The 108,603-nt window shown below is 38.4% G+C and overlaps 5 protein-coding genes, 2 non-coding genes and 1 pseudogene across 9 annotated transcripts; 6 read left to right on the top strand and 2 right to left on the bottom strand.

The window, feature by feature from the left end:
• Positions 1-3,100: 3,100 nt before the first annotated feature.
• On the top strand, positions 3,101-8,791 carry LOC143862520 (GDSL esterase/lipase At4g10955-like). Its single transcript, XM_077373582.1, has 3 exons — positions 3,101-3,256; positions 4,092-4,189; positions 7,636-8,791. Exons 2-3 carry the CDS (start codon positions 4,128-4,130, stop codon positions 8,603-8,605), a joined length of 1,032 nt encoding a protein of 343 aa, XP_077229697.1. The 5' UTR covers positions 3,101-3,256; positions 4,092-4,127; the 3' UTR covers positions 8,606-8,791.
• A 4,454-nt stretch (positions 8,792-13,245) lies between these two features.
• Positions 13,246-22,904, top strand: LOC143860755 (nascent polypeptide-associated complex subunit beta-like). Its single transcript, XM_077371569.1, has 6 exons — positions 13,246-13,373; positions 15,697-15,764; positions 16,295-16,443; positions 16,538-16,594; positions 17,189-17,227; positions 22,489-22,904. Exons 2-6 carry the CDS (start codon positions 15,697-15,699, stop codon positions 22,644-22,646), a joined length of 471 nt encoding a protein of 156 aa, XP_077227684.1. The 5' UTR covers positions 13,246-13,373; the 3' UTR covers positions 22,647-22,904.
• A 2,072-nt stretch (positions 22,905-24,976) lies between these two features.
• TRNAL-AAG (transfer RNA leucine (anticodon AAG)) lies at positions 24,977-25,057 on the top strand. Its single transcript has one exon. It is a non-coding gene; the product is annotated as a tRNA-Leu (tRNA).
• A 233-nt stretch (positions 25,058-25,290) lies between these two features.
• On the top strand, positions 25,291-30,638 carry LOC143860254 (uncharacterized; annotated as a pseudogene).
• Positions 30,639-38,726: 8,088 nt separating this feature from the next.
• Positions 38,727-38,799, top strand: TRNAA-CGC (transfer RNA alanine (anticodon CGC)). The gene has a single exon. It is a non-coding gene; the product is annotated as a tRNA-Ala (tRNA).
• Positions 38,800-40,467: 1,668 nt separating this feature from the next.
• On the top strand, positions 40,468-56,725 carry BOB1 (HSP20-like chaperones superfamily protein). The gene is made up of 6 exons (XM_077371691.1): positions 40,468-40,951; positions 54,625-54,797; positions 54,900-54,948; positions 55,056-55,222; positions 56,271-56,354; positions 56,504-56,725. The coding sequence occupies exons 1-6, from the start codon at positions 40,534-40,536 to the stop codon at positions 56,540-56,542; spliced, it is 930 nt and encodes a 309-aa protein (XP_077227806.1). The 5' UTR covers positions 40,468-40,533; the 3' UTR covers positions 56,543-56,725.
• A 6,202-nt stretch (positions 56,726-62,927) lies between these two features.
• On the bottom strand, positions 62,928-95,178 carry LOC143860399 (Tetratricopeptide repeat (TPR)-like superfamily protein). 3 transcript variants are annotated; one of them, XM_077371003.1, is made up of 26 exons: positions 94,877-95,178; positions 94,462-94,541; positions 94,303-94,364; positions 93,483-93,575; positions 91,128-91,200; positions 90,382-90,663; positions 89,974-90,041; positions 89,610-89,741; positions 87,079-87,120; positions 86,392-86,916; positions 86,068-86,216; positions 85,424-85,955; positions 84,560-84,622; positions 84,360-84,461; positions 83,622-83,939; positions 83,291-83,383; positions 83,077-83,178; positions 82,454-82,558; positions 81,218-81,351; positions 80,244-80,427; positions 79,796-79,927; positions 79,444-79,556; positions 78,983-79,076; positions 66,863-69,467; positions 65,454-65,532; positions 62,928-63,190 (listed from the first exon to the last, which is right to left on the bottom strand). In XM_077371003.1, the coding sequence occupies exons 2-24, from the start codon at positions 94,520-94,522 to the stop codon at positions 66,993-66,995; spliced, it is 5,934 nt and encodes a 1,977-aa protein (XP_077227118.1). In that variant the 5' UTR covers positions 94,523-94,541; positions 94,877-95,178; the 3' UTR covers positions 62,928-63,190; positions 65,454-65,532; positions 66,863-66,992. The 3 variants fall into 3 exon arrangements, with proteins under 3 accessions (XP_077227118.1, XP_077227120.1, XP_077227119.1); XM_077371005.1 differs by having other exon boundaries at positions 62,928-63,201; XM_077371004.1 differs by having other exon boundaries at positions 94,842-95,178.
• An 8,178-nt stretch (positions 95,179-103,356) lies between these two features.
• On the bottom strand, positions 103,357-103,893 carry LOC143860256 (putative invertase inhibitor). Its single transcript, XM_077370822.1, has one exon. It carries the CDS (start codon positions 103,891-103,893, stop codon positions 103,357-103,359), a length of 537 nt encoding a protein of 178 aa, XP_077226937.1.
• Positions 103,894-108,603: the final 4,710 nt, after the last annotated feature.

Genomic DNA, 108,603 nt, shown 5'->3' on the forward strand with positions numbered 1-108,603 from the left:
AGATTCTTGTCTTATTCTTTTTCTCTCTTTCTATCTCTTCCCTTTCTCTCTCTTCCATGATAACGACACCATACATCTTCTGCTATTTTTCTTGCACAGTCAAACACTACTCACAAATCTTCCTCCTAATCTTCTCCCCATCTTCCATGCTTGTCTTTTTCTCTTAGACTTCTTCTTCTACTAATCTCCCATCCATCTACAAGCAACCAAACAGAGCATAAGGGCACGTTTGGCTGCCATGAATTATTTTTTCATGATAAATGGGGGTCTCCAAATGGAGACGTGGGCGAAGTAGCTAAAATTCAGGAAACAAAAACCGGTAACTAGTCTCTTCTATAATGAGAAGCGGCAAAAAATCAGGAGTTTTTTTTCCTGATGTTTAGCCCTTCTTACCACTTGAGACGCTAGTTTCCTGTATTTTTGTTTCTTGACTATTAGCCACTTCTCCCACCCAATCCCTCTCTCACCACTTGGAGGTGCCAATTTACCATTAAAAAAATTCCATGGTAGCCAAATGTGCCCTGAAAGTCAGGAGCCACCTCAGGAGGATAAACTTGGAAAGTGTCATTCCATGAAACTCATCCAAGTAGGCAAGACTCCGTAAAAGTAAAATGCTTAGGACTCTGGTTTGTAAAAGGTGGACAAACTGAGAGACATGCTCCTTTTGACTCTCTCATATTCTAAAGCTGGTCCTCCTATATTTTCTTTTGACAGGTAAAGCTCTTGTCTTATCATAGCGCTCAAGATGTCTGACTCAGGCATCGGATAACCCCTCGGTGTCCAACTCTAGTCCTCTTTCGATTATCTTCTGTTCACAGATCGCCTTTCCATAAGCCAACTCAGTGCGAGTCCTTGTGCCGAGAACCGGTCTAGATTTCAGCAGCAACAATGATCGTTGGATAACTCTGTTTTTAGCCATGCTTTCTCTCCACAACCGGCGCTACCATACGAAGGATCCGTATAACATTAATGTCGTGTGGGTAGGGTTCGAAATCACATTAATGCCATGTGCGTAGGTTGGACAGGCTAACTCCCTGCTGGAGTCATGTCCCTATCTATTTATAGACTTTGAATTTTGATAGCAACACAATTTTTGTAAATCCTTCATTTTTCATTTTTATAATTTAGTGACCTCTCTATGCTAATAGAAAATGACTTATCCTCTTTTAAGAATTCTTCCCTCAATGAGTTAATAACTTGTCTATATTAATACAAGTGTATTCAGCAAGGCTTCTCATTCTTAGGGTAGAAACATGGGAAAAGAGAGACCAAGAGTCTTCCTATACTCATTCCTACCCTCTCAAGTCACATGGCCTAAAATATGTAGGTGAAGTGCTAACATCATTCAATTATGAATTTTTTTTCCACAAAGCATATAAATGAATTAATGGTTTCTTTTATTAATGAACAAGTGGCATCCTAATGGAACCGAAGGACAGAAGAAAAGAATCGCAGTATCTGAGTTTTTACAAAACATCACCTAAGATGGATCCAATTAATTAATGTTTCATAAAATCTCCAATAATAATCACGTTCATATTTTTCCTTTCTATAAATCTACAAGAGTTCCTTCAACAAAAGAATCCTAACTACTAAATAACTCCTAAAGATATTCTAAAAGCTAAAGGAAAAATTGCCAACGGAGGACATCAAAATACGAGAATTGCCAACGGGACACACTTTCGAAAAATTGTTAAAGAGGGTTGATAACCCCCTTTTGAGAGTTTGAGAACCCCATTTAGAGGGTTGATAACTCCCTTTTAGAGACTTGATAACCTCCATTTCGTCACTCTCTAACAATTTTCCAAAAGTGTGACCCCTGGTGGCAATTCTCGTATTTTGATGTCCTCCGTTGGCAATTTTTCCAAAGCTAAAAACTGATTGGTTGTGAGGGATAAAGACAAGATTTACAAAACAAAATCTTTGAAATGACTAGGTTTGGTGATACATCTTCCTGGCTAAATTAATGGCAGAGGAGTCTTGGATATAAAATGCGTCTGCATCACATCCACCTGTAATATTGTCTCCCTATGGAGAAGATTTCTTGAGCACACCCAATTTAACCAAGCACCCACCAAATGAAAGCTTTAGATGGTCAACTAGACCTGGCAAATGGGTGGGTCGGGCCGGGTCAACCCGCAGGTGATGCGGGTGCGGGTCCACGGGTTGGGTGAGAAAATGACCCGTATTTTGGCGGGTCAAAATTTACGTGACCCGCGCGGCCCGCGGGTGGGCCGGGTCAACCCGCGGGTCACCCTCAAATATGCCGCAAATATGGGATTGTAATAATTATTTTGATTTTACAGCCTCTATTTTTCCCGTAATTGTCATAACCTCCGATATGTGATTTGGTATTTTTTTTGTAATTTTAAAATTTTATAACCCGTAATTTTTCATTCAAAACTTTATAATATAGCTAATTTGGATGCGCGCATCTTTGCATACACAAAGGCCACTTGCCGAGAAATTGCCAAAGGAGAAGCTTGATAGCAAATTCTAATAAAATAAAAACCATATTTAAATGTTATCAACACTACTGGGCACTCTCACTTTATGTATGGCCCACACCATAGGATGATCCAAACCGTCCATTAGTTGGGCCATAGCCTAAATAGGTTATGCTCCAAAAATCATTTCCATAGGATGATCATATCCCTCCAATCTGAATGTTAGAGGGTTGATCCTAACCCTCTATAGATCGGAGGGTTAGAATCAACCGATGGAAATAATTTTGGGGCATAACCTATTTAGGGTATGGCCCATCTAATGGACGGTTTGGAACTTTGGATAATCCTACGGTGCACCGTACTTTTTATAAAGTGAGGAGTTACTCGTAAAAAACAAACAGCAGTGATGATAACATTCTAAAAAAGATAAAAAAATACTGTAAAAATGCGGGTGCCCGCGGGTTGACCCGACCCGACCCATGTTTTTGCGGGTTGGGTCACCCGCGGGTTGGTTTTTGACGGGTCACGGAAACTTAGACCCGTGCCCGCAAATTTGCGGGTGGGCCGGGTCGACCCGCGGGCACGGGTCACTTTTGCCAGGTCTAGGTCCAACTATGTGGGCCCCACATGAACAACATGAATAAAGGTCCCTTTCTATAAACACTAACAGTAACCAACCGTATTTAAAAATCTGTCAATCCTAGACTCTCCTTCTTAAATGCAGAAATCAGAACCCTAGATTTCTAGATTTCTGTTTTCTGCTTACTTATCCTTCTCCAAATCCAGATCTAGACGAAAGAAATTCGCAGGTAGATTTCTATTCCCTTCTCTCTTCCTCTCTACATTTCTAGAAAGTGTTTGTTTTCTTATCCTGAAACCCTAGATCTGTCTTGAGAATCTATTAATAATCGTTGAATTTGTAACCACATTTGCATTTTAACAGCTAAAAATCGCTTCTTCTATTAAATTCGTCCTCATTGACTCTCTTCTTTTTTTTTTCCGCAACTTGCATTTAAATATTTGTAGAATGAGAATGCAATGAGTATAGTTGAGTAGGAAACCTCGGATGTAGCTGTGGGAGCGTTGCCCTGTTTTCTTGTACGGTTATGTTTCTCTCTTTTTCTTTTTATTATTGATATTGATTTTGCCGTGTAAGGTCGAATTCATGAATGTGGTGTAGCGAAAAGCATGATTAATTTGCAGTGGATGTCTTTTTTAGGCATATTTGTGTTTTTCTAGTAATCGGGTTGTTTTCTTTCAAAAAAAAATAAAAATTGATTCATTCTTGATAACTGTCAATTTCTGTTGTTGAGACTTTGAGAGGCTAGATTTTTTATTTTTCTTTTTTGTTCATTGTGTTTTGAATTACAACACTGGATAAGGAACTTTTACTTGGTCTTTGGAGGACAGGATGCGGCACAGCACTTGAACTTTAATCCATTCCTAGAGACCATTAAGTGATGTAACTTTGATTTCTAAAGGCTATTGATTGGGATGCTATGCGGTAGATAGGATTCTTTTTTATTAATGTTAATAATGGAAAGAGACCATTATATTGCCATTCATGTTTTTTCAGATATTTGGGTTATTTTACTTCGTTTCATACCAAATTTTCCTCCTAATAGACTCCTTTGGTGGTATCAGGAAAAGAGCAAAGTAGGATTATAAAGGGGCTTCGTCATGGCTTCCGAGAGGGATATTTTTGGCCTTTCAGGACCCACATATCTTACCCATATTGATTGGTACGACATTTATTTCCATTTTTTATTAAATCAAATAACAACCACATCCTTATTCTGGGAAATATACAATTCACAGATTATTCCAAGCAGAACACAAATTTTGTCTGATTTCTTGGTAGTGTTAGGAATTTTATAACAAACGCATAAATTTTATCGAAAGCAAACAAATTATGGTTCTCTATATCCGGAACTCAATGAAGCATCATAATTTATAGACATTGTTTACTAAAGCACTGATATTATGGCTATTGAGTTCAAAGATTAAACGTAATATCTTAGTACTTATATGATATATAGTATATCCCATCATAACGGAAAAGTATAAATAATGGTATATACTATATAGTATATCATAAATATATAAATAACAAATGTCCAAGCTCCCCATGTGCAGCCTCCAACATTCTTGCTCTTGTGCTCGGCTGCAAGTATTATGATCCAAGGTACAAATCCAACTGTGGAGGTGTGATGTGATCCAATCGTTGATCTTATTTTAGTTGTTATTTTGCTCATTGATACGAACCTCCGGGTTTGCACCAAGATGTCTTTTCTTGAAAATGTTTCCCACAATTCCAAATCCAAGGATTTCTTTCTTAGTTTGCTTGAGAGGCGGATGGTTCATGAAATGACTGCAAGATGTAAATGCATGGAAGTGCATTAGCTTGTCTTACCCTCACATAGTGATCCAATGTCATGCCCTTTGCTTCATTCTAGTCGAAATTAAAGTCTCCAGCTACCTATGATGCAAGAACTACATGCATGTACGAGAAAGAGGGAGGAGATGTAGCCTCAATGAGTCTCCTTTCATCATGGAAATTCTATGGAGTTTGGTAAAAATGTTATATTCTTGTGATTTGCATGCAAACTCGTTCATTGTGCATAGAAGAAACTTCAAAGAACCATCACATATTTCTGCCTCGTATTATTGTTCCCCCCCTCCCCACACACACACACACACACACACACATGCACACATGAGAGTTGCTCCATTGTGACCTGGTGGTCACAGGTTCGAGTCACGGAAACAGCCTCTCTGTAACGCAAGGGTAAGGCTGCGTACATCTAGCCCTCCCCAGACCCCGCAATGGCGGGAGCCTCGTGCACTGGGCCGCCCTTTTTTTATATTTGTCTCCAATGCATCTCACTGCTTTTATCAATTTGGCATATTGTAGTCTCATCTTCCCACCAAGCGTTGTTGGTGCTATGTGATGCTAAAGAACCATCTAGTTCTGTTAAAGCCATAGTCTGTCCTAGGTGGAAGAAAGATATGGGTGAGGCGACGGAAGATTTTGAGAAAAGTGGAACTTAGAAATTTATTGCGCCTAGAGGTGAGCACATAGTCGGCGGCAAGCTGTACTAGTTGAAGGTTATGGCTGCAGGGCTTAGGTAAGGAGTTGACAAGAAGAAACTTTTTGCACCTGTGGCGATGAAGAATTTAGTCGGGGTTATCCTCTATATTGCTGCCAATTGCTATCTTCTTTATTTAGTGGGGGTTATCCTCTTTATTGCTGCCAGGAGAAGTTAGACACCCCCCCCCCCCCCCCCCCCCCCCCTCCTCCTCCTCTTCTCTCTCTCTCTCTCTCTCTCTCTCTCAACCTATGTTTCTTGTTTAATGAAGCTGCAATACACAGGATTTTTAGATATGATGAAACTTCATGGACATCAACAATCCACCACGCTCAGTTTCAACTTATTTTATGCAAGTTGAAAGTGGAATTATTGACAACTTTGCAGGAAGTGTTTAAACTAAAGTTGATACAGAAATTAGTGATGATATAATGGGAACAGTTACAGGGATTTTTGTGATATCATAAAGCTTCATCAGATTAGGGTAGAGGTTTATGCACCGCTTTACCCTGGAAGGAAAATGAGCTTTGCTCCCCCTATTAGTAAGGGCGCTAGGCGGTTCCGTGATCTGAAGACTGCAGGTTCGAATCCTGTCCCCGCCTAATCACAGTCTAAAGTTTGCCGCTCTTCGAGTAAAGAAAGAGATTGAGAAGCACGTCTAAGAAACATATACTAATTAATTACACTCTGGAGGAGGATCCCATAAGGATCGGCAGAGAGCCTTTCTGACGATTCGATCTTTCTTCTTCTATGATTCAAAATCCCCCTGAACAACCGAGTTCTCGGTCCGGGGAAAGAAAAGGCCCTATTAGTAAGGCAAAATGCTGGCTGGCATGGCAAGACTGAAGGAGGGGTTCTTTAGCCAACCACCCCCTAAATCCCCCTGCGAGGGGGACTTAATCCACTGCTTGAGGGGTGGTCTCCATAGATCACTTTAGTCAATCATATCTCGTCTTTCGTATTGGCGAAGCACGGATATCAGTTACTCAATTAGTGCGGTTAGTACGTTTTTAGCGTATTAGTGCTGTTATAGTGGTACTGTTACTATAGCTCAATTAGTGCTATTATAGCGTTTCAACTTATTTAAGCAAGTTGAACATGTTAGATATCATTTACTAAAGCTTGTGTGGAGTGTTCAAAGTTGATACAGAAATAACTGAGACATAATTTCCTTTGGAATGTTTCTGTAATTGTTTCCTAGGAAAAAGAGTGCTTTCTTGTGTGGTCCATGTACCTTAAATGTCATCTCGATAGGTCTGATGTAATCTAGGGCTTTAATGATGAATCCTTACAAGACCAACAGGATTCAAGCCAGTACTTCTATAAACCCTTCTATACGACACGGATCTCTCAAATCTCAGAGTGGCAAATCTGAAGCTACATGGTGATTTTCAATTTTCATACATCAAAAGCACACGACTAAAATAAAACAGAACGTATGTTGCAATGCTACTTGCTAGAGCATGATGCAACTTACTGGAGCTGCAAGATTAAAAACCCAAAACCTTTTTATTTTTAAAGGTGAAAGCTATTTTTTCTAAATAGTTTTCAAATGCGGTGGGAAAAACTCATCTTCTTCTCCTCATATCACCTTTTTGATGTATGGAGTTCCATGACCAAAATCAATGCGCTCTAGTGTCTTCATTTCTTTAAACACACGCAGGATGAAAGATATTAAGAACTTTTAATGATTTTCAAGAAACATTGGGATCTTCTCTGAATATAGGACTTTCTCCTTTTCTGATTTTTTTGATGACTTCATTTCATTAAAAACATAGACCTAGGAAAAAACATTGGGATATTGGGCTTCTCATTTTCTGATGGTTGACTTTAATTCTCAAACGAAACAGCACAATAGTGGAAGCTCCTTTTCCAAGTGTAAGTTGATTTCAAACCGGTTGTAGATAATCCTGCTTGAGCTTGGCAGCTTGCATCAAGCAGAGGTCCTTTCTGTCCTCACATACACTCCAGGGCAAATACAGTTCCAATTTATCCAGAAATTTTTTAGATGTGAAAAACCACTTGAGAGGATACTGAATCCTTCCCGCAACCCAACTATTGTCCTAGAAAAATAATAATCTTCTATTCATGTTTAACAGGAATATCCCAGCTCACCGGAGATCAGTTGCCGCTAGCTTGGTCCAGGGTGTGTACGTCTTAGAGCGTGATCGCCAACAAAATTGCCCAGAGCATGAAGCTCTTGCACCTGCTTGGTGGGAATTTTTCCATTTCCAGTTACTCCGTAAGCTTGTTGATGATGCCGATTTGTCCATCTTTGGTGCAATTTATGAATTAAAATCTCCAACTTCGGATCAAAATCACACAGCAGCCCAAGCTCCACGATTTGTCATCGCTTTTCGTGGCACCATCACTAAGCCGGATTCCTTTTCACGGGACCTTAAACTGGACCTTCATTTCATCCGGAACGGCCTTCATCAGACCTCCCGTTCTGAAATTGCAATGCAAGCAGTCAGAAACTTGGTTTCAGTCGTCGGATACTCAAATATTTGGTTAGCGGGCCATTCTCTAGGATCAGCCCTGGCAATGCACACTGGAAAGAACATGGCGATAGTTGGTGTTTTTCTCGAAGCATTTCTCTTCAACCCACCATTCTTTTCGGCCCCAATTGAAAGAATCAAAGATAAGAAATTGAAAAAGGGAATCCGAATTGCAAGTAGTTTGATCACGGCTGGGCTCACTGTTGCTATGAAAGGTCGACATGAGAGTCCTTCATCGGAGAATTCCTTTACCAAATTATCTGAGTGGATTCCACATTTGTTCGTGAACCCAGCCGACAGTATTTGCTCCGAGTATGTTGGATATTTCAAGCACAGGGAAGAAATGGAGAAGATTGGAGCAGGAGGGATTGAGAGACTGGCTACACAGAACTCTATCGGGGATCTGTTCTTGACTGCATTTGGAAGAGAATCTGAGCCATTACACCTTATTCCATCTGCGAATCTCACCGTTAATCTGACACCTTCGCCAGATTTTAAACGAGCTCATGGCCTTCACCAATGGTGGAGGCTGGATTTAAATCTCAAGTGCAAGCAGTACTATTATAAGTGAAGGTAACAGATCATTTCTCTGCTATTTTTTGTGTGGAGATGGAGGGAGGGCTTTTCTTTTGCTTCTTGTCAGCAATTGAAAAACCTATTATCATTTTTTTGTTGTTTATATTTAATATCATTTCGATTTAGGGAGGTTGATATATTTACACTCCCTTCTATGATAGATACTCTCTTCTTTTAAACTTCTTTGATGGGTTATGATAGCTCACAGGGAAAAATGGACAAACACAGCTTATCCACAAATCTGCCCATTTTTCCCTCCACTGTTGGATGGGTTAGGATGATTCTATGGGGCTGATTTTTTGTGGACATCCTATCTAGGTAAGGGCCTTTCAAATGAATGGTTTGGATCACCCCAAAAATGTGGGCCCCCACTATTTTTAACCCGACCGAGTAGATAAGCTTATCTACTCGACCGAGTACGCTCACCTTTCCCTATCATAAATTATTTATTAAAATATGATTCTTTAAGCTTTTTTTTATGGTACAATCAGCAGTACGGTGGCCACGAAAATACTCAATCTATAAATACTTTACAGAAGCAACATGTTTCTTTACAATGCTTATAGGGAAAGAAGACAGTAAGTCCGCGCCTGGAAGACTCAATGACCAGAGTGCTCATGATTTCGACCATGGAGACAACAAATTGCCATGCCCTGTTATCTTACAATGGTAGCAAAATTTCAGCCATGGCCCGCCCATCAATGCAATTCCTTGGCAAACAAACAGAAGCAACCAAACATCAATTGAAGTGAGGTTATTTGTAGAAAGCAATAACCAATCAAATTCTACATCAACTCAAAATGGTAATAGTAAAAAGAAAATTCCACCCTCACTAATTTCGCTTCTTTGCAGATCAACCAAAAAAGATAACCACAGTTCCAAGGCCCCTGATTTAGGTAGAGAGCACTAAACACCATTTCTATCCTGAAACTAATGATACTCAAAGCAAATCTAGCGCATTTCACCCGCAAAACAGTTTTTTCATTATGCATTATTTTAATCCAAGCTTGTACTTTTCTTAATGAATTATGGTTCTCAAGTTCAACTTATGACATGATGGATTTGCAGCTCAAGTGAAAAAGAATTTCCTGTTTCCAATATCTTGGCCAGTTGAATAAAGCATTATATATACCGAACTATAATAACTCAATCAATGAGTCAATTCTCTCCACCAATACACTTCAGGGTGGGGAAACCTCATCTCAATAGTTGGTTGGAATCAAGGATATGTTCCTTGGAGCTGACCAAGAAAAAGCCAATAGCCTAGGAGGGCAATCACAAGTTGGTGATGGAGGGATGGACAATGCCTTGAGAGATATTAACGGAGAAAGTCATAACAGAAAAAAATCCTATACATCCATTGATTCTAAGAACTACGGGAAGCATTGAAAGATAAAAACAAATGGTTAAAAAGGTCAGAGTGTTACCCTAGGGCACATGTGAAGCCTAGTAAGCAGAGAAAGACAAATGTGATATGAATGGAGGGAGCCTTTATTTCTGAAGCTTATCCAGCAAGAAAAATGTGAGGAAGGTGTCAGACATGCTTTTGGAAATGGAAGAAACAGAGAAGGTATCAAACAAAAAGGGAAAAATCATTAAAAGGGCAAAAAGATATAAACTTTAGAAATAAAAAGACATGCTTTTGAAAATGGAAGAAACAGGCATCATTAACCCTGGCTTCTCCAATTCTACATAAAGAAAAATAAGAAGGATCAAAGAAGATCTACAGCTTCGAAGCCCCTGCAACAAAGGGAGAGAAAGAGGTACGCCAAAAGAAAGGATAGAAAATTTTCATAGAGGCCTGCCTTCGAATCCGCACACAAAACCAACCAGTCCCTACCTAACAGGAAAACGAAAAATGAGTGAAGAGAAAGAACATGAAACCTCATGTCTTTCCATGAGGTTTCGATTCAAAGTACTTGAAAAGGAGTATAACTGCTACCCATGTAAGAAAATTTTCACATAGGATCTAACTATTAACATTATCTTCAAATTTGAAACTACAAAAAACATTACATATAGCTAAGCTAAAACATAGCATGAAACTTTACAAATATTGAGCAACTGTACATAAGATGATGTATGGCATTTTGATCAACATGGTTGGAAATTGGGAAAGTGCACTGTTTAAATCTGTGATAAAAAGCCTAGAGATTCTTTACATCCATGAAAATAGTAATATGGTCATAAAAAGCTATATTTAAGACATCCTACTAATAGGTTTAAAATGTCAATAAGATTGAATTTGAAGCTTGCTAATAACAAATTGAAAACCAGTGGATGTTTTATGTGTTTTGTGTAGATTATCAGCCCATAATTCAATGGATAAAACCTTGAGAAAATTGAATTTAAAACTGGCTAGAATTCTAGAAACATGTTAAAACCTCAAGACAACAAAATTCAAAACATGGCCATGATAGATTTCACTTAGTAACAAAATTTGGGTATCCATCCTCTACTGAGAAATTTCCTTTTGATCCAAAAACTCTACTGAGCAAACCCCAACTGTAAAACAATCATTAGAATCTAATAAAAGCAAGACAAACTATTCAACTTCTGTTCATGAAACTCGTTTGGATATGCGGATTTTAGAATCTTGGATTTCCTCAAAACCATAGGTGGGAGACAAGATAAGAAGCAGACCAGCCGTCGTTTTCATATTTCTCGCTCTTCTTCCCGTCCGCAAGAGAGGAGGAGATCATCACATGTTTCCAGGTTTTAGAAATCTCAGGGTGGGGGGGGAGAGATTTCTAAAACCTGGATTTCTTACTTAAAATCCAAGATTCTAAAGAGAAACGAAGCGGACGGTATGCTTCTTCTCTTCTTTCCCGTTCAAGATTTTGAGGAAATCCAAGATTCTAAAATCCGCGTATCCAAACGGCCACTAAAAGTGTCTGGAATGATCAAAGAATTGGAATCATCCGATGTTAGTGTTCTCAAGGGCATTTGGCCTGACTAGTCCTCTCCGGTCAGACCAACAGTGGATCCAATCTCACAGATGTGCCACAGCTGAGGCCCAATAGTGTCTGTTAGGATCAAGTTTAACCATCAGTCTTTTTAGAATTTTCTAAAGGGCAGTGATTACTCCTTTCCCCCCAATATCTTAAATCGACCCCCATCTCTCTCTCTGTCTCTCTGTCTCTCTCCCTAAGCACTGCCATATATGGGGTCAATTTATCACTCTCCTTTTCTAAATGATAAACATCGTTCAGTAAGATACACGTGGCAAGATTTAGTGCGTTCATGGTAAGTCTCTGGATTTTCGCTTTCTCCAATTTTCTTGCTCCATGTACAGTACACTGTCATATAAAGCTTCCAAACGAAATTTTCCTGTTGAGCCCACTTTGGAGAGCGACTCTGTTTGGTTGTAAAAAATCAGGCATCTCATTAGAATTTGGTGGGAATTTTAGATGCCTCACTTCGTTTGGTTGTGTTTTTCAAACCCGATGGTCAAAACACCCACAAGAATGTCGGGACACGGTCAGCCCAAGTGGCTCTCCAATGAGAACCGAATGGCAAACCCCCAAAACCGAGTTTTTTTATTAGAATTTCAACGGGAATGGACTTTTAAAACGACGGATGAGGCTCCAAGCACTGCTCGACGTCGCATATCTTCCGCGAAATTCTTGCAACCAAATGACGTTTGGAATTTAGTTCCAACGAAATTCTAGTAAGCATCCCTACAACCAAACATTACTTCCCGCCCCGCCCTGCCACGTCCCCCCCTCCCCTAGATTGGGGAATCCCCGCCTCGAAGGGGCGAGGCGGATCCCCGGTTTTCCGGGTTAAATTGCCAGCTCTAAATATAACGAGCATTTTATACTATTAAACAAACTTCACAACCTTTTTTAAGTTGAAAGAAACGGAGCCATTTTTACACAATTTAGGGGGGAAGATATGACACTTCAACTGAGTGTCATGTGATTACACATGAAAACAAGAGAGAAACTTGAAACGCTGCAGTTCCTCTTATTTACAGGGACCTTTTTTTACAACGACAACCATCTAAATGGAAAATAATATTGGGCAATGATATTTTCACTCCCTCCTGCATTACGCATGCGCTCCCCTTATGAGGTGATTTGACGCCACAGTACTCATGCGCTCCCCTTAATATTCCATGGAAAAAATTCACGATCTACCGGGGCTTGTAATTTTCCACAAAAAAAAAAAAAAAAATTTCCGATTTTGGAAAAAAAATCCATGGAAAAAAGAATATTTTTCAATTCTAGAAAAAACCCATGTAAAACGAGTTTACAGCCGGAATTTCATCTTCCATGGAAAAAAAATGTAAACAAGAATTTTCCATGGATCCACAGGTACAAAAAGTATAATAATTGAATATGCAGTAATCAGGAGCTGATTGTCTCATGCCGTGCTATCGTTCCCCCTTCGGTAGTTTGCGGTTTAGTTGGTGTTCAGTGTACCTGTAAAGCCCTCTAACAAATGAGCTAGGATCATCTATTCATGTGGGAACGTCCAGGATGAGCCGACCGGGTTGCATCACATCAAATCGACGGTCTGAATTAGCCAGCACTTCTAAAATCCCCCCCCGTCTTAGGCCGCCCCGTCCGGGGATTCGAACTTATTATAAGTTATAACCTAAGCGAGCATTGAAATATTAACATCTTAATAGGGGTATCTTTGGAATTCAATGATAAGCTATAAAATGCTCTTCAGCCATCCACTTCCTCACAAGAGCGAGCTTTTGTTGTTGCGGCGTCCGAAAACCCTCTCTTCTATACCAAAACCCCTTTCCGAAGGTAATTCATTTTCCAGAATTCTCCCTGGATTCATCTCTATTTTACTATCACCTCTAGTTTTCTAGTTTTTCTTCAAATCTATGCTCTTGCTGTACTTCTTTCTCCATCGCTTCTTGTTTCGTATCATCGATCATTTTTTAGGTTTTAATCAAAGGGTTTGTGGTTTTAGCAGTCTTGAATCTCTTAAATAGTCAATGATTTTACCAAATATTGGGGTTTTGGTTTATTGACGCTGGAATATGAATTTGATTCTAGGGTTTTGGTTTGATGGATGCGAGTTTCGGGTTTGATTGTTTAGGGCTGTAGATAGGATTTCACTTTTAGGGTTTTGTTTTCTGTTCCCTGTCGGTTTGAAATGGGCAAGGTATTATGTTTAGATTGGAGCAATGATGTATTAAGACATATCTTTTTGGTTTGATTTGATGATAGGCTGCATTTCATTCAGTTTGTCTCTGTTTTAATGAGCAGGTTTGACTCTCCCTTTTCAATTTAATCGGTTAATCCAGTTGAAAATGTTTATGATATCGTTTATTGACTGTGTTTGTTGCATTTAGGTGATGGTGTTGTATTTGTAGCATATTTTTCCTCATTTGCTCCATGTTTATCATCCATCTAATGCTCTCACTTCCTTATTGTGCTTGTGCTTTTGTGCTGTTGCTTCTGTAATGTATCATTTAAATGGGGGATGGCTTATTTGGGTTAATTGTTGGGGTGGGCACATACACTATTGGTCAGTTTATGTGTGCGCAACACAGTCTCATTTTCTAGATTGCATCTTACTCAAAATCTCACTGAAAATGCTAGTGGGTTGCACACCCAAACTGACCCCATTTTTGCTCCATTGATTGAATTCCATATTGCACTGTAATCCGATCCATATTGCACTGTAATCCGATCCATATTGCACTGTAATCCAATCATTAATTAAGTAAAACTTTTTTTTATTTGGTTATTTACTTATAATTACCGTGTCATGTCACCTGATTCTCATTTGGCGAGTTGATTTCTTGTTTTTTGTAGTATATTCTCAAGCATATTTTTAATTTTGGAATGTGGAGTGGCCACATGCTGAAGCTGCTCACCATGTTAGAGAATCCTAAATAAGATTTCTGATTTATTTTGCTACTGATATCCGTGAGATCATGTTTTGATAATGGGTCAACTCACTCTTTTTTTTATAATGGGCAAACTCACTTTGTTTTTCACTTATTTTTTTGAATGGTAGAGGATATTCATTAAGAGATTTTACACTTTCTTATTAGTGGGTTTTTTTTTTCTTCTGTCTTTTGAGATTAACTTGAAATGTATCACATGCAAATAGTGATTTTTGAGAGGCTCACATGTGGAACATTTTGACAATGTTATCTACGAAAAGTAGGAAAGGGCTACCTTTTTTGTTTTAGGTTCATGACAAGTGATAACAGCACACGATCATCTAGTCGAATTCTTGGGATATTGTGCAGTTTTCTTTCTTGGGACCTTTGAGAAGAGGCCTACGAGTTGTTTGTATTGGAATTTATTGAAGAAGCGAGTTTCCATGGGCTCAAAGGAGTTGCAGTATCTTATCACTGCCAGAAATTGTGCTCCATGCTCTAAAAGTTGTTATATATTCACTACTAGAGATATTATGTATGGGAGACTTAAATAAGGGCGATGATATTTTCACTCCCCCTGCAGTACGCATTCGCTCCCCTTATTAATGCTTTTTGACGTCAAATCAAGTTAAAAGGGGAGCGAATGCGTACTGTAGGGGGAGTGAAAATATCATTGCCCCTTAAATAATTGTCTACTTACTCTTGATCCACAAAACTGGGTGAACCTTGGTCTCAATGCTTCGAGGAGACTTCAACTGATCACATCAGTGTGCGAGTTTTTTTTTTATTTGCTATCATGAACAGATAGTTTTGCCCTTTTGAGTTGGGAATTTTACCTTTTGAAAATGGATATAATTTTCAGAATTTATAGAATAAAAAATATGTTAGCAAGATGAATCCATCTTTTATTGTGATACAATCCTGTTTATGGAATGTAGAATTCTATTGGGTTTGTCTATTCTTGCTTTCCTAGTAGTTATTTACCATACCGAACTAAAGTTATTTTTGTGTAATCTACAATTTCCCTACAAGGGAAACACATTTGATGGTTTTCTTAATTTGTAAAACAAAAACTTTAGATTGATGGACTAGATTGGATGCTGGGACGTTCTAATCTTCTATATGTTGGAGTGACAATGGATACCCTTGGCATTTTCTTTTTGGAATACTGTTCCTCTGGCACATTATCATATTTTTTTTTTTCTGAAACAGTTTTCTTTTCTTTGCAGATGAATAGGGAGAAGCTCATGAAGATGGCTGGGGCCGTCCGCACTGGTGGAAAGGGGAGCATGAGAAGGTGCTGAATATTCTCCACTTGCTAAGAGAGATTTTTGTTTGTAGTAAACCACAAATTGTGAGATTTGCTATTTAAAAAAAAACAAAATACATAGCTTGAGATTGGTCACATCAAATATCATTGATTTCCTGGAATTCTAGTTATGAAATTTATGACCTAGTTTTTATAAATATTATGTAATATCTTTTCTCAAAGAAAAATAGGTCTCGTCCCTTTAAAAAATAAACGGTTTCTTCCGTATGAGGATACCGTGATTTCTTTTTTGAACATCAACTCCCTCTAATTCTCTTATAATCTGACCAAAAAATAGCCTTTTTAGATAAGCAGAGTGGATCATTTTTCACTTATACAACCAGATGTAAATTGAGTGCTTTAGAACATATTGAATACTTTGGCAGTAATATGTTGTTGATATACCAGTTGTTTAAAATGTGATTGTTTTGTTCGTAAGCTCCTATGTTCCATTGATGTACCTGTTGTTTAATATGTGATTGTTTTGTCCGTAAGCTGGTATGTTTTATTATTACCAGAAAGAAGAAGGCTGTTCACAAGACCACAACAACAGATGACAAAAGGCTTCAGAGCACCCTGAAAAGAATAGGGGTGAATGCTATCCCTGCTATTGAAGAAGTAAACATTTTCAAGGATGATACTGTCACCCAGTTTGTAAACCCGAAAGGTAAACTAGACACAATGCTGTAGATGCACATTGCAAGATTGTGTGTCCAGGTGCCTACTCAGTTTTTGGTTACTAATTTTTTTTACTGTTTCAGTGCAAGCTTCAATTCCTGCCAATACTTGGGTTGTTAGTGGTTCACCCCAAACAAAAAGTACTCTCTCTCTTTCTCTCTCTCTCTCTCTCCATATATATATATATATATATATATATATATATATATATATATATATATAGAGGAAAAGGATTGTACGCTCAAGCGTACCAAGCTTATGGTACGCTCGAGTGCCCCAATCACATGGGTCCCTCATTTTTTGTGGAGATCCAAAGCATTCATTTGCAAGGCCATATCATAGATAGGGTGTGTACCAAAAATCAGCTCCATTGAATCATCCTAACCCCTCCAAAAGTGGAGGGCAAAAATGGGCAGATTTGTGGTCTGTCCATTTTGCCCTCCACAAATGAATGGGTTAGGATGATCATATGGAGCTGATTTTTGGTACACACCCCATCTATGTAAGGGCCTTTCAAATGAATGCTTTGGATCATCCTAACAAAGTGGGCCCACATGTGATTGGGCACTCGAGCGTACCATAAGCTTGGTACGCTCGAGCGTACAATCCTTTTCCTCATATATATATATATATATATATAAGCCATTTGTATATCAATCCATCCACTTATTTGTCCATCTGCCATTTACCCGAGAGACTCAAACTTACACATGATTTTTTATTAAATGTTCCAGAACTGCAGGATCTGCTCCCTGGGATCATCAATCAACTGGGTATGTGTTTCTCCTTCTCGTTACTTGATGCCAATCTGTGTTTATTATTTTTCAATGGATCTCCTTTTTGCATTTGGAATATGTTGTTTGAAATAATTTTCAGCTTGTTGATTGTCCATGATCAGCTATTGATCCCCAGAAAGCTTATTTCTCTCCTCAGTATTGACTGACTCTATGCTAGTTCACCTGATTTGATTGTTCAAAGGGGAGATAATAGATATCTCTACAATTTGCCAATGATGTTAAGTAATTACCCTGTCCGAAGTTACTGGACATCTTGAGCAGTTCTTCTAGAAGCATGAGGTCTTTGCAATTGTTTTGGGTATTTTGTAAGTTGTCATGATTTGGCTAGTAAAGAGGTAATCCACAGTGCCTGGTTGGAACAAAACGGTGCCTTTGTTCAGGCTAGCATACATAATCTGTGCTCATTATTTGGTCAGCGGATTGTTATTTTGGTAGGGCTTTATAACTAATGTTACATGCCTAGATGGCCCCCACTTGGGTGGAATAAATTAGTTTAGAGTTTTGTAGCTTGTGATCTAGTTGTTTGGTATGGGTAGGAGTCTTAGAGATAAGGGTTACGGTATCTAGATTGGTTTGGGTAGGAGTTTTAGAGGAAGTCATAAGTGGCTGCAAAGTGGGCTTTCTATTTAACATGTAAGAAGTCTTTTTTCAAGCGAATGAAGAAACTTATTCTAGAAAGTGTGTTTCTGCTCACAGAGGAAGAGTACTGGCCCTTTTCTCGAAGTGAGTCTGGCCCTTTTCTCGAAGTGAGTCAAGAGGCTGATCTTCTAAGAAGATCAATTACGTTTCAAACCGAATTGGGTTTGTAGCATTTGGTCTCAGAGCGGGGCAGATCGATCCGGTCTCATGTCGAAGGGATGAGACAATGAGAGAGATAAAAAGGCATCTAGCTTGTATGAATGCCAAGTTTAACAAGATGACATTGTTGCTTGGCGTGAAGACAGAAGAACCCCCATTTTGGAAATTCACTGAGAGCATCGTCGATAAGGCTTGCATGACGAAAAAGAAAATAAGAAATAGAAAAAGGGGAGAAAAGAAGAACAATAGAAATCAGATAGAATAGAAAGAAAAATGCACAAGGGGTCGATGATTACAAGCGTTGTCAATTCCGACAAGGTCATCGTCGGAAAATCTACCGTTTTTCTCAAATTAAAATGCCATTGAGAAGATCCTCATCCACAACCATCCGTGCATCAACATCCCAATCATTCAAAAAAAAAAAGAAAAAGCGAAGGAGCTTTGAAAATGGAGTTGCCTCAGCCCTTGATGACGACATACGGAATGATGACTATTCGTAAGACGAACGGAAGCAAAAAAGGAGAGAAGAAAAAAGAAAGGGAAAATGACCAAAATACGTTTTGAATATGAAACAACACGTGGAAAGTGGGGTTTTCAAAATGACTATAATTGCGTTTTGTAGGGATTTTAAATGTGCTAAGGGCTTTTAAAATTCTTCTCCAACCTTTTTTTCACTTTTACTCTTCGTTTTTATAGTTTCTCTTCTTCCTCTTACCATTTTTCTTCTTCCTTCTACCATTTTTCTTCTTCCTCCTTTTAACCGAAGGTAACATGGTTAGAATCATTATTTAAATGCTATTTTCTTAAAGCCATTAACGAAGAATTGGTGTTCGTCTTCCGTCAACGTTCGGCAAACGGGTAGATTCCCATGAACATCTGTTAATCTTTATTTTTCCTAGATGTTTTGATGTTCTTTGATTAAAACTAGTTTTAATGGGAAAATACCGTTTTAAAAGTAAAGATTTTGGTCTTCTTTGAATTTGTTAGGTTTGGTTTGATATATTAGGGCTCAAATTGGTAGAATGGTTGGGTTCGGTTGGGTATAATAGGGACTCAAATTGGTGGAATAGGGACTCGATTTGGTATATTTTGGGCTCAAATCAGTAGAATGAGGGGTTCGATTTGGTGACATGGGGGCTTAGACTGGTTGAGCCGCTATTTTTGAAGGATGAGGCAATAATAGATAGGTTTAGCAACTATTAGACAAATTTGAGCCAATAATAGATCAATTTCAGCCACTATTTCACATGTTGAACTATTATTAGATCTATTTGATCCACTATCTGATATGTTGAACCGTTATTAGATCAATTTGAGCAACTATTTCACATGTTGAACAATTATTAGATCAATTTGAGCAACTATTTCACATGTCGAACCCTTATTAGATCAATTTGATCTACTATTTAATCTGTTGAAGCACTATTAGATCGATTTGGGCTACTATTTCACATGTTGAACCAATATTAGATAAATTTAATCCACTATTTGATATGTTGAGCCACTATCAGACCTGTTGAGATAACTACTATTAGATCAATTCAAGACACTATTTGTGAAGGTTGAGCCACGAAATAGTGGCTTCACTTGGTACAATAGCGTCTCAACCTTATCAAAATAGTGGCTCACATTGATCTAATAGATTCAACAGGAGGACCGATTCATTATTAATGTCGGTAAGAAAATGGACTTCTTCGTTAATGGCGGTAAAAAAATGGGATTCAAACAACAATTCTAATGGTCTTATCTTTGTTTGAGAAGAGAAAGAAGAGAAATTGTAGGAGGAAGAAGAGAAACGGTAACAAACGAAAGCAGTAAAAGTAAAAAATGGGTTGAAGAAGAAGTTTAAAAGCCCTAAGAGCATTTCAGATAATTTACATTTAAAATCCATTCAAGATGCTTTTTTTGGTCGTTTTAAAATCACCACTTTCTGCGTGTTGTTTCATATTTAAAATGTATTTTTTGGTCATTTTCCCAAAAAGGAAAAGAGAATATAGAAGAATTTTGGAAAGTCCAGGACAAGAAGATTTTGTATTTCATTCACCGGCTTAATCTCTAACTTTGAGGACAAGGTTGATTTTAAGGCTGGTGAAATGTTACGAGCCTCACTTGGGTGGAATAAATTAGTTTAGATTTGTGTATCCTGTGAGTTTTAGTTGTTTGGTACGAGTAGGAGTCTTAGAGATAAAGATTAAAATATCTAGATTGATTTGGGTAGAAGTTTTAGAGGAACTGATAAGTGTTTGCAAAGTGGATTTTCTATTTAACATGTAAGTAGTCTTTTTTCAAATGTATGAACTTATTCCCGGAAGTGTGTCTCTACCCACTGGAGACTGAGTATTCCCTCGAAGTGAGTCAAGAGGATGACCGTCCTCTAGGAGATCAATCACGTTGCAAACCGATTTTGGTTCGTAACTGTCCTATGCCCTTCAAAAATTTGGTGTTATGCAAATGTTTGGATAAAGTAACATTGGAAGATTGGCTAGAGTCAATAGGAGAAAGTTTTGGGATTTAATCTTGGCCTTTGCAATAATCAAATGTTTGGATCAAAAGTGGTAAAGCAACCTTAGTTTTTTCATAACAACTAAAATTTTGAAAGTGGAAAATGTGAACGTGCATTGAGGGGGAGATCGTGTGCGATGTGGAGCACTTCCCCACTCTCCCAAAAGGCTATAAAATAGTCCCTCAAGGTTCGCTGCTTGTTTATATATCATATGCTTTTAGTCTCTTTTGTTATCCACGTCAAAAGAGAATTACAAGCCGGTTCTCATCTCCGAACCTTGTGGAGCAAGGAGAAATCGTGAGGAAGAAAGGTTTCCATTGAGGTTTAAAGCTTAGGATCACCTTCAAGGTCAGTGTTTTCTTCGTTTACCTTTAACAACGAATGAAATCCGTGGTTTTGTTCAACGTTTACCGGCAAAGATTCATGCCGATCTTCTCTAAGGATTAAGAAGATCAACATGTGGTATCAGAGTGAGGTTGAGGCGAGAAACGACGAAAACACCATTAGAATAGTGATATGTGTTAGACCTTCGACAATGTGGCAGTCCGACCGGCGATCCGACGGCACCTATGGAGTGGATCCATAATAGGCCGAACGGGCTTGGGCCGACCTGGAATTTCCGATCGTCGTCCCGCCCGGATCAGTGAATTAAATATTTTTTTTCTGGATAAATTTCAGAAATTCATTGTTTATGGTCCAACTTTAGACAACCGCCAGATGAGACTCCAACGTCCGATCGATGATCCGTCGGTGGCGTTGGATCTGTGCCATTGCTGGCTATCCATACATGCCGTCGGATTGCCGGTCGGACGGCCACATTGCCGGTGGTTGCAAGATTTCCTCACTGCGCAGAAACACATAAAATCTCAAATTTTCGGTTTCTTCGCTGTTTCTTGCCTCAACCTTAGCCCTGATACCAAATGTTGATCTTCTAATCCTTAGAAAAGATTAAGCATGGATCTTTGGTGGTAAACGTCGAAGAAAATTACGGATTTCATTCATTGCCAAATGTAAATGGGAAAAAAACTCACCGAAAGCCATTGACAATGATCTTAAGCTTTAAACCGTAGTGGAAACCCTTCTTCTCTACGGTTTCTCCTTGATCCATAAGGTTCGGCAATGAGAACCGGCTTGTAGCTCTCTTTTGACGTGGATAACAAAAGAGACTCAAAGAATGTGTTCTGTGTAGAAGCAGGGAACCTTGATGGACTATTTTGTAGAGTTTTGGGAGAGTAGGGAAGTGCTCCACGTCGTGCTAACTGCCCACACGATCTCCCCTCAATGTATGTTTACGTTTTTCACTTTCACAATTTTAGTTATAAAAAAGTTAAGGTTGTTTTACCACTTTTGATCCAAACCCTTGATTATTGCAAAGGCTATCTAAAGGCCAGGATTAAATCCCAACAGAAAGGTAATTGATTAGCCAGCTAGGATAATCTAGTCAGGGTGTTCTTAGTGGCATGTCCAGCCATAGTGAGTCTGCTAGATGGATGGTCTGATCATAGTTTCATAACTCTCCCGTGTCTTTGGCGACTCCCCCAAATCAACAACTCCCTTACGATGACTCCCTTATGTCTTGGCCGCATTCTTTCCCAAGTCTCCATTTTGCCTTATAAACTCAAATCAAAACTATTTTGACTCTCCTGAGACCACGTGAACCGAGCACTAGGCTGCGTCAACTGACTGATCGATCGCTCTTCACCGAGCTGACTAGGATTTGCTTTTGCTGCATTTTGCCCCACATCCATGTTTTGAAACAGTTGCTCTGTTACATTATATGATGGGCACTACATCTGGTTCTAGGCCTGACAAAATCACTCTTAGCTGCGGGCCTGCGGCTGAGCGTTGTTTAATACTCAAAAAGTTTAGAAAAGCATATTACTTGCATGCAAATGCCTGTGTTATCGGTTGATGTTATTGGGTTTGTTTTTCCCAGGGCCTGATAACTTGGATAATCTGAGGCGGCTTGCGGAGCAGTTTCAGAAGCACGCACCTGGGGTGGGTGCAACGCTGGAGGATGACGATGATGTTGTCCCCGAACTCGTGGCTGGTGAGACGTTTGAAGAGGCTGCAAATGATGGTCAAACTACCTAAGAGATTGGAATGGAGTTCATTTTTTGTTTTCTTGCTTTCCTCTAATCTTCCGATGTTATAGTTTTTGTTACTAGTTCGATACAAGTCTCTTTGTGACTCACTGTAAAAGCAGGTACCATCGGTGGTGCTAGAAAACCCTGGTAAGAGTATCATTTCACTTTCATGTATGTTGCCTGGCATAAGAATATTCTTTAATGCCTTCTACATTACTTTTTTCCCACTTAATGGATTTCAGGGTTGGAACTGGTTGGAGATTAATATTCTGCTCTGTTTGGATTGCAAGGAAAACAGTTCTGACGGAAAAAAAAATCATTTTCCACGATTTAGAGGGAAATAATATGATTATGCGTAAACTAGAGGGATATCATCATAAATAGGGAAATGATAAATGCGCCCCATTTCATCACTTGGGACACACCCAGCTGCATGGTACGTGGCAATCAGGTGCGTTCACTCCTTTAAATGTGAAGTACATCAGCCCCTTTGCAGTCACAGATACATTGTAGCTGGGTGTCCCACGTAGTGAAAAGGGGAGCATTCATCATTTCCCTCATAAATCTATGCTCCTTATATTGGCACAACTGTATTTTATATTAGCACTAACTTATTGTGTATTTTTTAGTTAAACAGCTGTCAAAGGTTATGTTTCCAAAAAGCTCTCATAAGCCAGTTGAAAAAGAAAAGACAAGCTGAGTTTGTGCTATTATTAGAACATGGTAGTGCAAATATCAGTAGCCTAAATATAATGCCCCTCTAAATAAAAATTTAACAGGGCTGGTTCAACTTATCCTTTTTGTCCTGTGTGAAAACGTACTAAATTTTACCCTTTTGATAGCTGGTTAAATAGTAGAAGACAGCGAGTTCACCTCATTATCAAAAGGAAAACATAACATGGCAGTGCGAATATAAATAGCTAATCCGAATTGCCTTGTTCTTATAACGGCACCCTGAACATTATTAAATATGCTTACTGATAGATCTTGCCAATTCCCTCCCTCTGACGGATAAAATCCTCCCCCTTTAACGTTATTCGTTCAGTTTCGAAGGTAAAGAAAAATGTTCAAAGGGGGTGAATTTATCCTCCAGCAGTGAACGAGGGATATCATTTCCCATTAAGAAAGTATATAGTGGAGTAGTGCCATTATCTCGACATTCTAATTGGTCACCTCTTTCACGCTCATGTCACGTTGAGGTACTGCAAAAGAAAAAATTGTAAAATCCGATCCAATTTATAGTAATCCTCACCTATAGTATCATCACCGCAGTAGAGTTTACTTTCGGGATGGATTGGTGACTAGGACACCAGAATATCGAACCATGAACGAAGAAAGGCATGAGAGAAAAGCATATTGGCTAGTGATTCCAATTCTTGACTGGAAGGGATACCAAAGGCCTCTGCCCTTCCATCCCTTGGATCAATAGAGAGGGAGGGCAGAGCTTTTGGTTTTTCATGTTGTCAAACAGTTGAACAATGAGAATAGATGGCGACTGCCTGATCGAATCGATCGGATCATGTAGGAACAAGGTTCAAATCTCTCGGTCTGTTAGGATGCCTCAGCTACATACATCACTGCACTTCCACTTGACACCTATCGTAATGATAAACAGCTCGTCTCGCCGTGACCTTATCTTGGATTCTCAAAACTAATTCGTTTTAGCAATTTTCTTGTGTTATCAATAAAAGGTTAAAATTTCACCAATATAAGAAAAGTTGGTGCTTGACTCATTAAATTTTTGTTGAGTATCATATGACCCTACATTAAGAAACACATCTTAGTCACCTCAAATTTTGATTAAACTCAAACTTAGGTACCCTTAGATTGTACAAACCCCTAGTCTTCATATTGATTAGGGTTCATCTCATTTGAAAAGAGTACATGTCAGGATAATCAATGAGCCAGATCTGTTCCATGAGCTTCATTCAAGCCCTAATAATGTTCTTCAAATTCACAGGTATAACAGCATTTTAGGAGATAACTTATACCAACAGAGGATTTCTTTTTCAATAAGCATCGACAAAGCATAATGAAATTGACAGCTAAACCAAGATATGAGGGAGAGTGGGGAAGGGGGGGCAAGCTTCTCTGCTTAATGCTGGCTTGGGGACATCAATGAGTTGCCTTGAAGTTGTATTGTTTGGTTTCTTTAGGGCGAGGGCTAAGCCTAATGGGTATTGGGGTTACATGATGGGGCAAACAAGATTAATAATTTTGTGCTAATGATATTCCCACTAATGAGACAAACTCACCTTGTCTTTTCCTTTTTAATTGGCTCCTTAGAGCTTTTTGGGAATAGTAAGTAGAATAAATTTTGCCCGATAAATAAAAAATGTTGAGATGGCCGAGTTGGTCTAAGGCGCCAGATTAAGGTTCTGGTCCGAAAGGGCGTGGGTTCAAATCCCACTCTCAACAAAGGTAATTTTTAATTTTTTTGCCAAAAATATTACCCGATATCTAGAGAACAGTGAAAAATTAAGGCAATCGGAACAGTGAAAAATTACTTACTACTTGAAGTGATACTTGTTATAGATGGTCAGTGTATCAAAATCCACTTATTAGGCAATCATAACCCCTTGATTTGTGGTCATTAAATCTAGGGAAATGATATAATTTCCCTAAATCTATGGTAAGAAAATAAAGAAACAATGGTTTTACTCAAATCTCAGGGTTTGAACCTTCTTGTGAGATTGAATTTTGATGCATGCCAGCTATGTGGCTACTCTCTCATGCAACAGCCAGCTGGGGAAATGCGGGACGGACTATTGGTTGTTGAAAATCAAAGCCAGAGAAAAGGATAATAAAAATCCACTTGTGTAGGAAGAACCCAAAACAAGAGGGGTGGGGGAATGTTTTTAAGTATAAATGATTAAATAACACCATCTCTAACAGCCTAAGATTTTGGAATAATTGGTTGTTTCACATAACTTTAATTGCTGAATTATGTTCTTAAGTAGGTTTTATGCACATTTTTCATCCTTTTTGCTCTGTGGTGTAATGAGACTTGTGGATGTTATATATGGGCAGAAGTGAGTGAAAGGGGTTCTTACGATGAAAGATGGAAGTGGGCTAGGCCGGATGTACGGATTTAAGCTGTTGCAGTTGGTGTACGGATTTGTGAAAGGTGTACGAGTTCCAATGAGAGAACCCAACTAGAACCAGGATTAGAGCCGGGTATATTCCTTTTACCTTCTTCATGAATTTTTTCTAAATGATTCATTTAGCCGACCCCAACTAGTTTGGGAGAAAGGCTTTGTTGAGTTGAGTTGAGTTGAGAATCTTTCCAATGAGGGTGGATTTTGCTCCGTAGCCCATCCATAGCGAAGCCTTGGAAATAAATGGTTTGGATCATTGAGCAAGTACCCCGACTTTTACTTCTGCCCATTCTTATTAAAAATGTGCACATCCATCATATTTATGGCTTTGCTTTCTTACTACGTCTTTGTCACAACTCCTTGAAATCCAGTTTGTACGAGATGGTTCTTTTGGTTAAATGTATTGTTTGGGACTGAAGGGTCAATAAATTATTATGAATTGGGTCACAGGAATGTAAAGCAGCGGTCCTGTTTGTTGTAACTATGGCAACTTGGAAAGTTAGACCATGTAGCCAATGTGCTATTCCACTTGCATCACGCATCCATTAAATCTGATTTCCTTTACTTTGCCTATGTATCCTTTCAAACAGTCAACAAGTGGTATATACGTTTCATATTTTCCTCTTACATTTCAGCTCCGAATTACAGAAGCCATCAGATACATAATCTTTTTTCACAATCATTTTCATTGATTTAATGATTATTTCAAGAGAAAATGCTGATTGTGAAACGGCCAGTTGCTCCAAAAGCTTAAGCTGTTGGAAAAGGCGTTATTTTATCTTTTATACTTCAACACTCCCCGTCACCTGTGGCACCCTCTTTTTTGGGTTGGCCTACATGTGACACATGTGGCCCCAATTTTGGGTTGGCCATTGCATGTGGATTTTTACCGACAAGGAGGTTTGAACCCAGGACCTGTTGCTTTGATACCATGTGAAACGACCAGTTATTCCAAAAGCTTAAGCTGTTGGGGAAGGCGTTATTTTATCTTTTATACTTCAACACTGATCAAACTATAAATATTTCATGACAATTTTAAAGCGGTTTAAACATGGTCTCTGTATGTGTATTTGGCTTCTGTTCTGTTAGCTTAAGGGAGCACACTCGGCACTTATCAGTTTTATGTCTTATTTCCAAGTGAATTTTCATTTTTGGTATGGTCATGCTTCAACAGTCACCAGTAGCATTTTTGTTCTTATAGTACTGGGCCAGATGAGGGGTACTTGTACGATTTTGTAACAAAAAATTGTTATATGTGTTGGAGGAAATGGAGTGAGTTATTTTTCTTCCTCGAGGGAATAATAAAAAAAGGTAATTTCGGTCGAAATTCTGAACGATATAAAATAGCTGTTATTTGATTTCGTTGGATTTGCCGAAATTTCGGTTTCGGTGAGGACCGAAATGCATTCCGAAACCTAAATTTGAAACCATGGATCTAAGGAATCTTTGCCTTGAACTTCTTATTCATTCTTCAATCTAATCTAGTTATCTTCAGGCTCCAATATGCATCAAGAAAGAGTGACCAGTAGGATATAATGGATATAATATTGGAAGAGTGTTTGTTTAGATTTTAGGCTTTAGTAGGAGGGGAGGGGGGGGGGGGGGGGGGGGGTAACAACAAATAGTCATCAAAGAAGAGTTAATAATAAAAGAGGAAATAAGCACAATGTTTGATAATAAATAGTATTTTTACTCTTAACTTTCCTAGATCAGGAGTATGCTCCTGGCCAGATACTATGTAATGCAAGCTGGGACCTCTGGTCCCAGTGTACCTTTCATAGTATCAATGAAAAATTGTCATCTTTCAAAATAAAATAAAATAAAATAATAAATAGTATTTTACTTGAAACGGTATAATAACGTCTTGGCACGCCCACATTAAGTCTGACAGTTCTAGCAGTACGTTTACAAGTGTTGACAAGCGTGTCGGTGTCAACATGTGCCTACCGTGTCTGCTAAAATATTAAAGTGTTAGCTAAATCTTAGTTATTGTCCTTATCTTAGTTACAAAAGGGATTTCATCATTCTAGTGCCCCTTCTTTATAAACATATTTGAGGTCTGTTACTCTGTTTCTTTCTGAGTTTTATTGATTTTTATTTTTGTCACAGAAAGAAGAACATTCCTGTCCATGTCAATGAAATGAAACAAAACCTGAGAGAGAAGCATTGATCAAAATTTAACTTTCACTGCCATTGTTCGAATCCTACTTATACTTGATATCTTTCATGATGGAAAGCTTTTACTGATAAGCTATTATGCTTACCTTTTTAGGTCCGGACCCCTTCTGGTTCTGCTCGTACACGCAGATTTGCTACTAAAACTGTTGAACTTCCTGCTTAAGAAGGAGAGAGAATGTGACCATTTCCCTAGCAGCTCCATCACATGTTTATCGGGAGATGGGTCTCCTTAGATTTAGTGCAAAAGCTCCTGGAATTAGACCTGGGGAGCCCGTGTGTCTGACCAATCACATAAGTGGTCAGGAATCACAGTTGCTAAGACCACCTGTAAAGAATGGAAGCTTAACTTTACTTAACCCTTCTATTCTTTTCCCCGTTCTTGCTGTGTTGGCTAATGGAGATGGTGCCTCTGGAATCATAGATCCCACTCTTCCTAAATTCATTTCAATTACTGCTGTTGCGTCCGTAGCTGTGGGGACTATTATAAACAGTGTAGTTCTGCCACAACTGAACCAGGTACCTGGAGGTTTCATATATTTATTTTGTGGCATTTACTTCGCATTCTCGGTCATTCATGTCAGAGACATAAGATGGTAATTTACTTTGAGAAGGTTTCTGATCTCAGAGAAAACTAGCCTCTCAATTTTGGTTTCTGATAATTATATGATATTTATCAATGATAAATTGAATTGAATAAATGAGAAAGCTACACATGATGATATATAAGTTAGAAGCCCCACGAGAAGGATTTAGGTTAAGGTCTCAGTTGTTTATAAATAAACTCTCCTCTCCTAGCCTATCCACTGTTAATTGTTTCCTCATGCATGGGGACATTGAATATGTAAACAGCAAAGAATGTCTAAATTTTCTCAAAAAATGGCTGGGCCAATTAGGGAAAAAACACAGTTTTCCCATCTTATAATATTAACAGTGTTGTCCCTAATCGACAAGGGGAATGTCAACTCTGAATAGTTTGTGAATGCCCCTGTCCTGTTCTGATCAAGAATGGAAACACTTGATGTACCTCCTAAGTAGTCCACAGATTTGAGAACAAGGCCATCAATCATACTCCTAATAACAGCCAAGGGTTTAGGTACTCAGACATTAGGGATTACTGCTATCAATTGCCAAAAGACTATTCAAGAAGACAGTCCACCATCAGTCCACATGGGAGATTCCTGTAGCTTCAAATCAACAGCTACGATTTCTGTAGGGATAGTCCGATCACTGCAGGAAAATCATGTGCATGTTCTACAAAGATTCCAATATAAAGAGTAATTTTTACAACTATAAGCAGTATCTTTACTTTTGCTTTCCTCATTTTATGCAAGTGACTGGTAAGTAATATTAAAGTGTATACATAATTATATGTGTGTGCGTCCGTCCGTGCGTGTGTGTGGCTATATTCATCCCAGATCCATAAATGCATTCCACATCAGGTTTTCTGCCATGACCATGAACTATAAATGTTTAGGTTTTACCCTTCATGGCAGCTTCCTCAGAGGATGGTGGATGTAGTTGCTCTCAAGCAGAAACTTTTATCTCAGTATGATTTACTGCAGACCCGCATCAAGGACCTAAGTCAAGCTGCGGAAAAGGAGGTATATTTCCGTGGAATTCATTTTTCTCAGAAATCAAACTAGTTTCCATGCTAAACTCAGTCATGTATATCACCCATGATTTTTCTCATAGAATGAAATTTACCTATAGCCAACAGAAGAAGTTTCCATTAATAAAATTTTGACATGTTTCCTTTAAGGTTTGGAAGCTAGCTCCCATGTCCCAGTTGGAAAACAAAATTGTAGATGTGGGAGAACCTTCTTACCGGTAAAATCCCACTAACGTTTCTAGCACTCAGATCTGAAATCACCGTTTCATTGGTCAAAGATCTAGTAGTCTTTAATAGGATTAGACTTGTAACATAATTTTTTTTGTCTTTCATAGTCTCCTTTGGAAATATCCATGTGTTAAACCACTTGTTATTTTAGTGCTGGAAGAGTAGAGTCAAAAGGGTACCTGAAAGCTTGGAAGATTCCCTTTTGGCTAGGATCGAACTGATTGACCGCTATGTAAAAGTAGGTTTCAAGCAGAGTACTAAAGTTTCATGCACCATTTTTTGTATCCTGATCTTTATCTATCATGTTGTATCAATGAAAGACATATGGAGTTGGATTGCCAGATTTCTTCAATGATTGAAATTGAGGTGGAAATGGACTCTGATGTTCTTGCTGCTGAGGCAGTGAGTAATGCAGTGAGTACCATATCTGTTTTCTCGCTACCTGATTTTGCATATCTTCGCCAATTGTTATTACATACTTGTCCTTGTTCTCTTTTAAAATTATTAAGTTGTTTGACCTTCAGCAGTTATATTTTTATGCCCAGCATAGTTTTTTCCTTTCTTTTTCATTTTTTTTTCAAAGCTAAGATAAACTTCTATTTGCAGGAAAATATTGCAGAACAGATACAGCAAATTATGGAACTATAAAACCTTGAACAGGAACTTGATCTTCATTCCTTGGAATCTGCATGCAGTTTTCAAAACTAAATAATTTTATTTAAATTACTAGTTTTTGATCTCCGAGATTCCTTTATTTTTATAGCGACGGAGGATACAAGCTGAGGCAAATGATGAGGTAGAAAGCCTTCTCAGCCAATGTCTACTGAAGTTTTCTAGAGATGTTGTCGTTTGTTTCATACCAGCCTTTTCTCCCTCTGCTCTATAGTTTCCATGGATATAGTTAAATTTATATCACATAAGTAGGTCATATCCCAAGTTAATTCGATAATTTGGGCAACATGTTTAGTTGTTATTTGTTTTTTCTCAAACAATAGCAAAAAAGTTGTTGAAAAGGGAAAAAATATCAAGATCTCTAAGCAAGGAATTAGTCATTTCATTAGATGCTTCTAATGCGTGGACAGGGGACATCAACCCCTCCATATTAGTCTGAAATTTCATAAGTGATCTCCACATTCCCAGGCTACAACTAAAAGCCCTCACAATCACAATGGGGGAGTGCCCCGTCAATCAATAGCTTGCTTCCTAGCCCTCAAAATCAAAATAAAAGTGCACTCAACTAGTTTCAGTTGAGTCCTTAAAGCTACCAGACTGCAAAAAAAAAAGAAGAAGCTTTCTAACTACCCAACCTTGTCATTCTTAAAGATACCATCAATCCCCGCAAGACCCAGATTTCCAAAGGAACTACCATCAAAATACTTGATCACATCAAACTACCCGATCTTTTCTTTTTCTTCTTACACTGTCCAAAAAGTAGAATTTCTTCCACTTCCTAAAGAGACCTTGAAACTCATTTCTAGCTAATGCCCATAGAATGATGAGGCTTTTAACATCAATAGTGTTTCCGGCAGGGTACTTGTCCTCAAACGTCCTTCCATTTCTGCATGCATCATTGACTAGCTCAGATTTGATCATGTAGTGTTTTCTTTTGGAATGCTGGATCATTAAATTAAGAAGGAACAACTACGACTCACTCAGATGGTATGAAAGCGAGAAAGAACCCATAGAAGTTTCGAACCCACAATCTCTTATTTAGCATATAGTGACCCAAACGGTTATGACTTGCATCATTTATACAGCATTTGAGTTGACACGATCAGGTTTCTAGTAGAGCCGAGTTGAGTTTTCGAATTTCTGAACTATTATTTTATCAGAAACAAATGAAAACTCTAAAGGTGGAAAATCTGCTGCATACTCAAATAATATCATGCATTTGTATTTTGATTTGGATTTGAGTTTTGAATACAAAACACATCAATCATCTTCATGATCATGTTTTAAGAGAGAGAGAAAGAGAGAGGAAAGGTGGTCTCGCTGCTGCCGGAGCAACGTCGAGGAGCAGCGATGGTGAAGGAAGTTGCCACAAATATTGATTTCCAAATGATGTCTCGCAGAGCAGACTTGAAAATCGGAATTTGTTGCACTGTTGTAGCTGATTTGGAAATCTAAAGATCTGATCTAGTTCAAAATATCAACTAAATCCAAATCTAAATCTTGTTGGTATCCAAACGTGGCCTAACCGAATTGATGAAATATTCACATCACTCCTATTTCTTTCCTGGATGAAATATTCATAGGGAGATGCCAAGAAGCATCTTCTGATGAACCATGTGTAAAAGTAACTGGCCAAGGATGCATATAAGTGGGACTCTTCAAGGGTGCTGGCCTATCAGAATCACATGTAACTGAGATTTTTTCATGGGGGATTTAACGTACATTTCAAATGTCACTGTTACTGAACAAACAAATCATGCATAAAACCTCTTTGCTTCTGATTTCTTGCATTGTCTCTAAAATAATGATCGATGAAATTAGCTATTTATCTCTCACTGTCGATAACAAACTTAAACGGTTAAGATTCATGTGGTTTATTTCTCATTGGATCAATTACCAATGGGGGACAAAAATTAGATGGAATTATCAACAGGACCCATGCTTTTCAGAAATTACCAACGAGGGACAAAAGAGGTCTTGTCATTAAAAGCTGGACAAAAATGCCCTTTTTTTAAGCAACACGTTTTGCTTCTCCACTTTTCCCTCTCTTTTTTTTTACTTTTTCATTTTCAACTTTGTTTTTTTTTACCTTACCAGTCATCTTCATCATTTAGTCACCATTGGAGGTGGGAAAACTCGAAAATTTGAAACGTGAGTTCATTCCCATCCATCTCTCAATATCTAGGTTTCGTTTTTCATTTGTTTTAGGGTTTTGCATTTCTCCTTCTCCCTTTCAATGGAGGATGATGAAGATGAATCGTACGGTAGAAAGAAAAAAAACGTGAAAGTGAACGAGTGAAAAAAAATAGGAAGTAAAAATGTGTTCATAAGGGACTTGATAAGCCCATTTGGGATTTGGTAACCCCATTTTGATACTGGATAACCCCAACTCCAGAGACTTGAAAACCCCCTTCCAAAACTCCAGTACCCTTGGGCAATTTTAAGGGACTTGATAAGCCCATTCGTAAATTGGCAACCCCATTTTGATACTAGATAACCCCAATCCCAAATACTTGAAAACCCCCTTCCAAAACTCTAGTGCCCTCGGCCAATTTTCAGGGACTTGATAAGCCCATTCGGAAATGGGTAACCCCATTTTTTATACTTGATAACCCCAATCCTAGAGACTTGAAAACCCCCTTCCAAAACTCTAGTACTCTCGGCCAATTTTCAAGGACTCAATAAGCCCATTCAGAAATTGGTAGCCTCATTTTTTATACTAGATAACCCCAATCCCAGAGACTTGAAAACCCCCTTCCAGAACTCTAGTACCCTTGGCCAATTTTGAGGGACTTGATCACCCCATTCGGAAATTAGTAACCCAATTTTTATACTAGAGAATCCCATTCCTAGAGACTTGAAAACCCTCTTAAAAAACTCCAGTACTCTCGGCCAATTTTCAAACACTTGATAAGCCCATTCGAAAATTGGTAACCCTTCTTTTGAGAGTTACTAACCCCCTTCCAGAGAGTTGATAAGCCCCTTCTGCTATAAAACCCCCTGCCTATAGCAACTCTTCTAATGGCATTACAATTCTGCTCATGATAGAAATAACAAAAGAAATGGATGTTGTTTTCATTAAATGTGCTTCATGTATTACATCCCAATTTGTGTATTACAACATATATATATATATATATATATATATATATATATATATACATATATCAAAAAATGTGTAGCCATTCATTCATGTATTACATCAACTTTTTCTTATACAACCACTTGTCTTCCAAAAAAGTGAGTGAAGCCATTCATGCATTATCTCCAGAACTCACCCTAAAAAAAAAAAAAGCTTAAACCCTAAACAAGATAAATAAGAAACAGAGGAATGAAAAATAGTGCAAAATCCTAGAAAAAAAAAGAAAAAAGAAACCTAAATACAAAGAGATAGATGGTAAGAACTCAACATTCAAGTTTTCAAGATTTGCCAACAAAAATGATGGCTGAACAAGGAGGAAGATGATTGGTAGGGTAAAAAAAAAAGGTGATAATGGAAAAGTAAAAGAAGAGGGAAGAAGGAAAAACCAAGGTCAAAACGTGTTGTAAATGCCAAAGGGCATTTTCGTCCAGCTTTTACTAACAAGACCTCTTTTGTCCCCCACTGATAATTTTTGAAAAACATGGGTCCTGATGATAATTTTGCCTAATGTTTGTTCCCCATTGGTAATTGGTAATTGGTCCTTTCTCATTTCATAGAAAAAGTATTAAGCCTTTCATCTTGAGCTATGATGTAAAAGGATTATCCGATTATCCGTATTTAGCTTATCTCGACAGAATCCTACATATGACCTAACAAATCAAGCGGCTAGGATTATCCGATTAAGGTGGAGCCCAAAAAAATGACACTTACGAAAGAGTAACTTAGTAACGTGTTAACATATTTTTTCTTATCAATATCATAATATTTGGATTTTCTTACAATTGACACGTGTCATTGGAACATACACTTGGCAAATTAGGATAGGGTAACATTCACAAGTTCCAACTTCATTGAATCATTGCCCACCATGGCACTTTATTGCGGCAAATTATGCTAGGTTAACACTCACAAGTCCCAACTTTATTGCAACATACGACCTTTTGTCCTTTTAATTCCAAAAGCGAAGGAGAATCTCGTGCCTTCACATCTTCACGCATAAAATCCGAAGCGAAAGTCCGAAACAGACGTCCGTAGTTATTCTCATCTCGCATCACATGAGAGAAAGAGACAAATGCAGTTCACGAGCGGGACCCTAAATAGAGACTCTCTCCAGTAATCAGTCGACACGTGGCATACATACATACCATTCAAGAAGTGGGTCCTACCATGCGTGGCATTTATTAAGATCATCCCTTAGGTATTGTTTGGTTGCACAGGATCCCAGCAGCCATGGGAATTTTGTTTGGATTTGGGATGATTCCTCGTTTGGTTGCCAAAATATTGGGAATGACCTCGCTTCAACTCTCCTCCATCTCTTTCTTTCTTCTCTCTATATTTGTAGTGACACCCCTGCTTATTCCCCTACTCTTTGAGTCCATACTGAAGAATTTTAGAGATTTCACTAATTCTTGAATATCTTAGATAAATTACAAAGACAATTGATGGTGCTTATAAAGAGCACTTACATGATAAACATAGAAATAAATCAAGACAACTATGGAAAGAGATAACACTAGAATATTCTAATCTAACCTAATCAAATCTACTTTCCTAATCTCTCTTGCTTGCCTCTTCTAATCCACTTGGCTAATTTATCTAGTTGCTTCATTTAGCCAACTTACCCAATCTACCTCCAAGATGATCCAACGGTGAGATCTTAACCCAATCCAACCGCTGGATCCCACATATTCTAACATACCCCCTCAAACGTATGTGGATTGAAAATCAACATACGTTTGATTACAATGAAATTCCCCAATAAGAAAATAAAATTTGCTCCTCATAAGAAAATAAAATCTTTTGATTGGAACCGCACTGCCGAAATTTGATGATGAATATGCCTTTTATGTTTGCCAATAATTGTCGTCCTTGAGCCATTAGTTGTCGTTTGCCTCCATCTTATTTTTCTTCTCTATCTTCTTTTTCATACCGCCAACCAAACACTACTACTGTTATTCCCTGATATAATTCCAGGCAAATCAAATGCTTGTCTCCCCTCCTAAATTTCTTATTCCACTTCTCTCTTACTATTTGATGTGCATCCAAACAAATCATGGTTGATATTCTTTCTCTTGCAAACTACCCACATTTGGCATTCGAACTCACTAGATATGGATGTAAACGAATTGGATTTAGAACAGATCAAGCTCGGAATAATAATATGGTAACTGAGCTCGAACCGAGAGTGGAACTGAACAAATAGCCTTTTCACACGTTAGCAATCTTCTTTCTTTTATTTTTGCTTTTTCCCTAAAAATTGCAAAACTGCCCCTCCCGTGCCATGTGGCATGTTGGGATTTTGTTCGGTTTCACTCTCGGTTTTCATGTCAGGGCTTCTCTAGTCAAGTTCAAGTCACAGTAAATCGCATCTTATTTTCGCGTTCTGTGGATCACTTACGTTTCAACAACAAAAACAAATAAATAAACTAGTTTTCTTTCACCGCTTATTAATTCACCCCCCTTTAGTGATGTGTCTTAAGCAGGAGGTAAGTAGTCAGTAACTATATACGTTTTAGTAAATTTAAAATCATTTTCCTTTAAAAAAAGGAATTGCTAGGGAATTTTGCGAAAAAGCATTCCACAGCCGACTTTTGCATGAAAGAACAACCACCTCAAAAAAATTAATGAATATGACACAATCTACTGAAAAAGTTGGCCTGTGTGGCTATTCTCCCGTACAAAAGTGAGCCGCATGACTTTCCACAAAATTCCCTAGCAAACCCCCCCAAAAAAAAAGGCTCTTTCGAACAATGCGAAGGGCTGATAACAATCACCTCCCTCCATTTCACTCCTTTTTTTTTTTTTTTTTTTTTTTTAAAAGACTTTTTCCCAAGCAAAGCCCTTTTTTATTTATTAAAAAAAAAGGCTATTCTCCCCTTCACGTGTGGCCCCTCTTTCTAAGGTTGGCCAACATGTGGCACATGTGGCCCCCTCTTTTGGGTTTGGCTGTTGCATGTGGATTTTTGCTATCTGGGAGGTTTGAACCCCGGCATTTGCTCTGATACATACCATGTGAAAATGTCAGGGTTCAAGCTTCCTTGATGTCAACAATCCACACGCAATGGCCAACTCAAAAGTGGGTCCACGTGTGCCATGTGAAACTCCCACTTATTCCAAAAGCTTAAGCTGATGGAGATGGTGTCATTTAATCTTTTATACTTTAACACTCCCCCTCACGTGTGGCCCCTCTTTTTAGAGTTGGCCTACACTTGGCACACGTGGCCCCTCTTTTGGGTTCCGCCATTGCACGTGGATTGTTGACATCAAATATGTTTGAACTCTAGACCTTTGCTCTGATACCATGTGAAACTACCACTTACTCCAAAAGTGGATGTTTCACATCGTATCAGAGCAAATGCTGGGGTTCAAACTTCCCGGATATAAAAAATCCACATGCAATGGCCAAACCCAAAAAAGAGGAGCCACATGTATGCCAAACCCTAAAAAGAGGAGCCACATGTATGCCAAACCCTAAAAGGGGGTCCACATGTGTGGGGGAGGTTAAAGTATAAAAGATTTAACAACACCTTCTCCAACAGCTTAAGCTTTGGAGTAAGTGGTAGTTTCACATGATATCAGAGCAAAGGTCTTGAGTTGAAACCTCCTTGATGTCAACAATCCACATGCAATGGCCAACTCAAAAGTGGGGCCATATGTGCCATATGAAACTACCACCTACTCTAAAAGCTTAAGCCGATAGAGATGGTGTCATTTAATCTTTTATACTTTAACAACTTTCTTCGAAACGTATTTTTGTCAATTTAGCCATAAAGGTCTGAAAATGTCCTGTTTATGAATCAAGGCACACCAGGTATCACGCTCTCATTAGAGTCAACGCCCCATTTTGCATTGGGTTTACCGGCGTTTCTCTCCTTAGATATAAGGATCATTCACTTTTGTTTTTGTGCAGTAAAATGCTCCCCACCAAGTTATATTCACCTGTATCACCAAAAGAAACAATAAAACACGTAAAACAATAAGAAAAAAAGGATTAAAGGTAGTTTCTAAAGAGCAAGATGACATTTTTGAGGGAGGACTATTTAAAGAAAGTAAAGGGATTTGATAGCTTAATGACGTCCTATTCACCCCTAAAAACTCCGTCACCTCCCCTCAACGTTTCACACCCTTCAATTCTCTATCGAATGTCTGTAATATATCCTAAAAGCCACTTCAATGTTTTTAACATTTATAACTTCCTAAAATCTGAAGAACGTCAAAACTCAAAACCAAATTGAAAACAAAAAAACAAAATCTTTAAAATTTAAAGGGATTTGCTAGCGTCCATCACAGATTGGCAGATGGTCTGTTGCGATGGACAATAGCATATCCCAAATTTAAATTAGCTACAACAATTATAGTGGGCTGAAATCCTCAAAATACATTTGTTTCACAACTTGAAATGATCTAGCTAGGGGCAGGGGCGGAGCTACATGTAGCATAAGGGGGGCAGTTACCCCTGTTGAGTTGGGCCAAATCCTTAATAAACCCAACTCAATTTGGCCCAGCCCCTTTAAAATTTGAAGGCCTGCCCCCCTTATGTATAAGCTTGCCCCCTTATGCATAACTCCTGGCTCCGCCACTGGCTAGGGGTCATTGGTTTGCAAATTTCATCTTCTAAATATTTGATGAGCCACGTGTTCAATGAGCCTTGACTGGATTTTGCTAACGAGCCCTTGATCAGGATCAGGGGTCTTGAGATGTTACACCAGAAAATGAAGAAGAAAATAGACCTTTGAATACATTGGATAGACCACCAACGACAACCAATATTCGTAAATATATCGACTGCCTCTTTTGGGAGAGAATTTTTTTGCCGTTAAGGCGTTAACTCTACAAAGGAGAGAGGAGGGAATTAGGGGAAGAAGTTGGAAATAAGGGAGAGAAGGAACAGGATGGATGCCCAAGGTAGAAGTGCAGAAAGGCCTTTCGCGGCTGGATACTGCATGAGAGAGCAGCCACACTTCTCTCAAATGCAACAGCCTGTCATGCAATGACTTTCTGTGGTAGTCCTTAGCAAATCCCATTCATTTTTTACGCCTTATCATGATGGCCATGCATAAATTTAACTCTCGTTGTGGCCGTAAAATGGGAAGTTGATATGCTTGTTATTAAATTTAAATCTATGGTTTATATTTTATAAAGCAAAAGTTCCAACAATTCGGGGGTGTAGCTCATATGGTAGAGCGCTCGCTTCGCATGCGAGAGGCACGGGGTTCGATTCCCCGCACCTCCATTGTTCAATATTTTAACATTTCCGTTTAAAAACTGTAGAAAATATCACGGGAACTTTATCTTATGTTTTTTTTTACTTCTATGAATACGACCGGGAGGACTACGTTTCAAAATTAGGTCGCTTGTTTGCCCTAGACCTGGCAAAAGTGACCCGTGCCCGCGGGTCGACCCGGCCCACCAGCAAATTTGCGGGCACGGGTCTAAGTTTCCGTGACCCGTCAAAAACCAACCCGCGGGTGACCCAACCCGCAAAAACACGAGTCGGGTCGGGTCCACCCGCGGGCACCCGCATTTTTACAGCATTTGTTAATCTTTTTGAGAATGTTATCATCACTGCTGTTTGTTTTTTATGAGTAACTCCTCACTTTATAAAAAGTACGGTATGTCCTGCACCGTAGGATTATCCAAAGTTCCAAACCGTCCATTAGATGGGCCATACCCTAAATAGGTTATGCCCCAAAATTATTTCCATCGGTTGATTCTAACCCTCCGATCTATAGAGGGTTAGGATCAACCCTCTAACATTCAGATTGGAGGGATAGGATCATCCTATGGAAATGATTTTTGGAGCATAACCTATTTAGGCTATGGCCCAACTAATGGACGGTTTGGATCATCCTATGGTGTGGGCCATACATAAAGTGAGAGTGCCCAGTAGTGTTGATAACATTTAAATGTGATTTTTATTTTATTAGAATTTGCTACCAAGCTTCTCCTTTGTCAATTTCTCAGCAAGTGGTCTTTGTGTATGCAAAGATGCGCGCATCCAAATGTTGCTAAAATGTTCTTCTAAAAAAGTAATCATTACACCACAAAAAGTAAATTAGCTAAATTATAAAGTTTTGAATGAAAAATTACCTAGAAAGGGTTATAAAATTTTAAAATTACGAAAAAAATACCAAATCACATATCGAGGTTATGACAATTACGGGAAAAATAGAGGCTGTAAAATCAAAATAATTATTACAATCCCATATTTGCGGCATATTTGCGGGTGACCCGCGGGTTGACCCGGCCCGCCCACGGGCCGCGCGGGTCAAGTAAATTTTGACCCGCCAAAATGCGGGTCATTTTCTCACCCGACTCGTGGACCCGCACCCGCGGGTTGACCCGGCCCGACCCACCCGTTTGCCAGGTCTAGTTTGCCCTAAGTATTTAAAGGGTCCCAGTACAATACAACGTACACGGGCACCCCCCCCCCCCCTCCCCCTCAAATCAATCCTAACGGATGGATCAAGGGGTTATATTATCCCTAACGGTGGGGTCAGCAGAAATATAACTAAGGCTGGCAACGGGGCGGGACCGGATATTGCATTCCCCGTCCCCGTTTCGGGGATTGCATGGAATCTAGCCGGGGAAAAAATCCCCTACAATCTCTGCGGAATGAAATAAGAAATGTGAGAACTGTTACATACAGAATATAAAATCACAAGCATATTTTTATAGAAAATGATATTTGCACAACCTCAGTTGTCCTCGCTTTATTAATTTGGCTCGTGAAAGTCTTGAATGTAAAAAAAAGTCTATGTCTAGGGTATTGATATTCCCACTACCATATTTTGATAACAAGACGAACCCCCTTGTCTTTTGTCCTATTTAAAAAACTAGGAAACTTCTCGAAGTTGAGGTTTGCATGTAGAGCAATACCGAATACTCTCTGACAATATAAAAAGAAAAGAAAAGAAAAGTTAAAACCCCAAGCTCTCTTCCTCTCTACCTTCTGAACTCTGAAGCCATGGCGGTAATCTCAGAATTGCAAGAAGAAACTCAGCAACAGAAACCCTCGTCCCCTCCATTGGCAGAAACTTCTGGAAGCTCCAGCGGCCCTTACGACGAAGCTCTGCAACAGATCCTCGATGGCCAAAACCCGATCTCTTTCTTCGAGATCGTGATCGATTTCCTCCGCCGTAAATCCGATCTGTTTAAGGACGAAATCATCGGGCAGAAGATCGCGGCCGTAGTTTCTGCCGCAAAGCAGAAGGAAGCAGAGGAGAGGAAAAAGAAGGCGAAGGAGGCTCAGAAGGTGACTCCGAAGGAAATCCCAAAGATGGAAACGAAGGAGAAAGAACCGGAAAGAAAGCCGGAGAAAAAACCAGAAAGCAAGCCGGAGAAAGAACCAGTGGTGGAGGCAAACGTAAAGGAGAAAGTGAATAGTGAGTTTTCTCTTGCCCTAGTTTTTTATTTTTTATTTTATTTTATTTATTTTTAATGCACTTAATTATCTTCATGTAGTCAGATGATTTTGATATTTACTGTAATTTTTGATCTCTAATTTGATTTTGTTTTTGCGTAAGAAAATTTGTCATTATTGAGAAAGTTGGCTTATTTCCCACGGTTGCTCGGGTGGGAAGGAGAGAAATGGGCTTCTTCTCAAGTTTAGTTCTCTTGGGTTTCTCTTGGGTCTTCGTCTTGGGGTTTTTTCTTGGGTTACTCTCTTGTATGGTCTCAGGTGAGAAAAGCAAGGGTTGTGGGTTTGGGTTGATCCACTGTAATCCTTGTATATTGTTTTTCTCACAGTGGAAAATTGTGTTATTGCTTGGTTGAACCCTTAGAAGCACGAAGCGGCGGTGGAGGCGGGGAAGCGTTGGTATACAAGAGTCTAAGTTTGGGAGCTCCATGGGAGCGTGTATGTAATATTTTTTAAATATATCTTTCAAAATTCAAGTACATCAAAAAATAATAGTTTCTAACTCTTTTATACGTATCTTTCAAAATTTAAGTACATCAAAAAGCAGTAATTTCTAACCATCTTCAGCATCTTCATTTACATGCACTCGTTCCTCGTGCCTTATGAAGATGCACCAGCCTTTGTGCTTGCTCCAATGAAGTACTTTGAAGAGTTGGAGGAGTTTGATGCAAGGAAGTTGGTGATGGTGGAACTTATGGAGTAATAGACGCAGGCTCGGAGCGTCATGGGAGCGGTTCCCGTCTCTTTTGGGGTCGCTCTCTCTGGAAGCTCATTCCTAAGGAGCGCCGAATCAAGGTTCCGAGGTGAGCGGCACCCCAAGGGAAGATTTCTGCGTCTAAGGTCGAACCACTTAAAATCTCGGCACTCATTCTGTGGCTTGTGTTTATTTTCTACTTTTATGTTAATTTGTGCACGATTGGATCGGATTTGCCCGGTGGATTTTCTCAACAAGTTTTATCAGAGCTCAGGCTGAAGCGATCTTCGAGGACGCGTTAAGTAATTGTGGGTGTTGTGGTTGGATCGCGGCTAGAGCGATCTTTGAGAGTAGAAAGACTGTCCATGAAAGATTCTCGTTCTAGGTGGAGCGTTACATCGAGAAGTGTGGAGTAATATGGGATTGTGGTAATATCAAGTTCTACTTAATTCAACATCGACTAGTTTGACGGAAATGGCAGTTTCACCGTACGACAGATGAGAGCGAAGGACATCCTAGTTCAATATGGATTGACTTAGGCGTCGGAGGGAAAGGATGGGAAGCCGGAAAAGATGACGGATCTCGAGTGGGAAGACTTTGAGTCGGCACGATTCGACTATGGCTGGCAGCTAGGAAGCACGGGTACTCTCCTGAGGCTCCCGTACCCGTACCCGACACGTATTGGGTGCGGGTATGTTCGAGTACGCCCCGGGTAACCCCAATTTTGGTTGCTGGGTGCATGTCGGGTGCATACCCGACACCTCCTGCCTCTCCTGTCGTCCTATGAAGTAAATTTTTTTACTATTTTATTGTCTATTTACTTAAGATTTACATGTAAATAACAGAATACCCCCCGTTTGGATTTATTAAAAATAGTTTCAAGACCCAAATCTAAAAGGAAAAAAGTCAACTCTCTTGTTCTAGTACAAAATCTGAAGAAAAAGGGTCGGCTCAAAATTTTAACTTTTTTAACTTCCAAACGGTTGGGTATTTTTCAAATTTTAAAAATTTATAAAATCTATCTTGTCCAAACATTATTAAATCCCAAAAGTCCGGTATAAAAAATCTCATAATTTGGTCTCTAAAAATTATTCTTCTTGTCAGGCACTGGTCAACACACTGGCGACAAACTTAATATATAATAAAATATTAAAATATATTATTATATTCGACGTACCCGCACCCTGGTTTTTTTTTTTTTTTTTTGGAAAATCACGTACCCGTGTCGTGTCGTACCCGCACCCCGTACCTGTGCTTCATAGCCTGGCAGATAACGTTATGTTCAATGTTTTAGAAGAAGAAGAAGTGCCTAAATTACGAGGGAAGTTGGAAAAGCTTTACATGTCGAAAAGCTAGGCCAACCGATTGTATCTGAAGCGGCAGTTGTACGTGGAGGGTGGGAATCTGCTTGAATACATTACGGTGTTTAAGAGGCTGGCTTGTGGATCAGCTCCGTAAGGTTGATGAAAAGTCGAAGGAAGAAGACAAGGCCCTCTTGCTTCTTACTTTGCTTCTGGATTTGTATGATAACTTGGTGATGACTTTATTGTACGATAAGGATACAATAAAGGGAGAGGAAGTCACGAGATCGCTCTTATAGAATGAGATGCGAAAGAAACATGTTTTTTATGGGAGTCAAGAGCATGGCTTGGTTGTTTATGTTGGGAATCAAAGAGAAAGGCTGTATGATAGGGGATCATGAAAGGTGATAGGGGATCATGAAAGGTAGGTCAAGATCCAGGGTCAGCGAAAGGGCGTGCAATGTTCAGGGCCACATCAAGCAGGATTGTCCGAAGCGAGCTGACCATTCGGTCAATAGTGCTACGAATACGATGGTAGCTGTAAGGGATGAGTAGAGCGAAGAGGTTGGAGATGTTGTCACAGTCTCCACAGGTAAGCACACTTCTCATAACGAGCGGATTTTAGATTTAGGGTGCTATGTTCATGTATGTTCTAGGAGGGAATATTTTGATACGTTCCAGGAGACAAGGGCAGGTGTAGTGTCCTTGGGTGATGGGTCTACTTGTGACGTCACGGGAGTTAGGACGATGAGATCAAGATGCTCGATGGAGTGGTTCTTACTTTGGGCGGTGCAGCACATGTCCCAAAGATGCAAAAGAATCTAGTATCGCTCTGCCGGTTGGACTTCAGGGGTTGCAGGTTTTCAGCTGCAGGTGGAGCCACAAAAATTACATGCGGTTGTATGGTTCTGATGAAAGGACAGAAGTGTGATGGATTATATCGTTCGGCTGGGAAAACGGTGATTGTTGTTCCTAAGATATCGATAGCTAGTTGGGAACATAGTGATAGTGCGTGCATGCATAGGGTTTATTTCGCAGTTGGTGCACTGGCAGGTTTCCAGGTTGCAGATGATGGTGAGAAGGAGACAGTGGGAGGATGGATCGAGATCCCTCCCCAGGGTTGACTAGGTGAGTCAACGGGTTGGCAGCTACACACGTGCATTGGCCGTGTCGATCGAGTCGAGAGGAGTCAGAACTAGGGAGATTCGATGGTGTGTAGTTAGTACTTCGGAAGACCAATGGTGGTTTGTGGTGACAACGGACCGGTGGTGACATCAATGAAAAATCTTCAGGTGTCGGGGAAAAAAGCCAAGGTGGAGATTGTTGAGAAAGTTGCCTTATTTCCCACGGTTGCTTGGGTGGGAAGGCAAAATGTAAGAAGGCAAATAGAAAGGTTCTTTGTAGGTTTTGGGAAACCCATGTTATAAAAAGAGAATTGTTTCTCTTGTGGATGTGTGAGAATGTGAGAAAGAGAGGAGAGAGGAAGAGAGAAGAAGGGAGAGTGAAGGAGAGAGAAAGAGAGAAAGGGAGAGAGAAGTGGGCTTCTTCCCAGGTTTTTTTCTCTTGGGTTTTCTTGGGTTCCTCTTGGGCCTTCTTCTTGGGGTTTTTTCTCTGTTTACTCTCTTGTACGGTCTTGGGTGAGCGAAGCAAGGAAAAGGTTGCGGGTTTGTGGGTTTGGGTTAATCCACTCTAATCCTTGTATATTGTTTTTCTCATAGTGGAATATTGTGTTCTTGCCCATGGATGTAGGCTTGGCTGAACAACATAAAATCTCGGTGTTCATCTTGTGGCATGTGTGTATGTTCTACTTTTATGTTAATTTGTGCACGATTGGATTGGATTTGCCCGGTGGATTTTCATTAACGGTCATCGATTTTGATATCTGATATAATTGCTCTGTGATATTTCTTGGACTGGAATTCTCTGTTTCCTTCACATTGTTCTGTCTCTTGCTGTTGATGAAGGAAACCCTAACATTTTCTTCTTTGTTGTAGCTTTTGCTCATTTATATATAAGATGCCATTTAATTAGTGGCTTGGGGCTATAATATGTTGTTTAGTAATTAGGAATCTGAAGGACTGAGTGAGGAGAAACCTTTAAATTATTTTGAGACATTTGTTGGAATAATTAGATATTTGCAAGAGCATGGAGATAATGTTGGAGAAAATAATATTTTTTTTTAATGGCAAGAAATTTTAGTATTAAAGAAAGAAGGGGAAACCCCAATGACCGAGTTGATCAATACAAGGAATAAAGCAACAAAAAAGAAAAAAGATTATTTTATTATTTGTTTGATGTTTATTGGTTCTGAAATTGTTGTTGGGTTTAACTCCTCGTGAATAGTTGCCGATGTAGGCATACTCAATGTCCCATTCAATGGTGCCGTTTTTTACCAATCAGCGTATTTCACTTTGTATTTAATTCAAATGTTTTGCACTGGTCAATGGAAATTTTTTAGATTGCTATGGTTGTTTTCCTTAATTTTATGTGCAGCAATAAGATTGCTCATTCAAAAAAAAAAAAGTGCAGCAATGAGATTGCAAGTTTAAAATGCTTTTGTTTCTCTGGCCTATAATGAATAAATTTTAAGACATCTCAATGAACACTTCTTTACTTAGTTCTGAATTCCTTTCCGTTCTGGCTGGAACAGATGAAATGTTTCATTCCGGTTCAGAAAATGGAACAGAAGCCCCCAGTTTTTCATTTCTCCCTGTTCCTGTCCATTCCGGTGTGTTTCGGTCTGTTTTCCCTATTTCGGCCGGAATACCGTTTTTTTTTAAAACTTTACAGAAATGCCACCAAACAGCTATAATTCTGTTCTTTTTTTTTTCTATTTTACCCCCCCTTTTTAGCTGTTTTTACTTTTTATATCCGTCTGAATGCTATTTTCATCTTTTTTGCCTTACCAAACAAGAAAAACCAATAGAAAGCCATCTACATCCTCAGTTTTTTTGCTTGTACAACCCAACCTCTCACAATTTCTTCTATGTTCTACTCATCCCTACTTATGTCACTTCTACTCAATTCCTTCTACTTATCTCACTTCTTTTATTTCCTTCTACTCAACCAAGCCCTCATTTTTTTTAAACAAAATTTTAGCTTTTGAAAATTCTCCAATCGAAGCGTCTTTTTCTTTTTTGAAACGGAACATTGAAACATTCTATTCCACTCACCAAAATAAAAAAATAAAAAAAACGAAACAGTTCCACTGAGCAAAATGAAACAGCAAACCGAATGGAATGGACAACTAAGCTTCATTGTATAACAGAAGTGTTGTTTTAGATGTTTTTTTTTTAATGAAGTGTTGTTTTAAATGGTTACATTTGTTAAATGCCAAATCTGATTCTGTCCTGGTTCCAAGCCACCTGGCATTGAATTTACCAACTTAGTAAGGGCCCGTTTGGATGCCGAGAAGATTTGGATTTGGATTTCTCACATTTGCAGCCCTTTTTGCATTGTAATTTGGATCGGATCAAATTCTTGGATTTCTAATTCAGCAGCTGACAGTGAAAAAAATCAGATTTCTAAATATGCTGTGGAAATAAGAAATTGGAAATCCACAGATGTGGCAGTTTCCTTCACCCTCTTTGCTCCTCAACCTCTCCCCTCCACTATGAAGTACCCCCTTCCCTCTCTTTCTCCCTCTACATGAGCTGCCGGATCTACTCATTTTCTATTCAAAACTCAATTCCAAATCCAAATACAAAATGGTATCCAAACGGGCCATGTGAAATTGTAAATTTAAATGGTAATATGGATCGTCAAATGAAGGAGGTAGATTATCAAACCAAAAATTCATAATATCAAATTGAATGACCAAAAATTCAACCAGATACTCAAATTTGTAGGAAAGTGGGATATAGATTTAGTTGGGCTGATATAAAACCAAGCTTACCACGATGAACTGGGGTCATCTCCCAACTCAGTCACAAATTTCCCAAACAGATTTCTGTGAGGAATGATTACCCATGGTTTGGAACCCCCGAGCATTGCTAATTATGTCCAGATACCGGCACTAAATGTAAGAACCGGTAAAATAGATATATATATATATATATATATATATATATATATATAAATATAAAAATGGCCTCATAGGTGGGTAATCATCGGCCATTACTCATTTTCCCCAAGTTAATCGGGCATGAGGACATCTGGCATAATGGGGCGTACACGATTCGAACCCAAGTCTAAGCTAAGATTGAACGGCTTCCTACCACTAAGCCACCGCCCCAGATGTCAACAAAAACGGAATAGATATATATATATGTTAAAAATTTCCAATAGTCACTATTCACAATAGTCACTATGCGAGATTACTATGCAGAAATACTATGCAAGTTCACTATTGAGATACACTATTTAAAAGTATTATTCACAGTAGGACCCACCGAGTACTATTTACAAACGAGTCCCACCATCAGTAGGTCCCACATCAGCGGGCCCCACACCCGCAGGTCCCACATCAGCGGGCCCCACATCAGCGGGCCCCACACAAGTAGGTCCCACACAAGTAGGTCCCACACAAGCGGGCCCCACGACCAGCGGGTCCTACCACCAGCGGGACCCATCCCTAGTGGAAACGAAAATATCATCGCACCGACGAAAATAATAATAAAAAAATGCAAAAATACTATTGACCGACAAAATTAATAATAAAAAAATATTATTAACTATGCAAAATACTGTTAACCGACGAAAATAATAATTTAAAATAGTAAATAGTTTTTACTATGCAAAAGTACTATGCAAAAATACTATTGACCGACAGAAATAATAATTTAAAATAGTAAATAGTCTTTACTATGCAAAAAGTACTATGCAAAAAAATGTCTATAAATAGAGGAGGAGGAGGAGGAGAAGAGAAGAGAAGAGAAGAGAAGAGAAGAGAGAGAGAGAGAGAGGAAGAGAAGAGAAGAAAGAGAAAGAGGAAGAGAGAGAGAGAAGAAGGAAAAAGAAAATCCACTACCAAGTAAGTCTTTTATAATAGTCTCTCTTTCATGGTTGGTTCTACCACCTAAATTATTTAATGATCTCTTTCAATGGTTGGTTCTACCACCTAAATTATTTAATGATCTCTTTCATGGTTGGTTCTACCACCTACCTATATTTTATTTGAAGTAATGGTTGGTTTTACCACCTATATGGATAAAGTAATGGTTGGTTCTACCACCTATATACTTAACGGTGAAATACTAGCATAGTAACCGTAAAGTAAACTTTATCAACTTATGGTGAAATGAATAGTGACATGATGGGGCCCACATAAATAGTGACATGATGGGGCCCACATAAATAGTGACATGCAGGGCCCACATAAATAGTGACATGATGGGGCCCACATAAATAGTGACATGCAGGGCCCACATAAATAGTGACATGATGGGGCCCACATGAATAGTAGCATGTGGGGCCCACATGAATAGTGAACACAGGGAACCTTATTTTAGGACATAAATGGACACAAAAAGGACAAGTGTTGTCTGTGTGATATTAAAAGGACCTAGACTAAAATAAGTTGACCTATTTCACTTATTTGCCTACAGGAGCCATCTCGTCCTACTGCGACTATAAGAAAAGGCAGGTGACAGCTAGACCTTGTCTTGTAATGGTGTTCAATATAATTGTCTATGCAATGTAGCTCTGCTTATAAATTGCCTGATAAATACCTGCTTAGTGAATTTATACTCGCTTGCCTGGAATCAAATGAATTGAAATGAATGCTGGAATCAAATGAATTGAAATGAATGCAGGAAGAAAGGCAAAGGTAAGTAATTGCATACATGTTGCATACATGGGGGAAAGTGAAGGGGAACTTAAGGGTGTGGTGGAATCATCCTGGGACCTAAGGTCCAAAGGCCAACGCGAGAAGCGTGTACTGCCTTTCGTTGGCAAACCAACCAAAAAGGGAAAGTATCCCCGAGGGATAGTATCCCCGGCTCGGCAAATGCGAGACCGTAATCCAAGTCCATAACGTCACTACCTTCAGACAGGGGTAGTGGTTAGCCGTGCGGCAAGGACACCGGCAGAAAAAAATAAAAGAAAATGAAAAAGTCAGAAAAGAACTGACAGAAAAATAAATGGGGGAAAAGCCGGATGTACCTGGGGAATGTGCTGTCTCATTTTATAAAATTGTTGCATACATGCATACATAGCATACATTGAAATTATTGTCACTCCTTTGATTTATATTGCCATGGGCATTGTAATCTTTATTCTAGACATTATTGAAATGTGGATTTTATTGTATGCACTGTTATTATTGTCTCTTTTACTTTGCTCGGTCTTTGGATGACCCTGCTTTGACGTTGATTCCTCCACCACAGGGGTTGAGGCATTAGATGGCGGAGCATTTGCAAATGAAGGAACCATGGGATAAGGGACTGTGTGATCAGAGAGTTCGTTCCTGGAGTCCTTGCATTTTGACGTCTTACGTCATGTATCATTTTTAAGTTGTAATAAGATTCTATCGGGATCGTCGTTGATGCTTGTATAAAAAAAAAAAAAAAAAAAAATATTTCCATGATTTTTACTTTCTTTTGCTCGTAGCGACACGACGGAAATCGGGTCGTTACAGTTGTGGTATCAGAGCTCTGGGTTTTTGTGAAATACCTGGACTTCGTGAGAGTGGGTAGATTATAGGATTGGGGTAGACAATTAAGGGAAGACACAATAGTAAATTTTAATACCTACTCAATTAATGACAACAAAGTCTTCTATTAGCAGATGTATCAGAGGAGGGGAGCTGCTAACCAGGCGAATGTCCCTACTAATGATGGACATGAACCATCTCAGCTCGTTACGCATGGCCCAGTTCAACCTCAAAATCAGGATAGTCTGCAAATGCTTGCAGAAATTCTTAAACAGAATCAGATAGCTAATCAGACCGCCCTTCAGGCCATCGCAGCCAATCTCGGGAATCGTCAGGAGTCGAGACCTCGTGAGGATGCCTCTCAGATGCATCGTCAGTTCCGAGACTACCATCCATCTGAGTTTACTGGTTCAGGTGATCCCTTAGCGGCAGATCATTGGATTACAGAGATAGAGGGGATCTTTGCAGTAATGGAGTGCTCAAGTATTCAGATGATGCAGAGTTGATCAAGTTGAAGAAAGAAGTAGATTCCAGACCAGACTTTTCAATTGGGGCAGACGGTTTCTTGTACTTTAAAAGCAGGATATGTGTGCCAGCTAAAGAAGATCTCAGAAGAAGTATCTTGGATGAGGCTCATAAGTCTCGCTACACCATTCACCCGGGTAGCACCAAGATGTATCATGATTTGAAAAGAAACTTCTGGTGGAGCGGAATGAAAAGAGAAGTGGCTAGCTATGTTTCGAAATGCTTGACTTGTCAGAAAATAAAGATTGAGCATCAGAAACCTGGAGGCACTCTAAAGCCTTTGGAGATACCCATGTGGAAGTGGGATAGTATTTCTATGGACTTCATCATGGGTTTGCCCAAAACCAAGAGCGGTTGTGATAGCATCTGGGTGATTGTTGATCGTCTCACCAAATCTGCACATTTTATCGCCATGAAAAAGACTTGGACTATGAACAAGTTGGCGGAGGTGTATGTGGCGCAAATTATCAGATTGCATGGGGTACCTGCTTCTATAATATCTGACAGGGACACCAGATTCACTTCTAGGTTTTGGTGTGGGTTGCAAGAAGCTTTGGGGTCGAAGCTAAATTTTAGTACTGCCTATCATCCTCAGACGGATGGTCAGACCGAGAGGGTTAACCAGATTGTGGAGGACCTATTGAGAGCCTGTATTCTCGATTTTGGGGGAGACTGGGAGCGTCATTTGCCCCTAGTCGAATTTGCTTATAATAACAGTTACCAGCAAAGTATTCAGATGGCTCCCTTCGAGGCTCTTTATGGTCGTGCTTGTAGATCACCATTGTGTTGGGTTGAAGTTGGTGAAAGGCAGTTGCTTGGGCCGAAATTGGTGGAAGAAACTTCTGAGAAAGTAACCTTGATCAGGGAAAGGTTAAAGGCAGCTCAGAGTAGGCAGAAGAGCTATGCCGATCAGCGGCGTAGAGAGCTCGAGTTCGCTGAAGGAGATATGGTTTTTTGTTAAAATCTCGCCTTTCAAAACAGTTATGCGGTTCGGCAGGAAAGGTAAGTTGAGCCCTCGTTACATCGGGCCTTATCGCATCTCTAAGCAAATTGGATCTCGAGCTTATGAGTTGGAATTACCTCCAAACCTTGATCAGATGCATAATGTATTTCATGTATCCATGCTTCGTCTATATCATCCCGACCCTTCTCACGTGCTAGAAGAGGACGAGGTGGAGCTTCAGGGTGATTGGTCCTTTTCGGAAGGACCTGTGCGCATTCTGGAGCGCAAGGACAGAGTTTTGCGGAACAAGTCGATTCCCCTTGTCAGAGTACTTTGGCGTCACCATGGCGTCGATGAGACTACTTGGGAGCGAGAATCCGATATACAGAAAAATTTTCCAGAATTATTTGGAGGTACGCCTTTAGTTACTTAGTGATAGAGAGGAATTTCGGGGACGAAATTTTTTTAAGGGGGGTAGAATGTAAGAACCGGTAAAATAGATATATATATATATATATATATATATATATATATATATATAAATATAAAAATGGCCTCATAGGTGGGTAATCATCGGCCATTACTCATTTTCCCCAAGTTAATCGGGCATGAGGACATCTGGCATAATGGGGCGTACACGATTCGAACCCAAGTCTAAGCTAAGATTGAACGGCTTCCTACCACTAAGCCACCGCCCCAGATGTCAACAAAAACGGAATAGATATATATATATGTTAAAAATTTCCAATAGTCACTATTCACAATAGTCACTATGCGAGATTACTATGCAGAAATACTATGCAAGTTCACTATTGAGATACACTATTTAAAAGTATTATTCACAGTAGGACCCACCGAGTACTATTTACAAACGAGTCCCACCATCAGTAGGTCCCACATCAGCGGGCCCCACACCCGCAGGTCCCACATCAGCGGGCCCCACATCAGCGGGCCCCACACAAGTAGGTCCCACACAAGTAGGTCCCACACAAGCGGGCCCCACGACCAGCGGGTCCTACCACCAGCGGGACCCATCCCTAGTGGAAACGAAAATATCATCGCACCGACGAAAATAATAATAAAAAAATGCAAAAATACTATTGACCGACAAAATTAATAATAAAAAAATATTATTAACTATGCAAAATACTGTTAACCGACGAAAATAATAATTTAAAATAGTAAATAGTTTTTACTATGCAAAAGTACTATGCAAAAATACTATTGACCGACAGAAATAATAATTTAAAATAGTAAATAGTCTTTACTATGCAAAAAGTACTATGCAAAAAAATGTCTATAAATAGAGGAGGAGGAGGAGAAGAAAAGGAGAAGAGAAGAGAAGAGAAGAGAAGAGAGAGAGAGAGAGAGAGGAAGAGAAGAGAAGAGAAGAAAGAGAAAGAGGAAGAGAGAGAGAGAAGAAGGAAAAAGAAAATCCACTACCAAGTAAGTCTTTTATAATAGTCTCTCTTTCATGGTTGGTTCTACCACCTAAATTATTTAATGATCTCTTTCAATGGTTGGTTCTACCACCTAAATTATTTAATGATCTCTTTCATGGTTGGTTCTACCACCTACCTATATTTTATTTGAAGTAATGGTTGGTTTTACCACCTATATGGATAAAGTAATGGTTGGTTCTACCACCTATATACTTAACGGTGAAATACTAGCATAGTAACCGTAAAGTAAACTTTATCAACTTATGGTGAAATGAATAGTGACATGATGGGGCCCACATAAATAGTGACATGATGGGGCCCACATAAATAGTGACATGCAGGGCCCACATAAATAGTGACATGATGGGGCCCACATAAATAGTGACATGCAGGGCCCACATAAATAGTGACATGATGGGGCCCACATGAATAGTAGCATGTGGGGCCCACATGAATAGTGAACACAGGGAACCTTATTTTAGGACATAAATGGACACAAAAAGGACAAGTGTTGTCTGTGTGATATTAAAAGGACCTAGACTAAAATAAGTTGACCTATTTCACTTATTTGCCTACAGGAGCCATCTCGTCCTACTGCGACTATAAGAAAAGGCAGGTGACAGCTAGACCTTGTCTTGTAATGGTGTTCAATATAATTGTCTATGCAATGTAGCTCTGCTTATAAATTGCCTGATAAATACCTGCTTAGTGAATTTATACTCGCTTGCCTGGAATCAAATGAATTGAAATGAATGCTGGAATCAAATGAATTGAAATGAATGCAGGAAGAAAGGCAAAGGTAAGTAATTGCATACATGTTGCATACATGGGGGAAAGTGAAGGGGAACTTAAGGGTGTGGTGGAATCATCCTGGGACCTAAGGTCCAAAGGCCAACGCGAGAAGCGTGTACTGCCTTTCGTTGGCAAACCAACCAAAAAGGGAAAGTATCCCCGAGGGATAGTATCCCCGGCTCGGCAAATGCGAGACCGTAATCCAAGTCCATAACGTCACTACCTTCAGACAGGGGTAGTGGTTAGCCGTGCGGCAAGGACACCGGCAGAAAAAAATAAAAGAAAATGAAAAAGTCAGAAAAGAACTGACAGAAAAATAAATGGGGGAAAAGCCGGATGTACCTGGGGAATGTGCTGTCTCATTTTATAAAATTGTTGCATACATGCATACATAGCATACATTGAAATTATTGTCACTCCTTTGATTTATATTGCCATGGGCATTGTAATCTTTATTCTAGACATTATTGAAATGTGGATTTTATTGTATGCACTGTTATTATTGTCTCTTTTACTTTGCTCGGTCTTTGGATGACCCTGCTTTGACGTTGATTCCTCCACCACAGGGGTTGAGGCATTAGATGGCGGAGCATTTGCAAATGAAGGAACCATGGGATAAGGGACTGTGTGATCAGAGAGTTCGTTCCTGGAGTCCTTGCATTTTGACGTCTTACGTCATGTATCATTTTTAAGTTGTAATAAGATTCTATCGGGATCGTCGTTGATGCTTGTATAAAAAAAAAAAAAAAAAAAAATATTTCCATGATTTTTACTTTCTTTTGCTCGTAGCGACACGACGGAAATCGGGTCGTTACACTAAAGCTGCTGGGGGTTAACCATTAAAAAATATGATGCTAGGGGTTTTCAGGTTACTTATATTTGTTAGAATCTTGTCCAGTCATTGATTTCAATATTGTTTATCCAATGGGGTATTGATTCTCTGTATATGGGGGAAATCTGCACCCTATGCAGTTTGCTGCTTTGGTGTCTAGTAAATATATTCTACCAATTTCAAAAAAAAAAAAATTGCTATTCTTTTGAGTTGAATTTTCCGTAGCAAAGGTCCTTTTGTAGAGGTCATAGTAACCATGAATTGTGTCCATGGCTGTGAAGCCCATTATAGTCCAAGTTACAATGAATTGAAATAGTCATTTCTCAATGTGCCACATTAAGTGTTACTGTTCCCTTTCGTCATTATCATATATAATTTTTCTTCAATGTAAGATGATTTTTAAATTGTTACTATCTAAAAATAGAGTTATTGGTATCCTTTTATTACTCCACCTTGGTACTACATCACAGTCACTGTAAATCTAATATTTCTTTTTTTCCCCCTTACTCGTGGGTAGTTCCGAACTCTGGAAACGGCATGGATCTAGAGAAGTATTCCTGGATTCAAACACTGCAGGAGGTTACTGTTAACATTCCAATTCCTCGTGGAACTAAATCAAGATTTATCAACTGCGAAATAAAGAAGAGCCATCTGAAGGTTGGATTGAAGGGTCAGCCACCTATAATAGATGTAAGTATGCTCCTGCATCTTAGAGTAGTTTGTTTAATTATTGCTTCTGTATGAGCCTTTTTTTTTATTGCTCACCTGTCATGTGTATTCCAATATTTCCAGGGAGAGCTTTTTCAGTCTGTCAAGCCAGATGATTGTTTTTGGAGCATAGGTATGTAGCTGTCTACTTAGCTACTTTTTCCAGTTTTGTGTTCTTGGTTTATTATTTTTATACATCCGCAATATTTCTGGATTTTAATTTAACACATTTTTTTGCAGAGGATGAGAAGTTCATCTCTGTCCTCTTGACGAAGCAAAATCAAATGGAATGGTGGAAATGTCTGGTAAAAGGTGACCCTGAAATTGATACACAGAAAGTAGAACCGGAAAACAGCAAGCTGTCTGACTTGGATCCAGAAACTCGGCAAACTGTGGAAAAAATGATGGTAATGTTGATACTGCACTACTTTGATCGAATTACTAAACATGCTAAAAAACTCAATTGTCCTCTAAAAAGCTCTTTGTAAAGAGCTCGATCAAGTTTCATTTTTTTTAAAAGAAAAAGATAAAAAATGGAACTTAAGTTGGAATTGGGTTTGTGTTTGTAAACCTTGTCCTTTGTTGTTGGTTGGGTTCTGTGGATTGCAATTACACAATGTGTTTTTTCTGTTATGGCTAGTTTCGTATCTCCATGGCTTACATCATTTCCTTGCTATTGATGCTAAAATTATTTCCTCTAAAAAGCTCTTTGTAAAGAGCTCGATCAAGTTTCATTTTTTTTTAAAAGAAAAAGAAAAAAAATGGAACTTAAGTTGGAATTGGGTTTGTGTTTGTAAACCTTGTCCTTTGTTGTTGGTTAGGTTCTGTGGATTGCAATTACACAATGTGTTTTTTCTGTTCTGCATAGTTTCATATCTCCATGGCTTACATCATTTCCTTGCTATTGATGCTAAAATTATTGCATCTCTTACCTACTCTATGCTATTATCCATTTTCATTTTTTGTGTTGCTTTATCCCATCTACTTTACTCGTCTCTGGAACATTTTCTTAAGATAATGACTTCCTGAGTAGCTTTCTTAGCCTTCAGCTTACATTAGATTGTGAAATCCCGTTCTGCTATATTCCTTCCTGTCACTTGTGTGCTGTTTTCTTTTTGGAAGATAAAGTTTCTCTCTGTGTTTCTGTAGTCTTTGCATCTGGGCCCATTATTGGAGTCCAGCATTCTAGTTCAACTTTTTGCACTATCAAAAGGCCCTCTTGCAAAGTGACCAGTTTACTGATTCTTTATCTAACCAATTGCATGGTAGAGCGATTAGGCTACTTTATACTTCATTTACTTTATTTTGTGCTATATGTTTTGTGGAGATGGTTTATATACTTCATTTTGTGCTATATGTTTTCTTCTCTCTCCCATAGCGCCACTCTTTATTGATCACAATTGAGCTAAGTGTTATGGTGCAATGAATGGTATTTAACTTTTGTGGTGATTGCAGTTTGATCAGCGACAGAAATCCATGGGCCGCCCAACAAGTGATGAGATGCAGAAGGAAGAGATACTGAAAAAATTCATGGCCGAGGTTAGTGACTCTTTTTCACCATCTTTTGCTTATTTTCTTCTAGGATCTTTTTCGTGTGTAAAATATGCATTGTTTGTCATTTCCATATTTTGATGAAGCATTGCAATGGAGCATTATATAATGACACCCTTGGTTTTCAATTCTTGCAGCATCCAGAGATGGACTTCTCTAAAACAAAGTTTTCATAAGAAATTTGTTTGTTCTGGCTTCCTTTTTATCTTTTGATGGTCGTAGTATTGTCATGGTAGCCAATGGGCATCTATCGTGAGGGAAAGTAAGTTTTCAAACTATTTTATTGTTGAGCTTTTTTTGGTTTCTTCTTTTGCTAATGTTAAATTTTTGGGAGGTGGTGAAGAAATCTGTTGAACTCAGTATTAAGGGCTCTCTCTCTCTCTCTCTCTCTCTCTCTCTCTCTCTCTCACACACACACACACACACACACACGCGCTCACTCGCGCTAAATAGTTGGTCATGCAACTAAGACTGTTATCAAAGGGTTTTGCATGTTGTTGGCTTTAGAACTAGTAAGTCTTTTGTTGTGGGTTTTCTTGAAAGGAGTTGATATTGGCACCTGCTTTACGTTTTGGGATTTCTAAAATGAGCTGATATTGGCACCCACTGTACACCTGTGCTTTTTATACAAAATTGACCTAAAATTCTACTCTGGAGACACCACTAGACAACTTGTTTGATGTGGGGATGGTAAAAGAGAAGACCAAGAAGAGTTTTTATATGATATTTGATCAAACGGCAGCCGACCTTTTGAGAGGCTCTTGTATTAAATATCAAGAACGGCACCTATGTCATGCGCTATTACCCCAATATCAGCTCTCGTTTGAAATTTCTTAAAATTATGCCCTCTGTTTTAAGGTGGTGATCAAACGGTCAGATTATTATCCAATCATGGTATACTTCGTGAATCTCTATGGTTTTAGTATGATTATTCTTCGAGGAATGGATACACTGACACAGCGTAGCAGCATTTCATTTTCTAATAGCTTCAGGATGAGGAAAAATATGCATCTTCCTGCATAGCCGTCCTTGCTATGTCAGAACAGGATCTCTGAGAGGTACATGGAATTCGCCTGTTAAGCCTCTCTCTTGTTTAACAGTGGAAATCCATTATGGGAGATATGAATGAGCTGCAATTATGTATTAGGTTTATTATATAAATCACTTTCCGTCGTTTTTCGTTTAGAATTTAGAGAGTTACTCAAAATCCATAACTAATTAGGAGTTCAAGCTTCTCTTTCCAGACTCACTCTTTAAACGAAGGGGTTTTGAAGTGCGAAGAAAATAAAACGATGTCACTTACAAAAAAACTCTACAGAAGGAATCCTACATTAAAGCATAGGGATTTGCTAGCATCCATCGCATAAGGCATTTCACGCATGGCCTGTTACATGTGAGAGGAGCCACACTGGCTCACTTTTCAGCAGATTTTGTCTTCATTCATGATGTGGCTGCTCTCACATGCAACAGGCCATCCGTGAAATGCCTTCTGCGATGGACTCTAGCAAATCCCTAAAGCATAACCTCATTTTAATAGAGTGAGGCGTACCAAGGCAAGTATGTTATAGTAGGCTCCACCTTTGATTAATCTGAACCATCCATTTCACAGCCACAAATTGGAGGTTTAGAATCGTGCAATGAGAAAAAATATGCACATCCATTATGCAAGAACCCTAACCTATTGTGGGAGGTCATATATTTATGATTACTTATATGTGCACATATTTTCCCCAATACAAGCATGTAGAAATGCAAATGGGGCCAACTTGTTCTATATCCGAATCCTTCACTTGTTAGGTAGGGCTGGCAAAGGGGAGGGTCAGGGCCGGATGTTGGGGTCCCCTACCCCTTCCCCTCCCCACTGCGGGGATCATGGGGAATCCCACTCCCCTCCCACGGGAATATCTAATCCCCATCCCCTCCCCTTCCCCGCCCTGCATTACTTTGTTAAATGTTAGGTTTAAAACTAAAGATTTGCTAGGGACAATCACTTCAGGCATGTTGCGGCTTGGTTGTTGCATGTGAGAGTAGCCACACAACCCACACAGGCTAAGATTTTGTCTTATTCATTTTATTAACGTGGGGACATAGGTAGTTGCTCTCAGATTCATTTAATTGATCGATAGTCTCTAGCAGATACTTAATTCCCAATCCCACTTGCCAAAAAGTATTGTACGTGCCACACCATAGGAAGATCCAAACCGTCCATTTGATGGGCACACCATACTACCATAGGAATAGGATGATCCAAACCTTCCACTTGATGGGCACATAGTATGATGATCCAAACTGTCCATTTGATGGGCCACAACGTAAATAGGTTGTGGCCCAAAAATCATTTCCATAGGATAATCCCAACCCTCTGATCTATAGAGGAATTGCATACTATGGCACCTTTTATAGATCGGAGGGTTGCAATCATCCTATGGAAATGATTTTTGGGCCGCAATCTATTTACGTTGTGGACCAATAAATGGACGGTTTGGATATCTATGGTGTGGCCTGTAAAGTACTTTTAAATTGTAGCCTATCAAATGGACGGTTTGGATCATCCTATGGCGTAGCCCATACATTACTTTTTGAAAAATAATGGACTATACGAGCACACACCATATAAAATCTCATCACTCATCACTCATCAGAGAGATGTTGCCTTTATTTGGGGGAGGGAGGTTTTCAAAGGATTTAAGGTTGCCTTCCAGTGATGGTTTGATGGAGAGATTTTAGGGATTTCTAAGGGTAATATACTAATATAATGAGGGACAATGCCCAATGGATTATGGGTAAAAGAAAACATAAAAAGCTATTTCTGGAACAAAACTGTACTAATGGAAATTATGAAAATTTTGGGGGAATCTTGTAGATATGTTTCGATCTAAGGGGTTTCTAGTAGTTTTCCCAAAAAAAAGAACACTTAAAAAAATAGCATTAATGAGCGCGGGGTAGGGACAACTCCATCCCCTTCCCCGCACCGGGGAATTTTTTAAATCCCCTTCCCCGCTCAAATCGGGGAATCCCCTCCCCAAGCGGGTAGGGGCGGGGCGGATCCCCGCTTTCCCGGGTGAAATTGCCAGCCCTATTGTTAGGCATTGCTATGATGGGCCATGCATCGAAATGAAATTGTCGCTTGGATTTTGATTTTGATGGATGGTCTATTCATAGAAAGGTTTAACAAATTATTGGTTTAGAACCATGATTTTAAATTTCGACCGAAATCCGAAATTTCGGTGGAGACCGACACCGAAACCACCCAAAACCGAAATGGTCATTTATTTCGGCCGAAATTTCGGTTTTTCCGAAATGGGTTTTTCCGAAATTTAACACAAAAAATCTGTTTTTTTAATATTAATTTAATATTTCACCGAAATTTTAGTAATTTTTGCAGAAATTTAATAATGAATAAAATATTGTTTTCGGCTTTTGTACCTGATTTCGACTCGTGACTTTTTAAACATTAGGGGTTAAGTTGAATGTGTCAGAAACCACAGGGCCACAGGGGGTCTAAGTGTATTTTTCCCTAAAGCTCTCACAAAATTACTACTATATTTTGATAATTGCACCAACTCGTCTTGTCTTTTACTATATAAACAGCTGCCAAAGCTTGTTACAGTTACAAAAAAGCACTCACAAGCCAATTAAATAAATGAAAAGCAAGCTGAGTTTGCTAAGTGTAAGTCACAATCCGAAAAAACAATTTTGAACCGTAGGATATAGATCCAATGGACACGATTTGGATCCATCTATGATATCCAAATCCTGTCCATTAACATTGGGATCCTTAGAATCGATCGGTCCATCTGGGTCCATTCCCCACCGTTTATGGGCGCGAGGATGTTCAAAGTCAAAGAAATCGCAGTAAATTCAAAGTAGATTCGTAATTCCAGTTAGGCCGGAAATATCGGCGGTTCGGTCATATCGGTTCCCATTTTTCCGGTACAGCTGTCCTCTCAATCCTTTTCTTCCGTTCCCATCGTAAATCGTTTGTAACTGTTTGATAAAAATAAATGAATCCAACTCAAAAGGACAAAAATCACAAAACCTTTCAACCCTACCCGCTCTCCATTCTTTCCATTATTCAAGGTTTTAGAAGAACCCTCGTAGAGAAAGAAAATTAAATTAATAAATAAATAGAGGGTTTTTTTTTTTTCTTTTTCTTTTTGAAATCTTCTTATTGAAAATTCTGAGATGGGGTGGTCACCAACATCAGCTACAAATGCCTATCTAGACACGCTCAAACTGGTACGATTCTCCTTCTTTCTTTCTTTTTTCTTTTATAGAAATTATTTAGGAGTTTCGAAGTTAAAATTGTGGCACAGAAAGTTGTGAAAATTTCAAAAATTCGGAGATTTTTGTAACTTTCCTTAGAGTAAACAGTAATGAGAACTATGTTTGTTTTGTACCCATCCAGTGTAAATTCGACCATGAAAGACGACACGAATCTTGCACGTCAATTGAGCCAGAGAGCAATGAGTTCATATCGGCATTGGCGGCCGGAATGAACGCCAAACTCATCGTGGAGGTCTCATCAGGCCTGTCCCCTTCAACTATAGCCTTGGCGGCTGCAGCCCGACAGACCGGAGGGCGGCTTGTGTGTATCCTCCCTGAGCCCAAGACATTAGCTGATTCAAAACAAGCAATCAAGGACTCTGGACTAAAAGTCTGTGGTGGTGGCAAGTAATTTGGTGGAAGGGACAAAGGGGTTTGGGGGTCATTTGAGAGGGATTAAGGGTGTGGGGGGAGTAAGGTCAATGAATTATCCCATTGGGAAGGGGCTGGAGGTGACTATTATTGGGAAAAGTGATGAATTTGAGAAGAGAGATAGAGTAGTGTCTAGTTGGAGAGAGAGGAAGGGGGTGGGGAGAAGTGATGAATTTGAGAAGAGGGAGAGAGTGTCAAGTTGGAGAGAGAGGAAGGGGGTGAGGGGAGTGAGGAGGCTTGGTAAGAGTAAATGGGTTTTCAAGGTTGATGAGGAGAGTGGGGAGGAACACATCTTTAGGGTGCCTAGATCACTGTAGAGTGTGACATCTCTCTCTCTCTCTCTCTCTCTCTCTCTCTCTTTCTCTCTCTCTCTCTCTGTTGCATTGCTTGGACACATACACGTTAGCTACGGATATGGTTTGAAGTCAGTAACATAGGTGATGATAAGACACTTTTTGATGCGAATAGTATAGGTGCAATTTTTTTTTTCTTTTTGTATGTAATAAAGAGAATTGAATTTTGATTGTTTTGATCTCAAAACATGCGAATATTTATTCATTGCACCCCTCTTTTGGTATTTACTCCCCCTCTTTTATGTATCATACCATTCTTTGTTTATTTCAGAGTGCGTCTCATTTAAATTGTATCAGTCAACAGAAGAGAGATAAGAGTTTTAAATAAAGCGTAGATTTTTACCAAAACAAGGAGATGCCTTACCTCGGTCCTACATTCATGTATTTGAAAGACATATTCATGTAAATTTATGTATAAAAACTTTTATATAGCTGTAGAAAGGAGAATATACAGAGGGCTCTAATAATTCACCCATCTCTCTATCCTTCACTTGTATCTACTACCTACATAAGTATGCACTTGTACAGTGTGTACTTTGAAGTTTGAACAATAGTTATGTTCACCATTATGTAAGTTGAAGAACATTTCCTATTGATGCACTTTCTTATATGTTATATGTGAGATTTTTTTTTTTTTTTGGGGGGGGGTAAGGGAATTTGGGTCAAGCTTTTACCTTAAGATGGGGTCAGGTTCGGGTTGATTCCTATTCATTTTTAGCAGAAGCTCAACCCTACCTGCCCCAAGTTGCACCTAATTTTTTTGACATTAGGGATTATAAATTTACAGAGCATTAATTATCAGAGCCCAACTGTGTGTAGGTGTAGCTTGTTTTCCTTCGAGTCTTTTAGCAGACAATAACCATCGACGGTCAATTGGTGGGTCCCAGACTCGGACAAGCACGTGTAATCGTGGCTGTTGAACATATGGACCCTCCACATGGTCCTACACTGAACGGAAGTGTGATCCATAAGTTAAAGAAATATCAACGGTTTAGCTTTTCTCGGTGGAACTATATAGTAGGCTTGATGAATCAAGGGGCTATGATCATCCGATCAATGTGGGTTCAATGGCTACAGGCAGAACTTTTGGTGCCATTATCAAAGCTAGAGTCAGAGATCATTTCCCTTTTCTCACAAACATTCACAGGGATCTCTGGAAAAGTTAAAACCCCAGTTTAAGTTGTATTGGAAACTTCTGAAAAATGGGAAGAAACACCTTTACCAACCGAATCAAAAGAAAGAGATGTCAATCTCATAGCTTTCTTACTTTCGTTACTCTATCAAAAAATTTGTATTACCCTTTCTTAGAAATCTAAGAGGCATTGAAGGAATGTTATCAATCTCATTTGGGTTTTTTGAAATAGCATTTAGGAACCAAAAGATAAAAATAAAAAGATTTAACTAAATGACCTAAAGAATACAAGAACATGTAAAACCCTCATGAGTCATGCCCCCCCCCCATAAAATCCCCAAAAGTAAATTGTATTTAATAAAACTGAAGAGAGCATGATAACTGTAACACCAAAATGAGCACGTAAATGAAAATTTCAAAATTTTTGACATAATTTGTTTTGGCAAAAGACAGGGTTGCAGTAAATAAAACCATAACATGTCATAGTCTATTGGATGGCATGACAAAGGCCCATCTAACAAATCCAAATTAATTTTACATAAATTAAATCAAAATGATTATTCTAGAGTCCTATGGGAATCAAAAGACTTACCCTGTGATGCCTTCGCAAATTCCAAAAATGTAAATTCACCGGAGATTATCTGAGAAACAACTGAAATAGTAGTCAGCCCCTAATACCTTACCAGAAATTTCACATTTTTTTGGGAAATATATATAAATATATGTGCGCGCATTTGTGCATGTGGGATTTGCTAAGGATGGGATTTGCAAAGGACCATTGCAGAAGGCATTTCGCGGAGCGTCTGTTGCATGAGAACTGCCATATAGGCTCAGATTTTGTCTCAAGTATTTAAATCATCTGAGGTTATATGTATATATATATATATATATATATATATATATATATATATATATATAGAGAGAGAGAGAGAGAGAGAGAGAGAGAGAGAGAGAGTATGTGCAGCTGCACAGATAAGCTATTTGTGCATGGCTGCACAAACCATAGTGGGGGCCACATTTTTGGGGGGATCCAAAGCATTCATTTGGAAGGCCCTTCCATGGATAGGATGTGTAGCAAAAATCAACCCTTTAGGATCATCCTAACCCTGCCATTTGTGGAGGGAAAAAATGGGCAGAAACAGTGTCTGTCCATTTTCCCCCTCCAACTTTGATTGGGTTAGGATGATCCTATAGGGCTGATTTTTGGTACACACCGTATCCATGGAAGGGCCTTCCAAATGAATGCTTTGGATCCCCAAAAAATGTGGCCCCCACTATGGTTTGTGAGCCATGTACAGATAGCTTATCTGTGCAGCTGCACATCATTTCCTCATATATATATATATATATATATATATATATATATATAGGAAACTAAGCTCACCAAACTTATGGTGAGCTAGCTTGCCCAATCACATGGGGGCCCACTTTGTTAGGATGATCCAAACCATTCATTTGAAAGTCCCTTACATAGATGGGGGGTGTACCAAAAATCAGCTCCATAGGATCATCCTAACCCCTCCATTTGTGGAGGACAAAAATGGACAGACACAAATCTGCCCCATGAGCTGATTTTTGGTACACCCCCTATCTATGATAAGGCCTTGCAAATGAATGGTTTGGATCACTCCCCAAAATGTGGGACCCATGTGATTGGGCAAGCTAGCTCACCATAAGTTTGGTTAAGCTCACCAACAGTTTCCTCATATATATATATATATATATATATATATATATATATATATATATATGAGGAAAGTGAAGCTACACCGCCGGTGTAGCTAACTTAGCTACACCGCCGGTGTAGCTAACTTAGCTACACCGCCGGCTTAAAATACAATGGGCCCACATTGTTTTGGTGATCCAAACCATTCATTTGATTGGCCCTCACATAGATAGGGTGTCCACCAAAAATCAGCTCCATAGGATCATCCCAACCCTACGATTTGTGGAGGCAAAAATGAACGTTTAAAAACCTTCACAAATTTGTCCATTTTTGCCTTCACAGTTTGAAGGGTTGGGATGATCCTATGGAGCTGATTTTTGGTGGACACCCTATCTATGTGAGGGCCAATCAAATGAATGGTTTGGATCACCAAAACAATGTGAGCCCATTGTATTTTAAGCCGGCGGTGTAGCTTCACTTTCCTCTCTATATATATATATATATATATATATATATATATATATATATATATATATATATATATATATATGATGTGTAAGGAAAGTTCCAAGGTAGATATATCCATAGTCACAAATATTTGTCAATTTATCGAAGGCTGTCTCTCGGGATATTTTATTTTTTTTGTTAAGTTCTGGAATATTTAAATTATATAAAAATATAAATTTAAGAACCAAATTATGACAACAAATAATATCATGAATTTATAGTAATGTTTTCATGATATTTCTGCAATAAAAAATAAAATCTCGAGAAAATTTCAGGATGATGCGTTTTATCAAAAAATGGCAAAAAAACCACAATATTTTTTAAACTGTAGGACATAGTTGTGATTGGATATATCAAGGGCCTCAGATAACTTAGACTCCTTTAACATCCTATAATTTGCACAGTAATCATAAGATACAAAGTGGATATTAATCCCATTACAGATTTAGAGTACAAGGTTTGTGGTTGGTTGGGGGCCACCCAACTCCTAGGAAGATTGTAATTACTTATAAGCATGTTTAACCTCAAAAGAAAATTATGGATGAAAATCACGAGTCAACACTCTACTTTTGATTGCAAAGATTTCCTCTAATCTTTATTTTATGATTTTGATAAGGGCCATTTCTGCCTCTTATCGAAATTTCATGGCTCTTGGTAAGTTGTTTCTGATAGGGTGAATTAGTATTAGTACATAAATTCAGTGAGAACCCTAAGGTGGAAATGTAACATACCTTGTTTAAAGGGGAAAGCCTCCATGCTTCATCCAAAGTGCCGGCTTTGAAGTAGAGACCAGAGCTTAGCAATGAAAACCTGCATCATTATTGACTTTTAAGCTTCAGTAATGGGGAATTTTAAGTTGTTCTTCCAAAGCTAAATACTCATGCCGAAGAACTTGGGGCCATGATCAGAACCTTGGGAGTTGCCAGTCAAAGGCAAGTCAACTCAAGCTGCCTTTCATTGACTCAGCCAACCCAAGAAAGAATCTCAAAAAAATGTTGAAAAAGGTTAAATGATGTTTTTTTGGGAGTGGGTGGGTGGGGGGGAAGACATGGGAAAAAGCGAAGAAAAACAAACCAGCTAAAGAATAACTATATTAAATTAAGGGGGACAGATTATGGTCAACAATATTACATGACTTTTTAGGATTAGGCTTTAAAGAAAAATGTGAGGATGATGGTAAAAAGATGTTTGAACAAGTGAAGACCTGGTGAACTAGTAACAAAGAAAGGAGGAAGAAGAGGAGGGAAAAATGTAAAAAATAATTAAAGAAAGTCTCTGCAAATGAAACTTGACAAGGAAATAAAAATGTGGAACCTTTAGGTTTCCACCATTTTCAATGATACACCACGTAACATTTTAAAACTTGCAACTATGTCAACTTGGTGCTTCACTGACCCAAATTGACTAGACGGTTTTTAAACATAAGTTAGGACAAAAGGCTCTCAACATTGAGATCATGGTTCAATCCCAGATTAACAGTAAATAAAAAGGCCAACATGGATTTACATTACATAAAAGTGACGTAGGACTGAGCAGTGAGCATGAGGTCTCCAACATGCCCATTCCTTGATGTTATGGGCATCGGGTCCAAAAAGCACCATAACCACACACACACACACCAAAAAAAGAAAAATCATTCTTTTCAAGACAGTCTACAGCTTGCAAGTTTACTAGTTGGTGCAATATGAACCTCTATTGTAGTTAGTTAAGCAATGAAATTCACGTCAAAAAAGATAAAAATATGTATAAACCCTCCATCCACAAGTACAGCAAGTGTTTTTGCCTGACACTATCAGTAATTAAATGGCAGGGCAAATCCCACTCAGTATGTGCAGTAGTAAGACTCATGCAAATCCCCGGAATTTCGGAAAATTAATATATTTTTGGAAAACAAATTCAATTTGTGGAAATCCGAAATTTCGGTTTTGGTCCCAACCGAAATCCAAAATTTTGGATTTTGGCCGAAATTTAAAACCATGGGTGTGACCACACAAGCATGTGGACTAGATGTGATTACTATGAAAAAGAAGCAGAATTGACTGGCCTTAGAAAATGTGGGGGACTGACCTGCATTTATTCCGCACGGTTGGCCAAACCAATAAATAATTATGTAACAAGTGAAAGTTCCGTTGCCAAATACCTGAAGTATGCGAGCAGACCATAAAAGCCGGAACTAGGCCCCAGTCTCTCTTGTAGTGAAAATAAGACATATGAACTTCATTTTCTATTCTTTTTGTGCCTTCTCTGCTAAAAATATCGGTAAAATCTGCCTATGGGATGTTGGCCTTGCTATCTTCACTTGGAGAAATATCAGCCGATTTGGGAACTTCGCTTCCTCTAACTACTCTGTTATAGATAACCTTGAAGGACTGTGATCCATATGGCCTATTAAGCAAACCTATCGGCATTCTGAGTGTCTGTTTCCGATTTCTTCTCCCCTTTACCAACATATTGAAGCTTTCCTGTCCTCCAATCTTCTTACGGGTTTTCATGTGCTTCTCACCTCTGTTCTCAGAGTTTTCTTTTGGTCCAATTTCAGAACTTGGTTGGTTTTCCACTGTTTCGCTTGTATGGGATATAGAGTCACTATTTTCTTGCTTATTTTGCAACAAATTTTCGTTTACTACACTCTCACCACTTACGGCTTCTGACAGTGCATTACCATCTTCTTTCTTGGCTTCTTCCTCAGCCTTGGACTCCACTAGGGGTGTTGAAGAACTCATACCGTCGAAATTATCAGATTGCATTTTTGTCTCCAATATGGGTTCAGCCATTGGATCAATGGGAGCTGGCATGATGTGGAAATCCATAGGATGACAACCTGGCCACACGGTCCCAGCTACAAAGTCTGATGCATTTGCATTCACATTGCACTGCCATGTAATATGATTAGGGTGAAACATGCTGCTATTTACGGCATATGCATTATTTGGTACAGCTTGAGGTTGTGCGTAAGGAGGGTACATATATGGCAATGGATGTATGATGTTAGTAGTTCTGGGAGATGACACATATGGATGATGAGGAGAGGTACACATGGGAGTTACTGTTTGTACTACAGATGTGGGTCCCAGGTGACGACCCACGTTCATCGGCCAAGGGGCAACAGCCGGAACGGCACTGGCACCAGGGGGAATAGTAATATTCATGGCGACTGGGCTACGGACTATGGTTGCTGATGGGTTGAAGGGAACAGCTAATGCAGACAATTTCTTGTTGGGAATGTCCCGCACATCACTTGAATTTGGTGGTGTTAATTTTTCCTTCGGATCATAATCTAGAGCTCCAGTGGTGCCAAACTTGTCATGATTTTCTCCCCCAGGTGCACTAGAGCTTGAACTAGTGTCATCAGACTCGGCGCTGCTAGAAGCACCCTTCTCAGAACAATGTACCTTGGCTTTATCAGAGTTTGAGCTGTTTTCAATCTGAATGGTGCTGGACAAAATGTCATCACGATCCTCTCCGCCATTGGGAATTTCTACATTATTATCAGTCTGCAAGCTGCTATGTAAACTCTCACGATCCTCATTTCCATGATCATTAGAGCTCGGATTAGTTTCAAAACATACGTGCTTAGGTGATTTCACTTCCATATCTGTAGATGCCATCTGAGACGGTTCTTCTCCACCTCCACCATTGGGTATTTCATTACAGCTGGGATTAGTGTCAGAGCATACATTGTTAGGTACAGCCACTTCAATATCTCTAGTTGCCATCTCAGAGGGTTTTTCATCCTTTTCATCCTTTGATTGGCTTTCCACCTCAACACCTTCAGTTTCCTCCTTCAGGCGCAATATGGATTCGGGATTGCAATTCTGGATCTTTTTCTCTTCTAAGTTCTCCACCTCTATCGTCCTGTCTACATTTTCCACACGACTCTCGGTGAGGGCAGATTCCTTCGCTTCTTTTCCACATTCCCCACTCGGCAATTCTCCACTAACTGAAATATGTTCTTCTGACTTTCTGATCTGTAAATTAGTGATCGTACCCGGTGGTGCCAATGCTACATCTTTGTAAGAAAGAGAGCTCCCAATACTAATTAGAGAACTGTTCTTTCTTGAAGCTGTAATTTCACTCCTATCATTGCCTTGATTAGTTGATATTTGGAGATCATTTGATACAGAAGTTACCTGAGGTTGAAGTGGACGATTGCAACTTTCACGTCCATTTCTAGAATTATCTGCCGACTCAGCATTGCTAGAGGAAGGAACTGACTTGACCCTGTACACCACAGCTTTGACTAGTTTCCGGCTAAATTTGGTACCTGGTGAGGGACTTTTTGCGGGTTGATAATCCGTGTAGCTTCCGGGAGTTATAGTTCGCTTTTTTACAAGATAGTAGCGAGTGTTCTGATGAGAATTCCTTGCTTTAGATGGGGCTGCTTCAGAAACAACATCCTTTTTCTGATCACTATACACCTTGCTAACATTTGTACGTCTCTGCCTCAGACGCTGTCTGGTGGGGCCCGCTGACCTTGGCCTTTGAACAGGTTGCCATCCGTCTTCTCCCTCAGCGTTTGTTTCTACAAACAACACTTCATTGGAAATTGCGGGCTGCTCCTCCTTAACTGCAATTTCTTCCACGGTTTGATTGGACTGAACAGGTGGAATGCGTATTTCATTATCCTCTTGTGTACTAATAGGTTCACTTAGTTGTTTCTCTTCATCTGAAGCGGTCAGGAGTGACTCTTTCTGAGAACCATTAGAACTTAGTAAGCTGAATGTTTGGTTGGACCTTCCTTTACCCTGTAAGAGAAATTTTAGTCAAGGCTCAGATAAGGAAAGATCAAATGAAATTAGCTTCACTAGAAAAGAAAAAAGATAAAAGTGAATTTTGAGAAAAGGAAAATTTGATAATATAAACATGACTAAAAGCTTCCAAACATAGTAGTTTTTCCGTGGGGTAAAACAAACAAATTTGAACTTTGAAAGAGATGCTTTTTTTTTTGTTAGAAAAGGTAACAAAATATATTGTTAGATATATGTTTATATCACGTATATGTGTAACGACACGATTCCGTCAAGTCGCTACGAGCAAAAGAACAACGCAAAAATCATGGAAATTTTTATTTTTTTTTAAGATAATCAACAACCACAACAAAAATCTTATTCAAATTAAATAAGTCTACCATAACAAGAGGTCATTTCAATACTCATACTCCAAATGAAAAGTAAAGTTTTAATCACTAAAGTTCAAACTAAAGAAAGTCCCGACAAAATAAAAATAGAAAATGATGCAAGACGTCATAGCGCAATAATCCATGAAGCGAACTCTCCGATCACATGATCCCTTATCCCATGGTTTCTTCGTTTGCAAACGCTCCGCGATCTAACGCCTCAACTCCTGTGGTGGAGAAAACAACGTTAGAGCAGGGTTCTCCAGAGACCGAGTGGAGTAAAAGGAACAATATAAAAGGGCATGCAATAATAATTCATATCCTTAGCAATCATTTAGAAGCAATAATAAATAACTGGAGAATAAAACTACGCCTTCTATATCAGTATAAACAGGAATGAATGACAAGAATGAATGATATGTTATGTGTGCATCGAATATGTAAAATGAGACAGCACTTCCCCAGGTACATCCGGCTTTTCCCCAGTTTACTTTTCTGTAAGTTCTTTTCTGACTTTCTCCTTTTTGTCGGTGTCCTTGCCGCACGACTACCCACTACCCCTGTCCAAAGGTAGTGGCGTTATGGACTCAGATTTCAGTCTCGTATTTAATGTCGAGCCATTTCGGGGATACTATCCCTTTGGATGGTTTGCCAACGAAAGGCTATACACGCTTCTCGCGTTGGCCTTTGGACCTTAGGTCCCAGGATGATACCACCACACTCTTAATTTCCCCTTCACTCTCCCCCATGTAGGATATGAAATTAGGGATTTTACGGTACGTTACCTTTGCCTTCTTTTCCTCCATCCTTTCACATAAATGTTGGAAACAGTTTATCATTTATTTCATTTCAAGTAAACAAGTATAATGAGCTATACAGTTATCACAAAGAAAATAGTATACGTAAGATTACTTTGCATGAAACAAGTTATATTGAAACCATTACAACACAAGGTCTAGCTGTCACCTGCCTTTTCAAATTCTGAGTGAAGATAGAAACCGAAAAGTCCCAACAAGAATAGGGAATGATCAACCTGGAAGTAAGACCACACACATACCATTATTCTGAGTTCCTCATAAGCTTACCATTTTATCTTAAGATTGCTTTGTGAAGCCTTTCATTATTTTCCTTACTCCTATAAAATGGTCCTTTTAAGAGTGTTAAGTATACGAATAGTCCTTTTTGTGAAGAACATGCCTAAATACATTTATTTCTCAAGTGAAGGTCTGTTCGTGAAGTGAAATATGTCAAAACACAATTGTGATTACCTTGCTTGTGAAGGTTTTCGCATGAAAATAGGACAAGACAATCTTAATTTGTGCAGTTATCCAAATGCTATTGGGCTGAAAATCAGCAACTGTTCATCAATCAAGAAAGGCAAACTGAGTCTGTGTATTTTACAAGATTTTGGAGTATTAAAATCAGCCGTTTGCTACACTATCCTAAGAAAAGACAAGTTATTTTTGTGTGGTTATCAAAACATGTAGTATTTAAAATCAACCACCTGTTATACCAGGAAAAAAAACAAATTGTTGGTGTGTATTTATCAAAACATGGGTGTGTTCAAAACCGGCAGGTTTGAGCGATAGAATTAGGAAAAGACAGGTTGATGATGTGCGGTTATCAAAATATTGAGCGTTAAATCTGCTGCATCTAAAACTTACTTGCTGTAGAAGAAGGATGAAGGTTGAAGAAAAGAATGGTTGATGGTCTCTTTCCTCTAATCTTTACTCCCTCTTTTCTTTTTCTTTTTTTCAGCTACTGCTGCCGTGAGAATTTTTTTTTGGGGCGTGAAAGTCACACGGTTGGATTTTTATGCCCTAGATTATATGTATGTATATTTTTAGTTAGTTGCCTCCTAGTTAAATTCTAATAGATTGCAAGCTTCCAATTTAGTTTGGTCTCTTTTAGATTCTATCTTAGTTAATAAAAGAAACGCAATATAAATCCTTCCCCTTTTTTCTTTTTTTTTTGATATAGGCACCCCCAACTGTGGTCCACCATAGCAAATGTACACTCCCCTATTGGGAGATGCGTACGGCCCTGAAAATAGGGGAGATTTTAAATCTAAAAAAAAATCTTGCAAAGAAATCCCTATTTAATCTCCTTTACATCTTTACTTATATACCCCTATTTTTATCTCTAAATTGGGTTTTAATTTTGGTCTAGGGACTAAAAGATGTATTTAAGTGGTCCCACTTAACCAAAAAAATATATAGATTATATAGGAAATAAAGGGTCGTTACATTCTACCCCCCCTAAAGGATTTCGTCCCCGAAATTCCTCTCGCAACTCTTTGATAAAAGTAATTACTTCCAGGGTTACACAACAAATCTTGATTTGGTACTGCCTAGCAATGATTGTAAAACATAAACGGTATCACTAATTAACCAAAGGCGTACCTCCAAATAACTCTGGAAAATTTTTCTGAATATCGGATTCTCGCTCCCAAGTAGCCTCCTCGACGCCATGGTGACGCCATAATACTCTGACAAGGGGAATCGACTTGTTCCGCAAAACTCTTTCCTTGCGCTCTAGAATGCACACGGGTCCCTCCGAAAAGGACCAATCACCCTGAAGCTCCACCTCGTCCTCCTTCAGCACATGAGAAGGGTAGGGATGATAAAGACGGAGTATGGATACATGAAATACGTTATGCATCCGCTCAAGGTTTGGAGGTAAATCCAACTCATAAGCTCGAGATCCAACTCGCCTAGAGATACGATAAGGCCCGATGTAACGAGGGCTCAACTTACCCTTCCTGCCGAACCGCATAACCGCTTTGAATGGCGAGGTTTTAACAAAAACCATATCTCCCTCAGCAAACTCGAGCTCTCTACGCCGGTGATCGGCATAGCTCTTCTGCCTACTCTGAGCTGCCTTTAACCTCTCTCTAATCAAGGTTACTTTCTCAGAAGTTTCTTCCACCAATTTCGGCCCAAGCAACTGCCTCTCACCAACTTCAACCCAACACAATGGTGATCTGCAAGCACGGCCATAAAGAGCCTCGAAGGGAGCCATCTGAATACTCTGTTGATAGCTGTTATTATATGCAAATTCGATTAGGGGCAAGTGTCGCTCCCAGTCTCCCCCAAAATCGAGAATACAGGCTCTCAATAGGTCCTCCACAATCTGGTCAGATGGTGGACCACAGTTGGGGGTGCCTATATCAAAAAAAAAAAAAAAGGGGGAAGGATTTATATTGTGTTTCTTTTATTAACTAAGATTGAATCTAAAAGAGACCAAACTAAATTAGAAGCTTGCAATCTATTAGAATTTAACTAGGAGGCAACTAACTAAAAATATACATACATATAATCTAGGGCATAAAAATCCAACCGTGTGACTCACGCCCAAAAAAAAAAATTCTCACGGAAGCAGTAGCTTAAAAAAAAAATAAAAAATAAAAGAGGGAGTAAAGATTAGAGGAAAGAGACCATCAACCATTCTTTTCTTCAACCTTCATCCTTCTTCTACAGCAAGTAAGTAGTCTTGTTTTAAATTCCTGGATTTCCACATCTCATGTATCACAAATACCATGCCCAGATTTATGCTTAATAAAATTCGTTTTACACATACACCACCCCAAATCAAATAAGAAAATAAACCCCAAATTTATCTTCCTCTGATTTTGTGCCCAAGGTACATTCAATAAAATACCCAAAACCCCACATCACCATGAATCAGACCTATTCAAACCTCTTCCATATCTTCACATCTAAATCGGCTGTAATCCCAAAACTTGTAAATCAAGGAAATATTTAAGATGGAAGACAAATAGAATGAACATACAGGGAAAAAGATAATGGAATATACTTAGGGAAAGTGATATATCCAGCCCTTTTTCCTCCTTGGGCAGCCCTGTAAAGGAATAACAAGTTTATCTCTTTTACTACAAGGGGGCTGCCTCGGGTAACTTATAGAGGGGAGTAATATATCTTTTCAAAAAAAATAAAAAGACAGGGAGGCTGCTGATGTGGGCGTTCCCATGTTTGGCAGCATATCTTTCTTATTTTATGCAGCAGATTTAACACTCAATATTTTGATAACCGCACATCATCAACCTGTCTTTTCCTAATTCTATCGCACAAACCTGCCGGTTTTGAACACACCCATGTTTTGATAAATACACACCAACAATTTGTTTTTTTTCTGGTATAACAAGTGGTTGATTTTAAATACTACATGTTTTGATAACCACACAAAAATAACTTGTCTTTTCTTAGGATAGTGTAACAAACGGCTGATTTTAATACTCCAAAATCTTGTAAAATACACAGACTCAGTTTGCCTTTCTTGATTGATGAACAATTGCTGATTTTCAGCCCAATAACATTTTGATAATTGCACAAATTAAGATTGTCTTGTCCTATTTTCATGCGAAAACCTTCACAAGCAAGGTAATCACAATTGTGTTTTGACATATTTCACTTCACGAACAGACCTTCACTTGAGAAATAAATGTATTTAGGCATGTTCTTCACAAAAAGGACTATTCGTATACTTAACACTCTTAAAAGGACCATTTTATAGGAGTAAGGAAAATAATGAAAGGCTTCACAAAGCAATCTTAAGATAAAATGGTAAGCTTATGAGGAACTCAGAATAATGGTATGTGTGTGGCCTTACTTCCAGGTTGATCATTCCCTATTCTTGTTGGGACTTTTCGGTTTCTATCTTCACTCAGAATTTGAAAAGGCAGGTGACAGCTAGACCTTGTGTTGTAATGGTTTCAATATAACTTGTTTCATGCAAAGTAATCTTACGTATACTATTTTCTTTGTGATAACTGTATAGCTCATTATACTTGTTTACTTGAAATGAAATAAATGATAAATTGTTTCCAACATTTATGTGAAAGGATGCAGGAAAAGAAGGAAAAGGTAACGTACCTTAAAATCCCTAATTTCATATCCTACATGGGGGAGAGTGAAGGGGAAATTAAGGGTGTGGTGGTATCATCCTGGGACCTAAGGTCCAAAGGCCAACGCGAGAAGCGTGTACAACCTTTCGTTTGCAAACCATACAAAGGGATAGTATCCCCGAAACGGCTCGGCATTAAATGCGAGACCGAAATCCGAGTCCATAACGCCACTACCTTTGGACAGGGGTAGCGGGTAGTCGTGCGGCAAGGACACCGGCAAAAAAGAGAAAGTCAGAAAAGAACTACCAGAAAAGTAAACTGGGAAAAAGCCGGATGTACCTGGGGAAAATGCTGTCTCATTTTACATATTCGATGCACACATAACATATCATTCATTATTGTCATTCATTCCTGTTTATACCGATATAGATGACGTAGTTTTATTCTCCAGTTATTTATTATTGCTTCTAGATGATTGCTAAGGATCTAAATTATTATTGCATGCTCTTTTATATTGTTCCTTTTACTCCGCTCGGTCTCTGGAGGACCCTGCTCTAACGTTGTTTTCTCCACCACAGGAGTTGAGGCGTTAGATGGCGGAGCGTTAGCAAACGAAGAAACCATGAGATAAGGGATCGTGTGATCGGAGAGTTCGCTTCATGGATTATTGCGCTATGACGTCTTGCGTCATTTTCTATTTTTATTTTGTCGAAACTTTCTTTAGTTTGAACTTTAGTGATTAAAACTTTACTTTTCATTTGGAGTATGAGTATTGAAAGGACCTCTTGTTATGGTAGACTTATTTAATTTGGAATAAGATTTTTGTCGTGGTTGTTGATTATCTTATAAAATAAAAAATAAAAAAATCCATGATTTTTGCGTTGTTCTTTTGCTCGTAGCGACTTGACGGAATCGGGTCGTTACAATATGCCTAAGGGAATAGTAGTCATTTGTAATACTCTCTTTATATAAATACATTAGTGAGGGGGAGGTTTTCCCTAACTCAGTATTTTCCACTCCTCTCTTGCTCTTGACATGGTATCGGAGCCCTAGGGTTGTGATCCCTAGGGACCACCATTGGCCTCCACACTTCTCCTCCACCCACACCCAAACCCTAACTACTCCACCTTTCCCCTTCTCCCTCCATCTTCTAGGGTTCCCAATCCCCACCCCATGCTCGACGGCACCCCGACTCCAACCCCCACTCCTAACTCACTATTTTCCTCTCCTCTATTTCTCGACATATATTAAGGAGAAGAAAATTAACACCAAGTGCAGACATTGCCCCACACATAACGATATTCTCCAGTTACAGTCTTTTGCTAACCTATCAACAATACCATTACCCTCACTTCTAGTATGATTGAATGAAATATCTATATCTCTACAGATTTCATTGATGTCATCAATAATATAAGTTATGCTGCAAAGAACTCGGCCGTTAATGTACCCACTTGTTTGGGTAAGATGAGTTCCCTTCCACCAGAAGCTTTCCCCCCATCTCCTTAACAAATATTTTGACACCAGTGAGAAAACAATTGCTTCCACTTTGTACGAATTCTTGACACAATTCATCCAAGGAAAGGCTTTTAAAGTCCCCTTTCTCATTTATCCCCTTTCTCATTTATGAAAACATCAGTTTCCCACAGAACTACCATCAAAGTCAAATTTGATAGCTCTAGCTCGAGGAGAAATCTATCCACTTGCATACTTTACCCAGATGACTTTCTATGATGGGTCTCCGACTCGATATCATGAGATGCACCAAAATTTCCCTAACAAGTGCTCAATTAATCAGAAGTCCTTTAATAATATTCACAATAGAATTCTATTGTTCTTCAAAGCTCTCTTATTATCTTTCATTCCAGACCTCCCACATAAACACACATAATACCATGCCTCAAAGAATATTTGTTGAATCTCCATGATGAGTGGCTCTTCAACTTAAGAAGATCGACAGAGTTGGGAGAGCCCAAGAGAGGTTGACCTTAGAAGCAGGAATCTTCCCTCCGAGTGCCGCTCCCGACTCGGACCTCGATTTGGCGCTCCTTAGGAAGGAGCTTCCAGGAAGCGCGATCCCGAAGAGATGGAAACCGCTCCCATGGTGCTCCCAACCCGTTCCTATTACTCCATTAGTAACCTCCTTACCAACTTACTTGCATCAAACTCCTCCAACTGTTCAAAATACTTCATTGGAGCAAGCACGGAAGCAAATCTTTAGAAGCCATGAGGAAAGAGGTTAGAAATTACTACTTTTGATGTATTTAAATTTTGAAATATTTATATGAAGATAGTAAAAATTACTATTTTTTATGTACTTGACTTTTGAAATGCATATGATGAAAATATTGTATTAACGCTCCCACAGTACTAGACCCCCATGCTTACCCGACCCCGCACCTGCACCCGCTTCATGCTTCTATGAGGTTGACTAATCAAAGAACCATTCCACATAAAATGTGCTCCCCTATAATGGATAAAAATAGGGTTACTACATTATTCGTCCTCTTCACATAGTGAGCATTTCATATCTAAAGTCTAAAACCCACTTCTTCAATTTGTCAAGCGTGTTGAATTTCCCCATAACTGTCCAAAAAAATATCCTTGAACTCCAGGGGCAATTGAAGCCTTCAAAGACTAGCAACTATAGAGATGGAATTGTCCTCCACAAGAGGGGAGTTAAAAAAATACGATGTAACAGAGAACCTACCATAAGACTTCCCAACAACACAAAACCTCCCATCTCTACTCTATAAGGATATCCTTTAATAAGCCATGGCTCGAAAAGACTCAAACTCCCCATCCTTTAAGTTACCTTCTAAACATGGAACCCACGCTCTCAGCTACTTATCCAATAAGCTCCTTGTAATGAACCATGTTGATATCTTTCTTCTTAGTTTATACTTACCCAATCATACAACCCATCTCAAATCAACATCACAGGCACATAGATGAAACATATAAATGAGCAGTACATTCATTACATTTTAAATCACACGTCGGGAAAGAAAATGGATCTGTACATTCATAAGCTTTAGAAACAACAAAAATGGGACTCTTGGTGTTGAGTGGACAGCACCCCAACTGAAATGGATGGCCTTGGATTGTTGATGGAATAAGGGCTCAAGCTCGTCTCAATTGTTGGAGAGGAATGGGAGATGGAGGATGGAAAATGCTCGCTGCATTTACACCCAATAAAGGAGATAAGCACCTTGGCTGGCTTCACTAGCCCACCTTGGTCGGCTTCACTAGCCCAAACAACCCACGAACAGAGAAACAAATAGATGGCATAAAAACATAACAGCCCCTTGCAAGAATAGCTTATAAGCTCCTACAAAACCCAAACCGTTGTAATCGCCAATAATGCCGTTGCATTACCGTGCCACCTCTTGGCCCATATCCACAAAAACCTTCCACTCACCCACAGATGGGTGTCAATATCATTTTCGCCCCAGGCATAGATAGTACAAAATATGCCCATCTCATGGCCCTTTTGACACTAGAGGGCCCCTCGGCCAATGCCCTAAAGAGGGACCCACTCCAATGGCCCCATAAGTGGATAATCATCACCCGATCCGACCCCACGGATGATGCCCAAACACACAAAAAGCGGCCCCTACACAGTCCAATCCTTGCACCTCCATCCAATCTATATTACCCGATCAATGTTCCTAGAAGGGAACATTACATTCTGTCTAAACATGGAACCGTAGCCTGCATTCCCCATCCCCATATCCCTCAAAGCAATCTTTTATAAGACACCGCTAGATGTGAACAACAGAGATGCAAATATAACTGCACAGTACTACATTTTACCTATAGCAGTGGTGAATCTATAGAGTAGGGATCCAAAAAAATATTTCATAATTACTTTTTAATAATTTATAATTTATTATTTTAAATGGTGTTTCAAAATGCAGATGCAGTCCAAAATGCGGCATAAGTAAATCCTAGTCAACTCGGAGCGGCGCGATCGTGTATTCTGTTGGCACGGCCGAGTACTCAGCTGAAACAGTCATAACTTGGGAGAGAGGAGTTTTTATTGACTTTGTAGGGAGAATCCAGCCAAGGTAAAAGGGAGTCAACTTGGGCGATTCGACTATGCGGGGGAGTTTTGAAACTGTGATTTTAAGTTGTTTATTTCTCATTAAATTGAATCTCCATCAGGCATACTAATTCCCTAACAAACTCAGTCAAGTCAGACCTTGTCAGCTCAGACTAAGAACAATTATACATTGGAGAAGGAGAACAATTATACCTTGAAGAATAATTTAACGTACCTTTGTTGTCCCCAAAATTTTCCTCTTTGCTGTCTCACCATCTCTTCCTCTGTTATCTTGATTGGGATTTATGTAATCAAGCAAATCTGACACACTGTCAAGTAAAATAAATCACAATAAAGAGTTGCTAGTGCTTCATATTATGCATGAGCTGTTGACTAATCACATGTAATAGTCGTGATAATGAAAATATTCAAATACACTGACACAGATTTCAACATAATTTGTTGTGTGCAAGGAATGCTTGTTGACAGACATGTATACGTGAGTACCCATAGATATGTGCATGTGTGCCTTGCATACTGTGTGCCTCCAATATTCATGGTGAAAGATTTTCTTGCATACTAATTTCATTCTGATCATGAAAGTTATTTGAAACCCTTTTTTGAACGATAAGTTGTTTGAAGGCAATTGATCAGATGAAAGTAGAGACTTAAATTGAAAAGTGTAGTTGGAAGTACCTTAGATGGCCTTTGCTGGCGATTGATGCATCGGGCTTCCGTGTCCCATTTCGAGCAGCTTCTTGCTGCTCAAAAGCCTTAGATTCAAAGTACTCAAGCCAGGCAGCAGCATCCTGCAACATTGAATTACATAATTTTCAGAAATATTGGATGGATCTCATAAATTAAACAGAAAAACAAAAAGCATTCTAATCCCCATTGTGTTCATAGCTTAATAGATGTCACTTTGTGCAGCAGTCTTAAGGCTTGGGGTTCAGTCCTAGCTACTTACTGGAAAGAATTCCAAATTGAACCAATTCACAAGAAAGATACCTGAGTATTATTCAAAAAAAAAAAAAAAAAAACCAGATACCTGAGTACGAAGGTCATCTGGGCCAAGCTTGGATCGAAGAATTTGCAAGGTTGTCTGCTCATGCTGAACACTCAAGGGGTATGCTTCCATCAATGAGAGAGCAATGGCTATTGCATGGTAACTTGCGGCAGTCTGAGGATAAATGCAAACAGAAAAAAACTTAGCTCTCAAAAGTATGAAGGTGACTTTTCCCATAAAATTGAAATTCACAAGTCTTCAAAGCTATTCAAAAAGTTTTAAATATGGGCTGCATCACTAGAGTTTGAAAGAAAACATAAAAGTATCGGAAGTTATTCCAGCACAAATATTGGAACAAGAGTGGTAGAATTTACATGCAAATATCCTGGAATAAAGTATGAACATAGGAAAATACTTGTTTGTATGGATGCTTATAATATCCCGTAGGCTGAAAGCATGCCAAATAAAAGAAGTAAGAATAGAAGGAAACCTGAATATGGTCCGGCCCGAGTAATCTTTGGTTACATTTCAGAGCTTTGTGGAGATATCTAAGGGCCACATGTACATTTCCCAGGCCTTCCTCCATCATAGCCACATTAATATATGTAGCGGCTGTGTTCGGATGTGAGGGGCCACATGTAAGATGCAAAAGATACAATGCACGCTTTACATACCTGTAAACATAATAATAAAAAGCATAAGAACAAAACATCTTCATGATAGGATGGCAACGGATATGTGGATATTGCATGATACAACTTGAGAAATGTCACACTATAATGAATTCAAATGGAGGAGAATGACGTGTTTCAGACCATATGGTTCAATCGTTCAAACACTATCATGGTCATCCTCATAGAATTTAGGATTATGCCATGGAAACATATTCTGTGGTGCAAGAAATTAACATCAGCGTCCGAAAATGTAAAAATGGATCCTTGTAAAGGAAAAATGCATCACGTTCCTTTAGAATAAACCAAGTCGAATTCCCAGAATCACAGCTTGATGATATTTAAAGGTATAGTCTAAATTTTGATATCATTAAAAAAATCCCATTATTCTTTTTTTTTTTTTTAAATGACAATTTATTATAATCGAGGCGGGACAAGATGTCCCCCAATAAAAAAAACCCCATTATTCTAACAGCCATAAAAGTAAAAGAATATGTTATTAACATTAACTCTCGGGCTGTGATCGGACTTGTAAAGAGAAAACATAGGAACAACATCATTGAATAACCCAAAATAAATTAAAATCAGAATGAAGTCCAGATTCTTAGCAAAGAGTACAAAACACCAAAATTCATCAATAACTTATCAAATCAATCCCTCCAACATAAGAAAATAACAACAAAATACCCAATTATTTGGAGAGATGTTTCCACAAGCATAACACGTAAACTTGGATGAAGTATTAAGGCTAAATAAGAAACTAATATTATCCAACAACATTACCAAAACTTACTTTACAGCCAACTCTGTGTGCTGGAGCCGATAATAGAACACTGCAAGGTCCCCATAACTCTTCATTGTATCTGGATGATCAAGTCCAAGTTCTCGCTCATTGATATCCAAAGCTTTTTGTTGATAAATTGTGGCCTACGAGGAATGAATAACTACTTGAATATAGAACTTATCCGGAAGTACTTTAAATTAAACAAAACACTATGAATAAATGGGTCATGCATCACAGAAGTGAAAGAAGTGACATTTTGTACGTTTGACTATGATGCAGAGGAAGTGACCAATGATGTTTGTGCACTGATATCATGAAATTGTGTGTTGTGGGATAATGAATATGATCCATCCAAGAAATGCACTCGACAAAGAACACTGAAAGAATACTTATAACTATGTAAGAGGAATAATGACATCTTGTCCCTCATTTTGGCTCAATAAAATTCTTTGTTAATTTTTTTTTTTAAAAAAAAGAGAATAATGCCGAAAATGACAATCAACAAAAAATAGAAAGGAACATGTTTCAACACCCACCCTTTCCTCTCCATAGTCCATTCTATGGTTTCAGATTGCTTCTTACTCAAATGAGCTTCCTTTTTATCATTCGTGAATCTCAATATTAGATGCATATACTTTTTTTTCTCATAGTACTTAAACAGTTATATCGATCCTTTTGTCCTTTTGAAATTCATTTCTTTTCTCTTGCAATAGTGTTGATGAATGGATCAAATAATAACCCAGAACCTGGGTCAAGAAAAATAAAGTTTTACTCTGTAGAATTAGGTGGACTGCTAGAATGCAACCCATGGCCAATAAATATTAAGATTTATTCTGACAAGAGGAGCAATGATAGATACAAGGGAGCCCTTGCATAAAGAGCCGTAGCAGGGCTCTTGATTGGATCCACGTCATCAAATATACCAATTTTAAAATATAACCGAAAATGACGTGGATCCAATCAAGAGCCCTTCTGCGGCTCTTTGTGCAAGGGCTCCCTTGTATCTATCATTTCTCTTCTGACAATTACATATTATTAAGATTCGACCCTGTGCATATGTGTGCCTTGATAATTGCTTTAAGTAATTGAATGCCAGATTTCAGTAAGTATCTTTTCCTGGAGTTTAAACTTTTAAATTTTTAAATCTAGCTATATGTACAATTTATTACACTTTTAGCAATAAGGAAGCTCATAGAAACTATCATAAATGTTCCAGCTTGATAGCAACAAGTATTAAGACTAGACCTGATTGAAGTCTCCAGTATGATAGAGAACTACAGCCAGAAGACTGTACGCTCCAGCTGTCATCCGATGGTAAGGACCGCATACTGCTACAAGCTTTGATAGGGCCTGCATACGTGCAAGGACGATATTAATACAATATCAGCAGTTCACTTGAGGCATTGACATCTATATCACAAATATCAATGATATTTTCAAAATATAACAGTTTTATCGAGAAATTTTGATAAAACGATAAAATTCTGAAATAATCCTGAGATTTTAAAAATATAGCGACATTTTCAATTTTATCATAAAATATCGTGACAATATCATGATATTATCCCAATATTTTTATTTTATTTTTTTCTTAAATTTTATATATTTATATTTTTAAAGAGGAAAGTGTTCCTGCGCTGCAGCGCAGGGAAGCTCCCTGCGCACTTTTCTCATTTTTAAATAATTTTTGTTATCATTTTTCCTGATATAAACCCGAAATAAATTTAAATAAAAAACCCAAAAAAATAAAAATTTTAATATATCCTGAGATTTTTCCCTTGCCGAGAAATTCCTGAGAACAATATTTGTGACATAGATTGACATCAGTTTTGATATTCAGTGAAGAGGAATGTCCACAAATGCAAAACCTTTGTCCCATAACTAACTGCATCTTCAAGTTTCCCCTTGTCTAGAGCTGTTTTCGATGATTCCAAAAGTTGTCGCCCATCTGCAGACGAGCATGCAGCTTGCTGCAATAAAAACAAATGCAAATTATACATCCATTCAATTGTCCCAATTAATTAAAATCAGAAAAGGTAAAAATCTTATCATAACTGAACAAAGCAAGCATGCATCGTTCACCTTATGCAGTGGTACCAGGCTAACAATATCTGTTTTCCGAAAAGGATTTGGGGAATCTATATCAAAGTCCCTGGGAGCCAGCTCAATACCCACCTGAAGAACAGCACACATGGTCATGTTCATGGTTTTAAATTTCGGCTGAAATACCGAAATTTTGGATTTCGGCCGGGACCGACACCGAAATTTTAAGATTTACACCAAAATAACCGAAATTTCGATTTCAGTTGTGGCGGAAACTGACATTAAAACCTTGGTCATGTTTGGGGTTAATAAGTAACTACAGGTAATCCCCAGGTAATGAAATTGGTGGAAACAGAAAGACATACAGTACCTTGTGGCATAATCCACGCAAAATAGCGAATTTCCTTACGTCACGATAGGTTATGGTGGTCAGTTCCCATTGAAATCTCTTCATTAAGAACACCTCCAGCCATCTCCACATAAGAGCCTGCATGTTGCAAGTGTTGTCTGATTTCTCAACTTGAGAAACTCCAAGCATCATGTTTAGTGCTACCGCTATTGATACAGCCAATTTATCAGTGTCAACAACAGCAGCAATCACTGCTTGCAGAAGGTGCTTGAAAGCTCTCACTATCATCTCGTGAATACAGAGCGACTGCACGTGAGAAAGCTTTTCTGAAAGCTTGACCTGGTTAACAAAATCAATAGAACTCATCACTTTAAGTGAGACTGAGGAACCAAAAAAATACTGTTCACATGGAACGCATGGATTTACATTTCGGTTTCGCCCTTGTCTGAAACCAAAAATTCAGCTGAAATCCCAAAATTTCAGCCGAAACCCGGTCAAAATGTATTAATTTATTATTTCGGCAATTTCGGCTGAAATTTCAGAAAAACAATATATTTTTGAAAAAAAATTCAATTTGTCGAAATTCAACTGGGAAATCCAAAATTTCGATTTCGGGAAATTTCGGTTTTGGTCCCAACCAAAGGCCGAAATTTAACACCATGATGGAAGGCAACCAAATCTGACATCAATAATGGTTACTGCTTATGAGAAAGGAACTGTTATTTATATGATTTGCACTATTGGGCCTGTGGTACTTACAACACGCCCTAGAGAGCGCATTTGCAGGCCTCTAGTATGCATGAAATCAGTCAGAGTCCGACCATCAACAGGTGAAAGTTCCAACGAACCAAAATCTGCAACCTAAAATGCATGAACAAGAATAATTAATGAAAATCATAGCAACAAAATGTTGTAGTGCAGGAAAAAGGAAATAGTTACTCGAAATATTCCCAGCTTACCAGCTTTGGTAGAGCAACTTCATCGTAATATTTATGAGCCATCTCAATTAGCTCCTGCTGAGACTGTTAATAACAAATGGAGGATTATTGCAGTGTTTCTTTGCATTATACTAGTTCATAATTGGGTAAACCTAGCATAGTTTATAAATTTCCAACTCATCCCAGATGTAAATGACATCATTCATGCATCAAGAATATTACGAGTAGCCAGCAGGGAGACAAATGACTCAAATGACTGATGATCTTCTAAATGTTACTTAAAAAATCTAAAAGCCATTCAGAATCCACAACACACAGAGAGGTTACTTTAATTTATTTAGAAACCAGTGAGTGTATAAGCCTCCAAAGAAATTAAGGGGACACTAGTAATACAAACCTCAATGGATTCTTAAATTGTAGATAAGGAGCTATTATATATCACTTGACCTTGTGAGCATGACGATCATGTATTTAAGTTTTATGCTGAACCACAGGAGCATTTCAGACTTCACTCTTTGATCATCAATATGAGGGAGAGTTTTTAGCATGATGCAATGCAAATAAATCCCTCAGAAAGGTGAAGAGCAGGAATAGAATTAGACTTAAGAAATCAAAATTACATTACAGAAAATTTGTCCAGTCAGCGGCATAGTGATAAAAAACAGATTGTCTATAAATCTCCAACTTCATATGTTATTATTATTATTATTATTTTCTTTTTTGAAAAGAATTCTTGACATCATAGTGATTATTTTTTTATTTTTTTTGAATGGTATCATATGTTATAATCACACAAAATTATAAAATGCAAATCACATTTCTTGTCTCCGGAATAGAAGTTAAACTATAATTACATTGTTGGCATTCTAATCATCTAATGCATACCTTACGGTGAAGTCCTGTATCTGATTCTTTTAACCGTGTAAAAGCTGGATCAGGTAACAACTTCTTTAGTACCAGTTCATTATCAGTTCCTTTGGTTTCACTCTGACATTCCACAGAGGGTGATTTAGAATTTTTAATTGCCTCGTCAACTATCTCATCAGGAGACTTTCCATCATCAAGTGATGTTTTTCTATTGCTAGCATCTGATTTCTTTTGGGGATTCTTAATGAGCCTAAGAGGCTTGCCAAGTCCCTCAACGGCTGATTTACTTTTAGTCTTTTCCTCGGTTTTTTTCTTTTCTTTCTCTGCATTGATTTGTTCTTGTAAATGTTGCATCCAGCATGCTCCAAGCTCCCATCTTATGAAGATGTCTCGATTGGCGTCCTCTTCCTGAAGCTTTGTCAGACTATCTTCCAATATTCTCTTCACAAAAGCACGAGCGGCATTGATCTCTTCACGTTCTGAATTATGTGAACTGGGTTGCATTCTATTGTGTTCCAGCATAGACTTTTTGTGAAGCAGTGTCCTTAAACTGAAACCACCAACACTTACATCAGCAATTGGATAAATGCTTTCTATTTCAAGAGTGACTATCTATGAATATATGAAAATTAAAAAATGAGTGATGATACATCAATAAGAACCTGTTAATATTCAGGGAATTGGAACCCCCTTCAAGCTGATCAATGGTGTCGATTTTTTGTAGTGAAGTACTTTTCTTACTGCTTTCAACTTTCACAAAAGCAATATAACCACAATATCTCACATTGATGACACCTAGAGTGGCAACATCCTGCACTTGAAAGCCCACAATCTCATCTTTTAGCACAAGGAGCTTCGAAATGCAATAATTAAATAAACAAGTCCTAATTTTGAGAATAATATTGTTATAAACAGCAGAGGAACATACCATTCAAAAAACAAAAAAAACAAAAAGCGGAGGAACATTTGTTGAGGATACATCTTACATGGGCTGCTGTATTTTCGTCTGCAGTGACACCTTTCAGTAAGTTCCTCTCTGCAAGATCCTTGGAGTGCATACCCATTGTCTTGTTTCCATCAATCTTAGTATCTATTTTGCAGCTTGCATCAAAAGAATCTTTTGTGACGGTGATGCTCAAATCCCCTACTCTTTCAATGTGAAAAACTTTGTCTTTTTCAATAGATAGTATTAAATCGGGTTTCCCCAAAACATATCGCACAGCAGAGACAGCTCTAAAGATTGCAACATCGACGAATGAACTGTGAAGAAGGAAAGCTTTCCTGTCACGGATTTGCCTCTCCTCTGCTGTTTTGCAAGGCATAGAGGCAAGAAAAGAAAACTCGTTAGCCCAGGGTATCATATCACTTTTACCATCCCTTCCTAATCCACCTCCATTTCCTCCCCACGTTTCATCTTCCACAGGTAGTGGAGAAAAAACTGATGGCAACTGTGCAGCAACAGGAGGAACAAGCCATGTGTTTGCACGGAATCCATAAGGGAGATTTCCAAACTGCAAAGAAAAGAAGAATTAGTTTGATATTTCCCATGCTGTTACAGGGTCTTCCTCATACATTGATAGCATTATCTAATTTATTAAAGCAATTTGCAGCCAAGAGAATGTAAGACAAAATCTATCTACAATTTATGCATTATGGCAGAATTATCTACCAACCTTGTTACGCTTCAAGAATGCTTTCATGAGATCATCATAAGCCTGAAACATAAGAAATGAAAGATATTGACTACATGCAAGAACTAGAAGCCCTTCATATAATTGAAACTTCAACTAGAAGCACAAATTACGGAAATTGGGAGTCACGAAGGAACAAGAAGCAAAGACATTTGAAGAACAACACAGATCATGCTCTAAAGGAAAACTACGTCGACAAACTCAAAATGCATTCTAGTAGTGGATAGCACATCCCTGTCAACTAAAACATATTTTTCTTTAACATACTTTAAATATTCAAAAATGGCATTTATCTTGTTGCAATTAACGGTGATCCTGAAAAGCATTACAAATTACAATAGAACCTCCATTAGCTAAATAGTCAAAAGCTGGTAACAACACCAAGCTTATGAGGTTAGGTAATGACCCCACATATTTATTCACTACCAACTTTTAATGAGGTCCCATCACGTTGTTACCTAATAATTGAGAATGTCAAGGCATTTCTCATACGAATAGTTGGTGTTGGTGTTGCGATATGATGGAAGAGGAAGAGAAAGAAGGATTGAAGAAGAGAGAAGGGAAGAATAGAAACGGGGGAAAGGGAGAAGTGAGAAGTGGATTTTTCTGGAATTAGAAGGCCACGACTTCTATCCACTATATATATATATATATATATATATATATATATATATATTGATGAAAGACGATAAACTATTACAAGTAGTTCCAATGGGGCCCATCAGTAAACCCATGCACACACATCAGCACTTCCCCTCAAACATTAGTACTTTATCAAAAAGATTCTGACAATTGGACCAACCAAAGCTTATAGGAAACAATTAAACCTTCTCCAAAGCAACTCATCAATTCACTTTATCTACTTCTAAAGCTCACAATAAAAAAAGGGAATTGACATCCACAATCCCGTGTTTCAATAATGGCACCGCGATCTTTACTTGCACTTTTTAATTTGCTTTTAAAAGCCATTATAATTCCAAATATACTCTCAAGTCTCAATAGCTGATCAGAGAAGTGGTTAGTTAAGTGTAGTGCCACAATAAAAAAGGGTGTGTGGGTATCAATCCCCCAAAAAAATATTCATAAATGTATAGCGGCCTTTCAATGAAGAAAATTTCAAAATTACTATTACCAAAATAAGCTGCATTAATTAGTACCTTCCAGCTAGTACTTGCCATAATAGCCTACATAGATTTAATCCTATATAATAGTGACGAAGTTAAATCACATTCCAGCACACGCTACCCAATAATTCTTGGAATAGGTGGACCCAATAGATTTAATGCACAACAGGCACAATCATCATTAGCCATTATACAATAAACATATTACAAAGTATGCTATTGGCACGAGCTATGCTTATAGTGCATGTGTGATCTAATATCTCATGGCTTTCCTATAAGAAGAATCGCAGTATGCTTGCATCATATACATGCACAACATATTAAGGTTACTGTATGTAAGATTGGTCGAAATGAGTCATACAACATATTGACTTCACTATGCTAGTCTTGAACTCAAAGTGGCACATGGGACTCATCTAAATGTGAAAATAGCAATGTAAATGCACTTCCATATATACTACTGATACACTTACACTTAATGCTTGTAAATGCCTATTTCCTTGTCCTAATTGGCTAATTTACACACTACTCAGCAGTATTGCATGGATTCGGATTCGCGTGTCGGATTCGGCAAACCCCCAAAAGTAGGATTCGGATTCGGTAAATTTTAAATAAAATAAAATTTTCAAAATTAAAAAAAAAAAATATATATATATATATATAGGTAAATTTTAAATAAAATAAAATTTTCAAAATTAAAAAAAAAAATATATATATATATATATATATATATATATATGTGTGTGCGCGTGCGCGCGCGCGCATATATATTCATAAAAAAATTGAGGGTAGAGGGTTGAGGCGAGTTTTGTATTAAAAGAGTTGAAGGAGGAAGGGGGTCGATGTTCGAGGGTCGAGGCACTATGGTTTTTATTAAAAGAGTACGGGTTGTGCTTTTATATAAAAAAAAGTTAAGAAGAAAATATGTTTAAAGGAAAAATATATAGGATTCGCATTTCAAAAGAGACAACGATGAATCGGATTTGCCCGAGAAAAACAGGATTCGTGCAGGACACGGCTACGACAAGAATCCGGGTGTGTCCTACGTGAATCCATGTCTGATTCGGATGCGGAGACGTGTCGACATGGATTCGGCATAGGGGGGCAAAGAATCCATGCAACATAGCTACTCAGACGCCCATTTGAATGTTATGTAGCTATATCAGGATGTCCATCCATGCTATGCAAAGATTTATTAAGTTACTAAAATGCCATAACTAGTGTGACAAATATGCGTTTTGAATGTCATTTGGTAGTTTTGGCAAGTGTCACTGTTCAGATGTCAGTACTTTTGAAAAAAAAATCAAAGACAAAGAAAAGGTAAAAGCTAAAAGGAAATCAATTTGTACTACACTAATGAATCTCATTCAGGATGTTGGTGAGACTGACATGATCAAAGGCCCTACTAAGCTGTCGTAGCAAATTGATAAGGTTGTGACATAGAACCCGTTGCTTTCCGACACTATAGAATCCTTTACTGCAAGCTTCAATGGCAACCATTTTCCCATTGCAAAGTTTAGCCTGCAAATAGTCACGAAAGGAGATCAAGAAAACTTAGATTGGCACCCGAAAACAAAAACAGAATAAACCTCAACAAGCAGTTTGGATGCATGGATTTTATATGCTAAAACCTTGATTCTATAAGCTAAAACATTGATGGCACATTTTTAGCCATGTATACAAACTGCCCTTAAAAGTTGAACCTAGGAACAGACAAAAAAAGGCCACTCAAAACACAAAAAATAAATCTTACTTCAAAGGAGAAGAGATGATTTTCTGAAAGACTGTCCTCGCATTGCTGCCTCGTAGTCTTCCTTATAACTGCCACATTCACGAAATATTCATAATTATTCTTTTTTCCCTATATTTTCAAGAAATCATATTAACAACAAAACAACACATGTCACAAATTTGAGGGAAGCCCCAGCCAAACACCATCATTCCCCATCCACGGCGCATTTTAGGCCCGCCTAGGCTTGTTTTGCTAAAATGCACCAAGGAGGACGCACAGCCTTTTGCTGAAGCTACGTGATCCGAGCCATTGAATGCATGGACGGCCCGATCGTCCGGCCTCCGCTCCACATCTCAGAACAAGCAATTTTTTTATAAAACGCAAAAAGCCCTAACAGAGATTCTTAATAGTGGTAGATTTGGAGCTTACATTGAATGGGAGGGGTGAGATGGGAGAGGGAGAAGAATTCGTAGAAGCTTCCGATCTTAGGGCAAGCTCCGGTCACCTCCCCGTCGCCCTCAGTCTCGGCATCTTTCGAAGAAGAAGAAGAGACCGGTTGTTGACGGTTGGGAGGTGGTTGCTTGGGCTTATCGTGCGCACCGATGGGTGGGACTGTGTTTTTGGTGGTGGAAGGGCCGAAGCAGGAGGTGCAAGCCACGATGTCCAACGCCCTTCTAACGTGCGCCCCCGCGCCATTCTCATCGTATTCCTCTGCCACAGACAGACAAACAAATCGAGAGAGTAGAAATCAGGTGGGGACCACTCGATCAATGGTCCAAATCTCACGTTTTTTTTTTTTTTGAAAACAACAAACTTGCTGTTTGATTGCAGGATAGATTGTCTAGAATGATATCTATTCCAAGATACAAGTTAGCTGGGCATAACTATTCATGATAAGAATTATTCTAAAAAAAGTACTTTCTCTTCGGAAAAAAAAGGTACTTTCAACTTCATCTCCCCATTCATGCCCTCTCAAAGTCTGTCCCTCTCGGATTGAGCCTCTAGCTCAATGGTCAAGGGTTTGTTCTTCAACAGAGAGTTTAGAGGTTGGTACTTTAAAAGGGACGTTTTTGTCAAAGCTCTTGGAAAATTGGGAGATTTTGTAGGTCATTCAGTAGTAAAAATAGAAAAAATGGCTTTGATTTTTGCTCTTCTTTGAGACAAAATAAAATTACCTTCCACTAAAGTTAGAACGCATGGCTTTAGAGCAGCCACATCGACCGTTTCCTTCAATCGCTGGCCTCTGACCTGCAAAAAGGTAAGGTGGGCTATCTGATTAATTTTATCTCCATAAAATATACTATTCGCCTCTTTTTCTTCCCCAGGCCACCCTCTGTAGTGTAAAAGGTGGTCATAATTCATAAATAGACAAAAGGTGTGGCTCGGGATGAAAAACCGGATAATAATATATCGCTTCCCTATTCTTTGTGCTAACATAATATTGTGGGTGGGGCCAACTTAAGCATCTCGCACTACACGTATGGTTCTCCTTTAACTTTTAATTCCCATTTCGTTTGTATTTTCTAATAAACAATATAATCTTGCTTCCCTTGAAGTAGGATTCTATGACATAAGAAAGTGATGTACCAAATCACATGGCTAGGGCGAAAAGTATTATCCTTGTGTGGAACACGTTCCTAATTTTTTCTTCTTTACCAAAAACTTGGCAGGTATTTGTTATACATGCCATTCATCTGTGGGTCCCATCATGGATTAATTATAGCCAGAAAAAAAACATACTGTTAAGATAATCTAAACCGTCTGTTTGGAAGACTTAAGAGAAATGGAGAGTGAAAACGAATTCAACAACTGCACTCACTTGGTTGGATGGGAAGTCCTCCTAGGCTAAGACCTAGACCTAGGAGACTTTGGTGCCCTTCTTCAACTCTTCTCATCTTTCACCTTTTAGGCCCTGATCGTTTAAGATTATGACAATCGATTTTGGGTTCCAAGCTGATTATTGGAGTCAAAATTATGTTTAAATTTGAGTCCAATAATAATCTGTTTACCACACACAATCGGTTGACATAATCTTGTTCGACCATGGCCTTAGAGTGTGCAAAAATGGTTGGAACATAATCACATAGAGCGGCACTCTTTAGTTTTAAAAATATCAGTAGTTTTAAGTTGCTCTTGATTCTAATTCTGGAATCAAGAATTGCGATGCATTTTTTTAGTGTTCCTGATAATAGATACAGAAGGATTAAAGAATGTAACATTTAGTTTTTAGATACAATTTTCTTTTAAAATGATCTCCGCACTAACTTACCTTTAATAATGGAGCTCAGTTCTTAATTCTACACTTTTTCACGGGCTTTTAGGGCACGTTTCGACACCATGAATTTTTTTCGTGAAATATTTGCTTACCCAACAGCGAGGGAGGACGGGGAGGGATAGATACTAGAGGGACTGAGTGAGGAAAGGCTAAGAAAGGCCTTAAAAACAAGGAAACAAAAATCTCTGCCTATAATATGATCCACTTTTATCTTGTTTTTTAGCCACTTCATTTGTCCCCTCTCAAATCTCTCCTCCTCCTCCCGTGGCCACTACCCCTTTCTCACCACTTGGAGAAACTAATTTATCGTGAAAAAATAATAATTAGTAGTCGTCAAATATGGCCTTAAAGTCTATTTTGGTCCCGAAACATAGGAACAATCAATTAGAAAAGTGTCTATTGAGGGCACGTTTGGCTTTCAAGAATTTATTTTCATGACAAATCGGGCATCTTCTAAGTGTGAAGACCCTGAAAATCAGGAAACAAGATCTTGGAAACGGCTGTTTCCATGATGAGAAGTTGATAAAAATAAAAAACAATACCGGATCAACATTTTCTGGATTATTAGCAACTTCTAATCACGGAGACAGCCGTTTCCGGGTGGTTTCCTGATTTACAGGGACTTCACACTTGAAGATGCCCGATTTATCATGAAGACAAATTCCTCCCAGCCAAACATGCCCTGAATGTTAAACCACCCAAGATCAAATATCAAAGGCAGGACGCAACTGCGCACCCAACATCGCATGAAGACTGTCTTATAGTTCTCTCATTAACAAGAGGAGTGTCATTATCAAAATAAGGGTAGAGAAACTTCGTTTTCATTTTCCATTTTTGGTAGGTAATCCATGTGGACCTTCCAATTGAAGCACTGCTGTCAGGCCTAGAATTGCTCCTCCATACATTTGAACGCATCACATGGTTTTCATGTTTCATAACTTAGTCATCTTCATTGTGTGCTACGGATTTTTAGGAGGAGAATAAAATTTTATTACAGAAAATAGGACCCACATAAGATTTCACAGAATATCTACTCGGTGGGCCCAGGTTGGATCTCCCACGGCCGTATAATATACATTTCTGATTCATATGTACTCTTGATTGGATGGTTAAGATTGTCTGATCAACATAGTTTTTCGACAATGGGAGATCCAAGGTGAGCCCCACCTATTAATTTCTTTGGAACAGCTCACAAATTTCTAGGTTCTGATAAAAGAATCAAAATTCATTAGAACATTAGGGCTTGAAATGATACCTCGTGAGACAGCGAGTAGTTAGTGATGCTACAGGTAACAGTGTTCGCACATAATAGCCGATGAACATCTATGATCCTGTCCGTCGATATTCCCTGTGTATTTTTAACCGTACATCGATCTCTAGTCAAACATAAAGCTATAAAGACAGGCAAAAAATTAGGGAAAACGAAATGACATTATTCCTCCAAATCTAGTGAAAATTCACTAAATTTAACCAAGGAAAGAGGGAGAGGCACGGGGACAAAATTGCCAGAAATCTATGCTAAATATAGCAATAATCTATTTAATGCCAAGCAAATACGGACAAAAGGAGTTCTGCTCCTCAGAGAAAGTAGATTGTTTTAGTGGGCCACGTGGACCATAGAAAATTATGGTCCACAGGAAGAGGGTCCAATATGATTTTTCTCGGAGAAAATCGAAAATAAACAATTAAATTAAAATAAAAGGAAGTGATATTGTCACCCCTTTTCGTCCCTGGACCACACCCAAATACACTAGAAAGGGTGTGGCCCAGGGACGAAAAGGGGGTGAAATATCATTTATTAAATTAAATTAATATTTATGCCCCTCTGTAAACGAATGGATAAGAGAGAAAAAAAACATGAAAAATAATTACAAAGAGCATAAAAGGAGTTATTAGAAAAATGTTTTGCCCCAAAAATAACTGAGGAAAAAATTGACTTGGGTAATAAGGCGCTTACCATGTCATTAGATTTTCCCCAAATTATATTCAGCTGTTTATGTAACTTCCGATTCCTCCCCCCAGGGGAAAATCCTCAAAAAGAAAAGATAAGGAAAGCAAAGAGAACAAAATCAAACCTTCAAAATAATATGCGAATTGTCTGGAAGGTTTACAGTGATGTCGAGGGCCACAGGAAGAACTACAAATACACGAGAAGAAAAGAGTTAGAGAATACTCATAAAAATCGATTAAACACCATAGACTAAAATAATACAAATCTAAGATTAAGAGATTACCCTTCTCTTCTTTCTTCTTCTTCTCGCCTTTAGGCTTTCCGCGACAGTTTTTAGGAGCCATTTCAGACTTTAATTCGTAGCTGAAATTTCAAAGCTCGTGAGATAAACTTTTTCTATGATGAAATTAACAACTTATTTTTCACCAACATGATTAAAACAAGCATGCAATTGATAAGAAGTATAGAGTTTGGATTGAAACAGGCTAAGAAGTGGTAGAACAGAGCATATCTGTCTTTTCCTAAATGATTTTGTGACTCAAAACAGGAATTTCAGATAACCCATTAGACCTTAGATAGAAAATCCAATCATGGCAAAAAAAAAAAAAAAAAAAAAAAGCAACACAGGATTTTCATCCAATAAATATGATTTAAGATATACACCTTCAAAAAGCAATGGGACTTGGGAAGATTTTGACCTGTGAGAAGGATACAAGGATTGAAGCTCCTTGAGAGAGGACTTATTAAGAGAAGAGGGCCTTCAAAGTTGTTATTAAAGTGCCTTTGGAAATTAAAGGAAGGGGGTTAAACAGAACAATAGCTCTGTAGAAAATAGATGGAATATATAAAGAAGAATATTTTCCAGCCCTCCTTGCTATTGGGCCATTGAAAATATTAAAAGATTAGGAGAATAATAAAAGCTCGCCATGGAAGCTCTGAGAGAGAGAGAGAGAGAGAGAGAGAGGGTGAGAGGGTGAGAGATAGAGGAGTGTGGTGAGGGTGTGATAAGGTTGGAAGGGCGGAGATTTAAGAGTCAGAAATATATGGCATTTTATGACAGCGCTACAAAGTAATTATATTTTTACTATTGGAAATGATATCAGCGCAACCATGCTTTAATAATTGCACAAATGCAGCCTGTCTTTGAGGTTTTTGGGAACTGTAATAACCCTTTGACAGCACTTTGAATAGTAAAAGACAAGATGGGTTTGTGCAATTAATAAAACTTAAAAACATGGTTGTGCTGATATCAATTCCCTTTTACTATTTGGTGTTCTATTACTGTTATTTGGATAAAAAAACAGAAGTAGAAAGAAATTAGGCTGAATATAAGAGGAGGACATGATAAATCACACGGGTTGGTTGTCCATCACCACCGTACATTGTGAAATGGTTGGAAGATCTGGACCCTCCATATGATGAGATCTTTTAAAAAAAAATCTCACCTTTATATAGATATTAGCTGCCTATAGAGGAAATGAACTGTTGCCCTAAACAAAAGTGTGGGAACCCTTATAAAATTTATTTTTAGTCATTCATTTTAAAGCCATTAATGGCTAGAACAATTGCACATGGGGCCGTGGGTGAAGAATCTGGACTCTCTATATGGTGGGGTCACTATGGATAGGTTGTGGTACTTTAATCATAATGACCAATGAATCCTAAATAAGTGGATAGTTAAAACAAAGATACACCAATCCCCATTTATTAGGCAAAATTACATTGATGGGATGATTACTATGGTTCGGTTTTACATCATGCCCTATCAGTGATAGGGCCCACCAAATGGATGGTCTGGATCCTTGAAAATGTACCAACCAACATGCATCCATCATGAATATATAAGAAGAACGACCTTTTTAATTAACACTTGGAGAGGTCTTAACCTTAACACTTTTAAGGGGATTTGCTAAGGACCATCGCAAAAGGCATTCCGCAGAGCTGCTGCTGCATGAGAGAGCAACCACATAGGCTCAAATTTTGTGTCATTCATTTAATTCATCTGAGGTGGCTGCTCTCTCATGCAACAGCCGCTCCGCAAAATGCCTTCTGTGTTGGTCCCTGGCAAATCCTAACTTTAAGAAGATTGAGGTTAGTTGCATAATTGCCTGGGCTAATAGTTACAAAATTCTCCTAATAATTGAAAAACTATTGGACATCATAAGAAGTTTTAGCGCCTTTTTTAACTTTAAAAATGTAGGAACAATTAATAAATTCTCACAATTTTCAAATTCCAGCAATCTAGTTTTATCTTTGTTTTGGTTCGTATTTTGGGAGTTTTTACATGGTGAAAGCCCTTATAGTCCCTTATTTTTCAAAAAGTACTGTACACACCACATCATATGATGATCCAAACCATCCATAATATGGAACACAACATAAATAGGTTGTTCCCCAAAAATCATTTCCATAGGATGATCCTAGCCGTCCGATCTATAGAGTTTCCATAATATGCAGTTCTATATAGATCGAGGGTTGGGATCATCCTATGGAAATGATTTTTGGGGAACAACCTATTTACATTGTGTTCCATCTTATTGACGGTTTGGATCCGCCTACGATGTGGTTCGTACAGTACTTTTTGAAAAATAAGGGACTATAAGGGCTCACACCATATAAAATCTCGTATTTTGGTTCCTGGTACTTTCCTCTGCTTTTTTCTCTCTTAATAAATTTATTTGGTTTCATTCAAAAAAATTTATTAAACAAAGCCAGAGTTTTCAAAATAACATGCAAATTCGATGAATATTCCTTTAATCTCTCATATAACATTTATAGATCGCGTGAGAAAAAAATATTATTGAAAAAAAAAACATTACATTGAAAAATTAAAGTCACATCATTAATCTAGCGAATAGAACTGTCCTTCCGTGCCTTTTGTCGCATCTTATTTACAAAAAATAACTATATAATAATATATGTGTAGGCTCTAACAATTAATGTGCCATTGTGGACCCGATCCTGAGAATGGCGAGGGACGGATCCCCCTCTCATCCTTTTGGATCTCCACTCATGCTGGACCCGCGATCCCAAGAATGTTGAGGGACAGATCCCCTTCATCCTTTGGATCTCCACATGTGAAGGAGAGCTCTACCAAGAAACTCTCAAAACGGTGCCCTCACAGCATAAGTGGCGATATATGAGATACTTCTTGATTCGGAGAAAGAGCTCGGAGTCAAGACGTACCTAAAAATGAAGAAGAGTTGCCATCCTGTGGACCTCGATCCTAAGAATGGCGACTCTTCTTCATTTTTAGGTACGTCTTGACTCCGAGCTCTGTCTCCGAATCAAGATATATCTCATATATCGCCATTTATGCTTTGAGGGCACCGTTTCGAAAGTTCCTTGGTAGAGCTCTTATTCACATGTGGAGATCCAAAGGATGAAGGGGATCCGTCCCTCAGCATTCTCAGGATCGCGGGTTCACAGAGGCTGGCGACTATGCTGGGATTTTTTCTAACTCTCTCTCTCTCTCTCTCATCCTAATTTTTACCCCCAATAAGTTGCCTTAGACACCCCTTCACATGTTATTTTTAGCTTTGTTTTGTATTAGAAAAAGGTGGCCCATAAGAAAAATCCAATTAAAATTCAAAAAGATAAATTTGCACCTCGTTTAGTTACCCACGAGCAACCTCCTGTAACAAATTAATCTAACTAGAACTCACTCAAACCGGAAAAACCACTCCCCTCTTTCTACACTATATTACACCTCATTATGAATTACGCTCGTCTTATTAGGAAAACTTCAACGGATTTTCACAAAATTTTACGAAGACCTACTTGAGATCCTAACCTACCTTATGAAAAAATTTGGGACTCTAGTTCAATCATTTGAAGGGATTTTATTCAAACAAAGTTATTTAGAGTTTGGTTAAAATGGGGTGTCTACAGCCATAAATTTATAGTTGCTCATATCTTATTGCTTAGATCATAAATCAACATTCTTCCTGCTCTGGTAATTTATACTCTCCTATTACTAAAAAATTAATACAAAAATCTAATGATATAAGATATAAGAGAGTAGCTTCTTAGAAAACATTATTCAAAGGAAACATTATTTCTAATTAAAATTATTTGTTCAAACCTCTCTCTCTTGCCGCCGGACGACTAAAGAGGTAATAATTTTCACTTGTCAACCCCTTCACATAAAATGCTACGATAGTGAAGAAATACTCGAAATGAACGGCCCGAAAACATAGCGGCCTCAATCTCCTTTGGTGGGAAAGTCATAATGGGAAAAAAAGAAGTAAGTTGTAGTTCTTATTAGAGTTAAACACTTATCTAGCAATGGGCCTCTCACCCAATATATCTTGTCTATTATACATAATTCTATCAATGTAAGTGTAAAAATCTGACTTGACTAATACTTTTTCATTGAATTGTTGCTGATCACTTTCCATTTTTTATTTTGGAATGGTATCACGCCGCAACTATGTCTTTTTTACTACAAAATAGTATTACGAGGCTTCCTCTCTTTGAAAAATCTTTGTTAGCTAATTGTAACCTCCAAGTAACCATAAAAAACACAAGTGTCATGAGTAAATCAACTTATTTCTTTCAATCTTCTCAATTAAATGCTACTTTTATCGTAGGCCTCTAAAAAAATCATAAAAAGCGCATCAAACGTGATGACTCTCCTCAGATAATAGATACTTTTGTTATTGGCCCCTAAAAAACTAAAAAAACATACATAAAATGTGGTGAGGAAATAAATTCATTCTTTCAATGTGATTCAATATATATATATGCTACTTGCCCATAGGTTGTAACAAAAAGTGGAATGATGTTTGATAAGAGAATACAATTTAAGTGGGTTACTTTGCTTCAAGACAATTTATAATAGTTTTAGACGTGACTCATTATCAAATTTATTAGTGTGATTTTTTATGAGAAATAAATTTTTTTTTTTTTTTGATAAATAAGGTCTTTCCTATTACACCTATCAATAGTTTAAATTATCTTTGTTATTTTACACTTATAATCTATTCTTATATAGATTTATTATTAGCACTAAAATGTTCTAACTTTTATATTTATATTCTTATGTATATCTTAGGTTATTATTGAATTTTTTTAATATGAAAATGAGATATCGGAGGAAGCCAAACAAAAAGGTATGTATTATTGGAGATTTTATATGGTGGCCGACCTTTACATGTAAAGGTCGTAGGGGATACGTACACACTTAAAGTCACCAACAAAAAGATGGTACATATGTATGATGATTGGTTGTATTGATTTGATCAGCCTGACCCATTTCAGTGGGTCTCAACTCCCAATTATACTCGATTATAGTACCAAAAAGGTCCCTTCTTATTGCTGTATGTTTTTTGACAAAATGAGCTACAAAAATTTTAAATAAATAAGGTTGGATGGAGGCATCTACATATGTATAAGAGACAACACGGCTTCACCGCCCCACTCATCGGCTAGTGGTAATAGTGGCTAAATTGTCGAACCATGGTCTTTTAATTCAGTGCCCATTTGCCAAAATAAATTATTTTTTTTTTTTTAGGGACCACTCTTTTAAGTATGAAATTCCATAATATTTACTTTTTTGAGTCACTTAAGTGTAGCCACCTCAACTTTAATATGGATTAAAAAAAATGAACTAATTGGATGCTTATATTATTTTTCTATTTTATTATGGTAAATGATAACCCACTCCCTTGTTTCAATCTTTACACTTTCTGAGCGAGGGAAAAAAGAAAATCCTAGTACCTATTATGGCTTTGCTCACATCTTTTTCCTGGTGCTGTTTTCCCTGAAAAACCTTTTTTACCCCGACAAGACCTTGACAAGACAGAATTTCTGTGTTCACTTCTTTTCCAGGGAGAAATATTATCAGATGTGGAATTTCTTATTTAAAAGCTGAAAATGACTGGAAATTGATTTTTTCCCTGTTACTCGATATTTGGTTTCCAATTAAATATATCAGAAAGAAGCTTTCCAAGGAAAACGAAACCTTATCCTTGACAATTTCCCTGGATTCCTTTTTCTTCTGCCATGTCACCTGGAAAGGAAAGGAAAGGAAAACGAAATCCTTTCCTTTCCTTTCCGGGGAAAAGAAGTGAACAGAGCCTGTAGAAAAAGTAAGCAACAGATTATTGTGTCTAACGATTTGAGGACATATTTTCTGCATGGTGGTGCTCAATGTCGGTTTGTTTTGACCGGCATCAATGATCCCTTAGATTAGTATTATCACCTAAAAAATTAGCTTAGTTTCTTACCACAAGTCCACAGCAAATCCATAATATATAAAATATATTCTAACTAGACATCGAGAATCATGATTTGTCAACTTCTCTAAACATATTTCCACTAAGTCTATGCACTGCTTGTGTTAACATTCATTAAAGTCACTTTCCTTTTTGGCAGACATGTCCTTTAAAACTAAAAGCACAGACTTTTTTCCCAAAAAAGTTTGATTTTGTATTCTTATGAAAAACTTCAATAGTTGCTAAACGGAAGGGTGCCCCCTTGCGAATATCAATGGCAAGGGCGCCCCCATTGGATTCACATAATCAAAGTTCACAAAACATGTAAAAGCAAATGAATAATAAATGCACTTTGATTGCGAGGGTCCAAATGGGGCACCCTTGCATCTATATGGGGGCTCTTCTGTTTAGTATTCCCCTCATTTTTAACAAGACGGATTTTTATATGGTGTAAGCCCTTATAATCCCCTATTTTTCTAAAAGTATTATAAGGACCACATCATAGGATGATCCAAACCGTCCATGTGATGGAACACAACGTAAATAGGTTTTCCCCAAAAATAATTTCCATAGGATGATCCTAGCCCTCCCATCAATAGAGATTTCCATAATATGATGTTCCTCTATAGATCGGAGGGTTGGGATCATCCTATGGAAATGAGTTTTTGGACACAGCCTATTTACGCTAGGATCATCCTATGGAAATGATTTTTGGGGAACAACCTATTTACGTTGTGTTCCATCACATGGATGGTTTGGATCATCCTATAGTGTGGTCCTTACAGTACTTATAGAAAAATACGGGACTATAAGGGCTTACACCGTATAAAATCTCTGAAAATGTTTCAGGCAAAAAGTCGTGATTTTAGATTTGATTCAAGGGCATTTTATAGAAGTTGTGTAGTTACTTAGAGATCATGTAGAAATATTTTCGAAGAAGTTGAACATTTTTACCATTTCATAATTTTTAATTACTAATTGCAAAAATGCTTTGTAAATCAAAGAGTTTTCCACAAAAAACCCAAATAATAAAGAGTAATGAACACAAACATAGAAGAAAGGAAGTAGCTAGATCGGCAAAATAAAAGGCCAATAGCCAATCCCAAATTTCACCTACACACCCTTTTTACAAATCCAAAGCCTAAAATTTTACTTTATCCCATTGGAATAGAGGTTTGAACAGACTCACATCTGTTAGGAAAACCATCACTCCACACCCCAGAGATTGCACATCCAAAGATTCCTTCGACTTCTCTTATAAACAACCACAAAACCTCCTCTTTTCTTCACTGCTATAGCCATTTCTCCGACCTTCTCTAAGTTGCCTTGTTCTTCCCCTGATTTTGTTTTCGGCTTATGTTGACCGATTCCTTGCATTCTATGAAGTCAGCAAGCCAAAACACAGCCGTTGGCGAGGATCTCATCCACCATAGTTGCCACCTATTTTAGAAAAGAATCCCATAAAACAAACATTAGCGACTGCCCAAAAGTCCATTGGACTACAATCATGGAATAATGTTTTTGTTTCTTCTTCAATAGTATTGAAATGCTCGAATTACACATTACGCAGAGCGAACATATCATAGTGGAGGTTCTTAAGCCAATATCTCCTATCATGTTCCTAAAAGCATCATACAATGAGAAATCATCCCAGAAATTCACAAAGGGCCCGTTTGGATACCTCAGATTTTGTATTTGGATTTAGAATTGAGTTTTCAGTACAAAATGAATAGATCTGCCAGCTCATGTTGAGGGAGACAGAGAGGGAAGGGAGTAATTCTTGCTGCAGGGGAGAGGTTGAGGAGCCAAGAGGGTGAAGGAAACTGCCAGATCTATGAATTTCCAATTTCTTATTTCCACATCTTATTTGGAAATCTGATTTTTCTCACTGCGAGTCGATGAATTGGATATTCAAGGATTTGATCAGGATCCAAATGTCAACACAAAAAGGGCTGCACATGTGAGAATTCCAAATCAAAATCTTCTCAGCATCCAAATGGGCCCAAAGGGAATAAAAAATCCATTTCAATAGAGCATCATCAACTTTGGGAAGAAAACACATCACAAAGTGATATATCCGCCCCTTTTGATCACCAGGAACACCCCCTGTCAGTGTATCAATGACCTATTGTACTTATGTCAGAAGAATTCAATGCCCCTGATTGCCACAAACATTGACAGGGGTGTTCCTGGTGATCAAAAGAGGTGGATATATCACTTCCCTAACGTTATAGGGGAATTATTGGTAATGAGTATTGCTAATTTAAATCTATGAATCTCGGATGCTATAACACAAGTGGGACGTTGATCTCATTCGAGAGCCTCCATTTGAAACACCCCTTTATTACAATTATTTGGATTGTCAAAAAGCTTGGGACAATTTCTTCCGAGTCCAAAATGTAAATTGACACAGTCCTGATTTATCATTTCCCAATCAAGTCTCTTCAATTCCAAACTAGCTTATTTGTTCGTGGCAAACCTTTTGCTCTTCACAAGCGATTCTCTCAGATTGTCTAGATGAAGAGTTTATCCTATAGGGGGTGTGAAATTATCCTATAGGGGGTGTGAATTTATCATTGCCCTTCAAATAAACATAAATCCAAAATCTTCTAGATTACAGATGACTTGGCAGGCAGATTTCAAAGAAAAAATCTTTGTTATGTCTAGCAATTTATTTCTCGTAATTTTTTCTGGGACCTTTCTGTCTAGTAGCCTCTTGTAATTTTTAGGCCTTTATTCTTTTCCATACACGTCCTTGATGAGATTGGATGTGATCAAGCTCAAAATAATTTTTTTTATTAATTTCTATTCAAAATCTCATCCTTCTATAGTTCTATCATTGACAAGACGAACATTGGAGATGACGAGTTAAGAGTATAAACCCCAAAATAATCGGCTTCATTATCTTCTACAGGTTTAGATTTGTATATGGTAGGCTCACAAGATTAAATTGTAATAAATCATGCAGACAAAAGTTTCGTGATTGCCAAAGCATTGCTGCATAGCTTGTAGAACTCCGCACTGTTATCAGTTAACATCGATTTATATCCGGGTTGTTCTTTGAAGCCCTCCTCACATGTGTCCGAGTCGGACATGGCCGCAGTCACCCACACATTAACATCATTGTAGCCCTTTGAATCCAAGGCCGCAATCGAGTCTTCGATTTGGTCTATGGCGTCCAAGTAGTTCTCGGAGCAATCGCTAAGGCATTGTTGTATGAAGGAATCTGTGGTATTGTTAAGTAACAGGGCGATGTGATTTGATGTCTCGATCGCACTATCGGCCGCAGCATGTAGTGCAATCGAAGCGAGGCCTTGGAGATCGGCGGTTTGGCTTTCGGACGATGATTGGAGAGACGCAACACATGTGTCATAGTACAATGTGTGTTTACAAGTCTCATGGATCAAATCTTTTCCGGGTTTGGTAGCTATAATGTTGGGTGGAATGGAGAGGGTGAAAAGAAGTATGAGAAGAAGGAAAGGGTGGAGGAGAGCCATGTCTGTGTGAGATTAGTAGAATTTGTAGTGTTTTTCTTTGCTAATTTTTGTTTAGGTATTGTGAGTGTAGAGATAAATGGAGATGTTATAAAGGAGATTTTGTTTGAGGGTGGTTTTGGGTTTGTCCTATTCTTATAGTTTGACGAGTAGAGAAGGTGCCCAAAATGGGAGTGTGAGACCCAAGTGAAGGCAAGGAATGCGCTAGGCCACTTGATAGAGGGAGAGAGACTTCTTCTTTAAGACTTGCACTTCGGATCTCTAGTTGGTTACTGTGAGAAAAATATGGATAGAGATGTGAGACTTCTTCTCAACTGTGTCATTTTTTTTTGCAATTGATTGAGAAAACTAGTACAGGAACAAAATTTTCCAACGGTTGTAGTTATATAGGGTTCGGATCAACCAATTTGATCCCGTACATGTGGGGCCCAATCCTTTTCTGCATTTTTCATTCAAATCTCTAGTCACTAGATTAATCTGGGGAAAAAAACAATAAAATCTGACCAAAAAAAGAGAAGGAAAAACGTTTTACACCAGAAACTAGCTAAGTTAAAATGGGTCGGTATTATTATCTGAATTAGGAGTGTTCCTATTTCAATTCTCCCTTAAAAAGGATTGAGAAAAAAATTAAAACAAAATTTTAATTCAAATTTTTTTTTAATATAATTCCATTCCTACTGGAGCGGAATCAGAATACCACCTATTGGGGGCAGAAACCAGAGATCAGTATTTTTTCCCTTATAATTCTGACTCAGTTTCAATTCCACCTCCTTGATTCCCTTCTTTTTTTAACCAAATGCCGGAATCGGGCCTAATGGGAATCAGATCCCCATTCCAACACCTTATTCTGGCAATCCAAACGCATTAAAGTTGGGCATGTTCGGCAACACTTCTCATTCTCGCCGAAAGAAGAATCGGGCGGAAACGGAGTGATGAGAAACTTTAGAAACGGTTATTTATCCCATCAAGGAATCCTATTTTTTAGTCGAAAAAGTAGTAGAAATTTTGGAAACAGACCTTAGCTGGTCAAGCAGCTGAACAAGATTTTTGAGAACTTTTTTGGATTTCGTCATTCTCCAACCCTAAAAAGGGGGGAAATCCTGTAAAAGAATAGTTGCCCAACACGCCCTTCTGTGTAGTGGACTTGGATGATGATTCTTTGGTTCTTATCTCCTGTTCTTGGTGATCATGTATCTAATCAATCTCCTCCCTTTTCTCAAATTAATCTTTATAATACCAACGATAGAAAAAGAACTTGTCATTAACGTAAAAACTTGACACTAAGGTAAAAACTTTATGTCAACTGAAAATAATGAAAAGGGAATGAAAATTTACAATATTCACAAAATTCAAAACTGATTCAATCATATAAGAAATATTTTAAATTCAACAATGATTTTATTTACTAATTCTTTTCATGATTTGAAATACATGTTTCACAAAATCAAATAGATTACCCCTTTTCAATGGAATTAAAGGTTGCGCCTAAATTTCAAGTATCACGATGTGAGAGTAATAAAATCATTCACTCTCCCTTGACATAAACCCAAATAGTGTCCAAGTACCAAAATTATTGCTCCACCTTTAAAACAAAATGGAACAATTACCAAAGGGGGACAAAAATTAGGCAGAATTATCAACTGGACCCAGGCTTTTTAGAAATTACCAATGGGAGACAAAATTTGTCTTGTCATTAAAAACTGGACGAAAATGCCCTTTTCTTAAGCAATACGTTTTGCTTTTCCACTTTTCCCTCTTCTCTCTTCTTTCCCTCTATTTTTTTTCACTTTTCCATTTTCAACTTGTTTTTTTTGCCCTACCAGTCATATTCTTCATCATTTTAGCCCCCATTGGAGGAGGGAAAGCTCGAAAACTTGAAACGTGAGTTCATTCCCATCTCTCTCTATATCTAGGTTTTGTTTTTCATTTGTTTTAGGGTTTTGTATTTCTCCTTCTCCCTTTCAATGGAGGATGAGGAAGATGAATCGTACGGTAGAAAGAAAAAAACGTAAAAATGAAAGAGTGAAAAAAAACAGGAAGTAAAAACATGTTCATAAGGGACTTGATAAGCCCATTCGGAATTTGGTAACCCCATTTTGATACTGGATAACCCCAACTCCAGAGACGTGAAAACTCCCTTCCAAATCTCCAGTACCCTTGGGCAATTTTAAGGGACTTGATAAGCCCATTCGTAAATTGGTAACCCTATTTTGATACTAGATAACCCCAATCCCAAATACTTGAAAACCCCTTTCCAAAACTCTAGTGACCTCTGCCAATTTTTAGGGACTTGATATGCCCATTCGGAAATTGGTAACCCCATTTTGATACTTGATAACCCCAATCCTAGATATTTGAAAACCCCATTCCAAAACTCCAGTACCCTCGGCCAATTTTCAAGGACTTGATAAGCCCATTCAGAAATTGGTAACCCCATTTTTTATACTAGATAACCCCAATCCCAGAGACTTGAAAACCCCCTTCCAAAACTCTAGTATCCTTGGCCAATTTTCAAGGACTTGATCACCCCATTCGGAAATTAGTAACCCCATTTTTTATACTAGATAACCCCATTCCTAAAGACTTGAAAACTCTCTTCCAAAACTCCAGAACTCTCGGCCAATTTTCAGGGACTTGATAAGCCCATTCTGAAATTGGTAACCCCATTTTGATACCTAATAACCCCAATCGTAGAGACTTGAAAACCCCCTTCCAAAGTCAAAACGTGTTGTATATGCCAAAGGGTATTTTCGTCCAGCTTTTACTGACAAGACAGATTTTGTCCCCCATTGGTAATTTCTGAAAAGCCTGGGTCCAGTTGATAATTCTGCCTAATGTTTGTCCCCCATTGATAATTGGTCCAAACAAAATTAAGGTTAGATAAATCCCAAATTTAAAGGACAAGCATGGTTGAGGAATGTTGGCATCTTTTGTTGATGATTGATTCCTTTTGTATTTCTTCTAGTCAAGGGCACTACAAAAGGTTAAAAAGAGAATGAATCTAATATAATAGTAATCTCTAGTGAAGGAAAATTGTAAATATATCCTTTTGATTATTTCTAGCAAACTAAGGGCTGCTGTTGGGTGATTTTGGGCTGAGAACAAGATGGAAAGGTGGCGGTTTGGAGATGTAAAATGCCTAAATACAAGAGTTTTGGGTTATAGGTTTTTGTAAGGGTTCTTGGACGTCTGATTTGGGACTGCGGGTAGGGCTATGACTGGGTTGAATTGGTTTGGTTGGTGAGTTCTTGCGTTAACACCAAGAGGAAGGTAAAGGGCTGTTTTTTGCACGGACCGAGGATCATGTTTGGAGATGGGTTCTGTGGCAAAGGAGAACAGGAGGAGGAGGATTGTTGATGGATTAGAACAAACCAGATATCTGGTTTTTTGAAGGTTGGTACTGGCATGATGTTGAAGCAGAGAAGGGCTGCTTCTGTGGGGTTGATAAACCTTGCTTAGAAGAAAAAAAATGTGAACCTGTATGAAATAGGGTTAGAGATCACTTAGAAAAGCCCAAATTCTAATAAAATAAAGGAAAGCACTTCCAAAATAGGATTTTGTTTGGAAAATAAAGACCAGAGTAACAGGAAAATGATATTAGCACAACCATGTTTTAATAATTGCAGAGACCCATGTTGTCTTTTCTTTTTTAATTGGATTGTGAGAACTTCTTGGGAAGTGTAATAACTTTTTGACAACTCTTTAGATACTAATGGCACATCTGGTTACTATGATTTTTTTTTTCATGATAAACTAGTGTCTCCAAGTGGTATGGTGGGTGAAATGCCTCGTGGTCTTGTGGAGGTGAGAAGTGGCTAAAAATCATAAAACAAAAAACTCTACTGAAAATAGGATCGACTTTTTTCAGATTTTAGCCAGTTCTTACCCTAATCTTAAACGCACCCTCTCAAATCTCTCCCCTTCTCCCACCTAGGGGTGAGCATTATTCAATTATAACCGAATAACCGAACGAACCGAATGTTCGGTTTCGGTTTCGATTATCTAAAAAAAAAATTTGGTTAACCGAAATAATGGATGAAACCATTTTTTCTCCCAAAAAAAATTGCTTTATGTGCACACCATGGGATGATAAAAACCGTCCATTTGATTGATCACAACTTAATTAGGTTGTGCTCAAAAAATCATTTCGATCGGATGATCCTAGCCCTCTGATCCAAGCCAAAATTTTACTTTTTTCCCTCTTTTTCTCTCACAATTCGGTTTCTCATAAATTCGGTTTCGGTTTCGGTTCGAATTTTGGGAAACCGAAATAAATTCGGTTTTAATATTTCGGTTTTCTCGGTTCGGTTTTAACCGAATAGCCACCCCTACTCCCACCCGCCGTACCCTCTCTCACCACTTGACACTAATTTATCATGCCAGACATGGCCTAAAAGACAAGATGCCTTAATGAAAATATCAAAACATGGTTCTGCTGATATCATTTCCCAAGTAGACTTGACCGAAGATTTGGTTAATTCCACAATTTTTTTTTGGCATTTTGTGGAAATATGAGCTCACTTCCTTGTCTTTGGCACATGTGTCACAACATGGGATCTTTCGTCTTTATTTTCCAAACGAAATCCCGTTTACAAGCAGCCTTCTAAAATAAGAGTCCAAAAATAACAAAAAAGAATTTCTATTAAATCTAAAACTTTTAAGATTTGGGATCAACGTGGGCAGTTGATCTGTCGCCCGTTTTGATCTATGGGT

The sequence above is a fragment of the Tasmannia lanceolata genome, unplaced genomic scaffold (assembly GCF_043159265.1).
Source record: "Tasmannia lanceolata isolate RefF3 unplaced genomic scaffold, GAP_Taslan_0.1 ptg000037l, whole genome shotgun sequence".
Taxonomy (NCBI): Eukaryota; Viridiplantae; Streptophyta; class Magnoliopsida; order Canellales; family Winteraceae; genus Tasmannia; species Tasmannia lanceolata.

Coding starts and splice junctions, on each gene's coding strand:
- LOC143862520 (XM_077373582.1), top strand. CDS start 4,128: ATGGCTTCCGAGAGGGATATTTTTGGCCTTTCAGGACCCACATATCTT. Junction 4,190..7,635: donor TATCTTACCCATATTGATTG/GTACGACATTTA, acceptor CATGTTTAACAG/GAATATCCCAGCTCACCGGA.
- LOC143860755 (XM_077371569.1), top strand. CDS start 15,697: ATGAATAGGGAGAAGCTCATGAAGATGGCTGGGGCCGTCCGCACTGGT. Junction 16,444..16,537: donor CCAGTTTGTAAACCCGAAAG/GTAAACTAGACA, acceptor TTACTGTTTCAG/TGCAAGCTTCAATTCCTGCC. Junction 17,228..22,488: donor TGGGATCATCAATCAACTGG/GTATGTGTTTCT, acceptor TGTTTTTCCCAG/GGCCTGATAACTTGGATAAT.
- BOB1 (XM_077371691.1), top strand. CDS start 40,534: ATGGCGGTAATCTCAGAATTGCAAGAAGAAACTCAGCAACAGAAACCC. Junction 55,223..56,270: donor AAACTGTGGAAAAAATGATG/GTAATGTTGATA, acceptor TGGTGATTGCAG/TTTGATCAGCGACAGAAATC. Junction 56,355..56,503: donor TGAAAAAATTCATGGCCGAG/GTTAGTGACTCT, acceptor CAATTCTTGCAG/CATCCAGAGATGGACTTCTC.
- LOC143860399 (XM_077371003.1), bottom strand. CDS start 94,522: ATGGCTCCTAAAAACTGTCGCGGAAAGCCTAAAGGCGAGAAGAAGAAG. Junction 90,042..90,381: donor TCTCACCCCTCCCATTCAAT/GTAAGCTCCAAA, acceptor TGAATGTGGCAG/TTATAAGGAAGACTACGAGG. Junction 86,917..87,078: donor CATTCTTGAAGCGTAACAAG/GTTGGTAGATAA, acceptor TTTTCTTTGCAG/TTTGGAAATCTCCCTTATGG.
- LOC143860256 (XM_077370822.1), bottom strand. CDS start 103,893: ATGGCTCTCCTCCACCCTTTCCTTCTTCTCATACTTCTTTTCACCCTC.